Genomic DNA, 128254 nt, shown 5'->3' on the forward strand with positions numbered 1-128254 from the left:
AGAATCGTCCCATACTAAATATTACTGATTTTCCTTATAAACATGATAAACTTAAATACAGTTATTGTTGGAACCATTCAATTTTCACTAAAACGTACAAAAATAATGCATTAATTAATGCAATAATTGTTTCGGCAATTTTTTGGCAGGAATTAAACGATAATGTTTGTCCTGGTAATTTCTGTTCGGAAGGTAGCAGTCGTCATGCAATTTCAGAGTAAATTCGAGTAAGAAGCTTTCAAGCCTTTAAGCTAAAAACAAATATGGTGAATCATATTTTAACTTGAGGAATCTAATATCGAATGATCAATTTTAGATTCTATGATTTACATATTTTTTACAGGTGTTAGTGTTTCATTCTAATAAATTTATTCCAATTGATCCAAAAGTTTTAATAAAAATGGATATACATACCCATGGGAGATCCTGGTATAATATGCCTGTTGCTTCCGTATGTAGGAAAAGGATGTCCATATTCATATTGTCCACTACATTGATCAATGTCGAATGCCAGGAAGAAAAGTGAAATAAAACAGATTCTATATAAGGCCTTCTGAAAAATAAACACAAATGTAATAAATTTGCCGATTTTGACTTCATTATTTTCCTTGTGAGCAGCAACCCTCTATCAAAGATATCATAAATAAAATCGTTTTCTTCTGTTAGGTTTCAACGCCCCGCTAGGAGGTCAAAGCAAAAAAGGTGTTCCGGAGCACGGAATTTATACCGTGTCATTTTCATTGAGGAGTATCCGCAACATATGCAATGTCTTTAGTCAGTCCTAATATCAAGTTGAAAATTGAAAGTATACACTATAAGTGATAGGGATAAGGAGTCTGTTCTCAATTCATACAACATCTTACAACCAAAGGGACATTATCAAATCAATAATTGCTAATAAGGATCTGTTTACAACCAAAAGAGCATAATCAAATTAAACATTGTTGATAAGGATATGGTTGTTACTAATCATAAAAGATATTTTTCACCAAATCCTTATAAGAGCAATAACACCATATGTTATTATTCCAGCAGACAAAGCCTAAAATATATTGTTTGTCTAAGCAAAAATAATTATTTAGATAATTCAAAAGTTCTTGAAAATCTAGAAAGCATATATATATCTTATGAAAGGATTTAGGATGTTTTAAAAATATTCAAAAATTTGAAATAGAATATATTTTTCATTAAAGCAAAATTTTATATTATATATTTATCAACATATTCAAAAATAATAGTGAAGGTATGTTTCTACTTAATTTATCAATATGGGAAAATAAAATAATAAGAAAATACTCATGAATAAATATGATTTATACGAATAACAAACATTATCTTTAGTTCAAGATAATGAACAACAGTAAAAGTCAAGAAACTTATTAAATTAGTTATTTAGCATGGAAGGTTCGAGGTTGCAGGACAGAAGCATCATTTCAAATTTTTATTATTTGCAAGGTTGTGAACATATTCAGAGAATTATAAATAAGCTTCAGCATCATGAATATTCAGTAATACATAAGTCCACACAAGAATGCTAATAATGACCAATCAAGATGCTGAGATACGATGTTTGATATATCACTAGATAAATAGAATGATATTTATAAATTCTTAGATAACATTTATTATAAATATCGAGAGATCAATTGTTTTGAAAAGCAATTTTATTCAATTTTAGATATAATAATCTTGATGCGCTTTAAATATTATTAAATACATTATGCATATAATCATGATATTGAAGCAGCAATTATTTTGGCAACAATTACTATCGTTTGCAAAGGAAAACTCAATTTCGGCTGGGAGCGAGAATGGCAGGTATCAATGAGGACTATAAAGCGAAATACGTCTTTAACTTGGCGTATTCGCAGTAACCAGCAAATTGAGTTGTTATGTTTATTCTATTTAAATAAGTTAAGCTATATCTATTTTTTAAATATTTAAGTATATGCATTGTAATTATTTAAAGCAGGAAATTAATTGTAAATAGATAAGAAAGAAAATATTTTCATTATGTAATTTGGTAAAAGCAATCAATCAATGTAAATCTTAATTTGATAATATAATATATTTTCTATTCCAGTAATTTAATTAAATCACATATAACATTATAGTATATGTATTTCATAAGGTCATTCAATTCCTGTATAATAACTAGGATAAACATAGTTAAATTAAATGCAGTTGCTTCATGCGTATTGCATAGATGTACATATACATCATAGTTAAGTAGCTCACCGTTCATAAGTTATTTTAAGCAAAATCGAAAGCAGAAATACATGTGTTATTATCAGCTGATCAATAATCCTTTGAAATTTTGTAATCTGTATAATTTATGTACTGTAATATTTCATAATTGAAAAGAAAAGAAAAGAGAAATTAAAATCTTCGCATTAACCAGCAAATTGAGTGTTCTGTTTATGAGGGTGTGGATGGGGGTTTACAGAATAGAAAAAAATGGACCAAAAAATTAAAGAATAATGAGGTGCTAAAATATGTAGAATAAAGAAAATGGGCAAAAAGTATAAAGAATAGAGAAAAATGGTCTAAAAACTAAAAGAATACAGGAATGAAGGACCCCCTCCCCCCTCCAGACCCTTGTTTATTCTATTTCAAAAGATCGTATGGCGCAAGTTCCAACCTCGCTGCCAAGACAGTCCAAAACAACGACATGTAATCCCCAGACATCCGGACATCCTTTCTACCTACAAGAGCCATAGAAGAACTTAAAAAAGAGAGAAGGAAAATGTCCATCATATTTATCAACACAGAAATCCTAAAATACAATCATATGTTTCCGTCAAAACGTATACACCAACAGCATTCAGAAACAATATTAGAAAATATACATGCTGATTAGAGAAATGCAGACGGTTGAATGAAATGCGCGCAACAAATATATCATGTAATGTGAGCAGACATGGGATAATTGAAATATGTAATTGTAATTGACCGTAATAAATTACAATTTCTCAAGTAATTGAATGTAATGTGTAATTGAGCATTTTTTCAATTACAAGTAATTGAAAGTAATGAATTACATAGCCAAAATTGACTGTAATTGACAATAACAACTCAATTACAACTCAATTACATTTGAAATTTTGGATCAGAAAGATTGAATCTTGTATTTTCTCAAACAATGATGAAAAACTATGACCTTAGTAAATGTAGTTAGCTGAAAAAGCAAATTCTACACAGTATACTTTCTGTAATATCACAACCATGGGAATTTTTTTATTTTGTATTGAATGAACAAAAAAGAAAAAAGAAGAAAAAGAAAAAAGATTGTAGAAACAGTCATTCAAAATCATTCATTCATTCATCTTATGATTAAAAGAAACCATTAGTAAGTAACTTTCTTATACCTTAATTAGCTTGTTACCTGCATGTATGTATATGTAAGAGAATGATAATTCCTTTCTTCATGATTAAGTACGAGCGTTAGCGAGTACTTATCATGAAGTAAGGGATTATTATTCTATTACAAACTTAGAATATTGTAAAGTGTTCAAGGCTCAAATGATCTCTAAATTGGTTGTATGTAATAATTAGTTTCATTGTCAGTGCAATGTTTATAATTAAAGCATGCCTTCCTTTTCATGCATTTCATTTATGGATTAGTTTTAGTGATGTAAGGACTTTCTTATTATTTGGGAAATATTTTTAAAAAATGCGTTATACATATTAGGTAACACAACAGAACAAAGAAAATGTAGGAATTGTATATGTTTCCTGATTGTGAGTATGAATGTAAATCATGTAATATTTTAGTGAGGAATTATCCTTTTTTTAATTTACAGTTTAAATCAATTGATACATTTGAGTTACAACTAAATTATATTTAACAGCCAATATTTTGGTCCGGCTTTTTACATCAAATACTATTTCATTATGTCAGGGAAATGTTCAAATAAAATGCCTTTAAAAGTTTTTGATATGTTCATGATGTTCAAGACTTAAATTAAATTCCTGTTTTTTTATTTTTATTTTATCGAAATATTGGAAATAACTATTCTACCCAACCGCTGATCCAGTGATCAAAGATTTGGAAAGCTAAAGATTAAGGTATTTTTTTTTTATTTTAAAGCTTTTTTTTTTCTTTTCTTGCAAATGCTTTGATATTGTTTAATTATTTAGTAATTTGAAGTTATTAAAAATATTTTCATTATAATATTCATGGTACCAATTTTACTGCACAGTAAACTTTAACTTATTTTGAGTTTTTTGTTTGTTTCACAACTCAGTTTTTAGTCAGTTTCAATCACTGTGTGATATATCCTTTTAATCTGATAAATATGCTTCGGGGTAGTTGTAACTTATTTATAGAAACTCTTTTTTTTAACGATAAATAGACCCACATAGGATAATCCCTTACTAAGAACATGATTTACATTCATTCTTCACAATTAAGAGGCATCAAATCCTACAATTTCATTGGTTGAGAGCACTTTGCTATATTCTAACTTTAGATATTTTTTGTTAGACATTATATGATTTAACTTAATCAACTTGAAAGGACATGGTCAATCAGTAAATATATCCTCTGGCTATTTGTTTTATCATAAACTATGTCTAGGTTAGTCTATGGAAAGGTATATACTATGAAATTTAGAGCGAGGGGCTTGCCCCAAGCTCTTAATTTCATAGTATATACCTTTCCATAGACTATCCAATTTAGCACATATTTACAACTCGAGTAATCTTTTAATTGGTCTATTGATAGTTTATTTTGGCTGACTACTTGTATCACAGGTGTTTGTAAAACGGAGCTCATTAACGAATTTTGTAAATCTACTCACCAGTATCATTGTAAAATATGTGATTTCAAAAGGCCCTTCACTCCAGAATGAAAAGATGGTAGCTGCTGGTGTAAGTATGTATACTGATATAAAGCGGTGTTTTACTATACATGTTCTTCTTAGGTAAGATGACAAAATGATTTGACCAAAAGCAGGTAATAATGAAATTGCAGTGGAAGCTTTACATGTTTTGAAAACATTTTTTAATTTCACAGTAAAAGTAAAGCTATAATAAATTTGAAACATATAGATAGTTTGTCCCCAAAGATATAGTCTAGTAGATAGGCATTAAAAAGCAACGTCAAATAGATCAGAGATTATAGGTTTTGTGTGGTTTTTTTTATTAGTTCAAAGTAAAAACTAAAAGATTTATCAGAATATGTTAATATATATATATATATATAGGTGGCACATTATCTTCAGACATAATCACAGTTTTTCAATTCATGACATCGTCCTGAACATGCAGGAAATATTTGCCACTGGACATTAAGCAACCAATAATCAATAAATCAATCAATTCATGACGAAATAGATCACTTTCCTTAAGAAAGTTTAAAAAATTATTACCAAGTTGCTTTAATTTTCCTTCACAAGTTTTCATAGTACACACTTTTCTGTGTACAAAGTAATTGCATGGATGATACATTATCAAAATTTTAAGATATCGTTGTACTCTAATCAAGGTATAAAGAACCATATGTATTACCCTTTATTTTAATGATAAAATTTGCAATTGTCAAAAACATTTTTTAGATCCAAAGATTTAAATAGCAGGATATTTAAAAATCAATGTGAAAACTAATTACAAACTATTTAATTTAATGTCTTTAATTTGGAACACAGCATTTTATTTCAAAATAGCCAGTGGCAATTTTTGTTTTAAATATCTTGATTACGATACAATGAAATCTTACCCTTGTGGTCATTCATGCGTAGTTACTTAGTACACAGGAAAAGTATGTACTATGAAAATTAGAAGGCAAATATAAGCAATTTGATTGGACGAGAAGTTGTAAGTATGTGCTAAATAATGACTGTTTGTACAACAGTTATGTTTGCATGTTAAACAGGTGTTAAGCCAATTAGAGAGAGATAAATATACCCCTAGGTACTTGTAACTCCTGAAGGGAATATACATACTTTGTAACACATATGAAGGTAATTTTATATAAGAATCTAAAAGTTGATAAATGCATTATGTATCTTTCCATTTTGTGTATAGTAAATATCTTAGATTTTAATTAGGAAAAAATTTATTTTAAATCAATTAATTATGATTAAAACTAAAGTACATTTAAAAAAAGTCAGGCTTTCTAAATCATTTCTTTAGGAAAAATGATTTTAATAAGTTGTGATCAAAATAAAAAATCATTTCAAAATATTATAATTAGGGCTCTCTTTTTGTTTTTTCTTCAATGAAATACATTAAAATATAAGATTTCAATAGGCTGATTAGGTAATTAAAAAAAATGAATATTATCAAAATATTGAATAATAAAATTGAGAATGGAAATGGGGAATGTGTCAAAGAGACAACAACCCGACCACAGAACAGACAACAGCAGAAGGTCACCAACAGGTCTTCAATGCAGCGAGAAATTCCCGCACCCGGAGACGTCCTTCAGCTGGCCCCTAAATAAATATATATACTAGTTCAGTGATAATGAACGCCATACCAAACTCCAAATTGTACACAAGAAACTAAAATTAAAAATAATACAAGACTAACAAAGGCTAGAGGCTCCTGACTTGGGACAGGCGCAAAAATGCGGCGGGGTTAAACATGTTTATGAGATCTCAAGCCTCCCCCTATACCTCTAGCCAATGTAGAAAAGTAAACGCATAACAATACGCACATTAAAATTCAGTTCAAGAGAAGTCCGAGTCTGATGTCAGAAGATGTAACCAAAGAAAATAAACAAAATGACAATAATACATAAATAACAACAGACTACTAGCAGTTAACTGACATGCCAGCTCCAGACCTCAATTAAACTGATTGAAAGATTATGTCTTCATCATATGAATATCAGGCACAATCCTTCCCGTTAGGGGTTTAGTATCATACCATCATAACATATATGAGAAGAACATAACCCGTGTCATGCCAACAACTGGTTTTTAAATAAATGTGTTTAGTGCCGATGCAAAGACCCTATAAGTGAATCAATATTAACGCCAAAATATGCAATCTTTAATGAACTGACAACAGTATCGTAACTATATCCCTTCTTAATAAGTCTATTTAAAGGTTTTGTTAGTTTCAGAGGTGAATACTGACATTTTTGTGCTTTATAAAGAATATTTCCATAAAAAATTGGATGTGAAATACCTGAACGTATAAGAAGTCTGCATGTTGAGCTATATTTACGAATGATGTCCTTATACCGATGATAAAATTTAGTAAATGTTTTGACTAGTTTGAAGGCTTTTTATCATTTTCAGAGAAAACACAGGGATGTTTACATCCTGCATTCTGCATGAGAAAAAAAAATCAAACAACTTTGACAGTATGCATGAAAAAAAGTGCAAAATATTCATCGTCTGATCCAAAACAGTTAGAAATGACAAATGCTCTGATAATGTTGATAACTGGGGATCTTTTACCTATTTCTATTGTGAAGAGTGAAGAGTTAGAAAATGAAGTAATTTATTACATTTGCCAAGTAATTGGAAGGTAATTAATTACATTGGTAAAAAAACTCAAATGCAATATGTAATTTAATTGAAGATTTTGTAATTGTAATTGAATGTAATTAATTACTTTTGCCAAGTCATTGAGCCAATGTCTGGATGTGATGCATTGTCATGTTTCCCCAATCAAATTGTCTCTGAGGACTTCGTTACGATTTTAAATACAATAGAATAGAGAATGGAAACGGGGAAGATGTCAAAGAGACAACAACCTGACAAAGAGCAGAAAACAGAAGAAGGCCACCAATGGGTCTTCAACGTAGCTAGAAAAATTCCGCACCTGGAAAAATCAAGGCTATAAATACGGTAATATATTGTAATAGAAAAACAAAGGATATAGGGGTATTTACCCATGCCACAAAATCAGTACATGCACAGCAAAAAACACACAAAAAGCAAAGGAACGCACAGCAACAAAAAACAAATATATCTGTGTGTATTTCATGTTGTCAATCAATTCCTTACGGACAATTGCTGCAGTATTATCAAAGATTCTCTAGATCAGTTAAAGAAAAAACTCAACGGCAGTTTAATTCATTTTTTTTCTTTCTTTAATAGAAATTTAGACAGATCTTTACCTAGTTTTGTCATACACTGTGATTCGTAACATTACGGGAACAATTGAGCTATAAAATTGGTCCAAGAGGCTTATATATTTAAAGGCATATGATACAATTACAGGGGAGGTAATGACGTTGCTAACGTAAAATGCATTTTCGACTGATTTTTACATTCAGAATGATTGAACTTGGAAACGAGTTCATGGAACCCTCTTTTTGAAAATGACATTTGGCTTGATTATATATTAAGATTATTTGTGCCAATTTTTATGAACAAATTCCCGATGAAATTTATATAAATTAGATAAATATACAGCAAAAAATGCCGTTCTTTGACTAAAATCATGAAAATGTGATAAAAAAATGAATAATTTTCAAAGAATTGTGACACAAATTCAAAGCACAGTTATGTAGAGAAGATATTCCAGATACTTTTACAAAAATCCGCTAGTGTTTATCTTTTGAAACAAAAAAGTAAAGTGTGTCTTTCCAAAGAATAGAAATGTCCAAGAAATCGAAATTTCAAGTACATGTCTAAAATTTCAACCCCATTTATCTCTAAAAGTATCACATGAAGGTATATTTTCTAATTACATATTTGAATTGACTAGGTAAAAATTGGCTTGTATGCAAACTTTCATAAATAATTCACCGTGGGATCAAAACTGTATCGTATGCCCTTAATACAATATGAAATGTTTTACAATAATATGATGAAGTTGAACCTACCATTTTTTTGCAATAGTGCCTATATTGATAGAACTGTTACGCATTAATCTCCATCAATAAAGGTTTCCATGATGAGTGTGTGTCTATTATATACGAACTCATTACTAAAAAAAATAAAAAAAAATAAAATACTTCAGGCAGATTGCATTTAGAAACAGGAATATATATTCAATTAAGATATCAGACCAGTAAAATATTTTAAGCAGAGACCTGCAGGTTATTTCTCTAACATTAGACAGTTATGCTAGTAGACATGGAAATAGTTGTTCTTAAATGAATTATACTATATATAAACATCTGTCATATATAAGTGGGAGGAGTTGTGAGCTACAAAACCAGATCTTACACACCGTTTTCTTCGCACAATCAAGTACCACGTCAGGAATAAGATTTCCAAAGGTTCAGTTAGTTTGTATAGTCTAACGTTTGATTTTATCAGTTTTTATGGACTTCACCCTTTTTTAATTTACCTTGGAATTTGGTTAGCATTAGTATTGTGACATTATCGTAAAAATCTCTTTTGTTGACATTATTTACAGTTGTTTTCCATTCGTTTTTGATGTGTCTGAGCTTTTGATTTGTCCTTTTATAAAGGACTTTCCGTTTTGAATATTCCCTGGAATTCGGTTTTTTTTTGTTATTTTACCTATAAAATGTTTTCTTTTCCAGCAATTTTTTTTTTTTTTTTTTTTTTTTTTTTTTTCTATTTCAATTGTCTTCAGATGTGTAGCAATATATGTGTTTTAATTAATTGTTTTAGATTATTTGTTTCTTTTTTTATTTTTTATGAAGTTTGAAGTTTTGGATTTTTTATATCATTCTATAGTTTAGCGAAAATCATTGTATTTTTTACATTGAATTTGAAAAATGAGGAATTTTGTAAATTCATGAAATTTCAGGGATTTTGTATAATCACTGATCCGAACTGATTAGTGATTTTATAAAATCCCTGATTTTGACTAGGGATTTTACAAAATCAATGAAATAGTTAAGATCCTTTTTACAGATTCCCTGATTAAATTCGGGAAATTTGTAAAAATAAATTAATTCTTTTTTTTAACCTACAATTTTGAGGTTAATTTACCCTTTTATATCAATACTAAGTGAGAAGTTTGCACTAAAAAACTGACATACTGTAGCAAAATGGCTCAGGCACAGATGTCTTTAAACCAAGAGCAAACACACACTCAAAAGTTACTTCAAATAATTGAGGGAAAATTAAAATGTAACATATGGAACCGGGAAAAATATGAATAAATTTTGGAACTTATTGGCAAAAAGACAAAACAAGCTCTTATTAATACCTTGTTCGAAAGTAAGTTGATGTCTATAATAATGTTTCTGTAATTACTAAGGAAAACATATTAGCAAAGAACTAGACATTGATTGGTTTAGGTTATGTCATCCAGTGGCAAAATAGTACCTGCTTATCAGGACGAGAGCATCTTATTGTGACATAAAAATTGATAAATAAAAAGCAGTTAAGTGTTGTTTTATTGATTTGCAGTCTATAAAAAGACATTTATATCCACAAAACAATAATAATAATAAAGACAACATATAATTTAGGTAAATATTTGTGTTGTACTTGCAATTTTATAAATAGGTATATAACCAACCAAAAATAGGCCACCTTGACCATTTTTATTTATTATACTTCATGTCAAAATGCCAAATTTTGATTGGTTGATACGAGGGAGACAATTTACTCTATCCCATGGCAAATGCTCTATTACCCTTCACGGAGACGCTTGCTCAAGTGTGTGTTTTAATGAATACGGATGATTGTTATGTACAAGACGACATAGTTTATTACTTTGCGTTTGAAACTTAATAGACGGTAATAACAGAACATTCAGTATAATAAATTAAATAATACATATCTGAGAGGGTGATAGAGCAGATTGTTACCCCTCGGAAAGACATTGTCAACCTTGGCTTCGCCTCAGTTGACAATGTTTTCTCGGGGTAACAATCTGCTCTATCACCCTCTCAGCTATGTGTTATTTATATAATGCTTCACTTACTTTGGTCATTTCTCAGATATATGTATTCTATCACAAAGTGATAAAACTTTAAATAAGTTCCTAATTACTCTCTCCACTATTTAGATCTAAATAAGATAAAACGTTAAATATTTTTTTAATGTAGGTATGAAGTTCTTTGATGTGGAGATGTGAAAAAATCGTCAAAAAACCGGTATTCATAAGAAGAAAATATCAAATAGTATGTATGTCTTGAAGACATGTACAACATAGTGCAGAAAATTCACATATCAATAGTTCATGGTGGTAGGTATAGTTCAATAAAAAAAAATCACCACAATTTTTTGTACACTTTAGTTTAAACTGTAATTGTTCTGCTCCTCGGGGCGTCTTGATTGACAAATAAAAATTGTTGTTGTTGTTGTTGTTGTTGGTAGGAACGAAATGATAAAGGAGGTTAATAGAAAGTATGCAAATGTTTCATACGAAGCTTTACAACTTTACAAAGAACTTTGCGAGGAATGCTAACTAACAAAACGTAGAACTGCTAGTAAAGGAATTGTCGTTAAGCCTATAATATTCAAACAGTTCAGTTCCCGAGGACAGGTTGATTTGATAGACATGCAATCATTCAATGTTGTTATTCCTATTCCAGTGGTTGATCATGGAAAGGGTGATCCAAGAAAAATTAAGGCAATGGTCCATGGAAAGTCAGAGACACGTTATCGTCTTGCTACCAAACATGGCATTTTGTTAGGGTCATATACTTGAAACAAGTTCGAACTCTCTGATTCCTTGTTTTTCAGTCCGTCAGCTGTATCTATTGACAATTTCATATCTTTTCGACAAGAGTTAAACTGTCTTCCATTTGTGATGGACAAGTTTTTTTTTAAAATGTGGATGATCTGGACAAAATAGATGTGAACAAATTAGGTGTGCCTGTCGGAAAGCAGAGCAATTATGTAACAGTAGATGTCACCCAAACTTATCATGCAATAATAAGTAAAATGTAGTCTTAATATTTTATTTGCCTTTTATTCATAATCACTGTTCAATAGTTTTAACAAGCATTGTTTATTAAAAAAATGTATTTCAAAATCATTGGCATATTTTTATATTAAGAAAAACACATTTCTAATATCAAGTTTAAACTTTTAATCGTGGATTTTACAAAATCCCTTGCACTATTTTTAGTGATTTCATAAAATCCATTACAGTTTCAGGGATTTTACAAAATAATTTTTAAAAAATCCCCATTAGTGATACAGTTCTTCACTGGATTCAGTATTTCTACTGACTAACCGCACTGATTCCCAAAACATATTAACCGAAGCTGTGTTTTTTATCAACAACATATGTGTTGAGTTTGGTAAATTGATATTTCTGCAGACAGTCGGCATTCCAATTGGTACAAATTGTTCAGCCCTATTGACTGATTTGATTTTGTAGCCATATGAAGCAGACTTCATACAAAAAGCATCTTGTAAATTTTTTTTTTTAATTTCATAAAGCGGGTTTATCTCATTCAGCTATTAACGTGTGGCCATTATATAAGACTATCGCCATTAAAATGTTGACAACCTATCTTTTTAGACTATAAGTGTTTTGAAAATTGGATGTCAGAACTAATATAACGCATACATACCTCTTGACCACCTTCAGTAACAATAAAAAAATGGTTAAAAATCAAAGAAGCCACCTTATAAATTTGCTGATGTTCATTTCTCTGTTAACAGTCATTATAAAAGCTAGGGTACAATCAATTTAAACAAGGAGAGGGAAACTGTATCTTGAACCTTTCAGAGAGAACATAATTTACCAAAATGCTTTTGAGTGGAGGTCGATGTAAACTCATCTATTCTTTTTGAATTGTGTGAAAACTCTCGCTCGAAATTATGACATCAGCAGGTTTTCCGATTAAAATAAATAAACACAAATCAAAGACTCGACCAATCCAAGAAAGATGTGGAGGTCTGAAAGAGAGGCGAAAGATACCAAAGGGATATACAAACTCATTAGTCGAACACCAGCTGACAATACCATGACAAAAGCCAAAAAGCGATCAAAAGACAAACGACAGTATACAGAACGCAAAATAGTGGACAACTTTAATTTGTATCGCCCACCGTCTAGACAAAAAATTAAGAACTGCCTACCGCCAATTTGACCAAATTGATGGACAACTCCAGTCTTCTTATACGAGTTATTGTCTTTAAAGATGATTTTTACCATTTATTGCGATATTGGCTTTTATCTTTAAAATTGTTATAACTAGAATGACCTTATAAATGACAAAAATGTTCAAACTTATTCTCTGATATTTTTGCAAGCAGTTGTTTATTCATAATATGAAAATAGGAAATATGGTTATACTCGAATTATTGTTGTAACAAGTTCAACTATCTACCAGTCCAACAGAGAGTCGAGACCTAAGGACCAGGATGCTATCAACTAAATGTTTATGTCGATTTGTCTTTGATCGTTTTGTGTTTTTTGCCATGGCATTGTCAGTTTGCTTTTGACTTATGAGTTTGAATATACCTTTGGTATATCTCGCCTCTCTTTTGGTCGTTTATAGTCTACTGCTTTGTACATAAATCAGGCCGTTGGTTTTCTTGTTTTACATTGTGTCATATCGGGTTTTTTTTTTATAGCAGACTATACGGTATAAATTTTGTTAATTGTTGAAGGCCGTTTATGTCTTTGTAACGAAGTCGATTTTGAATTAAAATAATGATTTATTACGTAAATACAAATGAAACAATGTTTGAAAAGTTCAAATTCTCAATTGTCCGAAAGTTCACAAATGTTCACACGTAAAGACTTATATTTTCGGTCCTGACGAGAATGAATTCTGGTGGTGAATGAATTCCTTCGCCTACCCACGAGGAGCGAGACTTGGTGAAATCTCATCTTTCTATCTCTTTGTTAGAGTTTATATTTCCTAGAATTTATATCGTCCGTGTTCCTGGTATAGTACAAGATTAAATGTCTACAGGATACTTGTACTAGCTTATGTTTTAGGTTCCGTGTTTCTAACCAGGTTATTATTAGCCCGCAGGATACATGTATCAGTTACACTGGGATAAAATTCACCTAAATGTGTCAATTTTCACGTCTGTAAGTGTTTTATCACCATACGATAAATTGTCCACAAATTGTCCAAAGGTCATAAAGTACGATTGCTAAAATAATTGTAACACCACAAGTATAGTCTCTTAATGAATTACACATTTGTCTTTTATGTAATTTGATAATATTTTAACCCATAGTGTATTACATTTTGAAAAAAGACAAGTTTTGAATTGTTTTAATTTCCATGTATCTTGCTATAGTTGTAGGCGTGTCAACTTTGTGACATAAAATGTCTTGATGTCTAACATTACACGATGCCAGGCAAATTCTGGTGGTGTTCCGTCATCTCCTGCAGTTTTATCGCGTGACAGTGCTACACATAAAGCTCCAGGGGTAAGTATTTCAAATTTCCTTGTCCGGATTAATAACAATATATCTGCTTGATTCACCCTTTCCTATAGTCATTTCTTGGCAACTGTGTATTGTAGTGCCACAGTCCAGCAAGAGTGGTATTTGTGTTATAGAACATGAATAGCAAAAACAATCAACTTTTCGTTTAATAGGTGTAATAGGTACATTTTTTACATCATGGTTTACAAACGATGGTCCAGTATATTTTTAAAACTCAAACATGACACACAAATCTTTTGAAGTTTTGCCTTCTTGGTAAATAATTTCGACAACCATCAAAGTTAAACCATTGCAGAGGCCAGATTTCACGTTCAAGTTTGTTGTCAACTTAACTTTACCAACTATGCATGAACAAACAGTTGGAAGTAAGCCTTTAGCATTTCCGCTGGATACACCCTTTGCATGTAAACCATGAGAAATTGCATTTACTTTTGCTATTGGATTCTTTTCATTTGCTTCTAAACTTTTTGTTTTATTATGAAGCCATTATTCGTTATGGGTAGGAAAAATAAAAAGGCTATTTTCATTCATGTCGTCTATAAATGATTGAACATGTGCCTTGCGAAGGTCTCCCCATTGAAATTTTTGGAGCCTGGTTGCATGTTCTTGGGTTAATTTATATCCTTTCAAAGCACCAAAGACATTCATGAAATAATTTTGATCCTCTGCCTGACGCACTACAGTTTTTAATAAAAAAGAATTTCTTTTATATACATAAGAATCTAGAACTTGGGTCAGTTGCACACCACCACCAAGAAAAATTACAGCAAAGAGACCTCCCCATGAATGAGAAGCATTAATACCTTTTTGTACTGCACATCTTTACATTTACTCCATCCAACCTAAAGTTGTACGCCAAATTAATGAACGCTCATCCACTACATGTACTTTTAAACCTTCGCAGTTTTTTTGCAAGATTTCACCAGTAGAACAACCATGAGCTTTCATTTCTTTGGACTTGTTTGTTTTAGGAATTTTCAAACAAGAGTGCACACGCTGAAATGTCTCGTCTGCTTTACTGACTATTGATTTTCTGTTGAAAGTCTTAAAGATAAAGGTTTAACTGAAAGCTTTAGAGAAACTCATTCAGATAAATACTGACAGACAGACATATACACCTTAGAATTTTTTTATCCACAAAATATATTTGACCTATTGTATATGATAATTAAAAAACAGACCAAACCACAAAAACTTAACATTGACCAATGAACAATTAAATGAGGTCAAGGTCAGCTGAAACCTACCAGACAGACATGTACACCTTACAATCCTTCCATACACCGAATATAGTTGACCTATTGCTTATAGTACTTGAAAAACAGATCAAACCACTAAAACTTAACATTGACCAACGAACCATGAGAATGAGGTCAAGGTCAGATGATACCTGCCAGACAGACATGTACACCTTACAATCATTTCATACACAAAAATATATTTGACCTGTTACCTATATAGTACTTGAAAACAGACAAAACACAAAAACTTAGCAATGACCAAAAATCCATAAAAATGAGGTGAAGGTCAGATGAAACCTGTCTGACTGACATATACCCATTACAGCCATTCCATACACCATATATAGTTGAGCTGCTGCTCATAGTATTTGAGAGACGGACCTAATCACATAAATTTTACCTTGATCACTGATCCATGAGATGAGGTCGAGGTCAGTTGAACCCTGTCTGACGAACATGTAGACTTGGCAAGGACCCATATACCCATATGGTTATCCTATTACTCATAATAAGTGAGAAATTCACATGACAAAAACCTCAATTTTTTTCAAGCGGTCGTTGAACCATGAAAATGAGGTCAAGGACATTTGACATATGACAGACGGACACTTCGTAACATAAGGTATCTGCATACAAGATATGAAGCATCCAGGTCTTCCACCTTCTGAAATATAAAGCTTTATACAAATAGTTTACGCCGCCGCCGCCGGAAAGTAATACCTATGTCTCGCATACTGCGACTTTCGTCGCAGGCGAGACAAAAACTGTGAACTGTTACACCATCTATCAAGTTAGCACTGTTACTTATAGAACATTTATTTGATTCAATAAAACATTTCACTGCTTTTACCAAGCACTTAATCAAATATGTTTTGCCTCATCCTGCACTGTCATCTTAATCAGTCTTAAGGGAGTAAAATTAACTGAGTTATTTTGAAAATCCATTAAAGATTTCATAACTAAATTGAAGGCAAACATTTGGTCTTCATTTAAAGATGAAATATTGATATCTGTAAATGACAGTTCATCATGAGAAGTGCTTTCTTCAATTTTCAAGTTTTTTATCAATTCAACTCCAAAGTCTCCAGGATATTTATATTTTGTGACAAACCAGTTATTATCTGGTCCCCATTCATCAAACTTAAATTCTGAATTGTCGTTGAACCTGCATTTTGTTTTACAACTTGGATCCAATCAGGCTGGGACCTGTTTTTAAAATCAGAATTTTTATCGTCCGACTCATTTTGAAAAGTCCCTTTTTACCCATTTCTTGCTCGTTCAATGTCTTCCTTAACAAAGTTAGGGCAATAGCCAGTAAAACAAATTCACAAATAAGTCATTCCAACTTATATTCTGAAATTTTTCTCCAGTCATGCCAATGAAGAATAAGGGTATTTTTTTCAATAGTCATCTGCAATTTTGATACTTCCACCTGATATAACAGGGATTTAGACACTTTTGCAAATAAAATTATACCACGAGCAGTGATCAATTTCTGGGCGGGTACATATTTATCTAAAGGGATCTGTTTTGTAGCAGTGGATCCATTTTTGTCTAATATCCGTGCACCAGTTAAACTTATATTTTAAAGTGCATTTTCATCAGCACTACTTACCATATCATTAAATAAATCTGCCACAGCCCCTTTAGGTTCATTGTCTTTACATGCATACCCACTGATATATTTTTCTACCGCAATATTTCATTAACAGAGGGATTTTCAGGTCAACTATTTCAAAGAATCAGAGATATTTCTCCATTTGCTCTTTATGCCTGTGTATGTATTTGAGAATGCTGGACCAGATTAGGGTAGTTCCTTTCCATCTCTTAACATAAGGATCCATTTCTGTCCTTTACAATAACTTGACAATCTCTTAGGGGTTACCTGGGTTTAATGATGTGCCAAATTCCATACGACACTGTTTTACAAAGACAGCAGAGACAGATGGGTTTTTTTCCTAGGGGCGAAGACAGTAATCATAATACCTATACATATGTATTCTGTTACATAGAAGTAAATAATCTTTCAAGTATTTTCTTGTGATGTACTTACATCCATGAATATTTAATTAAAGGATTATTTTCATCAGGAGGAGCTGGGGCAGTGCATTCTGGTGGAGGCCAAAGATTTTTTCTCGGATTTTCAATTTTCACCTAACCTTGCACGGATGGTTTGAAGTCATTTTATATTGTAGTTTAACCTAGTTAGAGAGAAGATTTGCACATTCATCATCTGTTTTTCCATCTATAAAAGCATGGTGCATAATATTGTGAGCTTTTTTGTCAAATCTCCGACACAGACCATGTTAGTTTAGCATACCCCTCGACTTTGAAAATTCTTGCCTATGCCAAAAACTATTTACACCAAAGACAGGCTCTATAACCTCTTTAAAATAGCGTTGAGTTAGTTTATCAAAAAAATCACCAACAATATGTGTGTATTATCTTGTACAGCAGTGAACATGTTGTTTTGGTCATTTATAAATCAATTTCATTGCCAGTTGTTTCTTTTGTATAAAGAGAAAATATTCGTTTCAGGGGTTTAAAGTAAAATTCTGCACAACTGCTAGTGGTAAAAACAATGGTAATCCCTGACCTTTATTTATAATACTTATAATTTATATACTGAATAAGGGAGTATTTTTTCAGCAACAGATTTTTTTCCATTTTGTAATTTAGTTTTTAGTTCTGAAAATTTTAACATACTTTCACCCAGTAATTGCTATACTATAAATGTGCTTTTATCTAGTGCACGTTTTCTTTTTATAAAATTCATGATATTATGAACAATAGATTTAAAGAATTTATGCTTTGCAAAGCGGCCATCCTTATACCAAAGCAAATGGAAAAAATGTCTTGTGGTACTCGGAAAGTGGTATTGTGCCACGATTTGGGCAAGTGATTGATACTGGACCTTTTTTTATTAATTGAAATATCAATATGTTTTCATTGGCAATTTTCTTAACAGTATCGTGAATAATGTTTTTTTATGTCAATTCAGGGTTCGGGAAGCAAAATACTTGAGAGATAGTTTCACCTTCAACATTACCTGGATCAATTTACCTTGAAGCAGGACCTTGATCATTTAAATCTCTAACATCAGAGCTTTACTCTTTTGTATTGATGATTTGTATCTCCCAATTGCAAACCACTGGTAATCACTTTAAACGCTCCTGACTGATATCAATATCAAAATAAACTTGATCATATTTTTTCAACCATGAAAGGACTACCTGAAATTTTTATCGTCTAACATTGATTTCTTTTCATGTATCACTTTTTTCTTTCTTTTTTTAAACTCGGATTATATCTACTTCTGGTTTAAGTAAACTTTTGCAAATTGGTTTATTTACTTCCTGAGGCAATGTGAATATTTATGCAATGTGAAATTCGTGAAATTAATTGCTCTATAACAAAAGATAAATCTGCTCTACATGATTCATATTAGTATGAGTACATTTTGATCACAACTTTATCTTTAAAACACCTCTCACATACACCATTTTTAGCTCACCTAGCCCAAAGGGCCAAGTGAGCTTTTCTCATCACTTGGCGTTCGCCGTCCGTCGTCCGTCGTTAACTTTTACAAAAATCTTCTCCTCTAGAACTACTGGGCCAAATATAACCAAACTTAACTGCAATCAACATTGGGGTATCTAGTTTAAAAGATGGGTCTGATCACCCCGCCCACCAACCAAGATGGCCGCCATGGCTAAAAATAGAACAAAGGGGTAAAATGTAAATTTTGGCTTATATCTCTGAAACCAAAATATTTAGAGCAAATCTGACGAAATAAAATTGTTCGTCAGGTGAAGATCTATCTGCGCGGAAATTTTCAGACAAATCAGACAACTCGTTGTTGGGTTGCTGCCCCTAAATTGGTAATTAAAAGAACATTTTTCAGTTTTTTGTTATTATCTTCAATATTATCATAGATAGAGATAAACTGTAAACAGCAATAATGTACAGCAAAGTCCGATCTTTTGTCTTTTCTTATCCGGAATTCTTCTCGGGAATCCAATCAGAATATTATGTCCAATAAGTCACAATCTAGTATCTTTAAGTTAACGTAAATAAAAGTGTCAATCCAACTGAGAGATCTTTTGAGAATATTAATGTCTATGTCTGAAAGTTTACTTTAGTGTTTGTTTATATATATAGCTGTCACGGAAATCTCTAGAACACTGTAGAAGGGAAACTCCTAGAAAACTTTACAACGGAAACTTATAGAATACAATAGAAGTTTGAATTACACATCGTAGATTATGATCATTCCAGAATTATTATGTAAGTCAAATAGAAAGTTCTGATCGTTCCATCAGTCTCTATGATTGTTCCAGTGATTTCTATACTACACAGTTACAATATTATTTTGTAAACAACTATAAATATGTAAACATATCATAAGGCCACACAAAACAAATTATGCCAACTTAATAAACATGATAGTTACAATATCATAACACCCCCCCCCCCTTAAAAAAGTGAGTGTAACAAGAACTTTTCATGATTAATATATACAAAAATACATAGTATGTATACAGTGTTTTAATAAGATCTTGATAAAGCATCTGTTATTACATTATCTTTACCTTTAATATATTTTACAATAACATCATATTCCTGTAACAATAAACTCCACCTAATCAACCTCTGGTTCTTGTTTCTCATTTTATGTATGATGGTGAAAAAAGGATTATGATCAGAATAAACAAGAATAGGATGCATAGTGGGGTTTTAATATAGATCAAAATGTTGTAGTGCAGACAACAGTGCAAAACACTCTTTTTCAATAGTTGAAAAATTTTTCTGATGGTTTTTTTTCTAATTTCTTAGAAAAATACGAAATAGGTTTCTCAACATTATCATTTGTTTTTTTGGTATAAAACGACTTCAACTCCTTCATCACTTGCATCAACGGCAAGTTTGAATTGTTTTTCAAAGTCTGGAGTAATCAGAACTCGATTATTTATTAAAAGTGATTTGCTATTTTTAAAAGCGTTTTGACAATTATCACTCCAGATAAATTTAGAATCTTTCCGTAAAAGATGAGTCAATGGTTGAACAACAGTAGCAAAATTTGAACAGAATTTCCAGTGAAATCCGATCATACCTTAATATCTCATAAGTTGTTTTTATTTGTAGGAGGAGGAAATTTGGTAATTGCATCCACTTTAGCCATAATAGGTTTCACTTGACCTTGACCAACTGTATGCCCTAAATAATCAACAGTGGCCTGACAAAATTCACTTTACCAAGATTTACAGTCAAATTTGATTGTGACAATCTATCAAAAGTATCATATAAATGTGTTAAATGCTCTTCCCAGCTATCACTACATACAATAAGATCATCAATATAAGCATAACAACAGTCTAAATCTTTTATAACATTATTGATCATTCTTTGAAATGTAGCTGGAGCACTTTTGATACCAAACGGCATGACAGTATATTGAAATAAGCCGTCTGGTTTTACAAAAGCTGATATTTCACGAGCTCTCTGTGTCAATGGTACCTGCCAGTAACCTTTCAATAAATCAAATTTGCTCACAAATTTTGATTGTCCAATGTTGTCAATACAATCGTCTATCCTTGGAATCGGATAGGAATTAGATTTTGAAACTGAATTTACTTTTTAAAAATCAGTTACGAAACGAAAGATTTTATCTAGTTTGGACACAAGGAGACAAGGAGAGCTCCATTCACTGTTACTCGGTTCAATAATATCATTGTCAAGCATATATTTAATTTCTTGTCTCATAAATTCAAGTTTGAATGGATTGAGCCGGTAGGGATGTTGCTTAATCGGAGAATCAGCACCTACATCGACATCATGGTAAACAGCAGTGGTTTTGTTTGGCACGTCTGGAAAAAGATTTTTAAAAGAAAATACCAAAGTTTTCCATTTTGCTCTGAGATCAAAAGTCAGATGTGCAAGTTTTGAGTCTAAATTTGACAAAATTTCAGAATTTTTCAATCTAACTGTTTGTTCCATAGTTTTAGAATCAAAAGGTGGTTCAATTATATCTGGTTTGTCATGATTGTTTTAAATTTAAACATGGCTAAATTTGCAACTGGTTTGCTCTCACCTTCATATATGGTTTTAACATATTTATGTGACACACTCTATTTTGTTTACGCCAACCTGGTGTTTTTACAATATAATTCAAATCATTAATTTTATTCTCTATGGTATAAACACCATAGTATTTAGCCTGTAAAGGATGTCCAGGGACTGGCAAAAATACAAGTACTTTATTACCAGACTCAAAAACTCTGTCCCTGGCATCTTTATCATACCATATTGTCCTCTTATTCTGAACAGTTTTTAAATTGTTCTGAGCAATTTGACAAGCAGTATACAATTTTTCTAAAAATCTAGATACATAGTTTTGAAGATTCAAGTCAGTGTGTCTAGTAAGCCATTTTTCCTTAACCAATTTCAAAGATCCCCTTACAGTATGATCAAACAACAACTCAAAGGGGATAAAACCAAGGGATTCTTGAACAGTCTCAGGGACCGCAAAAAGTAAAAAGTGAACACCATCATCCCAGTCCCTGTCAAATTGAAGACAAAAATTTCTTATCATGTTCTTCAATGCTTGGTGAAAACGTTCTAAGGCACCTTGAGATTCTGGATGATAAGCACTTGACCTATACTGAGCAATCCCTAACTGGTAAACGACCTGCTGAAATAAACCTGACATAAAATTTGAACCCTGGTCCGACTGGATAGACTTAGGAAGTCCTACTAATGTGAAAAATTTGACAATAGTTGGTGTTTTTATATTCCATAACGGAACAGCCTCAGAAAGCGAGTGGATGAACACATGATAGTCAATAAATACGCATTTACAGTCTTGATCTTTGGTAAAGGTCCAACGCAGGCAGTGAATTAGTACTCTGCTGAAAGGTTCTTCAAAGGCTGGAATTGGCAGAAGTGGTGCTGGTGGAATATTCTGGTTAAGCTTACCAACAACCTGGCATATATGGCATGACTTGCAATATTCTGCGACATCATTTCTAAGTCTGGGCCAGTAGAAATGTTGCAAATTCTTAAGGCAAGTCTTCCTTATACCTAAGTGTCCAGCCAAGGGGTGTCATAGGCAAGACCAATAATTTCTTGCCTATAGACTTTAGGCACCACCACTTGGTATACCACTCTCCATTCCTCCTCTGGGGTAGCATCAGGGGGCCTCCACTAAATTAAAATGCTGTCTTGATGGTAGTAGCATTCTGCCACTTTGTCTGCTTCCTCCTGTGGTTGAGCCCTCTTGCGGAGATGAAGAACCTCATGGTCTTCATTTTGTTCTTCAACAATTTCCTTCGGTCTAATGAATGGCTGTTTACCTCAGGCCATGGCATTATTACATTCTTGTTAGTACTAAGTGGTTTTACTATGGCCTTCTCTGAGCTACCAGGACCTTCAATGTCGGCAAGGAAAGTGTCAGGTCCATGTAATCAAACCGGTATTCTTGCAAATCCTCATTTTGTTGTTTTCTTGCCATCGCCCTAGTAACAACACAAGCTGGATACAGTTCAGCATCATCTTCCGGTGATTTAACATCCACAACCGGTTTACTGGTTACAATTGGTTCAGCAACCTCTTTGTTCCTAGCTAGATCATTTCCTAGCAATAATGAAACACCCTCAACAGGGAGATTAAGACGAACACCCACAACAACTGTCCAGTAATCAAATCTGACCTCAGATAAATACAATGGAGGGGAACATCTATTTATACAACCTAACTTCACACCTTGTAACAAAACGGAGGCACCAACAGAAGTCTCCTCGGACAAAGGCTACACACCTTCTAACAATAAGGTCTGAGAAGCTCCAGTGTCCCGTAAAATCTTAATAGGCTGAGGAGTAGTATTATCAGCAATAGAAACAAACCCATTAGACATAAAAGGTTTATAATCCTCCATGTAATAAAAAAAACTGAACTTAAAAGCCTGACTCGCAGGACATTCCAACTTATTGGTAATAAGGGGTGTCGTACAAGCACTGGACTTGGGCTTATTATCTATTTCGTTCTTCTTCTGAAGTCTAAAACAATCAGCCATCAGGTGACCATTTTTCTTAGAATAAGCATAAGTTAGTGACTTCTTCTCAAAAGTATCAAATTTTGAACTAGACATATTATAACTAGACTGTCTCTTATTCTGTGAAACAGGCTTACTATCAGTGCGCTCAGTACTTTGATTTTTGTGATTTCCGCTCGAAGTATTAAAATTTTGACTTTTGAAACTTCTTTTGTGTGAAAGGGTATAATTATCAGAAATAACAGCTGCATCGTGCAATCTCTAAACAGTTTTGTCATCTAAATGTGTTTTTAAGTCTAAATGAACGCACTGCTTGAACTCTTCTAATAAGATCAATTGTCTTATGTTATCAAAATTGTTATCTATTTTCTTTGACGTAAGCTATGTATCAAATAGATCTTCTTTTTCCCTAGAAAATTCAACATAGGTTTGTGAATCAAACTTTTTATAAGACCTAAATTTCTGTCTATAGACTTCCTGTTTTACCGTGTCATAATCAGAACTTTTTTCTGATGAAAGTGCTGAGTAAATTTCAGCAGCCTTGCCCTCAAAAACACTTTGCAGCATTGTAGTCAAATAAGACTTTAGCCATTTCTAATTTTGAGCAATTTTCTCAAACTGTTGAAAAAAAATTATCAACTGTTTTTTCACAAAATCTGGGAACCAGACGTATATATTTTGCTGCATCAAAATATTCTGATTTTGTCGCTACATAAGTGGTGCTATCTACTTTGTTGACCATTTCAATTTTCATTTTTTCCATCTCTAACCGTTCCCTCATTTCAAGTTCTGTCTGTTTTAATTTTCTTTCATCTTCTTTTTCTTTTATCTTCTCCATCTCTAACCTTTCCTTCATTTCAAGTTCTGTCTGTCTTTCTCTTCTTTTTCATTTTCCAATTGTTTAAATTTAAGTTCATGTTCTAATTCAAGCTGTTTTAATTTGAAAGCATCAACATTTTCGACCTTGAGTTCAAGAGCCTCTCCACCAAAAATTTCTGATTCAACTAAATTGTCTATTACCAAATTTTTAAGAATTTGTTGTCTCATAGATACTCTAAAATCTATTTGAAGATGTTTAGCAAGCAACACTAATTCTTCTTTCTTTAGTTTATCAAAGCCTTTTAGGTCTGGCGTTTTCCAAAATTTTCCAGCATAAAATTCCATATTGTTGACTTGTGTTGGCCAATTCGAATTCAATAAACATACCAAAGAAGTTTTTTAATCTGATATTAACGTTGATCCCGGACGAGCCCCCAATTTCTGTTACGACCAGAAATCACATTTAAATTGTAGCCAACAAAAGACACAAATCAATAATAAAATTTAACAAAATTTATTATACACAAGTTAACAAAAATTATTAAACAAATAGAAATATCAACTTAACTGTAAAAATATATGTCCGATCTTTTGTCTTTTTTTATCCGGAATTCTTCTCGAGAATCCAAACAGAATATTATGTCCAATAAGTCACAATCTAGTATGTTGTAGTTAACGTAAATAATAGTGTCAATTAAACTGAGAGAACTTTTGAGAATATTAATGTCTATGTCTGAAAGTTTAACTTTAATGTCTGTTTATATATATAGCTGTCACGGAAATCTCTAGAACACTGTAGAAGGGAAACTCCTAGAAAACTTTACAACGGAAACTTATAGAATACGATAGAAGTTTGAATTACACATCGTAGATTATGATCATTCCAGAATTATTATGTAAGTCAAATAGAAAGTTCTGATCATTCCATCAGTCTCTATGATTGTTCCAGTGATTTCTATACTACACAGTTACAATATTATTTTGTAAACAACTATAAATATGTAAACATATCATAAGACCACACAAAACAAATTAGACCAACTAAATAAACATGATAGTTACAATATCATAACAATAGTCAATTTTTAACAATTTTTTGTAAAGTTTTGTAACCTTTTACAAAAATCTTCTAATCTGAAACTACTGAGACAAATTTAACCAAACTTGGCCACAATCATTATTACGGTATCTAGTTTTAAAAATGTGTCCGATGACCAGACCCGCCAACCAAGATAGTCGACATGGCTAATAATAGAACATAGGGGTAAAATGCAGATTTTGGCTTATATCTCTGAAACTAAAGCAATTAGAGCAAATCTGACAGGGGTAAAAATGTTCATCAGGTTAAGTAAGATCTATATGCCTTGAAATTATCAGACAAATCAGACAACCCGTAGTTGGGTTGCTGCCCCTGAATTGGTATTTTAAAGGAAATTTTGCAGTCTTTGGTTATTATCTTGAATATTATTATAAATAGAGATAAACTATAATCAGCAATAGTGTTCAGCAAAGTAAGATCTAACAAATTAGACCAACTAAATAAACATGATAGTTACAATATCATAACAATAGTCAATTTTTAACAATTTTTTGTAAATTTTTGTAATCTTTTACAAAAATCTTCTCCTCTGAAAGTACTGAAACAAATTTAACCAAACTTGGCCACAATCATCATTAGGGTATCTAATTTAACAAATGTGTCCGATGACCCCGCCTACTAACCAACATGGCCGACATGGCTAAAAATAGAACAAAGGGGTAAAATGCAAGTTTTGTCTATAATTTTTTTAACCGTTTTAAGGTTGCACTTTGTAAATACAGCTGTTTCACAAACCACGCCTCTTTTGGGGAGGTATATAATATTCATAGATATTTTGTTTGTTTACGTACTGGTTCCCAGATATGATCTCTATGTTTCATCTCATAGAGACATAACTTGGGAATGTGACCAGTATATTTACACATGGTTGCAGGGAATTTTGAACTCAGAGGGTCACCTAAAGTGAACGGTAGTAGTAGTACAGAACTTAAGTATAAGTTTAAACTTTTAGAAGTTCGGGGCATATAAATGTTGAAAATATGCCGCACAGCCCTATGTTTTGACCTTTGAAAAAAATAGTAGTGCATATCAACTTTCCATTCTAGGATATAATTTTTCACTACATTACATAGTAAAAGTGGCACAGTTTGAGCCGTAAAGGGAGTTCCTATGAGAAATTGCATTGTCTATATTTACAGAAATGCAACCTTTAAATAGAGAAAATCTGAAAGGAGCAAAAATGTCCAGAATAATGAGCTCTACCAATTGTCCATATACATCAAAACTGTTAGACAAATTCTTATATGAGTTATTGCCCATTTGTTTTTTGTTTTTTGTTTTTTCATTTATGCCTATTATCATGAAAAATATGATATTTAGAGAGAAGTATTTTTTTCCGTTATGCCTTATATGATTTAAATTGTAATAGATAAATAAACACTTTGAATCACAAATCAGCAAGGCAAGATCTATAAACAAGTCAAACGTTGCCGATATAGTTAGTAGACTGTCACTCTCCATAGGAGTGATTGCCCTTAAATGAGGATTTTTTTGCCTACTTTTGTTTTTTGAGCAAAAACTAAAGAAGATAGAGAGAAACTAAACAGACTAAAAGATCAGCAATACAAGATCAACAAAATAGAGATTTTTGTCATGAAGTTTATTCTCGTCTACAATGTTGGAGAGTGTCCTTTGTTTGATATGCACATAGACCAAGGTGAGCGACATAAGCTCTTTAGAGCCTCTAGTTTAGTTTTAAGTTTATTTTTCTTTCATAACAAACTGAACAAACATCAATTGAATATGACATTTCTTGTAATTCAAAAGAAAAGAGCGAATGCAGTTAACAGCTTTATTGAAATGCTCATCATCGGCAAATGGAAGTGGGTTTGGAATCGTCTCCTAATTAATATTGCGTTTATTAAGCATGTACATAAAAAGGCGAGGGATACCAAAGGGACATTCAAACACATAAGTCGAAAATAAACGAACAACGCCAGGGCTCTTAAAGTAAAAGACAAACAGACAAACAACAGTACACAAAACACAACATTGAAAAACCAAAGACTGAAACAAAAAAACTGGGGGTGATCTCAGGTGCTCTGGAAGGGTAGGCTCATCATCAGCAAATGGAAGTAGGTCTAGTATCGTCCCCAAATTAATATAGAGTTTATTATACATAAAAAAGAAGATGTGTATGAGTGCCAATAAGACAACTCTCCATACAAGTCACAATGTGTTAAAATTAAGTACGGCCTTCAACACGGAGCCTTGGTTCACACTGAACAGCAAGCCATATAGGGCCCCAAAATGACTAGTGTAAAACAATTCAAATAGGAAAACTAACGGTCTAATCTATATAAAAACGAGAAACGAGAAACACTTATAAACCACGTCAACAAACAACAAACACGGAACAACAGGCTCCTGGCTTAAGACAGGTGCATACAAATGCAGCGGGTTTAAACGTGTTAACAGTCGCCAACCTTGAAACAGTAGTGTAACATTACAACAAAAAAGACACACTTGCATGTATATAATTTTATTGTATTTTTTAAGGCATGTTTTTTATATTCTTCTTCGGTTTCATTTTTAATGGGAGGGTCATATTTTAAATCCAGTTTTCTTCACTTAATGTGCATACTTAAATCCTTTACCGTTTGCTTGCCCGGCAGATTTGTAGTTTTATAATGTGTTGGAAGAACTGAAAAGATTATCTGATATTGAGTTTGTTGATGCAGTGTTTTGCTTATTTACAGTACTATAAATTCAGATATATTGGCGTGCATTTATTATTGCAATTTGAAAAGAATAGACAAAAATGCGAGATTAATTATTGCTATTTCAGGAAAATCTGAATACAGATATGTATCATATATTAGAATGCGAGTTTTTATTATTTCGATACGCACCCCATCGCATTATTTACAATAATAAGAATAATTTCTTAATTTACGGTACTTGTGATACTGAAATCTTCAGTCTCAACAGGTGTATAGGAACTTGGGATTTATTTGTTAAGCCTGTATAAGATGTTACTGTTAATTCTTTTGTATCTTTTTGAATATTCTACCTGTGTCTCATTTTCAATCAATAAATGTACAATCATTAAAAAAACAAAGAATCTTATTTTTTTATACGAAGCATCAGCCATTTTTCAAGTTGATAAGGGGAGGATCTGTATTAGTACCAACAAAAAGTCATTTATCAATAATGACTGCGGTCACGAGACGACAAACGATACTACTTTGAATGATTTATTTAGTTTCGTTCAACTATTAGCTCAATATACAATTAAAACTAAATTCAATTCTACCATGGTTGAATTGTAATGAAAATTAGTAAAAGGAAGAGATACGCAATTTTTTTATATTGTTTAACTGCCAATATTCTTTCGGTTATCAGATACAACAAATTTGCGAGAAACCATTTGATGCTCTTAAGCAAAGTACCTAGACAAACGATACCGGAAGAGAGAAACTACGCAAATGCGGAAAGTACAAAACAAAATTGAATTAGATTATTGATTTTTCGTTTTATTGATGTTCTTAGTTATTGTGAACTACATCTCCATATTACAGAGGCGGATCCAAGGGTTGGTCACCCGGTACACGTGACCCCTTAGGTTGACAAAATGTTGAACCATGTACAAAAATTGTGCACCATATATATTTTATTTTAATATTTTGATGAATTTATCAATTTGTCTATCACTGGTAATAACTTACCTTAAAGCAATGAATTTAACAGTATCTTGACACCTTAATCGCTGATTTTATGTTCCTTGTATAAGCTACATTTTTAACGATCGTAAATTAGTTCGATTCCTATGATGGGTAGGTGTTTTCAGTTGGTAGTAAATATTATGTTTGTTATCATGAAACAACCCCGACATACATATAGGTATAAACGACATTGGCCGTGTGAAGCAATCAACACGACAACTTACAAACCATTAACGGATATGACACATGCTTGTACCAAACTAAATGAACATCTCGGCCGGGAGAACAAACCTTCAACGGTAGAAAGAGTCACGATGAGGCAAGAGCCAATGCACAGATAATTTTGAGAAAAGACGGTCAATATACAAACTTTTATTGATGCGTTGATGCACGTGCATTATCATATACATTTAGAACTTGATGAGATCGTTGACACGTTTGCACGCAAAATCATCGAAAAAAGAAATTGGTATCAATTCTATTAGTCCTGTTAAACCAATTGCTTTAATTGTTACTATTTTCATGAAATTAATATCAATAAAAACAAAATTTATAAGAGTTCGTAAGATTATCCCCCTCCCCCTGACAAAATGCTGGATCCGCCCCTGTATTATCACGATATTCAGAAATAACAACGCAACATGCATACAAAGTCACATATTCTATGATGTCGCTAAACATCAATTTTGAACACAAAAGATTCCTGATCAGAAATCTCCAAATTTGGAAACCTGCGTCCTCAAGCTTCATCCCATGTTTCACGAAATAATGTGAATGTCTATTGGAGTTTTTCAAGAACAGAAACCGAAAAAAAGAAAAATGCTTTTCGTTTTTGTGTGTATCTACAATACTTTGACCATAAAAAAAAGCTTCTGTTCAAGTTTAATGAAACAATATGAAGATTTGATATAGTAATTTATGATTAAGATTAAAAACACCTTAAAACAGTTGCGTTAACTATAAATATTGACGTTGTATTTATCGATTTTCGTCACCCGTCACGGATGACGGGTGACGCAAAAATAGAAATTGATTTAAACAAATAATTGCAAAATCTTCTTTGACAGATATGCAAAGTTGGCCTTTTTTTCAAGATTTCCTTTAAAAACCTTTTTTCTAAAACCAGTCACCAAAACAATCCTTGAGTGAATAGAATAGTCTTTTGATAGTTCTTTTTCTAAACTGTATCACTCGATCATGCATGCTTTCTATCCAATTTGGCCGCTGGATCCCCGGCGGATTGGTTGATACATTTTTGACAACTCCTCATAAATCACATGATCTTTTGGTTGTCTCCTTTCTATATTGTTTCCGACCGCCAGTCACTGTGGTAAAATTCTCATGCATGTGATAGCGAGTAACTTTTTTGTACTAATATGTACGTTTTTTAATGTCCAATTATAGCAGGAAGTCGGAGTCGGTAATTTGTCATCAGGGCCAATATCGATATTTGCCCTCAAATACCCATATTGAGTCCCTGAATTTAACTTCCGGTAAACCTGTCATTCAAAAATAGTAGAGAAACAAGTTTTACCTTTCTAAAAATGTATGAAGTGCTTCGCACTATAATAATTTACGTCAACATGTAGCACTTATTGTTGGTCGCGTCTTGAATAACAATACTTCAATTTTATTCCTAATCTACCGTATTCAATATTTCCTCCTGTCTTGTTCTAAATTCTATATCTCATTGTTGCCAACATAACCTTAGCCAAATCATGTTGCAGCCAATCAGAACCAATATTTGTTTAATAATAATTTCAAGGTGGCGTGAATATTAAATGAAACGTAAAGCTTCACGCAGTGGTGCGACGCAAATACAAATTGAGCATTCATATATCCATATCACTTCAACATTATCAATTAACCAAAATTACCTGCCTGAGCAAAATTATTCATTGATCGGGTATCGGATCGGAACTTGAATACCCATACTGTAAATATGCATCCTCACAAATTCTGCCCTATGTATGCACACCTCAAATGGAGTTGAATAAAATAGTGTCCTTCACCACACAGAATTGTAATTTATGTTACGAATATGTCCAATCCACTACACAATAATATATTAATAAAAATGACTTCTTCTATTCCGCCACTGTTATACATAATTAATAAATAATTTCACAATAAAAAGATAAAATTATCTTTGATTGTCATCCATATGCACCCATATAATATAACCAACATTTATTATTGGTCGATAACTGTCTGCTCAAATGCCTACTTGATTGATTGATACTGATGATACCTGTGGGGATTCCCACCCTGATCATCAGCATACTGTCAAATTAAGCTTTAACTTTACTCATCAGCATGATAGATTAATGTTTTTCTTGTCACATTTTTGTTGTTTGATTCAGTTCATACCGCTTCATGTGCAGATTGTTATTTAGCTGTCTACACACTACTTCTAGCTGTCCAGCAATACTTTGATTGAGATCACGATTTTGTTTATAACAGCATAATAGAAATGATTAACTATTAGCTGAACTAAGTCTACATCATCTCCAAAGCAAGATTTTGCTAAAAATTCACTACCTCTATCAACTATGATCTCCATCAATTTTTTTCTGTCTGTTTCAAGTGATTCACACGTCAGTAGAAAATGTGATAACATTTCAGCTGTTACATAGCTTACATGTTGGACTAACTTTATTTTTATTGAACACAGCTCGAAAAGATTGAAAGTTATATGTTCCTGTTGCAATTTTAATTCTTGGAGGAATCCTTACAATGTCTCTATTGTTTGCTGTCTTTGTGATAATCAATGGGTGTCTTTTCCCGATGTTATATTGACAATTCATGTATTGGAGAGTTGAGTACATTTTTCAGTCATCAAGAATCATTTTGGTCCAGTAAATCTGCACTTTTTTGTTTATAATGATTTCATTTTTTTGTTTGTTTGAGGATTGTCCAAAAGTTTTCTATCTTATATAGTAAACAGAGCTTTTTAATTTCAATGAATCAACTATTACTATTGACGGATTATAGTTTAAGCTGCCTTCCTGCTATTCTCCATTCATTGAAAGTTTTTTCTGATCTAGTGATGGTCCCAAATAATGTAATTCGGCTGCAATAGATATCATGCCGGAGAGTATATATATGGCTGGGTCTGCTGTATTAGCAGATAAAGATAGTGTAATGGTTTAATAATTTCTTACGATAAAGATTAAGAGTTGTTAATAATTTGCCTTTTGGAATCAAAATTTCTAGTCCATAAGTTAAAATTGGTAGAACAAAAGTTTTAACTAGTGACAGTATTGTTTCTGGGTCCAATCCATTGGTTCCACGTAGACCTGATTCCATTAAGCTATATAAAGTGCGTCTTGCTTTTTTTATGTTTTCTTCAACTGTTGACTGAACTGAATTTTTTTCTGATTTATGTATTTCAATGTGTATTAATATTGCTGTTTTAACTACTGGCATTGTATTATCAGCCATAATCCAAAATCCTTCTCCAGTTTCTATTGTTTTTGAGGTTGTTCTTACTGGTAATTTTACGTTTTTAATTTGTTGTAATAAGTATCCTTCTCTACGACTGAAATCTGGTAATATCAACCATAGACTGTACCTCCAGTGGATTTTGTGCAACAATACTGACATCATCAGCGCAGGTAGATGCACAACAGTTTATGTTACCAATCTTTCAGCTGAGTCCAGTTTCACACAAAAGTTTATGTAAAAGGTTGAAAGATGACCATTCCACTTAAGGTTTATGTGGACCTTTTGTCTAAAACGGCTGCATTTTCACCTCAAACTTTGCTCTGTGTACAGACAAATCTGTGTATCTGGAAAAAATTTCAGACATAGCATGCCCTAGATAAATAAAATTCAAATGCATATTATGTTTTAGAAAAGTAAAATCTTAACTAGATTTTGCAGTATACTTTTTTCGTCGCTGCAGAAAATGATAAAACTAACAAACAGTTGATTTTCACTTGATATGATCCACTCAGGTACACAGTTTAAATCACCAACTACTGTCAGGTATATATTGTCCTTCTATTGTCCATGTCAATCAAAACAGTTCACTTCAATAATTACCTTTGGGGAAGTTCTCTAACCTCTTTTCCAACTTTGTTTATTTTGGCACCTTCTGGAGGAATGAAAAAAAAGTACACTGCAAAATCCAGTTAAGTTTTTAATTGTTTAAAATATAAAATGTATTTGAATTTTATTTATCTAGAGCATGCTTTGCCTTAGATTTTTTTCCAGATACATAGGTTTGTCTGTACTCAGAGTAATTTTTTAGGTGAAAATGCAGCCATTTTAGCCGAAGGGTCAACATGAACCTTAATACATGTAGCAGCATTTTGGTAAAGATTATGTATCATTAGTAGTGATTGATCAGATATCCCGATTTGGAAGAGTCTTCCAATTAGATTTGCATGTACCACAACATCAAAGGCTGATTCCAGCATAGCTATATAAGTTGGCCTTTTTAAGTCTTTATCTTCTCTCAAACTCTTCTTTGATGAGTTCACACATAAGTAAGGTAGTATCTTCTGTGAATCAACTTTGCAACGGGTTTTGAGTTTCAATAATTTTTATATTTTCTTTTTGTTTTAAGATCTTTTCTATTATTTTCGATAAGGTGGATGTGACAGTAATTCCACGGTAGTTCATAGCATCTTTAATATTGACTTTATTTTTAAACACTGGAAATAATGTGCCAAATTTTAGTAAATCCGGGACGAAACAGTATTTGAACGACATATTTATTAGTTTACGTATATAAGCTCTCAGTTCTTCACCACCATATATAATATGTTCTGCTGTGATTCCATAAATGTCTGCTGCTTTATTTTTGTTCATACTTGCAATTGTTTTTTCTACTTCCTCATTGGTCACCTGTATATGGGTATATCTGTTTTGACATATATCAGAGATTACTTTAACTTCTTTCTCTACATGTTCCAAATGTCTTTGGTCGAACTTTGTATTAACAGTCTTTTTAGTAGTTCTCCAAAATGAACAAGCCAACCGTTCATATATGATTGTCACTGTAATATATTTGATTTCATCGATATGTTTTAACATTTTTCCTCTTTGGTTTCGAATCATTTTTACTCTTCCAGTTATAAAATGCAATGTTCATGTTGCTGATAGCTCTAACGTCACAGTACCAAAATTACACCGAGTACCCAAATTGCACCCATTTAGCAAAAAATAGCAGCGGAAATCTTACAAGTTTTCTTAGAGACTAAACAAGAAATAAGGTGCAATTTGGGTACCCTCACGTTACGGATTTCCTCATTCATCACTTGTAATGTTGGCTTTCTTTTTCCTTTTTTTAATTAAGGAGCAATAACTTTAGTTGCTTTAATTATGATGTTATCTAAAATATTGAAACCGCTCTCAAGGTCTTCACGATTTTGTACGTTGCTATTTGACAAGTTAGATTCTGTAGATATGTGGCTTGCGTATTTTTCCGTATCAATTTTGTCCCACTTTATTCTTTTATAAAAAGTGTTTGCTTGTGTTTGAGAGTTTTCTATAACGTTGAGTTTTTACGATGATGTAAAACAGACAATAACAGAGGATAGTGATCCGAGACATTTGTTGTTACATCTAGTTTCTGTATATCTATTATGTTCTCAGAATATTTGTTTTGATAAAGAATAAAGTCAATGGCAGTTGCATCTTTTCTATTCGAATGTATGAAGGTAAGCCCAGTTTCTTTTGAGCATAACTCATATTCTTGCATACAGTCAGTGATATATTTCTTTCTTTGAGAGAAAGCACCATTAACTATGTCTCCATTAAAACATCCTATAATTATCTGATGAGTATTCGAATAGGTAATACTATATCATTTAATTGGTCTATACATTCTAGTAGCTCTTGTTTACTATTGGTGGGTCCTTTGCGCGGTAGATATAAAGAAACAATAATGATGTGTGGATCACTCTCTAATTCGATGCACTGAATTCTACTAGATCCTGCTTTTAAAGGTGAAATTAAGGGATCTATCTCTTTTCGCCACAATATTGCTACTCCACCATATCCTCTCGGCAGTAGAGGCAGTGGGTCATCAGAGTCAACCGACTTTCCTCTTCCTATATATTTGGAGTAAATTTCATTCAACATGTTGAGTTGACAATCAAACAAACAATGTTCCTGAAGTAAATAAATATTTACATCTTCCTTCATCTCTCTGAAGGAATGGATCACAAGTTAATATATTTTAACAGTTAAACACTCAAAATTGTCTCTTTCTTCTGCACACAATCATTAAAATCTAAAATATTTTTTGTACAGTTACTATTTACATATGTTAACGAAGTGCCTTCTTGTACAGTGTGGGGTTGAAGCTGGGATGGTATCAAAAATGATCAGTATGACTTAAAGGCTGATAGTATAAAGGTTGTCCTTCGTTTATTGTATACAATTATTCTTTATACTTTTGCATCCCATTATTCTCTAATGGTATAACATTTGCTCATTTTTCTCTATATACTAGTTGAATGTATGCATTATAAATGAAAATAACACTTAAGGAAGTTCGCTACTCAATTTCAAAATAATAAGCTTTTCATAAAACTAGTATATATTGATAGGGGATAATTAAAGGAACCCAAAGAGCGAAAAAAATATACAGGTCAATGTGCTTGTTTTCGAGATATTAGCCATTGAAATTTTGGCGGTAAAATGTTCTCTCTTGATTTTTCATAGCCTTACCATTGAAAAGTTCAAGTTCTCAAAAACTATTAAAAAATAACAAAGATTGTATAAGACTTTTACAGATTGCTTATAGTTATACATGTAAAAGATTTATAAATAGAAAAATAGAGGTCAATGGGCAATTCACATAGATAAAACCAGAGGATTCCGAAAATCTGACAAAAATTCCAAAACATGACAAGCGAACTGCCTTAATTGATTTCGTGCTCATCTTCACCAGGAACACTCAACCTCAAACAGTTGAAAGCCAGTAATACACTTGACTTAAAGGGGTTCTAAAAATAGAACTATCTTACCTCCTATAAATTTATATGAATATCATTGGTTAAATGCGACCGCGTGGAGCCGTGTATATTTAATATGGGGTTAGTGGGCGTGTTTTATTTTAATATTGGGTTAGTAGCTGTGTTATCCCTTTATAAAAACAACATGACGTTGAAGAAAAATCTTAAACGTCTCACCCAAACAACAGATGAAGCAATTGATGATGAATGACTGAACATAAATTTATGCAGAAAACCAATTAAAGCTAACACGTGATTAGTGTTGGCATTTGTTTTTGTATAGACCCATGGAAGTAGGTTCTAAATATTGAAGACTTGATCACTTTGATAGGCCCCTAGTCTAAATGCCACATGTTAAGATAGTCGGTAAGATAAGCATGATAAGTTCGAGCTTTGCTCTCATCCCATATGGAGTTACTGACCCCATATGTATCGTATTAGGTCACTAGCACACTGTGTGACTAATAATATTCATCTAAGGTCAACTTTACCTGGGGGAGTTGGAACCTTAGTTTATCAGTAATTTATTTATTTATCAACGGAGAATTCAAGAAATCAAAATTTGTTAAAAAATCATGTCAGTATACACCGAAGTATTGACTACTAAGTTGGTGATACTCTCGACAACTATCAGTTCACAGTAAATGAACATAAGATGCATTGTGATATCGCCTCAGCTTCACTAACCATATCCGTACAAAGGATTTCAGGGGTTCGGACAAAATCCCCTCCGAAAATAAACAAGTACTAGTAAAGACTTTTAGAGTTTATATTCTGAATAAAGTTTGGCTTAAATTCAAAACTCCGTGACCCCAAATAACCCCCTCAAAAACAACTTGGCTATGGACTTGCGCTGACATGAGATTAAATTATATCTGTTGCAAAATAGAAATTATATTGAGGGCTTAACATTATGGTATAATGGACAGACACAAAGGGTTCTTGTATATAATTACAATAGTTTGTAAACAGAAAATGCAACATAATCAACCATAATACATTCTTTTGAATTGGAAAAAAAGTTGCACGTGTAAAAACAAAATTAATTGTAAACTATTTTGCACAAAGAGTTGTCTACCTTTAAATTACTGGATATATGAACATCGTTTCAATTACATAAATATTGAACATCGTTTCAATTTCACAAGTATTTAATATAGAAACTATTCATTTTTAGAGAAATTACGGAATATCAAGTTTAAAATGAGATGAAAATTTGTATGATATCAAATTATGATAAAATTTTATAATATCTGTAAAATTGCACTTATATGAATCGCTTGACTGACGTTTTTAATAGAACATAAATAATATAAATAAATAGTGCATTGTATCAAGCATGTGATAATTTAAGAATAAGGAGTTGAAAGTATCATAAAGATAAAAAAAAAAAAGTTGAAAGTATCTGTATTATAAAGTAGTTAGTAATTCAGATAAAATACTGGAAGAACATGGCGAAACTGGAGATTTGAGAATTAATTGGTGTGCGACCCTAACAATTCCAGCGAGTGGTGCGCGACACAATAAATTTGACGTGTTTAATATTATTTTCATCTTGCTTTAACGAAGTCGAAAAAGCGAGTCTTAGGCCTGCTATTACCGTCGGCGGTGCATGTGTCATAAACAGTGTGCATGATGTATTAGTTTGTGATTGGGATCAGTTTAAGGGGAACTACTAGTTTATATAGTGATGTCAATGATATTTGGTACGCAGTTGTATTAGCATAGGCACATCTAATTTAGTAGAAGGTTATTAAGCCCCACTCAGTCAGGGTTTATTGACTTTGAAACTTTGCTTAGTTTACGTGTATTAGTTTGTGATTAGGTCAGTTAAAAGGGAACCATTAATGATGTGTCAATTGTATTTGATATGTAGTTGATCTAACATTTGCACATCTTATGTCCATGGATATTTTTGGTCCCTCCTCCTCAGTTAAGTTCCATTGACTATGACATTTTTGCATAGTTTGCATGGTTAAGTTTGTGTTTCGGTCAGTTTAAAGGGAACAACTTATGATGAGTCAATGGTATTTGCATGCAGTTTTATGAGCATGAACATTTCTAAATTCCATGCAGATTATTTGGCCCTGCACTTTTGATCATAGTTAATCACTTTGAATGTTTTTTTTTTGGTAGTTTAAAGTACATGCCATTTAAATTTCAAGATTTACATTAAACTATCAAAATTACACAAAGGAGAGACACATTTCTGTGTCAACATTTTTTCGGATTTGAAGGGGGCGTGCACACGCATGAATTCGCCTATCCAGGAGGTAATGAAAGAAATGCTTCTACATGTACGACGGCTCATAGCAAAATACAAGTATATATCCAAACTGATCCAACTCTTACGGAGTTGAAACTTCAACAAAATGTATTTGAAGACTAGAGTGAGATTGCTGTAAAATATTTCATTCTTGAACTATTTTCACAGTGAGTTATCTGCCCCATGGAATGTACCAAATTGATTAACGTAACAGTTTATATGCAACAAAGCATCTGTTTGGTTTGTCATAGCTTAGTGGAAGTGAAAAAATAACGGATATAAAAATGCTTGCTTATATCTTACGGACGCCATCACGAGTTGGTTGGCCGTTATTGGAATATCCGTTTCACAGATGACATCGGATATGTTCCAATTATCGTAACTACAATCCCGTCCCCTTTTCTCCGAATGTGACTTACCCAATTAGATTTATCATCGGGTTTGTACTAACATGAGCAATACGACGGGTGCCAGGAGCAGGATCTGCTTACCCTTCTGGAGCACCTGAGATCACACCAGTTTTTGGTGGCGTTCGTGTTGCTCAGTCTTTAGTTTGTTTTTTTTTTTGTGTTTTGTGTTCTGTTGTTTGTCTGTTGGTCCTTTTCCTTTTTTAGCCATGGCGTTGTCAGTTTATTTTCGACTTATGAGTTTGAATGTCCCTTCAGTATCTTTCGCCTCGCTTTTCTATGTTGTGTTTTGTGTACTGTTGTTTGTCTGTTTGTCTGCTTGTCCTTTTCTTTTTTAGCCATGACGTTGTCAGTTTATTTTCGACTTATGAGTTTGAATGTCCCTTTGGTATCCTTCGCCTCGCTTTTATTTTCGACTTGTGAGTTTGAATGTCCCTTTGGTATCCTTTGCCTCTCTTTTATTGTCTACTTATGAGTTTGAATGTCCCTTTGGTATCCTTCACCTCTCTTTTATTGTCGACGTATGAGTTTGAATGTCCCTTTGGTACCTTTCGCCTCTCTTTTCCATCCCTCTGATATCCTTCGCCTCTCTTTTACATCCCTTTGGTATTTTCGCCTCTCTTTTAAATCCATTTGGTATCCTTCGCCTCTCTTTTACATCCCTCTGATATCCTTCGCCTCTCTTTTTTTACATCCCTTCGGTATTCCTCGCCTCTCTTTTACGTCCCTTTGGTATCCTTCACCTCTCTTTTACGCGCCTTTGGTATCCTTCGCCTCTCTTTTACATGATGTCAAATTATTGTAGTATTATAATATTTGTAAATGTTGCATTTATATAATTACATAACATGTATGTTTCACGAGAATCCGTTAGTTTTATTGGCTAACAACAAACGCGCGTCATTCAAAAATTAACATTCATTTCAAAATGAAATGTAACATTCGTAATGTCACGTGCTTCCACAAAAACGTGCACAGGTAAATAAAAGAAAAACCTGACAAAACTTTTTTTCATGGTCTTAGCATAAAAATGAAATTATAAGAAATGAATGCTTCTTTTAGTAATTTGATAGGGTTGTAAAAGTGTTGATCGTGCACACACTTTCAGAATGAAGCGGTTCCGCGCTTCATACAAAAGGTGCTTCGGTCAACCCCCAGAAAGTACAGAAAGAAGCATTCATTTCTTATATTAACCTCTTATTTTTTTTGTTTCAGATAGATCTCAAATAAGTTTTAATGGTCGTACAGTACATTGTCTGAAAAAAGGATGATGAGATTATCTCCAATGCAACATCATTACTGTCAAAAAAGTAATAAAAAATAAAAGAAGGATGTGTCTGAGGACACGGATGCCCACGCTCAAGTTATAAAGGGGCATAACTCAAGAACGGTAAAATTTCGGGAATTGTTTTTAAAGTGATTTGATGAGTAATTGTTATATGTTTATTTTGTATGATTAATATTAATATGGTGTTTACGCAGCTAAATTTGGTGTTATTGTTATGTGTTTGAAAATCGTAATTGTTGTTTTATATAGCTTTGATGTAAATTCTGCATGTAGTTAGCATGTAGTTAGATTGGTATGAATAAAAACAATGAAGATTCAAAATGTTATTGTTGTTGAGTTTAATAGCGGATGGTAACTTAACATTAAAATAATATTCAACACAAATAACCTTTTTAGAAAGTCACTTTATTTTGAAACAATAACAAAAAAAATATAGCAATACACTAACCAAAACACTATTAAAAAAATATTCAACACAAAAAACGTCACTTTATTTTGAAAAAATGAAAAAAAAGTTATTTATAGAAATACAATAACCAAAACACGATTAAAAAATTATTTTAAAAACACAAAAATCGATTTAAGAACGTCACTTCATTTTGAAACAATGAACATAAAAATATTTATAGCAATTATACACTAACCAAAAAACGATTGAAAAATTATTTAACCCAAATTCGAACTCTGTCTACGTGTTGTAGTTCTTAGCATTGTGTATGAGTTTCATCAAATTTATATGAGACAAACTTAAGTTAGAGTGTGGAAACGAAAAATATTGCAATTTTCTAAGTTATAAAGGGGCATAACTCTAGAACTGAAAGTGACCTACTGCCCAAATTCGAAGTCTGTTCGCGAGTTTTCAATTGGTTCTTGTCATTGTGTATGAGTTTCATAAGATTTGCATGAGGCAAACTTAAGTTAGAGTGCGGAAACGAAGATGGGACGGACGAACGGAAGGACAGTCAAGGGTAACACTTAATGCCCATGTTGCCTACGGCGGGGGCATAAAAATACCGACCTCTAAGGTAAATTCAAAAAGTGGGAAGTCTAAACAGCTTACAAAATAAAACGTTAGACTATTTTAAGCAACGTAACAAATGGAAAACAAATGTCATATCCCTGACTTGATACAGGCATTTTCCCAAGAAAAAATAGGTTAAACCTGGTTTTATAGCTAAATAAACCTCCCATTTGTATGGCAGCTGTTTTTAGTTTCGTTATATTGAGGGACCCAAGCAGACAGACTTATTCGGAAAGGGTATAGTTACGAAACTGTTGTCAAGTCATTAAGGATTGCATATTTTGGTATTAATATTGATTCACTCATAGGGTCTTTGCATCGGAAATAAACACATTTATTCTAAAACCAGTTGTTGGCATGATACGGGTTATGTTCTTCTCGTACATTTTATGATGGTATGATACTAAATCCCTAACAGGAGGGATTGTACTTGATTTTCATATGATGAAGACATAATCTTTCCATCAGTTTAATTGAGGTCTGGAGCTGGCATGTCAGTAACTGCTAGTAGTCCTTTGTTCATTTATGTATCATTGTCATTTTGCTTAGTTTCTTTTGTTACCTATTCTGACATCGGACTCGGACTTCTTTTAAACTGAGTTTTACTGTGCGTACTGCTATGTGTTTCTTTATTCTACATTGGCTAGAGGTATAGGGGGAGGGTTGAGATCTCACAAAACATGTTTAACCCCGCCGCATTTTTGCGCCTGTCCCAAGTCATCAGCCACTGGCCTTTGTTAGTCTTGTATTTTTTGTCTTGAATTTTTTTTAAATTTTAGTTCATTTATATGTTTTGGAGTTTAGTATGACGTCCATTTTCACTGAACCAGTACACAATTTTATTTAGGGGCCAGATGAGGACTACCTCCATGTGCGGGATTTTCTCGCTGCGTTGAAGACCCAATGGTGGCCTTCGGCTGTTGTCTACTCTTTGGTCGGGTATTTTCTCTTTGACATATTCCCCATTTCCATTCTCAATTTTATATTTGTATTTCGTTCATTGTTTTTTACTTAAATCAGTCAGTTAGTTTTCTCGTTTGAATTGTTTTACATTAGTCATTTCGGGGCTTTTATAACTTGACTATGCTGTAAGGGTTTTGCTCATTGTTGAAGTCACGGTGATCTATAATTGTTAACTTCTATTTCATAAATATACATCACAGATATACAAAACAACTGACTGATGGCAAGCCGTTCTCGTCAAAACTATGTTTAAACCATTTTTCGAAAAATTTACACACTGAGAATCAAAAATCAAAGAGCTGATAGCTCTGAGGTGGAAGAAGATGCATAAAAGGTACGTAACTTTAATTACCATGAAAGCAGCCCAAACCAACCCAGCCTGCTCTGTCCCATTATTGCTTTAACTAGAGTATGCTTGCTCGGTTTGGAACCCCCATACTGCTAACAATGCAATAAACTTGAGATGGTTCAGCGTCGGGTTGCTAGGTATGCCTGTAATCGTTATCATAACACCAGTAGCGTTGCAAACATGCTCAATACTCTAAACTGGCCTACCTTACAACAACACAGATTTAAAACTACTCATAATATTATGTAAAATTGTCTACCATATTGTCGCAGTACCATCAGAATTATACCAACATACAATAGAACCCGACAAATACATCAACAAACTTACAGACACCTATGATGACTTTGTCTATCTATCATTTTATATATGTATGATGGTATTTACCTGCTATCCTTGGATTCCACATCGTTGATGTTGTGATCCAGCCATATTCATAGCTAGTCTCATATTCTTTCTGACCATACTTTTTTCTAAATTTTTTTCTCTTTTCATTTCCAATCTTACTGTAAAATTTCTCTGTTATTGTCCAAAGGTAGGGCATTTCGCAACACTGATGCAAATATAGATATATATACTGATCTTTCAATTTTAGACTATGTTAGATTTTATTTTTTACAAGAATTGAAAGGAAAATCGTCAAACAAGTAATATAATGACAGGTTTAATAATTTCCAGAAAGAGGCCTTATAAATGCACTTTCTCAACAAATGAAAATTAAAAAAAAATTATAAATATTTTTTTATCTAAATTGGTGTTCATTCTTCATTAAGAGTAAATACGTTTCCTGTATTCAAATCTGAATGTACAAATACCTAATGCTGAGATATTTCCAGTTACTGTTAAATAGCAATATAATGGGATATAAATGTAAAACAAACAAATACATTTTATTGCAGAAAATGCTCAGGTAAGAGCAATTTTGTTTAATATTTCATCCAAATTTCTGATAATTGTAACTAATTAATTAGAACTTGATTATTGACTTCTGCCAGATGATAATGGCACTGATTTTACAAGTAAAATAAAATTTGCTTGCATTTTTTATACATATTTTTTTCATTTTAAGTATTTGCTTTGAAAAAAAACCACATCAGATTAATCATTCAGCTAGCTAGCAAAATTAACAGAATATTTTAATGTAGTGTAGATCAAAATGAATAATACATTTGTAGGTTTACTATTGAGGTCAAGAATGTGTGTATTCAGTTGGGTGTGTAATAAATTGTGTCTATTTAATTATGTAACAGGTCATGAGATATTTTAACTGTTTTGAATTAAGCCTGGGGTTGTTTCTAATTAATACTTATTTGAAAATCATGACAGTTAATAATCATTCTGACTCTTACTTGCCTATGGAAAGAATTGGAGTAATACCATTTCAAAAAAGTGTGGGAATCAACTTAGATATATTAATACACATGTTGACCTACATTTCATTGAACAATAATTTTCACAAGCACAAGATACTAATATAATACTTTCAAAATTCTTATCAACTGATTCAATTGATGTACAAATACTTTTTCAAATTAATTCATAAATAGTAAATCATCATAAATTTTGATTTAGAAAGGAACTATACGCAAGTGTATATATAAAATAAAGTCACTATTCGACCAATCGTTTCTTAATTTAAGGGCAAATAACATGTCAAAAGTTTGCAGTTGATGATTAAAATGGTGTAGAAAGTTTCTTCAAGTCATAAAAACACATAATTAGTTTCATGATATGTCTTCAACTTAGTATTCAGCACCATCTCCAAAACCAGAGTGATCGCATAGATCAAGCATGGCTGAATCAAAAATATGGTGAACACATGTTTATATGCCATGTATATGCAACACAGCTCATGGTAATGTATGCCAACAAGAATGTTGGTATTAAATTTCAGTGCACTTTGATGTTTATGAGCAATTTGTTTGACTGTTTGATATAATTAACTCGCATATAGTATATATGTGTATCTGTGAAGTTACATATTGGATTTACCAAGCATATATTTTGGCATGGATGATGATAATAGATTGTGTGTCATTATTATAAAATACACTTTATAGGGATATGTTATATTAATTTTATTTGTTAACTATGGTAACATACAGTCAATCTCAAGATATCTATTTTAATCTTTAAAGCAATGTAAATTTAACAACGGGGTACACATTGTCTTCCTATACTTCAGAAAAAAAATTGAATCACCGTATATATATGATTTTCTGTACCTCGCCATGGTACGCACTTTTAAGACATAGAAGAACTTTTCCTTATTAATATAAGATGTAGTCTATTAATATAAATAGACTATTCTTTATTATTGAATGTATTAGCATAGTGTTCTATTATAAATGATTCCCATGTCCCAATATATAAGATTTGAATTGAAAGCATCTCCAAACGAGGTGCTAAAGGGACAAAAGACAAAATGGGACAAATTCCTTTCCCGCACATAACGAAACGTCCCGTCATTGCTTATATTTCTAAACTATATTCTACAATTTGTAGATATCACCAACTTTATGTCTTGACAATTAGATTTTACAGTATGACTTTGTTTAAGTTGTCTTTCCTACATATAAGAATAATTCTAAAGTGACAAAATACCAATGGTCCTTAATTTTATTTTGCCTCTGGACCTAGATGTTAAATCACAAACTGACTTTTAGTTCTAGTTTCTACCTTTAACTAATTACGACAACCTGTACCTGTAAAGTAATTTTCTAATTCCTATCAGTTCTGAATATATCATTTGCATCTTTTTTTCTTTTCTTTTTACTCTCAAAGGAATAAGCTATAGGAACCAAAACACATAAAGATGGCATATTCTTGTTTACCGTGAGACTATTAACAACTTTACAAAATATGCATGTCGTGTGTCAATATTATTAATCAACAAATCAAATATCTGTAAATCTGTAAATACAAAAGCCACATCTATCAATGGGGTGTAAGAGGCACAAAATGGAATAAGTAAATATCTTGTAATATATTAATCACTAGTCAGTGTTATCATCTCCTGAGATGTCAAGACAATATTTCTATAGTCCACCTGTAACCTTATCATTTGATCAGTTCTTCCATGTTGTATGTAGTAAATCAACAATACTTTCATCCCTGACCTGTGATCAAACTGACAACCGTTCTGGGAAATTCTTATCTATATAGGAACATATGTTAATCATTTAGAATAGTGTTCTATTATATAAGATTTGAATTGAAAGCATCTCCAAACCTCGTTACTTCGCTTATAATAAATATCAAAATACTGCAAGCGCCACCTCAGCTAACAACAGACCTATGATCCTTATCAATACTCAATTAAATATCTATCCTCCTCCCTACCCTTAAAATAAATAAATTATTTTCTTTAATTCTTTTGAAAATAGCATTATCGTTATTACCATATGTGTTTTTTGTTTCAAAAATAACTTTGGAAGACTAATATTTGTACTATTATATATATGCATTATTGTTTGGGAAATATCACTGAATAAAACCTTAGACCCCAAAAAATAAAAGTTTTTCCGTTAAATATTAAATTTACTTTAAAATGTATATTAATTTTAAATCATATAACAAATTTCAATAACAGCTTTAAATGATTATTGTCAAATTTCAACAACACCCCTAAAAACGTTTTGTAATGTACATTATTTGTAAATATTGGGACAACTAACAAGCATATGATACTGATGATTGATATAACACTACATCCAAATACTAGACACTGACACCCTGAAGTATCTTTACCATAATCAAAATTGCATCTTTACCAAATAATTATCCAACAACTCTTATTGATTATAGAAAATTAACAAATTCTATAATTTCTAACTAACTTTATTCTTGTAATTTGTATTTTAGTAACACAACAAAACATAACAGATCATTTAACTATTTCAATAACATGCATACTATATTTCAAACTATTATCATATAAATCCTTGTAGGTTCTGAACAAACTCGTTTCTTCCTGTCTCCTTTAAATGTACACTATCTACAAGCCCTCTCTTTGAAATGTTCGAGTTATCAATAAAGAAAAAGTTAACCCTTCTACACAATTCTTTACTGTGTGTATTCAAATCATTAATTCTAGAGTTTACAACATCATTGCATGTTTTATACATCCAGAGAAAACAAATGCTATATCAACTCACATATAGAACTGAAAACATACTGTAGATCCTTATTTGCATTTTTTAATTGGATGTCTCCAGGTTTAAAATGTTTATTAACATAATTAGTTCCAGAATGAAAAATTACGACAAAAACATCTAATATATCAAGTAAACGTTTCAAACAATGAAGAGTCCATCAATTTTGCACCCCCTTCGAAACTACATGTACTGTACATTTTCATAAACATCTGTCAAAAATCGTAGTATAGAATCTCCGATGAATAACACTGGAATTATTTTGTTTTTGTTTTTGTTTTTTTGTGTTTTTTTGCCTTGTAAAAATGGTTTTCGAGTACTTATCTACGCGAATATTATCGTCTCCAATGAATGAGAACATTTTGCAGCACATAAATTGCACTGAAGGCCTTTTTTATCTGGTAAAAAACATCTGTCAAAAATCGTAGTATAGAATCTCCGATGAATAACACTGGAATGATTTTTTTTTTAAAGATACAACAAAACTCTTTTGTCCCCTTTATAATCAATAGTGATAATGTCTTCAGCATAAGATAATATAACAGTAATCACAGGTTTTAACTCGGGAAAAATTAATGTACATGTAATTTGTTTTGTATAATAAATTTGACAACTGCTGAGATTAAACAAAATTGGTGGAAATTCGTAATGAATTTCACTTGACTTTTAAATCTGTGCAAAGGCGTCTACCCCGACGATAACGGTGTTTTATAAGGAGTAAAATGGGATATTGCAAAACCTTCATTATCTAACATAACGTTACTATCTAAAGAAAACATATCAACTGTTTGTGGTCCAAATTTTTGTTGTATGTAAATCAAAGTTTTTTTTGAAATAGATGCATCTGTCTTTAAATGTACCCTATACAAATAATCAGAAGGGTTTTTCGGAAGTATGAATATAAGACAAAGAAAGATTACAATTTTGTTGGAACGTTAACTGGAAAATATCTTTCATAATTTCATTGATTAACTTGTTTTTTTAGTATTGATTATTCCAAGCATAGACTACAGCTTGATTGTCTACTTCTGCAATTACTTTCTTATTATAATCAGTGTTTTATACAAATGAGAGTGTTTTTTTAATGCTAACTCTTCCTTAATCATGATAGATAGGTCTTTAGGTTCAACATTCCAATAATCAGAAAAATCATGTCTTACTCCTTCATTATTAAAAATAGCTCCCCATTTATAATCTGACGCGTCTGAAGAAAATGATAAAGACAATACATTATGACGTTCGTTAACCCAAGGGGAAGGCTTTGTCCAGTTATATATGAAACTCCAATATTGTAACACTTTTCGTAGAGCTTCGTCTATAATAATTACCATAGGACCTTTAACAGCCTTTGAAATTGACCTGTTACAAGTTAATGTATATATTTTAGGGACCAGTTGAAGTCCGCCTCCGGGTGCGGAACCATCCCGCCGTGATGAAGATCCATTGGTGGCTCCCTGCTGCCTTCCGCTCCCTGGTCGGGTTGCTGTCTCCCAGACACATTCCCCATTTCCATTCTCAACTTTATTGCTCCAGGAATTGCCAAAGACAAAGTGATGCATATTCCTACAAATTTCTGGAGAATAGTAATGGGACAAGATGATTTTTTAAGGATAGATTCTCTAAGAGCACAAAACTTTTCCTTACGACTTTCGGTTATAAAAAAGGAAGCCGTAACTGCATTTATAATCATTCCTAAAATACAATTGACTGGGTAGGAATCAAAACTGACTTATCAATATTTAGAAAATAACCTTAATTTACAAACAATTTTACAAAACATTTTATGGCAAGAAAAATGGATTTCTTTCTTTAGAAAGAAATTGCCTGTAAAATTCGAATTATGATAAACATATGCGGAATTCTTCCAACTGAAAGGGAGTGTATTACAACAAAAATAATTACCTCCCCATTTAAAACCTAATAACGTTCTACTTGATTGCGTCACAAAAACAATATCATACCCTGAATTATCATCTAACTATGTGAGATAAGCATTTTGTTTAATTGTTCTATGTCCACTAAAGTATCTAAATTAAATGGGGTATCTTTCATAAAACAGTTTGTTTCAGCAGGTGATGACAAGAGCGAAGTGACTAAAAGTCCCACTGTCTCATGATTTTTAGGGCACAGAAATCTCTGTAACACCACTGAATAAAGTTCTCTATCTTGATGACCGTCCCTTCTAGCTACCTCGCCCGGGTTTATAAGTTTAAATTGTAAAGTGTCAACATTAATTTCTCTTGACCTAGCTGTATATTCTTTGACCTAGTTGCATATTCTTTGACCTCCCTCAGAGCTTGTTCTACTACATCTACATTTGTCCCTTTTTTTTCAGAATTTCAATTTCTATTAATAACTGGGTTGTCTCCAATGTAATCAAATAAAACTATTTAACCAGTAACCTTTTTAAAATGTTCAAAGTTATTGAAATGTTGGGATTTCCCAGTTAAATGGGAAATTTCGGAATCACTTAGTTTTGACACGGACCTAGCAGACACTGATTTTTTCATTCACTAGTATCTCATTAGTAACTGTATAAAGTTTTAGCATTTTATCCGATTTCCAGCCTACGTGTGATTTTATGCACTCAGAATTTAAACCTAGCCATGTTAATGTCAAGGCACATCCACTTCTTGTCCTATGTGGTGTATCATCTTCCCATGTATGCAAATCTGTTAGATGTGATTTTTAACGAGCATTAGCAGCAGCAGATGTGAAACGTACATCAGAAAGTGCTACAAAAAATGATGCAAATGGACGGAATAAATAGCCCCCTACAATCTCTAATTTACTCACTTCTACAAAAATTCTATATACTCTTGTAATACAGTCACAGGTTAGAACTCTGTATTTACAGAATTATAAATGATAACTACCCTTGGGTCACTTATATCTATAGTTTACCCTTCATCAGGGAAATTATAAGACCTTCTTCCTTAGGTAACCAACGAACTTGGTCAGTCAACACTGAACCGAGGTCTCCTGCTCTATCACCGGTAAAAGACAGCATGTTGAAAAAAGGTCTGATCACGAGGAATTATATACTTTTGAAATATTCCTAATTTTTTTTAGACATTTTATATGATATATATCTCGAAACCAGAATTAACTTATTTGAAAAAAGTGGCACTGCATGTTTTGGTGTGGCGGCTGCTAGTGATTGTTCTAATTTTATAGCTGATAAGTACTTTTTTATAATGGTTTATGCTGGTTTACCTTATCCTAAAATGTCGTTCCAATCTGTGCCACGACCGTGATCACGAAAAATTGCCCTAAACAGATCCAGCTAAAAAGCGGAGGGGACATCCACATTGACATTTTCCTTTAACTCCCCTATTTTTACATTGTGCTTTATAAATTTGGATTTTCCCACTATTATCTTTGTATACCAAGAATTTGCTTATGTCAGATGGTAGGGCGTCATTTAATGATTTTTGAGGATTTAGATCACTTAGAAGTGATACTATATTCTTTTTGTAATACTAGTTTCTGTTTAGAATATTTTTTACTCTGAAGTAATTAAAGAGTCTAATTCAAGTATCCTGACATTTAAATCTTCTTCTCTTAAATACATCTCTCCTGACGCACAATTATCACATGACTCTGTAAAATCGGAAACAATTTTAACTATTTAACAAAATATGAACATGAAAGAAAACGTGTACACATACACATTCATACGTGTTCACTATGATGACTTTTTGTGTGTCAAGCTTAACTATAATTAACTACCAGATAAAATTTAAAACAAAACTAAACATCAATTTGTCGTTAAAAAATCTTAACTTAAAAATTATTACAAGACCATCTCAATAACATACAGCTTTATCAGTTATACAAATTTTACATGAGATTGTTATATATTTATTTGTCACATCTTATACTTTTCCTTTATCATAATTTATCATAAATGGCTATTTCACTGAAATACACATTCCTCTGTCTATATCCATACCGATATGAAATTCCTGAAATCTGTCATTTCCGTAAAATAACTCCTCAACTTCTACTATGTTGTTTTATCTTTTCTACAAATATCTCTCTCCTTTTTTTTTAAATTTGGACCACTCACTGAAATGATGTCTAAACTACCACATATATATAAACATAACCACTGTGGATTTTAATAAAATTGTTATGTTCCTCATTCACATCATTCTTTAAATTATACAATTTTGACGATTTCACTGAAATGAGATCTAAACTACCACATGTCTTATTCCTTAGATATGCCCACTGTGGATTTTTTAATGTTTTCTTTCACACATCGTTTTTAATTCCCTATACTATAAAAGTATACCTGCTCCCATAATACATTTTTTGAAATTTTGACCATTTCATTGAAATGAGGTCGAAACTACCACAGTTCCCGTTCAAATAAGCATGCCCACTGTGGATTTGATCAAAAACCTGCATTACAACTCATTTACTTTTTGAAGGTATTCTGCATTTTTGAATCAACAGATTCACAGACACACCTGCTCAGGAGTACCCCTGACTCCAAATTAAAGCCATATTCAACACTTCTATAATTACTCAATAGAGCTCAATACTCTCTATTAACTCAACCTCTGCCTTCACATATAAAATGTAACTTCATATGGCAACTTGTAATGCATCGAACCATGGAGCTTGAAAATAAAATTACTTCATCAATAATTGCATAGTTTTAACTTACTGTAGGTTCGCCTGATTTCTTTTTATTTGGTTACCTATCATCACTCCCTGCTTTTTTCTTCTTTTTCTTACCTCCTACTATAATCGGATATGGCATTTGTCAATTCTATGCCAATATGACAAAGTCTTATTAGGTCACTTGCTTCGAGTTCCTTATTTAAGATTTTTTCAACTTTAACAGTTGAAACGGACAAAACTATTTTTTTTCCAAACAGTTCTTTAATTTTACATCACTTAAAGTCCTTAAATCTTCCTCCTCTTTAAAACTATTGGTTTTATCATAATGAACATCATTGTTAAACTTCATTATAAGTTAAAATCTAAATACATTTCATGCAGCACTAAACTTTGAAATTTCTTTGTCCCGCAGCCTAATTAGATATACTAAGTATATACCAATTCTATCTAACGATAACGATGCTTACTGACCAAAGCCTGTGATCAAACTGACAACAGTTCTGGGAAATTCTTATCTATATAGGAACACGTGTTAATCATTTAGAATATTCAATGACTTCCATCCTAGGAAAGGTAGTTCATAATGATTGTTTAGTCACTGTATTGTGTGTATTGCAAGAACACCAAGTAACATAATGTTAAATGTACATTACAACATGTCAACTCTTTCCATGACAATACTTTTTCTAGAAACTATTACTCCAAACAAAATTATTTCCAAGTATAACTCCAAGAAAAGTTTTCCAAGATCGATCAATAACTAGTGTTTACTTAGTAATTTCAAATACACCTTATCGCTATTTGTCCGCCATTACTGGACATCACAAAAGTTCCTGTAAAATGTTGACGTCATAATAGAAAATATCTGACACCACAATGGAAAAGTGATTGTTGTATGACGTCAAAAGTCCAAGCGGGACAGAATCACGGGTCAAGTGGGACAGATTTCCAAATAGCGATAAGGTGTATTGTCACTTATAAGGATACCTGGTCCTATCATATTTTGTATGTATACTCTAGAAAGACAGGAAGTTATCACTTGCTTCTATTCAATACTACAATAGACTAGTACGCTTGTACTTAATTTACTCTCATTAGGAAGCTAGCAATGTCACAAGTGCTTTATTGGTATTGTTGTTGCTATCACAGTCACTGGATCTTGGCATGTATTTCGGATAATTTGCATTCACGGGTGTGTGTGTATCAATTTAGGTCAAATTACATGTCTTGATGGATAAAAAATACTAATTGAACCTTGTGTAATAATATATCTTCTCTTTTCTAGTAACAGTATAATTGTACTACAGTCTACAGTATAGAATTGCTGCCTTCAGAAATAATTACACATTAATAAATTTTATGAGCAAGAGAACATCATTTCGCAACAAAGATAGGTACATACAACCTGTGTTGATGAGTAAGATGAACATTGTCTGGTAAGACGACGAATAAAAAGGAGAAAATGGTAGATGTATTGCGTACGTTACTTTCTACATAAAATCACGTGGATATGTTTACATATTTAGACTTGACCCAGTTTGAACCGTTGCAGTGTTTTGAGTTACCACCGTCATTTATACACTAGAGTCGTGTATGATACAATATAATAATAAAGCTTCTACTAATTGTGTGAAGTGAATCTTTTTATTTTGTATACTTCAAATGTTTTTAATTTTCTATTTCCATCTTGTTCCGTCTCTGTTTACAAACTCTCCAGCCTGGTGCATGTGTGGTGTAACGTTCTGTTAGACGTCACAATTTTTTTTTTATTGCTATTTTAGTTGTTTTCCCCTTAAAATATGTTTACGAAAATTGTACCAAATTCGAAAGAGCATCATTTGCAGATTAATTTCATCATTTTTTTTTATTCAACATTTGTACATAAACACCTACCTTACGAATGTTTAAACTCGGCGACGTTTCCGAAATTTACACGCGGTATGAAAGATGGACAGCGTTATTTTGGAGCTATCTCGAGTTCAGACTAAATTTGCAACCTTCGCCTGTTTGTTTACACATTTAAAATCAACATAAAATAAAAGCGCGTATTTAAAGCTTTATTTTCGTATAACTTTATTAAAGATATCATTGCATTATCAAATTTTAAAATTAAAAAACAATTTCATTTAAAATGTTCAATACGTATTTCATAAAAAATTTTGATGAAAGTTATACGAGTAAAAAATTTAAAACTAGCTCTTTTAAAACAATAACTCGTTAAAAGATGCGAAACTAAAGCGATACTGACTTCATTGAAAAAGGTCACGACCTTCAAAATTTGCGTATTACTGCGCCCGGAAGTGAAGAAATTTAGACAAATCCTCGTATAATAATGTTATTCTCTTTGTCTGAAATCCATTTTGTTAAAATGATATTATAATTATCAAAAAAGTCACGATCAATTATGAATTTGCATTTTATTATATGGAACGTTTTTGAACTTTTTTCCCATAGCTGTTAGTCGGTCATTTTGGCGGAAAATTATATACACTTGGAGGTGATCCTAGTGAAAGATCTTATGCGTAGACCACATACATAACTGATACCGAAATCGAAAATAATAACGTCCTATGGCTTCACGTGCATAAACCGAAATGCGCTTTAAATTGTATAATATGCAATATAATTCATGTTCCGTCAACCTTTCATTGTTATATCAACGACTGAAATGATTTAAAAACATCCTTAGATTGCAGATAACACTCGAAATTAACCTGACCTCTTTCCACACGGAATTCAAATAACTCTAGTTTGCCAATTGGATGACTGCTTAAAATGCAAAATACAAATCTATCAAAAGTTTTTAAAACTAACAAAACACACTGGTCGTTCCTTTATTTCCCAATGTAAATGAAATGAAACGAAAAATAATTTATATCACAAAAAGATGAGGAAAGAATTCAACATTTCCGGATTTTTATTATGGCTTATTGACCCCCCACGTAGACATGTTGGACATGGCGGAAGGAAACATTAACCCGGCACCCATAAAGGCATTAAAGCACTGCCTTTAATCAAAGAGCTGATAGCTCTGAGGTGGAAGAAGATGCATAAAAGGTAACTCTAATCACCATGAAAGCAGCCCACACCAACCCAGCCTGCTCTGTCCCATTATTGCTTTAACTAGAGTATGCTTGCTCGGTTTGGAACCCTTATACTGCTGAACAATGCAATAAACTTGAGATGGTTCAGCGTCGGGCTGCTAGGTATGCCTGTAATCGTTATCATAACACCAGTAGTGTTACAGACATGCTCAATACTTTAAACTGACCTACCTCACAACAACCGAACTTAAAACTAGACTCATAATGTTCTGTAAAATTGTTCACCATATTGTCGCAGTACCATCAGAATTACTTATACCAACATACAATAGAACCCGACAAATTCATCCACAAACTCATGTCTCAACCAAAACTGACTATACCAAACATAAAAATCTACAAATACTGTTGATTCAAATCAAATTTTTCTATAATTCTATACATTCGTCTCATTATGGTCAACTTGATGCAAGCAATTATAGCAGTAATTGATTAAGTTTCACTTGAAAGATTTTCTGTCAACGGTAGATATAAAAAAAAAAGAAGATGTGGTATGATTTCCAATGAGACAACCCTTCACAAGAGACCAAATGACACAGAAATTAACAACGATAGATCACCGTACGGCCTTCAACAATGAGCAAAGCCTATACCGCATAGTCAGCTATAAAAGGCATATCCTTCCTATAAAAAAACTAGCCACCATGATTTTAGTCAAGTGTGCTTAAAGTAGGGTTTAACACCAACATCAATCAGTCAATCATGAATTGTTATAGTTGTTCACAGTTACTTGTTTTTTTTCCATAATAAACATATATTGAAAAATGCTAAATTTATCTAATGTAGATTTGTCTCAGGTCTTTTGAGCGCTTGTTAACATTTCAAACCCGTTCATTTTCTGTATGTGTTTGACCCAAATCGGGAACCACTAATTTGCGGCTGTTAATCATATTTGTTTTTCATCTAAAATTTTTACACAAAAGTACGAGGGTAAGAATGCCCTTTTCCGTCGGGCGTCAAACGGTCATTTTCTGAAATGTTTCATGAAAAAATAATACGATTGACAGCCACGAATTACTGATTCCGTGACTCGGGGGTCGTAATGGGGTTACCTTCATGACGAATAACGGTAAAAATTTGGACTATTTATTTGTTAAATCCCGTTTTTTGATCACTTAAAACTTTGAAACGTAAGGCAATAAAGGTAATCATTGGAGACATTCCGACAATAACTGACAGGAAAACTACGTACTTTCGACATGGATTCCGCCAACTGACATTAGTTCGAACATTGATATTTCTGTCAACTGACGGTGCATCGTTTGAAGTGTAAAAGCACCAGCAGATTTACGTGTGCGCTTACTCTTTAATATCGCAATAACATACTGAAATATTCTAACTTTCGTTTTAAAAAACGCATTTTTTCTAAAACCGGAATATGACTTGATTGCTTTAAAGATCTGCACACAAACGGAACAACTAAATCCTCGTATTTTTGTCAAGCATCATTGAGTTGATCTCGTACTCTCTGCGAAGATACTCGAAATAACATAAAATGCATTGTTTAATTAATGAAAAATCTGTTTACAATTATTTTGAAACTTTCGGATGCAGTTAAGGTGCACATGCGAAGATACGTAACCAACGCGGTTTGGATTAACCCGAATAATCAAGTTGTTTTATTCCGATTACTCCAACGAGAAACGGCAGTGGATGGAGGGCGCTGAATCCTTAAAAACTTTTTAAAATGTAGCACCCCACCACGAAATGTAAATATCTGTGTAAATATCTGCTAAGTGTTAAACCTATATCCCAAGTGGGAGTGCTCCGGTATATAACGGAGGAAAATACTTGTACAGAACATTCGAGTTAGTTTCGGATAATAATTAAATTAACGCATACGTACTACCAAAATTACTTTAAAAACATCCGGTTACAAGTAAATAAATAACGCATGTAAGATGAGATGAAATCTAAAATTTGAAATAAATAAAAAGGTAGATATTAAAACATTTAAACATGAGAAATAATAATACTAACGATAGGGATTATTTTTTCAGGCCTAGCTGTACATTTGTTTTATAAAATGATGCAGATGGATGCTCTTTTAAAAACTTGAAACCAATCATGTGTAAACATCGGTGTCAAAATATAGCACGGAACTTATGAAATTGTAAATCACAGAAAGGGATACGGCAACACTCCTGGTGACGGTTCAATGATTTTACAGCCGGCAGTATAGGATTTCAGAAGACTTCAAAGTCTTCTTCCACCAAAAAACACACTGAGATTGAAAAACCTAAAAAAAATACACTGAGAATTAAAAATTACACACTGAGATTAATAAAGGCGCATTGAGATTACAAAAAATGAAAAACACACACTGAGAATTTGAAATTTCACACTGAGAATTTAAAATTACACACTGAGATTTCAAAAAGACACACTGAGATGAAATAAACTGAAAAACACACACTGAGAATTTAAAATTACACACTGAGATTTGTGCGCACTTTTTATGAAAACTTAATCTGAATCTATTCCACAAGCTTAAAACAACTAGGGGAAAAAACTCGTTAGTCCTTCAATTTGGCGCCAAATGTTTTATAAAAACATTAGAAATACAACGTATAGAAAAACTACGTTATTGAAGACCAATAGAACAAGAAAATACACACTTACTCTCATTACAAAATATAACCAAATGGTGAAAATCTTTATTAAAATTATAAGAAAACTTTGGAACAATCTGCAAAAAGACAAACAATGCAGTGAAATTTTTACCCAAGTGCCGATTATAGCATATAAACGTAACAAAAATATAAAAGATTACCTTGCGAAATCAGGGTAACAGTTGAAAGACTTTTGAAAAGGGACCCATGCTTAAACAGTTTTAAGCAAAACATCCAGATACACTGTTAGTAATAGTCTGAATTATAGGCAACGTACTTATGAATATGAGTTAGCAAAAAACGATGTTAAGTCTTGAAATTTATTACGAATGTTGGTTGAAGCAGAGATATATAATACAATTGTATCATATGTCTCTGGTTGAAAGACCCGCATTTCATTATAATGACGAGAGTTCGGGAGACCAAGATATTAATCTGTTGAATTATTCATCTCATAAATATTCATTAGTAATGTGCATATTAATCTCAGTGTGTAATTAACAATTCTCAGCGTGTGTTTTTCAATTTATTTCATCTCAGTGTCTTTTTAAAATCTCAGTGTGTAATTTTAAATTCTCAGTGTGTGTTTTTAATTTTTTTAAATCTCAGTGTGTAATTTCGATTTCTCAGTGTGTTATTTTAGTTTTTAAAATCTGTGTGTTTTTTTTTTTTGTGTAATTTTTTCGAAAAAAAGGGTTTAAACATAGTTTTGACGAGAACGGCTTGCAATAAAAAACCCTAAGATGGATGTACAAATATCGAACCACCACAAGAGTTATACCATCAAAAGGAACATTACAGTACAAAGACAAATAAAGGGAAAACTGTTGAGTAAATAAAATGATACACAACTTCACCACCTAGAATCTGGGACATAATTTAGCATCATAGTCCCAGCTAGAATCTACAACTCCATATCATCTTGTATTATTCGTGAAGTAGCAAAGTCTGAGTAGCAGTTTAGAAATGTATACTCCATACACGAGTGAAGTCTGGAATATTCGGCTGCTAAGAAAATTTATAATTCCAAATCTAAATCATCTCATTTGTTATAGACTTTGGTACTGATGACCGTCGTAGTCAAATTCGAGGTATATGTCTAGAAATGAGGTGGAAGAAGTTTTATCTGTGGTTTCTTTAATCTCTAGTTCAGGAAGATATGTCTATAGGACACAATCAGAGAAGTTTGGATTTTCAATGGATAGAACACTATCAATATACCTTTATGAGAAATAAAATTAATCTAGCTTCTTTGATTTTCTTGTTTTCTACAAGTGTCTGAAGGACCTCATACTCGTATGAAAATTGGAAAAGGTCGGCCAGGAGAGGCGCACAGTGGTTTCCAATATAAATTCTGACAACCTGTTGGAAAATTCTACCTCCGATTTCAACAATAAATAGGGAATGTGTCCATGGGACACAGGTGATTACTCGCTTGCATACAACGTTATAGAGACAGAAATCAAGGACAGTAAAAGTGACGCTACCCAAATTCGTACTTGATCTGAGTTTTGTGGTAATAAGCATTGTGAATGAGTTTCATAACATTTGGTTGATGCAAACTTGTTAGAGAACGGAAACGAAAAAATCAGCAGTTTTTCCATTTGTAAAGGGGCATAACTCTAGAACAGTAAAAGTGACGCCACCAAAATTCAAACTTGATCTGTGTATTGTGGTAATAAGCATTGTGTATAAGATTCATAACGTATAGTTGAGGCAAACTAAAGTCAGATAACAGAAACGAAAAAATCAGCAATTTTTCCATTTGTAAAGGGGCATAGTTCTAGAATGGTAATAGTGACGCCACCAAAATTCAAATTTGATCTGTGTTTTGTGGTCATAAGCATTGTGTATAAGTGTCATAACATTTGGTTGAGGCAAACTTGAGTAAGAGAACAGAAACGAAAAATTCAGTAATTTTTCCATTTTTAAAGGGGATAACTCTAGATTGGTAAAAGTGATGCCACCAAAATTCAAACTTGATCTGTGTTTTGTGGTAATAAGCATTGAGTAAAAGTTTTATAATATTTGGTTGAGGCATTTGTAAAGGGGCATAACTCTAAAACAATATAAGTGACGCCACCAAAATTCAAACTTAATCTGTGTTTTGTGGTAATAAGCATTGTGAATAAGTTTCATAACATTTGGTTGAGAGAACGGAAACCAATTTCGGGATGTACAGACGGACAAGGGTAAAACTTGATGCCCTCTCTGCTACGGCTGGGGCATAAAATTGTTGGTAATGGGAAACTGCGGATACTGATCACTTGTTCTTTGGTGTAGCTTTTCTTTTTTTTCTGACTAATTTTTAACACAATATGCCAAATTATATCCCAAAGCAAGAAATTTGTAGAATGTTTTACCTTTTTAATTATGGAGGAAAGTATTATGGATTAGTTCTTTTGGACAGGTTTTTAATTTTTCATGTGGTATGGTGGGGTAAAGGGTAGAAAAAAAAGGTTTTGAAAGAAATTATTTCAGAAAATAAGAGAAAGTTCTTTAGAGTTCTTAATAATCAACATATAGTGAATGTCACTATGCAAGTAAACAGTATCACAGTATTTCTGTAATCCCTCTTTTACCCAGGACAAAATCTTGGTTCAATATAACAGATAATTCCTTGGTAGAACACACAGATAAGTCAGCAATAAACCATTGTTTGTACAGAGATTTATGGAGTTTGAGTATCCAACTCAAACAAGGTACATCCTCAATTTTGTTGTTCATTGAAACATTCAATGAAGCCATGAGGGACTAATGGTTTGCCAAGATCTCATCCTTATCAAAAGTTATATTTGCACATGAGATTATCTGAGAGTTCATTTATTCCTAATTCTTTGATAATACACTCATAGTAAAAGGATTTACAGACAAAAACAAAATTGTTTGAAGCTTTGTCCCCGGAACAACAACAAAAACATATTTGAATTTGAAGTTCATTGGTTGACAACCCCAAATCAATAAACAGAAAACTTGGTTAAATTGAAAAGACATATCTTATGTTCATGTCTTCAGGGCTTAATGTTGGGTAGTTGTACCTCTATTCCATCACTAACAAATATTTAGCACTACAGAGAAACAAGGCTATACTTGAATAAAACATATACAAATATTTATATAATAATGATTTAAGTTTATTTTCAACTGGTATTTTTTCTGAAAGAAAATATTTTCCTATACAGCCCAACACCCACTTTGGGATTAATTAATACATTATGTATAAAAATTTAAATCATTATGTACAAATAACAACAACATCTGACTGGTTTCTATGGTAACTACTTCAGTGTAATCTAAAATGCAAAATATGCTGCATTTGATTATACAACTGGTAAAAATGGTTTTTTCTCTTAAAATAGTTCTAGCTTCTGTACTTTTAATGTCTTTTTATAATAAATCAAAATTTACGATTTTATCATAGTTCACATGTAAAATAATCTTGAACCTTTGAGATAACCTCTTCCTATAGAATATAAAGTTGTCTCCCTTAGGTATACATTTTTTCATCAATTATTAATTTATTACACACTCATGAATCACTTTCTTATGGACAAAATTGTGTTACATAAGCAATATTTTTCATCCTTAGATGCTGATGTCAAAAATATTAAATTTATAGATAGGTTTGGATATGACATAATTGGAGTTTGAGTTACTTCCCTTTGGCTGCCATTTTGGATTCTTATTTGACTAACCAAACTGAAATATGCAGTACAAAAAAAGTCTGATATGAGATCCATAATAATAGATCGTAGTGATGGATCAAGCAAGGCTAAAAGAAATTAAAATTGTTTAGAAAACAACATTTTTTCCAGTCTAGAGGGCAGTATAACAAGTCAAAATTGGCAGATTCATGACGAAACATTTGCACATAGACCTCCAACATGGCGACAAAAGGGAAGTAACTCTTGCTCAAATTTTGTCAAACAATACCAATCTATAGATATGATGTTACAAGACTTTATTCTGTGTCTTGGTAGTTACCATATAATCCAAACATTTAAGTAAAATATGTGTTAAAAGAAACAAATGCTAGGCTGTTGCAACAGGAAAACAAAGCTTCATTGTTGGCTTGCAGTGAACATAAATTAAGTACTTAATGTCTAATCCAGATATTATCCAATCATTTATCAGAGAATAATTGACTTCTTATAAGCTGGGTAATGATCAGTACCAGTATTAATTAACCATTTACCAAGGTCATTAACCAAGGTCATTAACCAGAACATTTTAGACTAATGATTAGGTGTCAGGAATATCTGACATGGGTTTTCCAACTATATTTGATGGTAAAGTTTCAGAAATTTCTGACCAAGGAGCCTTTAAGAAACCTGGTTATATAATTTCTAATAATCTTGACAAGGGTTTCTCAAATACACCTGATGAGTCTTCAGAAATTTCTGACAAAAGTATCCTAAAAAAACTTCTTAAACTGATTTATGTGAATTATATCATAGGGTGTCGGCGGTATCTAGTGGTATTTTGCAGAATGAGGAATAATTTTTTCTCACTTGTTCTGTCACGGAATAGAAGTTCCTTTATAATATAAGTTCCAAAAGGAAAAAATGTTCTGGGATATTATTTCCACAGGAATAAATATTACAGTATATGTTCCTAACGGAATAAATGGTATAGAATATTTGTTCCAACAGGAATAGATATTATGACATTGTTTATAACAAAGTTTCCAGTGGAACTTCTGTTAGGCGGAACAAATATACATTGACAGTTCATCTCTCAAACTTATTCAAAAATATATCCAATTATTCAAGGGACATCGATTATGTTTTCACGCAAGATATTAGGTAGGCTTAGGGTATCAACTTTAAATATCAAAAAAGTAAACAAAGAGTCTCTTATTTCCTTAAATTAAAACTGTCATCATAAAATCTGGATTACACATCAAATAAACATCCATGACCGTTCACCAACAGACTATTAATAAATCTATATTTTCTATAAACAAAAGTCTATTTAAAAGGATTAAAAGGGACAGCCAACATAAAAGCCCTGACTAGATTTCAGTTAAAGATGGGGAAGTATGGAGTGCCTAAAACAAACATCCTGTTTTAATTAATGAAAAAAAAAACATGTCCTTTTTTAAGTGCAAAAAATGAATTAAAGCAAACTCAATTTATAATGATATAAAAAATTAAATGAACAATTAAAATACACCAATGACTCAAATCTCACATACTATTTTCTTCGAGAAGATTTACCGGTAATATTGTAATCGTCATTTTTTAATGTTCGGGCAGATTACTATGAGGTGTCCTGAAATGACTTTTGAGCAAAATAAGAACATGGATTTAAGTTCGTAACAAAATGGCAGATATTTGTACCATAATTTTGTTGAAAAATTCACTGGATTAAGTAAACATCCATAATAAATGCACCTGAAACTTCAATATAAAAATAAGTGTTCAAATACAAATATAAATGGATTTTTGTTCATTTTGGTTTCATATTTATTTTTCTGTAATAACTTTGTATTGGTTTCTTACTGAAGCACTCTCTTCAAGAAAATGGTGCATCTATAAACCAAACAGATTTATTTTTTTTTATTAAACTGAGAGGAAAGTTGTCTTGTTTTGCTCCTACTTTTTCAAAAAATATTGATAATAAATGCTTAATACATTGTTCATAGTAAAATTTCCTATCAGAACTTCTTTTATACAACAAATAAGGAATTAGGCATGAGTAGAGATATAAATTTTGGCTGTGTGTACTGCCCAATAAGAAAAGGCGGACATGGCCACATGATGCACTGAAACAAACAATCTATTTACAAGTATACAGGATATATTCTCTCTATATATATCAAATTATATTCGGTTATGAGCATTTAAGGAAATTCATAAATTGTTCTGTTATAGTGCAATCTATAATTCACTCCAAATCATTATTAAATTACAAAAAATTTTATAAAATATTTCTTTTCATATCAATTACTGCTCTTTCTAAAGGTATGTATTTCCAATATAAAACTATAAAATTAACTATTGATTCCTTTATTTTGTGCTTCTCTGATATTCTATAAAACAGGATTAAAAATCAATAATCAACATATGTCTAATAAAACATGGACAACGGCTTATCTTAAATTTTCAATAATCTTGATACATTATACAATATCAATTAAAAAAGACTTCATTTATGAAAATGGTGTTATTTGAACTGAAGCAGCAAACCATCAACATCCTTTTTAACAATTCATGAAATTTCCTTAAAATGCTTATAATTTGAAACTTTATATATATATATATATATATATATATAATAATAGTATTATGGACGTAGCAAAAATAATGCTATTTCTATGTACAAATTTCATAGTGATTAACAATGTAATTATATATGTTTACATAAACATTTTTGTTTACATTATCAGCAATAAAAGAGACATAAAATGTAAAACAAACATAAACAAACAAGAAAATAAACAATCATTTATCACGTTTTCCTCCTGGTTATATCACTATCACACATAAGGGGAGATAACTAAGCTGTAATACAAAAATTATTTAAAATCAGACTTCAGTATGTTAAATGCATCTTTCAGTAACATAACTTTTCTATCAAATATTTTGCCCAACTAACAGAATGTCAAACATGCATGTTAAGGGTTTACAACCATAATTTGAAATTGGTAAAAACACTACATTTTTCATGCTTGCACATCCCCCCCCCCCCCCCTTCACCAAAAAAAAAAAGACCATTAACATACATATTATTAGCGGATCTTAGTAGGTTACTACGGTGACCATAAAACACTATACAAGTTATCTAATTAACAACTTATTCTCCAGCTGTGTTTAAGCTTTAAATTATTTTACCCTGAATTAAAAACACAAAGTTCTACTAGTATGAAAGTTACCTGAATGAATTGGCTCATACAATCACAATTAAGGTGCTTTCCATGTAAATTTTTCAGCTTTGTATGCTAAACATTTCACGAAATTAGACTAATATTTTGTAGATTAAATTGTTAGTTAAAAGTGTCAACTCTTCGTCCCTTTGGAGATCTCCATCTAAAGGAAATAAATTTGATAGGGGAGGTTCACTTCAAGGTTTATTTTCTCATTTTTGCAGTTAAATTGTCAAAGTTTAAAAATAATTCCTACAATCAGGTCTAAAATAGAATTATCTTACATATATATTTTTGGCTGGCCATTATCATCCAAAATTTCAAAATGATATTTCTTTGCAATTTGGCTATCTAATATTTTGTTTTCACTATTTAATAAAAATATTCCATTTATTTAAATTATGAATTTATATGCCCATGGAGGTGTATTTTACTAGATCTATCTGATGAAGGATACCACTTTCCTAAAAAAAAAAAAAAAAAAATATTCAAATATTCCAACACGTTTGAATAAAAACAGCTGTCTAAGATTTTAAAGGGACCAAAGATTGTGAGACAAGTATTATGAATGTATAAATAGAAGAAAAAGCATTAATATAGCCATCAGTTTGTTGTTTATTCAGTAAATCATTAATGATTGTCTGTAGCGAAAGTTAAAGGAAAAACTCCTACCAATATTTAATTTTCTCTAAGCAAACTAAATTTTGTTTCAGAATTGATAAATAAACGTTCTCAAGAACAGCACGTCCAAATTTCAACTTTTTTGTTTCTGTGTTCAACATCATTTGGAAAGTGAACTTTGATGAAAATCAATTATATTTGCTAGTAAAGCTAGGCAATTTTCTAAATATATGTATCATTCAATGGATAAAAGATTACACTTGTGAGGTGTTGTCTTTTACAATTGTGTAGACCAGACCTGCCAACTATCCCTATTTATGGGGGATACCTTCCTTAAGAGGTGTTGACCTGAATTTCGTAATTCTTTATTACATAAACTGAAGACCTCAAAACAGACATTCAAATGAGTTAAAAGGGTATTTAGCACATATATACTCATTTAAACAATGTAGTAGTAGATTAAGAACATGTATGACAATATAAGAGGAGCATTAGGTCCTCTTGCACTTAATATCCCCCATGGAGAGTTTGAAAAGTTGGCAGGTATGGTAGACAGTTGTAATCATTTTTTCCAAAACAACCAATACAACTGAAGAACGATTCCAAAAAGTGTTGTGAACTATCAAAGTGGATACATACAAATGAATTTTGAAAAACTTAATAAATTACTGAAAAAAAATTCATAAAAAATCCACTTCCTGCAATGGCGAGACACAAAGTAATTTTTGTATAGTATGCACACCAGAATAAAGCCTTCCTTCAAAATAAACAAAATAAAACCTTCTATTCCTATAAAAAGTCCAAATGTTTTTTTTCTTAATTATACTAAAAATACTTTTCTCTGGAATATAATCGAAACTAAACGAAGGAAGGAAAATTTAATTCATATGCAAATTAATTTCTCTAGAAAATATTATTATTGGTAAATAAATTTGATCTGCCAATATGATTTTATGCTCAATCAAAAATCTTTATATTTACACTTTTGGTCCTATCATAAATTCACTGATACTCAAAGTCAAAATATTTATAAATTCTGGACCATTGTTGAAAGTTGCTTAAACTCAGCCAAAAACACCTAACAGGACAAATTTTACACTGTGACCTTGTAACCTTGTGTACTCCTTCAGCAAACAAAGAGTTAACATACAAGTTAGAACAATATATTTTTTTCAAATTTGAGGTATTTTGTGGATGCCATTTTAAAAAGAACTTTTTTAAATACATAAAACTAGGGACTGTCTCAATAGGTCAAAATTATTTTTAAAAATATCATTTTTTGTTTATCCTATTCATAAAAATTCCTGAAAATAAATGTCTTAAACTGCTCTCCACATATACGTTATAAGAACTTGACAGCAATAGAAATAATCTTTGCAGATTGCTGCAGGGAATTGTGAGATACTCTATTTACATAATCTCTGGTTCCCAAGGTTACATTGATGATGTTTGAAATCTAACAGAACATTTTCAATTTTATTCATTATTAAATTCACGATTTGAATTATTGCAACAACCAAGTCAAAGGGTTTCAATTTCAATTTATGAATGTCCCTATTACAAATTTTAAAGGCTCCTTGTCAATTGGTTAACAATATCAATAAAAATGTCTAACATTTATAAAGTCTGTTCACTTTCACATATATGAGATGTTTTTAATAAATTTTTCATGTCACATAAAAATATTTGTATAAAAAATTTCTTAATTCTAATAACAAACATCATAAATAATAAATGTTTATCTATAAAAAAAAATCAAACAATATTAAAGTATTTCCATAACTATTTCTATTGAGTCTTGCCCTCTATAACATTGAACATGGTAAGTAAAACTGTTCTTTCGTATTGTCCTGTATACTATAATATGAAACATGTCAAAGAATATCTTTCTCTCCTTAATAGATTGAGCCAGTCCCTTATTTTAAATTAAAAACAAACAAACAAATATTTCATAAGATAATATTATGTACAAAATTAAGAAAAACAACCCATGATATTCATTTGATATAAAATAGTATGTTTTACATGGAAGCTGGGATCTGTGTTATGGCAAAGCTTTGATCTATGTTGCAATGAAGCTTGGATCTAAGTGATAAAGAAGCTTATTTGTTTGAATTACTGAACTCTATACTGATATGTCTCTTAGGTTTATCATTTAACTGATTCAAAAGTTCAATCAAGATAGGCAACATTTTTGAGAAATGTGAAAGCAGTTATAACATTAAGGTGGTACATAACACTACAGGGAGATAACTCTGCAAAAATCAGCTGAATGTTTTAATCACGTTCTATTGTTAAGGAAATATAAAGCTTCTCAATGATAAAAATTAGTGTTTGTCGAACTGCTATATATCCAATGAAATCTTTCCGATAAAGTGTGTGGTTCAAGTTTTTTGAAATTTTTATATTTTTGTCAAAGGGTCAAAGTAAATATTTTGTCAAAATTTTATGAAAATTAAACGAGCCAAATCAATTTTAGTCAAGGTGTTTGGTACCACCTTAATACTTTGTAATTTGTAATTTTTGAGAAATGTATATGGAGTTTTTAACTAGGTCATCATTCTCACCTTAAGTTTATGTTTAGAAGTATTGTAAATTCAGAAATTATTGAGAGGTTTTTATTATTGCCAATATTGTGACAGGGGTTAGTATCGCAATTAATAGGAACTTGCATTCTGATATTCTTTACATATATCTGTATGCAGATTATCATGAAATTGCAATAATTAATCTCACATTTTTCTCCATTCTTTAAAAAATCTCAATAATAAATGCCCACAATAATTTCTGAATTTACAGTAGTAATAAAACAGTATCTACACAGACAAGATTTCTTTTTCCTAAGACTAGAATACTTTTATGGATGTTGTCTGGAGATTTGCCTGAACATTTCAAATAAGCCTAAACAATGCTGATATAATTTTGCCCATTGATTTGCAAGCCATTCTGTTTACACATATCATTTGTTTACAAACAAATATGACAAAGATACCACACAATGATTGATGAATATAATTTAAGATTTTTACAATCAGTATATAAGGCACCTTCATAGAATAGTAATTTACATATTTAGCAATGGTTTAACACTTTCTGTAGTCAAATAATGCCACAATTAATCTATTCATTAACACCATGATTTCATTTTTTTTTTAAATAAGGAGAAAAATTTGGATCATATTTTTAAATATCAAAAAATTAATTCTGTTCCTTTATGAATGTACATTTGGAGAACTTAAAAATTAATTGTGGCATGATTTGTATAATTCCAAGGGTAAATTGCATGGTTAACACCAAACATAAGTGTAATATTAAAAGGGTCATCTCAAAATTCCTCTTAAGGACTAAAGGGTTGGTATCAAAAATGTTTTTAGACACAATTTCATGTAAGAGAACTTTAAAGATGACCTTTTAATGCTGCAAATGCTTCCTTCCTATTCAAACATTGTGACAGATTCTTTAAGAGGTAAACAAAAATATGAAACTAAATTTTACACAAAACCTACTCTTTTTACTGATAAAATAAGGTAGAACTTTACAATGTAATCTGCATACATAATTAGACAGAAGAAAGGTTAAGAAAACTATCGCACAAGAACATTTCGTTAAAAATTTTATATAACTAAAATAGAAACATTATAAAAACTATTAAAATCACAAATCTGTCGAGGTAAAAAATCATCTCAGTACACTCAATCTATACAACATTCCATTCTCAAGTGCAGTAAATTCTAAAAATATTCCTATTCATCAAATCTATCAAAAAGCAGTAAATTCTTGGGAGTATTTCTACTGGTCAACAAAAGCATTATCAAATTTGAATTTTTGTTTACTGATTTTTTTGTTCGGTCAATATATTTATGCCTTATTTTGGCTGAATTTTTTTTTTTTTTTAATTGATAGAGGAGACAATTTTCACTGTCAGAAACACTTGCTTAAAGCTATTCATATTTTAGAAAATACTGCACTTAAATTTTAACACATTTGCAATCTGTCAAACAGTGAGCATGGGCTTCCTTCCTGCGACAAACTCTGACACTTATACCATGCCTATTTCTGTCACTAATCTCCAACTTAAGCTTTTTTCCTTAGCCTACTCTTGTAAATTGTTGTGTATCTCATAAACTGTTTACTTTTGGGTTGCTGTCTAATTGATATATGCCCCACATATTCTTATATGGATATTAAAAGAGAACTGGTCAGTCAGATAAAAGAAATATTACCAACACTTTGTTTTTTCACAAAAGCTAGTAATTATGATGCAGAATTTTCTAAATTTGTTCTAGTTACTTCCCTTGTTCTAGTTACTCCCGTTTGGATGATCAATAAGATATTCTTGTTTACCTGAATTTTGATTTGTGTTCACTTCACAAAATGCTTCACTTTTCAAAATGAATAGTTTTTCTCGTCATTAGGTTAAAATCCTTTTAGAGTAATCAGACCTAAAAATTGCTTGACATGGTTATGATATAAAGAATGTTTACTTTACTGTACTATGTTGTTTGAACTCTCAAAGATGGAGATGAGGCTTGGAAAATTTAGCAATCAAGCCAGTGACATAAGGATTTCATTTGCATATATATCAATTGGAAATTATCAGCCTCTTTGAACTTGATGTAAGCAATGACAACCAGTCTGATATTGGTATGTCAGTAGTTTAAGTCTCAGGAAGGAATAGCTCTGTTCAGAAGATTGACATTTTTCGATGTATTTATCTATGAAATAACATAACTACATCACTTTTCACATTTGGCACAGTTTAAGTACCTGTCAAGCAGTGTGAATGCACCTCAACATTTTTTAATAACATGCTTTTTTGCTTATTGAAGCTATGTCACATGTCACAACCTTTATAAAATTCCTATGTCCAATCCCATTGCAGCTTTCTATTCACTGCAGAGCAGCTACTTCCTGTGATGGTAATTCTTCAGCAAAATATAAATTTTCTTGCATATACAAAACTGAAAATAGCACTCAGTTAATTAACAATTATCACCTTGTAGTTAGGGTTTTCTCCTTGATATCCAAGGTCAATTAGGGTTTATCACCACAGTAACCACAATTAGGGGTGTCCACCTCTGTAACCAAGGTCAAATTAATTAAAAAGCCTATACTAGGAAGAGTCTGTATTTTGTGCATTTCGTAAAAATGTATAAACATTGTCCACTTTTGCTAAAGCCTCAAAAAATGGTATAAGGTCACGTAATTCTGTATCCTCCATATCATCAAACCAGGACTGTACAGGCACCTGTAATATGTTAAAGAATGGATTAAAATCAAACCAAATCTGTACAGGTAGCTGTGAAATATTCTACAAAGCATAACAATCAAACCTAGACTGTACAGTAACTTGTGAAAATTATGTGATAGGTTAAAATTGAACTCAATTTGTACAAAAATCTATGAAACATTATATATAGCATAAAAATCAAAGCAAGACTGTACAGGTACTTGTGAAAAATTATATACTAAATTAAAATCAAACCCAGACTGTACAGGCACAAGAATTATAGCATGTATTGAAACAGTATAAAAACTCTTTTATATTTCTGTTCAATTGTTTTTAGTTTACTTTTTAACCCAAGTTTTTCCTGAACATATATATATCTGGAGAAGTTGGAATTTTCATTTCACTCAACTCTCAGTAACAACTTGTTATTAAATTGTTTTTGTTTTATCTATTTTGAGGTCAATCAACTTGTTACTGACATCACAACAAATACTACCTTTATCACGCTTCAGTCAAAATTAATTTAGTGTATGGTCAGTGACCTATTATCTTCAAAGGTAGACATTAAAATTCTGGAGTTATCTCCCCTTCAACTTGATCATGTTTATACATTTTAAATGGAAATTAAAACTTTTTTATCTACTAGATAAAGATAAAGTTTCACAGAACTTTCTTTATTAACATCCCCAGATCAGTATACAGTTGATTTTTGTATCATGAAATAAGTTTTGGTTAAATATAAATTTTTCTATTGTACTTCACAAGTTAGTGAACCCTGAAACAAACTTGACCATGCACAGAATATGAAACATTTTGATTTTTCTCCTTTCTACACTCCCCCACTTAACAAATACTTACAGCATTGTCTGGATGGAAGATATAGAAACATTTAGATTTTTCTCCTTTTTACACTCCCCCACTAAACAAATACTTACAGCATTGTCTGGATGGAAGATATAGAAAAAATTTGATTTTTCTCCTTTCTACACCCCCCCCCCCCCCTTCCCCCACACTTAACAAATACTTACAGCATTGTCTGGATGGAAGATATAGAAACATTTTGATTTTTCTCCTTTCTACACTCCCCCCACTAAACAAATATTGTCTGGATGGAAGATATAGAAAAATTTTGATTTTTCTCCTTTCTACACTCCCCCCACTTAACAAATACTTACAGCATTGTCTGGATGGAAGATATAGAAACATTTTGATTTTTCCCCTTTCTACACTCCCCCCACTTAACGAATACTTACAGCATTGTCTGGATGGAAGATATAGAAATATTTTCATTTTTCTCCTTTCTACACGCCCCCACTTAACAAATACTTACAGCATTGTCTGGATGGAAGATATAGAAACATTTTGATTTTTCTCCTTTCTACACTCCCCCCACTTAACAAATACTTACAGCATTGTCTGGATGGAAGATATATGAGGCAGGAGAATTATCTACTATCACAACTTGGCTTAGTTCTCTTCCTAACCGACTTAAGTCCTGTGTAAACCAGAAAATTATACTATTACTTCAAAAATATTTTTTTCTTCTTAAATATGTAAATAAAAGAATTAAATCATCTTTTGGTAACAAAAACTATGCTCTGACATGTGTTGGTGTTTGTTTTTCTCATTTAGTTCCCATGTAAGTTTTCTTTTTTCTTTGTTTTGTGCTTTTTTAATATGCGTTTTCTACCAGATTAGTATTGCCTTTTTCTTGTTTTGTTGACTATTTTCTTCTATAAACTTCTTACATGATCTCAATAGCCAATAAATTGCAAAAAGATACCCAGCAAAAAATTTGAAATGTGAGTTTTATTTTTTTGTGAAACCTATCTAGTTTAATTTTTTCAATAATAAAACCATTGCAAAATTTCTGAATTTATATAGTATATTTCACAATCTTTCTTGGTTACTTGAACATCAAAACCAATTCTCAATTTTGAACTTTACCATTTTTACCTTACAAACATGTACATCAGTATTTCTTCTGAACATGATTACTGTAAACCAACTAATTTTCGCGAGCAATTTATTTCCGCGACTTTGGCAAGTAGAAAAATAACGCGAATATAAATCGTCGCAAATATGTAAAACTTGGATCTTTCCTTATTAAACTACATCAAGTCAATTAGAAAATCGCGAAATTAAATTGCCGCGAAGTGGATAAGAAAGTGTTGAACGCGAAATAAAGTATCCGCTAAAATAAGTTGGTTTACAGTAGTCCCATCTACATTGGATAACAGCAATATAGAAGGTAATCAATTGATTAGCTCTCAAAAATGCTTTTTCCCTTTGAATTGTTTCATATTTTGTCATGTCACACCTTTTATAGCAGACTATATGGTATGGGTAAAACCATTAAACAGCAGACCATATGTTGACCTCTAGATGTGATTTGTGTGTCATTAGGTTGCTGTCTCATTGACATATACCAAATACTTCCTTTTATCTCAGACAATTTCAAATGTTAAATTTTAATACATGTAATACACACCTTTACATAATTCCCCCGATGAAAGACACATGATTCCCTGAAGAGACGAGACCTAAAAACTCCCCATTTATCTAGTAAATCAGCTACAGGATCCGCATACTACAAAAAAAGAAGAAGAAAAAAACTCAATTTTTATCAAAATTTTATTTTATTCATGTTTATCAATAATCAATTTTAACATAGATCCACTTGATTTTCTTAATCAATTACCATTTTTTACCGACATTCTGTAATTTTTAATTTGATTTTGAGGCTGTTTTGAATTAAGAATGCCATAGCCCAACAAATGTTTGGTAAGAAATATCGAATGAAAGTTCAAATTTCAATCTTTAAAACATATTGAAGACCAGTAGATTTTGATAAGAAGATGAATAATGACATAATGAGCAGGGTTTTTAATCATGCTTGTTCATATGTGAACACTCTGCACAGAAGCTAGTCCCATCATTCGAACTTCAGACCAACCAGTCTTACATCAGGCAATTGGTCTTCTCATTTAAATTGTTTTCAATTTGTCATTTCGGGGCCTTTTGCAGCTTGCTGTGTGTTATGGGTTTCTCTCTTAGTCGGAGGTGGTGCTGTGCTGACCTGTGGTTGTTGACTTCTATCTCATTTGGTCTTTAGTTGAGAGTTGTCATAAGCAATCATACCACATCATCTTACTTTTATATTTGAACTTTTATATTTGCTCTTATTTTTGTATTAAAATAGCAACATCAATTTAAAGTCTTGGGTTTGACCCAGCATGAGATTAACCAAACCTGCACTCCAAGAGAATATATGCTAACATAAAACCAGCAAGGATGTTACGATAATTTTATAACTTATCCTTATAAAGTGTATCAACTTTTTTGTTGTTATATTTATATCAGAAGACTTAAATTTTCACTGTCCAAGCGACATATGAATGAAACTTGTGCAAAATTGTTCTTAGGTTGCTGTCTCACGGAGTTTTATCCCATATTTATTTGTTAAAATTACATTTTAAATATTTACGGCAGTATTCATCAATATTAATCATTTTTAGTCGATGTAACTTTGAGATTGTTTGTTTATTTTTTTTTTGTCTTGTTTTGTTTGTCTGGTCTTTGTATTACCATGTGGATTTCAACAATTTGAATTTCTTCTGATTGCCTGATATCTCAACTTAGTTAATCACCAGATAGACAGCTTTATTTCTGGTCAAGCGTGCTCAAATTCAAATATTTAGAAGCAAGTAATCCAAGCTCGAATAAAATAAAAAGTGCACCAAAACCTATCTAAACTCCATGTGTCTGATGGTATTTGTTTGTCTCTGTCTTATATAGTTGTCTGTTCTTTTACTGCTGTATGGATTTAGACAAAAGTTTTTCTTTTCATAAAATGTTAAGATACTAAAGCTAAGTTGATCACTATATGCTATGCATATCTATTAAACTACATTTCTTATCGTCAGGACTAAAAATCATATCGCTTATATCTAAAAGTATCAGATGTTTAGGAGCAATTTTTCCTTTACAAAGTACACCAAACTCTATGATGCAGTCATTTCAGTACGCCTCTGGTTTCTACATAGTTCTTACTTTTGCTAAACTTGCAGTAAACAACACACATTCAAATAGTTCTCCCATTTTCTTTAGGTACTCATCTACATAAGGCCTCTTTAAAACATATACCTGGAAATAAATAAAACAAAATTCAGTTGGTTTATGGAAATTCATTTTAAATTCATTTTCACCTAATTTTCTGCTATGTCTGTTATGTCTGCTATGTTTGTAATGTCAGCTATGTCTGCTATGTTTGTTATGTCTGTTATGTCTGCTATGTCGGCTATGTCTGTTATGTATGCTATGTCTGTCATGTCTGTTATGTCTGCTATGTCTGTTATGTCTGTTATGTCTGTTATGTCTGCTATGTCTGTTATGTCTGTCGTGTCTACGTGTCTTTTGGAGAAGTGATGTTGATTGCAGTTTTATGTTTCTTTTAAACATGTTCTATATTTTACAAACAAAAGTGAACCAACGCCTGGTAAATCTGTAGTACGGTAGAGTCCCTGAAGTGGATACCTCTGGTATGCAGGGTCGTTATGATAAAGCACATACAATGTAGAAAGTCTTTTAACAACAACACTTTAGGGACTGCTGCAGAAAATTTATTGATCTATATGTTTCAGTGCCTAAGGCATCAGGATCCTGATAGGCAAAGGACCGACACAATTTGGGTATTTTGCAATAGAAAACATGATGTTTATTGCATGTACAATATGCATGTTTCAACTAAATCCTTGATTTATTTACCATGGCCTTACTACAATTATAAACATCTATTTGAATGAAATAATACTCTCTCCTTTTATCTCTATTATCCAACAAAGAAAGTATAAAAACAACATTTCACTGGTACCCATTGTTAATCAGTAGACCATAAACTAGATAGGATTACTGTATTATTCAATAGATGACACATTGTCTACTGATCCTGAACTGGGATTTACAAATATATCAGGAGATATCTACACTACACACCACTTCCTTAAAAATGAACAAACAAGATGAACCTTGAGCTATGCTCACTTACAATACCCCACCCCCTCCCCATCCTCAATTCTATTCATTTAACAGGCAGTATGAGTGATGAATGTGAAAATGCACACAGTATAGAATACTGTAATTTCAAAAATTATTGCGAGGTTTTTATTAATGCGAACTATGTGACTGGATGAATATCGCAATAATAAGATCTCGCATTCTGATATCGGACACATATATATATATATATATATATATATATGCATGAAGCTTTTCCTGAAATCGCAATAATTAATCTTGCATTTTTGTTCAGTCTTCAAAAATCGCAATAATAAAGGCACACAATAATTTCTGAATTTACAGTAGTCAAATGATAATTTATTAAAGATAAACTGTATCTACCCAAAAGCATTCAGTTAACAGAAAGTTGGTGAGTGATGAATGTGAAAAAACATCACACAGTACATTGCATTATAGAATAGTCACATGATAGTTTGATACATTTTTGTACTATATCTTTTATATTTGTTTTTTTGCGTATTGGTTGGGGTACTTGACTCGGCTTGGTTTAGTGAGAGGTTGGATGAAATTGCATAAACAATGTCATCCATTGCTTGGCTGATTGTTTTTCCGTAAATTTAGTTAAAGAAATTACATTAGACATTTGCGCAGCCTGTACCAATGGTTGATGATTTAGGAAGCTCAAATTCATAGTTCCTGAGATAAATGTGACAAAAATTTCAAACACTGCCATGATATGAAAGAATATACTGTGGGTTCATTTATTTTCGTGGGTACCAATTTTCGTGGATTGTTGAAAACTTGCATTTTCGTGGATATTTAATTTTGTGGCTTTGGCAAAGTTTGCATACATTCCTTTATAAAATTTGTAATAAGTTCATTGAATATTTAAATTCGTGGTTCCCCAGTACCCACGAAATCCATGAAAATTATCCAACTATTGCTAACATGAAGTTTGATAACAAATTACAGGATGCTCTGTGGTACTCTCTACATGAGGCATCAGATTTAATGTTCTAACGTTGACTGATGGTCGGAAGAATACCAAGGTGACCATATTTCTTTACCCCAGTTACCCTTGGGATGAAGAAGGAGAGATTGTAAGAGGGTATAGAAAAGATACACAGGCAAATCCAGTAAATCTTTAAAACGAGGGAATTCTTAAGTTCCAGTGTTATAATTACTAATATATTTACGCTTTGAAAACATTTATTGAAAATAGAGGTTTTGGGACAAATATTTCATGCATTCTTCCTTTCTTGCATTTAACATATCAATAAAATATATTAGCAAATTTTTTTTTGATTTTTTTTTCTGATGTCCAACATGGATAAAACTTGTTTTGGGGTCAGTCAAATGCCAAAACAATTTCTTCTTATGTGAACTATTGTCTTAGTTTATATGGTTTATTCCATTAATCTTTGAACTAATTATGTAAGGTTTAAAAGTTCTATTAAAGTTACAGTCAACCTATTATAGAATCTTAACTCGACAGACCAAAACAGTGTGACCAAATGTTACAACATGATATTTCACTGTAAAAATCAATTTATCATGTATAGACTTTCGCCGATAAAGTATTTGTATAAATATCGTGTATTCAAAAGACTTTAAATGGATACAAGTACTTTTAAACTTAAAAATCTGAATAATAAATAACTTCAGATTTGAGTTGTATTATATTTCAATACCTCATTATCTTGGTATAAAATCTATAACAATGTAACAGAATCTTCAATACTCAATGGTAAACAAATTTGCATTTTTAAATAACTTATCCCTTAAATTCAAATCTTTACTTATGATTTCAAAATAACTTTTCACATAAAAGTTTCCTGATTGCAGTCATTAAAATAAAATCTACGAAATGGGCAAACACTTTTATTTGAAATAGTTATCTGACTCTCACTTATTTTATTTATAACACTCTCTTCATGGAGGAAGCAATTTTATGGAGTAAAGGGAAGGATTCCAATGTGACATAGCTGCTGATGTTTACTCTTGGCATCTTTATACAGGAAGTTGTAACTAGTACGGGGGTGTTTAATGACCTTGACTACCACACGGGACTTGCAAAGTCGGAAGTGGTTATAGAATTTCTAACAATAAAAACAAAATAAAATTTGAGAACAACCAAATGTGACACATTTGAAAACAAAAACAAAACAAACAATGTAGTTTGGAGAAATTCAGCAAAGAGTCAAAGAAAGAAGTTATCCCAACTGATCTAAATCTTGGACAACTGTTACTCATTGTCAGCACCTGTCACTGTATTAAGTAACGTTTGGACTTGTGCCATGTTTGGGGGTATTTAACAATGATTTACCTGGGAACAGTTACAGCAGATTCCATTGAGTGTGTAGCCAAAGGTAATATCTTTGGTTAGCTTGCTTGTTAGCTGAACCGTGAAGTCATTATTTGGTCAGGTATACTACCCTCCTTTCGAAGTAGCATAGTCCAACAGACAGATCGATTGGTTTTCTGTCGGACTAGTCTATTCTTAAAGTAGGGTAGTTTACCTAACCTAACAATGACTTCACGGTTCAGCTAACAAGCAAGCTAACCAAAGATATTACCTTTGGCTACACACTCAATGGAATCTGCTGTAATAGCCAAAATTTTTACACTCCAGTCATTTAAATTGTAGAGGGTGGACATGTTCTACAAATTTGTATTGTATTTCTAAATGAAATGCTCTCATCAATGTCCAGTTGTTCTGTTACACCACTTTTACAAGCTTAGGAGAAGGCTGAGTGCTCAAAAACATGATAAACATGTGTATATTATATTTGTTTTTCATTTGTTGCTTTGTACATAAATTAAGCAGTTGGTTTTCTCGTTTGAATTGGATTACATTTTGTTATGTCGGGGCCTTTTATTACTTGCTGTGCAGTATGAGTTTTGCTCATTATTGAAGGCCATACAGTGACCTATAGTTGCTACATCTATATCATTTGGTCTCTGGTAGAAAGTGGTCTCATTGCCAATCATACAACATCTCCTTATTCTATATTAAACATATCAAACCTGCCATATATTCCTTAGGCATCTGTCCAAAGCCAGGAGCCTATGTTCCAGTCGCCAGAATGCTATTTGTTGTATTTTTATTTGTTTTTGTTTTAAGATATTAGCATAAACCCGGTTGTAAATTTTCTTAATTGTATTGTTTCTTATTTTGTTATCTGGGCCCTTTTATAGCTTACTATACTGTATAGGTTTTGCTCATTGTCAAAGGTCACATGAATTTGGTCTTTTTGAGGGTTGTTGTCTCATTCACAAATTTATAACATCTCTTTATTTTAATATCAACATTTTTTTTTGAATGACAAAGATGGAAATGGACATTTTCCACAGGCTTATTTTCATATGGTCAGAATCAAAACGCCAATAGAAATTACAATTCATTTAAAAAGTTTGACAATCCTCCATGATTGCTCACCTGTGTGCAATGGTGTGAGTGGACATTAAGCATGTTAAGTAATTATATAAGCAACAATTAATCAATCAATCACCCATGAGACAGTGGGATAGAAAGCCAAAAACAGACTTTCTGTGTAGGAATCTTGGACATCGTTTACCCTAACAAAGGAGTAGCACTTATGTATCTACATATTTTAGGGAATCATGTAAATTCCTACATTAGGCCTTGAATCTGCTTTGTTTATTATTACATGACAACTTGTTTGTACTTTTGTGGAGAACTATACAAGTGTACAAGGCCAATAACAGACAACCATGACTGTTTTACACTCTATATCAGTATTTCATCACCTGATTTGACTCAGTTATTTTTCTCAGGATGATTTTGAGTTTGATGTAGTATGCTTGTCAACACATATTTGTTCCGCCTAACATACCATTCCCATGGAATCTTTGTTATATAATAAACAATGCCATAATATCTGCTCCTGTATGAACAAATATTCTATACCCTTTATTCAATAAGGAACAAATTCTGTAATATTTGTTCACTGCGAGCTACTGCTCACTGATGATACACCCGCCCAAATGTAAGTGTTCGGTAAACAGGAATTTGTTGAGTGATGAATCTGAAAACGCATCACACGGTACAGCTGACTCATATAAATTCTGAAACCAAATTTCAGAAATCCTTATGATGTAGTTCCTGAGAAAGATGCAACGAAAAATATTCATGGGACGGACGGACAGACAGAGGGAAAACAGTATACCCCCACTTTTTTAAAGCAGGGGTATAATAAAAAAAATACTGCAGTCGTCATGATAAAGTTTTGAATCTTCAGGCTCTGAATTTTATGAGTTTTAGTTGATTCCATTGGCCTGTAGAGATGATTTTTACAGGCCGGACAGCATTTTTAACAGCCTGGGCTGGTGGGCCTGTGGTTGAGCACAAAGACTGTTACTGAATATTTTTTCCAATTGGAAATTATGTTATGAAGGAACTTCTATTTCATGACATGCTGTATACATATGACCACTTGTACTCTCTAAAATTGGATTCATAAGTTTTAAGACATTTTTGTGCTGCTGGATTAATTGCTTATATTATATATTCCATTCAAGGTTGTTACAGAAATAATATTTGGTAATATATTTTATTTTCATTATTGTTTCAACATTAATCATGTTAATCAAAGTAGGCCATTTTGTTTTCCTCGTTTGACTTGTTTTACATTTTGTCGTACAGTATAGGTTTTGCTCATTGTTGAAGGCTGTACAGTGACTGATAGTGGATAGATATAGTTGTTTACATCTGTCATCTTGAGGCCTTTGATGTAAAATTGTTTCACTGCCATTCTTACCAAATCTCCTTATTTTTATAGACTGTATATTCAGAAAATATTGCGATGTTTTAATCAATAAGAATAATGCGACAGGGTGAATCTCAAAATAATAACTCGCATTCTGATATCTGAAACAAATATCTGTATGAAGTTTTTCCTAAAATCGCCATTATTAACATGATTAATCTCTCAATTTTGTTCAATCTTCAAAAATTGCAATAATAAATGCATGCAATAATTTCTGAATTAACAGTAATACTAGAATTTTTTTAAAGTATAGTTGATAAAAACACAGTGCTTTTTAAAAGACACTCAACGTCAAGTAGTTCATTCACTTATGTCCTCTTCTACTTAATTCATTCAAAAACATAACCACAAGACTTTATGAAGAAAGTTAAAGAGACACGTCTATTGAACCTCTTAAAACTGACTGAAGGAAAAGTTTTAAATAGGTCTTAAATGGTCTGTAAATATGTCATGTGTATTCTAAATCCATAATATGCCATGCCGATCAAAACCATGGAAAGTTAATATATATATGACAAGGTCATCATGGTCATGGGTTTATAATGGTACATTTTTTATGTTGACTAAACTCAGCCATTACATGTTGTCTGACCTACTTATTATTCCATTTGATAAGAAATGTATACAAATTATATTATTTCTTTTAATAGTATCTACTTATACATTATGTAATTTATCTATGCATCTTTAAGATGTGACCACAGTATACTAGTATCAAAGTGAGGCTCCCTCAATACCTACTGAGATTTATATACTAGCAGACAGTAGTCGAAATGACCTTGTTTTTTATCTAGCTTCTTGAAGTTGGAAATGTCAGAATTTTCTTATTCAATTTATTTTATAAAATATTTCTATTTGCGTTTTTTTCCCTGCAGTTACACATGTTACAAGAGCGATTTCTTACAACAAACTGCAAGTACATGTATTATGACATTGAATTTGCCTTCCTTGTGAAAATTTGTTTATATTATAACTGATTTGAATCTGATTGTGATAAAATTTCCACAAAATGAAAACCAAATTAAAAAAAATTTTGGGCAAGGTGTGAGATTTGGACCATTTGTTATCCATGGCCTGTAATTCAAGATCTACTTGACTGCCTAGTGCAAAATTAAAATCTGGTTCATTTGCAAAAAATTGACTGGACAATATACATGACATAAGTTTACTGACCTAAACATTCTACTTTTTTTTAATAAACAAAAATTCGTAAGGGTTCTGCGGAACCCAGTGTCTCGCCTACATTTGCTGTTAGTTGCAGGCTCAACAAAAATGGGGAAATAGTTATTAAAAATTTTCCTCTAGATACTATCTTTTGAGTGTAAGAAGCTTCTGTTCAAGTTTTGTAAGAATCCAGGATGGTTTATGAATCTAATAAATGTTTTAAAAACTTTAACTGCAGACTGTATGTAATGTTAACTGGAAGAAAAACTAAGTCCATTTATAAGTAATATACGGAAAAACAGGAAATATCTTTTATACCAAATTTCCTTCTAGATACTAGCTTTTGATCATAAACAAGCTTTTGTCCAAGTTTGGTACAAATCCAGGATAGTTTAAGAAAGTTATTAAAATTTTGAAAACTTTAACCACAGAGTGAATGTAATGTTAACTGGCAGAAAAAACTAAGTCCATTTATAAGTAAAATACGGATAAACAGGATTTTTTTTTTAACAAAATTTACTTTTGAATACTATCTTATGATCATAAACAAGCTTCTGTCCAAGTATGGTAGAAATCCAGGATAGTTTAAGAAAGTTATTAAAATTTGAAAAGCTTTAACCACAGAGTGAATATTTGTGGCCGCCGCCTCAGCCGCCAACAGAATGTAGGATCGCTATGTCTCGCTTTTGCGACAAAAATCGCAGGCTCGACAAAAAGTAAATTTTTCCAAACAAATGACATACATTTAAGGGCAAATATGGCAATGGATATCAGAGATATTAAGTTTGTACTGATGTCTGGTAGAGCAGCTTAATAGGCGACAGTAGCAGAGGCAGATTTAGAGGGTTTTCCAGGGGGCCCGGGCCCCCCCCTTTTGTGGGAAAAATTTGGTTGATTATATAGGGAATCACTGAAGCATGACTGGAGCTGACCCCCTCTTAGGCAGTCAGTGGGTCCCCCCTGATGAAAATTTCTGGATCCGCCACTGAGTAGTTTACCAAGGTTTAACAGTATATATATACATATATACTTACTTGATGAACTGTTCCTTCTATTTCAACAGGAACTATAAAATCTGCATTGCTGATTGGCTGAAAAATATACAAAAATCACTTTTGATAGCAAGAAAAAATAGCAAAAAAATTGTCAAAAATTATAGCTGGCAAAATGAATTGGTCATAGCTAGCAGGCAGGATAATGCATCGCATAAACTGACTATTACTGTTTTTGACATAAATCAGACCAAAGGTTTACTCTTTTGAATTGTTTCAAACTTTTCGTACATAGTCCTTCTATAGGTTACTATACAGTATGAGTTGTCCTCATTAATGACCTGTACTTGTTTACATTCTCGTCTTTTGGTTCTGGTTCATAGTTGTCTCATTGGCAATCATACTTTACATTTCCTTATTTTTATATTACTAAAAATTATACTTTTTATAAAGTTTCACTGATGGCCATAAACGCACAGGCCTATCTGCTCATTGTATGTGGATTTTTTATTAGTAGATATATATTGATGTGCATTTTATTCAGGGAATTGTCATTTTTGATAGTTGGGCCAGTAAATAATAAACTACCAATAAAGATGATAAATATGACAGTTGTAAAGTCATGATCACTGACTGCTCATAAACATGTCAGTTCTTAGCCCTATGAACTATTTTTTATTAGCATTTTAATTCATATCATCGATTTTTTTTCTGTTTGCTGAAATCTTTCCATTGATAAAAGTGATTAAATCTTCCCTTTATTGTTTACATATATGATAAAAAAAAATTATCAACTTGATCAAGGTCTGATTTCCTTTTCATTTGTTTACAATTTGGTCCTTTGAAATATATCTTCTTTTATTATATTATCATCGATGATGTTTGTTGCGTGTTAAAGTTTCAAGGTACAAAACTGAAAATTCACAAGGTTATACATGAACAGAAAGGCAAAACAAAAAAAAATGTGTGTTAGGGTTTCCTCTTGTTGATAATTAGGGTAGGTAAGAGTTTTTCTTTAATTTCGTTGAAATTTAGTTTTCATCGGTATATGGGGACAACCTTCAGTTTTGACACAATTCACAACCAAAAGTCAGTGGCAATAAAAACTTTAAGGTATAAAGTATTTTGAGGCATAGGGTAAGTAGATAACCTTTTATAATAACACAAAGAATTTTTTTATTTTTGCCTTAATTCAAACAAATCTAAAAACCCAACAAAATATGAACAGTATCGAAAAAATTATCCCCAAAAAATACAGTTGACCAGGTCCCTATGAGTCATTTTTTTTAAAAGTCTAGCTCATTTTCTAGGGTTCACAGACTTACAGACTCCTTTATTTTTCTATCCACAGGCCGTCCACCTCTTTTTTAATTTTCTTTAATGCAATAAAATAAGGAGAACTATATAATCTGTCAGCATAAGCCTGACAAAATATCATTATTTCCACATCTTTTGATCTTATTATTCATGTTATATATGTATACATGATATATATGTCATTAGAGTGAACATTTCTGACATTGTTTAAATACACTAAAATGATAATATCAGTATAGACAGTCAAACCAGTCTAAAGTATTACTAACCAATTTTCCAATCTACCTGTACATTTATATTAGTCCAAGATTGATCTGACCTCTGACAGCCTTTTAGCTTGCTTGGGTTGGGGGTTATAGCCCCAGCAAGTTCAACAAATGCTGTCAGACAGCAGAGCAGTCTCCTCGGTCTAATTGTTTATATGGTGTAAATTTATGGAGACAGCAAACCAACAACACAAATAATCAAATAAAATTAGTTTTTAAAACAGACAGGTGTCTAAAGAATGTCAAGCTCTAAAACATGCTAAATTGCCTTGAGTTTAGAAATGTGAATAAATTAACACACTTTTTTTCAGCTGTCACTACCAAATTCCTTACTTAATCTGAATACACAAAACACAGTGGAAAACATGGAAGAGGAGTGATCATAAACAGGAGAAGAAAATGAACTAGATTTTTTCTAATGATGGGCCCAATAAATGCATGAACATTTTACTCAATGACAACTTTAATGATTCCCTATTTGAATCAATAAATGGGTATACAAATGTGTACTGTAGTGTGTAGATATGACATGCCAAAGTTAACCCAAAATACTTTTTCAGATTGAGAAATGAAAGTAGAGGTGTTTTCACAGTGAACATTGGTGATTATTAGTGATCCACTCTGAAAGATCACTCTGTCTATCATGTATATACTATGGGTAATATAGATAATATATGTCAGGGCCATAAGTCAGAGTGCTATCACTCTAAATCACCAGCAATCCTCGGTTTCCCACTCAACACCAGCAAGAGTGATCTTTATATGAATAACCTTGTGTGTACAGTATACACATAAAAGATATCTGAAATTTTTCATGTCAAATGTGTATAATATAAATACATTATACTATCAGCAGTACATATATACATCTGCAGGGAGGCAGTACTATCAGCAGTACATATGTACATGTGCAGAGAGGCAGTTCTATCAGCAGTACACATGTACATGTGCAGGGAGGCAGTACTATCAGCAGTACATATGTACATGTGCAGGGAGGCAGTACTACCAGCAGTATATATGTACATGTGCAGGGAGGCAGTACTACCAGCAGTACATATGAACATGTGCAGAGAGGCAGTACTACCAGCAGTACATATGTACATGTGCAGGGAGGCAGTACTATCAGCAGTACATATGTACATGTGCAAGGAGCCAGTACTATCAGCAGTACATATGTACATATGCAGGGAGGCAGTACTATCAGCAGTACAACTGTACATGTGCAGGGAGGCAGTTCTATCAGCAGTACATATGCACATGTGCAGGGAGACAGTACTATCAGCAGTACAACTGTACATGTGCAGGGAGGCAGTTCTATCAGCAGTACAACTGTACATGTGCAGGGATGCAGTACTATCAGCAGTACATATGTACATGTGCAGGGAGGCAGTACTATCAGCAGTACACATGTACATGTGCAGGGAGGCAGTACACATGTACATTTGCAGGGAGGCAGTACTATCAGCAGTACATATGTACATGTGCAGGGAGGCAAAGACATAAACATTTAAAATGGTACAAATATTGGTTAAATGTATATCTAAAAGTTTGTTTTTAAACAAGAGGGTTTTTTTTATATAAAAAAATTGAAATCAGATACATGTACATTTCAGGTCTAAGAGGTTGATTGACACATATCTCTTGGGCATTGACCGAGACGTAAAGGTATTGTATGGTTCACTGGACAATTATTATTTACTGGCCTGAATAAAATTTCACTGGACATTCAATAAATATGTAACTAAAATTCCAAAATTTTATCAGACATCTTGTCCAATAAAATTATAATTTGACTGTGTTTACTGTTTACTGGTTTGGTACATCAGAGGTTGTCCATATGAACTCTGTGTGCAGTTATAAGAGATACTGATGAAGGCCAAATTAACTGTTAATGTTCATGCTATTGAGAGCACATATTTTAGTAGGTGATAATTGAACAGTATAACCATGATAACAGCTTACCTTAAATGAGCTATGAACTAATGTTTCATCCAAATCTATAACTACACATTTTTTATTTAAATCCTGATTTAAAACAGGCGCTAACAGATATTTTTCTGCATTTGTCTGAAAAGAAAAAAATAAGTTATTAACTATAATCCTTGTAAATAAATCTTGTTTAAACAGTGTATTTTATACCAAAATATTTTTTTTTCTCAAATAGTTGCTAAATATCTAACAGTGGTCATTTCCACCAAAATAAAGTATAAGACGTTACTTCAAATCTAAACTTTTAAATGTTCATGAAGGCCATACATAGCCCTATTAAGATATCCATACTAGGCTGACAAACATTGTACCTACTATCATGACTATAGTAACTCATATGATGGAAAATTCTTTAGAATGAGATGTCTGACATTTAATCCATAATACTTTTCAGGTTTGTGAATCTCACAGTTTTGGTTTTATAACTTTTATACTCTCACTCTAGCACTAGGAGTGGGTGTTATATCACAAAAACCTTGTCAAATTTTTATTCTTAGTTTATTATCGCAAGGCGTTTTTTTCGACAACAGGAGGTTGGCAGTTTGCTGTTTTGTTGTTGTTATTATTTTGGTATTAAGACTTACCCTTGGGTTCCCGTTTTCTTCCACCACAGTAGGTTGGCAGTTTGCTGTTTTGTTGTTGTTATCATTTTGGTATTAAGACTTACCCTTGGGTTCCCGTTTTCTTCCACCACAGTAGGTTGGCAGTTTGCTGTTTTGTTGTTGTTATTATTTTGGTATTAAGACTTACCCTTGGGTTCCCGTTTTCTTCGACCACAGTAAGTTGGCAGTTTGCTGTTTTGTTGTTATTATTTTGGTATTAAGACTTACCCTTGGGTTCCTTTTTTCTTCGACCACAGTAGGTTGGCAGTTTGGTGTTTTGTTGTTGTTATTATTTTGGTAATAAGACTTACCCTTGGGTTCCCGTTTTCTTCGACAACAGGATGTTGGCAGTTTGCTGTTTTGTTGTTGTTATTATTTTGGTATTAAGACTTACCCTTGGGTTCCCGTTTTCTTCCACCACAGTAGGTTGGCAGTTTGCTCTTTTGTTGTTATTTTTTTGGTATTAAGACTTACCCTTGGGTTCCCGTTTTCTTCCACCACAGTAGGTTGGCAGTTTGCTGTTTTATTGTTGCTATTATTTTGGTATTAAGACTTACCCTTGGGTTCCCGTTTTCTTCGACCACAGTAGGTTGGCAGTTTGCTGTTTTATTGTTGCTATTATTTTGGTATTAAGACTTACCCTTGGGTTCCCGTTTTCTTCGACCACAGTAGGTTGGCAGTTTGCTGTTTTATTGTTGTTATTATTTTGGTATTAAGACTTACCCTTGGGTTCCCGTTTTCTTCGACCACAGTAGGTTGGCAGTTTGCTGTTTTGTAGTTATCATTATTTTGGTATTAAGACTTACCCTTGGGTTCCTGTTTTCTTCGACCACAGTAGGTTGGCAGTTTGCTGTTTTGTAGTTATCATTATTTTGGTATTAAGACTTACCCTTGGGTTCCTGTTTTCTTCGACCACAGTAGGTTGGCAGTTTGCTGTTTTATTGTTGTTATTATTTTGGTATTAAGACTTACCCTTGGGTTCCCGTTTTCTTCGACCACAGTAGGTTGGCAGTTTGCTGTTTTGTAGTTATCATTATTTTGGTATTAAGACTTACCCTTGGGTTCCCGTTTTCTTCGACCACAGTAGGTTGGCAGTTTGCTGTTTTGTAGTTATCATTATTTTGGTATTAAGACTTACCCTTGGGTTCCCGTTTTCTTCGACCACAGTAGGTTGGCAGTTTGCTGTTGGGTTATTATTGTTATTATTATTTCCAAAACAACATAAAATGGAGCTGAATATATTGCGGTTTCTTGGTTTTTTCAGTTGGGTATTATTTACATTAGTCGTCGTCGTCGAACCTGCAAAAGAAGAATAAATGATAAAATTATTAATCATTGATCATAGAGTACACACTATACACATTTTAACTATTCAGTCATGTGTCAGTTTGGGCTTGGCATTTACTGTGGATTCATTTACTTTTTTGTGGGTACCAATTTTACGTGGATATTTGATTTTGTGGTTTTGCCAAATTCTGCATGCATTGAATATTTAAATTCGTGGTTCACCTGTACCCACGAAATCCACAATAATTGGTATCCCACAAATAGTAATAAAGCCTAAGTCATGTAAGTAATATCAAACTTGCCTAATTTCAATCAGAGTTCCTTAAAAAGAGTCAAGTCTGAATCATTTGACTAATAAAAATTTGATTATGTCAGACATATGTTGTTACAATGTCAGTCTAAATATCTGACATATATATGTTGTTACAAAGTCAGTCTAAATATCTGATATATATATGCTGTTACAATGTCAGTCTAAATATCTGATATATATATATATGCTGTAACAATGTCAGTCTAAATGTCTGACACAAATGAGTGAGTTTTTCAATAGAAATATAGGATTGGACTGATGAAAATGTATTTTAGATTTGTATAACTTAAGACAAAATTGTTTTCAAGAACTCTAAGGTACAATTGTATTAATTCACACATGTCTTCAGGTTATGGTACACCAAATGTCTTAAGGTGTCAGACCACCAATTCACTCCCTCTATTCATACATTACAGTCAGTTTAAATTGAGCTGTGAATTTTGCAATAAAAGTCGCATTATTCTCAGATAGGATTTTTTTTACTACAAATTGACCAAGGATTAAGAATAAAGCAAAACAAAAGGTTTCTGATAAACTTTTATGTCTCTTTAGGTGTCAGACCACCAATTCACTCCCTCCAATTTAGAACGTATGTAAAAGTAGCCCTACTCTGACACAAAATAGTGCTTTTGATGTCATTGTTTATTCAAACTAACCAACAAATTTGCAGAAATGAAACTTTCGGTGAAAGAGATATATATTTATATCATTTTGAGTCAAAATTTACTTGTCTATGAGTTTGCATTAAAAATTGAGAATTAATGCACTCCATAGTAATTAGTATACTAATTTAAGATTTCCAGAAAACCAGGGAAAACAAGGTTATTTTTAGTAGTACTTGGCTTCTGAAAGGCGGTTCTTTCTTAGAAGACTTTAAACATGGGTTGAAAATTGGCATGTAGAAAGGTGATACATGTACAATTTAGGATATACCTGACTTCTATGTAGTTAAACTTCGGTAAAATATTAAAAAAGCTGTGAAAATTGCAAAATTTGGTTGAATAGAAAGGGATTTTGAATTGGTAGTCTGACACCTTAAGGTGACTATTCTAATGTGGTTTGCCTATATCATGTATATTGTCTTCAATATGTTCATCTCATACCGTGCTTGTCCCATCTCAGGGTTATTTTTAGCAATGCTCATTTTCTTTACCTTAGATTAGTTATTGTTCACATTCTAACTAATGGAAGAAAACACAAAGGTTAATACAACTATGAAGTAAACCAAAAATAAGAATATACAAGTGGACATGAGGTGAAGGCCATTTCACAAGGACTTGACGTTATTTAAGAAAACATCAAATGATATCATGCTCAGCCTCTATTTACAAGGAATTTTGGTGAACAGCGAGGTACAAGGAACTTAAGTTTAAAAAAAAACCCTTGTACAGAATAAGATCTCTGGACATGAACCTAGCTACAAATACTAAACAGAAACTGTTGTCAAATGATCCTGTGATTATTTATTACACTTCCACTGAGAATATCAGAAAACTACCATTAAAATGACAATTGCATTTTTTCTTTCAGAATCATTACAGAGAGGGAAAAAACTTGAGAAGACACTTGTTCAACACAGTCTAGTAATAAGTGATACCACTCAAATATTGCATAACAAGCCATACATTACATAACAAGCCTTTCTCTATGAGAGTCTGGACGGGGTTTACAGCAAAGAGAATAATGGAACAATACTACAGAAACATTGGCCAAATAAATAAAGAGAGAGAAAAATAGGCCAAAAAGGAAAAGAAAAGAATAACGGGGTGTTAAAATATAAAAATAGAAAATAATTGGCAAAAAATATAAAGAATAGATAAAAAATTAAAGAATACAGAATTGAAGGACCCCCATCAAAACAGTTGTCTATTACAAATACTTGCCATAAAGTAACTTGAAGATTTCCCGTAAAAATTTCGACAACCCTGACCAACAACCAACATTTTTTATCACAGTTTTCCTCATATTTCATTCTTTTGGTGTGACTATAATCATACTGATTTTAGATTAGTCATATTCTTTATTAATATCACAACATAATACTTATTTTCTTGATTTTCTTGTCAACATCTGGCTAATATTGTGAAAAGTCCAATAATTATGTTTATACCGTACAATATGTTACATGTACATGTATAATGCACTTACATTTGTACTTCAATAAATAATAATATAAGTGTGCAGAGTTTTATAATGTACATGTTTTGTTTTGTTGGCATACTAATACATTTAAAAAAGATAATATTGTAAGATGCAAGATATGGTAACAATAGTTTTATAGACTACTTTTGAGTTAGTTGCATTTCATAAAGCCAAAACGATATAGAAAATCAACTGTGTCACGATAAAAAATAAACAGATACATGTAAACTTACTTTTAGAAAGATTTTATTTAATTTCCTAGCAAGCAACACCAACACAAATGTCCATTTTGATCTACAGTATTTGTTTAAAATACAACTGACTTTGCACGTGTACGTCAATCACGTGCAGCCCATGTTTTATTCGAATTAGAACATAGCTTTGTTTTCAAAGCAAAAGAAGAAGGTCATATTAGAATTCTACTTAATGCAATCTAACAACAAACATGTATATTAAAACAATGTGTATTAAAATTCTAATGTTCAATCAGTTAAGTTTTGCTTTCCAAATGTACAGAATTTTCAATATTATCTTTCATACAAGCATAATGTTTTGACATAGCCACAAAAGAACTGTTCCTAAAATACCCAGATTATCATCTTATAAGTGGAATATAATGAAATAATAAAATTGATTTATACCTTTAAAGGTTCTTAGAGATGCACATAAAACACAATTTAACCAAATTCTGACAAATTTACAGTGGGATGTAATATAGAACAGTCAACAACACTAAAGATGAAGTTCAGTTCTATGTTCTCAGCAGCAAGGACGTAACAAATTATTGCACAAGAAAGTAACTTTAAAAGAGAGTCACAGGAAACATAGTACATTGTAGTTTTTAAATTTACGATTAGTCAAACCTGTTATAGAGGTCACCTATATAAAGCAAAAACCTGTCTGGTCTGGTCACCCTATTCATGTCCTGATGTAGTAATACCTATGCATTTTGGCCCTCAATTCAAAACTAATTGTAATGCATTTCTGTCACGTAATGTTCATTTTAGCGGTATTTTTAACATTGCCATATAAGCGGGAGGTTTGGCTAGCCATAAAACCAGGTTCAACCCACCATTTTTAAGAAAAAATGTCCTGTACCAAGTCAGGAATATGGCAGTTGTTATCAAATAGTCCGTTTCTATGTATGTTGGCGTTTGATTTTGTAGCAGTTCAGTGTTTATGTTGTTCCATTGTTTTCCTCTTATAGTTAATGTGTTTCCCCTCGGTTTCGGTTTGTGACCCGGATTTGTTTCACTTAAATCGATTTATGACTATTGAATAGCGGTATACTACTGTTGCCTTTATTTAACCTGGCTTATAAGATCCATTTTCTCTGACCTTGAGAATTATCTTTATACACAGGTTTAACTGTATCTAATATTTGAGACGCCCCTAGGATGGGATCCTTATCACTTTAAATGTATGGTAAAATAATTTCTGGGACAAACCTTGATAATAATTCAACAACTGAACCCAGCAATCCGTAAACTTGTAAATATGGAGATTTAATTCACTGCGATACAAAGATATTTGAATTTTTAATGTACAATTAAGAAATATGATAGTACAGGATTAAATTGACGATATCTCTCCACTTCCAACGGATGTAATCGTAGATTTATTTCAGGTGTAAAGTTAAAGTTTACCTATTTATTTATCCTTCAGCCTTGGCGAAAAAATAAAACAGGTTTAATCATTTTTAGAATCCCTGGGATAAACTGGCTCCAGAAATGATTTTCTAGCCGGCTGTTTGTTTAACAAGATATGGTGACTGTGGTGGAAAGAGCTTACTATTAGGCCATTGAAAATTGAATGTTAATTTCCCCTTATGGTAGAATATTTTAAAGGCTCGGCAGGCAGGTTATATTTTTTATTTTATTTTTATCTTTGCGAAAAATCAAAAGAGGCACATGTAGTTTCTGCTCTACAGAGAATTTTTTCTTAAACAACTGACAAGAAATTCTTGAAAAAAAAACTTGTTTGACATCATATCTAGATTTATATTGTAAAAATAAGCTATTTCAAACTTTTAAGAATGAAAAATGAAACATTTGTTAAGAAATTATCAAGCAATAAAAGCATCACTGATAAATGTCTTAAATGAGAGGCTTCAAGCTAAGCTCTTGTGTTTTCATCTGTTAGAAAAAGAATTGACCTCGATGGGTAAAAACAAACAGGGTTGAGGAAAACCAACTATCTTTTTTGCATGGCCTTACAATTACAAACAATAGTGTCTTTTAAATTGTAATTAGGAGCAAAAGAAGAAGTGTTTCTAAGAGCCAGTAACCCAACAAAACAAAAACACCAAAAAACAAGATCTTGAGTCAACATATTGCCTTCAACACTTTGACAATGTCAAAAATACTTTTCCATTGAGGCACTCACATTTTTCTAATAACGAACAATTAGATGATTTTTATTATGACTTTTTGGTTAAAAGTGAAAAATGACAAAAAATTATGCCAGGGAAAATTTGAGTATTTACAGTGGACACGTGTCAATATGATGATAAGCCCCAAATCATATATATTCTAGATTTTTATCTGTATAAATTTTAATGTCAATTGAATAAATAATCTTAGGACTTTTTGTGAATTTTTCCTGATAAAAATATAAAAATATTATATGATAAACAGACTCATATCATACACAACCTGTTATTATATAGAAGATGTGGTATGAGTGCCAATGAGACAACTCTCCTTCCAAGTCACAATGTGTAAAAAGTAAACAATTATAGGTAAAAGTACGGCCTTCAACATGGAGCCATGGCTCACACCGAACAGCAAGCTATACAGGGCCCCAAAATGACTAGTGTAAAACAATTCAAACAGGAAAACCAACAATCTATAAAAAAAAGAGAAACGAGAAACACTTAAGAACAACATCAACAAACGACAACCACTGAAAGAAGGTTCCTGTATATATATATCAAAAAAATATTTAATCAAAAGCTCTACTAATCGTGTACCTCTGTAGATGGTAGATAGATATAGACAGATAAACAAGTAAATTTAATTTTTCTTCTGGTCTGTTTCAAATTAATCCAGAGATCATTCAATTATAGAACATTGTAAAATGGACCCTGCTCAAATTTTGCAGAATGTAAAAAGTTATTTCTGAATCTTAGATATTTATTTCAAGTATATTATATTGTAATATGCTATTATTTGAATAAATATTGTTTAAACTAAAGTTATTTTGACTTGGACCAGACACTTTATAAGAAATATAAAAAAGCAGTTTGTTTTCAAACATAAGTTGTCCTCAATATTGATGTGTCAATTGCAATTTGACGTTAATCAAGATCAAGCATCAATCATTCCAAATATATGAGCCCATTTACTGCTTGTTAACACAATTAAAGATTTTCATAGACCCATTAAATTTGAATGTGGTCATTTAATCATTCTTTTTTTTTCTATTTGGTTGTGTCAGATTCAAGTCAGTGTAAAAATAGGGAGATGTGGTATGATTGCAAATGAGACAACTATCCATCCGAGTTAAAATAAGTGGATATAAAGCAGGTCTGTCCCTGCTCATCATTGGAAGGAATACAAAAAAATGTCAGAACCCTTTTATACATGTACATGCACACTGTGTTATTGGATTGCTTCTGCATATATGCAAAAAATATTTGCCACTAGGCCTTAGAAACTAATAATCAATCTCTGCTGTGCATAGATCAGGTAAACTTAACTAATTCAAATATCCTATACACATTATACATAAGCGACTGTCATATGTCTTAAGTGCAAACCTACACTTATCTGGCAAAAACTCAGATACATGTATGTTAAATAGATAAAATCGCTGTCTATATTTATCTATATTAAAGGAAATTATGAAAACATTTGATGACCTACGTGTACCACTTCAAATTTTTATCCTACTGAACTTGCAACTCATGTATATTTTAGGGGTCATAAGGGCACAGTGGTATTCTGTTATTTTGATCAGTTTAAACTCTCTCAATTTTTCTAAGGCAAATCAGCAAAAAGTTATAATGATATAAAATAAGTGGTGGCTGATTGCCAAAGAAACAACTATCCACTGGAGACGAATAAAAGCAACTATAGGTCAACATAGGCCTTGAACAATGAGCAAAACCCATACCTTATAGATAGCTATAAAAAGTGCAGACATATGACATCGAGGATGTTTATTATTATTTACATTGGAGCAAAGTCCAGAACTGACAGACTGATATCCAATATATGTATATCCTGATATTTAATTGAATTTTTTGTTTTGATGAACATGTTTTATTTTGAAGAGTTGAAACAAAATATTTATCAAATAGAATAGCTATAAAAACATTCACATGCCACAAAAAAGATATTTAATACATTTTATCATTATTCAATCAATTCATTGTGTACATCAAATGTGAAAATCAATCTAAAAATAAGAAAATCAAAAATCAATGCCTATAAATGGCTTTGTTATTCTTTTCTCTTTATTTCTTGGTAATTAAACACCAACCTCTCCATCAAGGATTAGAGAAGCTTGTCGCTTTCAATTCTGATTAGCATGCAAAACATTCTATTTTCCATTTGGATTTATTTCTAGATTTAAATTAAATCAGATAGGGATCTGAAAAATAGCAGACCACCACTACAATCTGGTTTTTCCATTTTTATAGGAGTATGTGACCTTTAAAAAATCAGCAACTTGACCAAATTCTGAAAAACTCATCAAAGAAATGTCTATTATGAAAAATGAATCAACACCACTTTTACTAATTAATAAAATATCCCCAAAATTCCTTGCTAGTATGGTGTCAATGTATGACTCTGACTATGGGGGTCTGCATGGGGTTTACAGAATAGAGAATAATGGACCAATTCTACAGAAAAAGAAGTTCAGAACAAATAATGAATAGAGATTATTGAGGTTGTTAAAATATAAAGAATATAGAAAATTGGGCAAACAATATTAAGGGTAGAGAAAAATGACATAAGAAATTAAAGAATACAGAATGGAAGGACTCCCAGCCCATAACCTCATGTCATTATCATCATGGAAGTACTATCATTTATACGGAAAAAAATTTGAAGACTTTGTGAAAGACTTTTTATTCAACATTTTATGTCTACTGAAAAAACATATGACATTTATGAATAATAAAAAAAAAAACACTTTATAAATTTGGTGCATTGTAAGCGCTTTTCTAGAAAAGCAAAAAATTAAGTATTTCACCACTAAATCACTATGGCAAAAAATTGCATTTTAAAAGCCTGATTGTCACTATCAAAGTTAACTTGGTCTTCATTGACCAGGTAAACTTGGTCCAAGTCAACTGTTGTCATTATCAAAAAATTTCATCAAAAACTTAGTCAAAGTCTTTAACCTGGTAAACTTGGTCGAATTCATCAGTTGTCATTCTAAAAGTTTTCCATTAAAAACTTGGTCAAAGAAAAAACTGCACTGTGATTGAATAATTTCTGTCAAAATCCATCCAAGTTTCTAGAAAAATAGGATGAGATTCTATTCCATCTAAGTCCTCAAAGTTTTGATCAACCTTTTCTTTGATGGTTGTCACAATAAAAAAAATCCATCAAAAACTTTGACCAAGAAAACTTGTACAAGAAAACTTTGACAGTGGCAAGGTGCCTTAACAGTAATATAGTTCAAGCATGTGGATGTAAATATTGATTTTACTGTTTACCTGTCTGTGCTATCCATTGATACATGTATGTAAAATAGGTTGATAAGTAGGTGACACTCACTTAGTGACAATAAAATCAAGATTTATGTCTGTAAAACAGATACCTCTTAATTAGACTTCTAAGGAATTTGTATACAACTTTCAGAAATCCAGATGATATCAATGGACATTCTAATGTAATACGATAGGTTATGACCATATCGATTAGATGACATCAATTACACGTTTGATGTTCAAGAGACATTTGCAACAACATTAAGCTATCACAAATGATGTTTTCTAATATTTAAAATGTTTATCTTTAACATTTTATTAATATTGTATTATAATAGAATAAAAACAGTACTGTGTAGGAGTTGCCACTGTCAATTTGTGATTTGACGTTGGCAACTCTTCAAACAGGCTTCCATTCATTTGGTATAATTTGCCACCCTGTTTATGAAATTCATGCAAACATTAACTAATGTAAATTTCCATAAACATCAAAAACTGTAAATGACCATTTTAACAAATTCATTGCTACAAAATGTGATAAACAAATAGAAATATTGGTTCTTAAATTACTAGAGATTGGTTGATTAATTTCATCCTATATATAGAAACGATTTAATAAATGCATTGCGTGTAAAGGGAATTTACGTCTATTTTAGTCAACTACAATGTAGTTTTTCTGATCATCATACCATATAAATACATCTCTATATATTGTATTGAGTAGATTCAATAATTATCCACTAGGGAATTATCTTTATGTAGCCTATTCAACCTTAGCCCCAGGAATCCTAATAAAAAGCTATACACTTACTTAAATAATTTTCACTTGAGAAACTCCAGCAATTCATAGAAGAAGTCAACTTTGAGGATCAGCTTCTAGTATGCCATTATAAATTATGGAATTTAAAATTGGTAGTCATCACCCTTGCCTGGCCGCAGCCAAACCAGCCCAGGCTTGTAAAATTTTGATCATAGAAGTCAATTTAAGGGAAGTCCACCTGGAACATCAATGCCATTTTAATTCATGGAATTTAAAATTGGCAGTCTTCACTCTTTTTGCCACTGGCACACAAGCCCAGGCTTTCCTTTCTGGCTGTAAGAATTTCTACTACAGGCCAATTTAATCTACACAAAATTTTCCGAAAAAAGTGTGTTGGGCCACTGGCTGCAAAAGTTTATTGTGAAGACTGAAATTGTTTTTTATTCATGTCCCATGCCTCTGTTTCAGTTGTGAATTTTGATAAAATCATTTTTAGGTTCTTTATTTCTGTTATAGTTTACCTAGGTAAGGGTTTATTACTAGTGATTAACTTATGTTGTGATATATTATCATGTTATAGTACATGTATGCATCCTTTAATAGGTCAAATTTACAGAGTAAAACAAAAATAATCTGGGATAAAAATTTACTAACAAAAGCAAGATAATTTTCATACTTGCTGTATACTAATTCATTTAACAACCATTTTAGAGCCTTCTTTTACTTTAGGGGTCCCTATATGTTAGGATTAGTGTTCATTTATGATTATGGTAAGGTTAGGGGATGTTCTAGGTTAGGGTTAGTATGATTTAGGATAAGGTTTAGCATTAAGGATAGTTTAACAAACTTTAGTCTGGATATATATGGGAGATGATCCCTAAAGTAGAAGATGTCCAATTTAGGGCAACAAATAATAATTAAGAAATAGTTTATCTAGCCATAATGTAAAGGGTTACCAAATTCTTAGGTAAAGATTATCAGCTGTTTATGTCCTCTGACCCTTGAATCAGCTAATGAACTTTACCGGTAATATGCATCACTATAATTAGTCAAACCTGTATATAAAAAAGAAGCCCTTGGGACCAGAGAAAAGAGAGGTGACCTTCAATTTAAGGTTCAAAGTGCATAGGTATAACATTAGCGGGAAAAAGAAGGTGACCTTCGCTTAAAAACGGTAACCTCTATAGCAGGTTTGACTGTATATTTTTTTTAAAAGTAGCTTTACCAGTCTTAACAAACAAATTTCAGCTGAGGTAGAAATATTAACTTAAGGATTTAAACAATGTCACAAGCAGTGATTGTAAGTGTACGAATTGTATCTTCTTACACTTCTATATACATTTGTACTTCATTATGTAATGGGAAGTTTTCCAAAACCTAAAAAAAATGAAACTACTTTATAGTCAGTGTCTCTGCTATCAACATACTAAGAATTCCTTAATATTAAACAGTCTATAGACATTAAGAATGAGGTAAAACGTGATTTGTTATAATTAACCAATATCTCCCAGAGGAATCGAAAGAATAACTACGAGGGCCCTCCGGATTAATCTTATTTGTTTAAAGGAGCATTAGCTGCCAATTCGTCAAAAAAATAAAACATGATTTTTTTTTTCAAACATTTATATAAAAGCTGAATTAAGAAATAATATTTCGCTATTCATGCTATTAGCCATTAGTGTGGTTCAATTTTGTCAAAATAAGCTAAATAAAAGAATAGAGTTCCAATGTCCCCCACCTTGCACATATTTTATATTTCCAAGGGGCATCACTCTTTTAAAAAAAGTCAACCCTCCACCATTATAGAACTTGTCCGAGATATTACTGATATTAACCTATAGTATAAGTTTTATAAAAATCTGGCAAGAATTGTAACCGTGAGAGCACTAACGAGGCCATTTTCCATAAATTTAATATTTCCAAGGGGCATAACTCTTTTAAAAAAGGCGATCAACCACCATGATAAAACTTGTCCTAGATATTGCTGATATTAACCTATAGTATTATTTTTGTAAAAATCTGGCAAGAATTGTACCTGTGAGAGCGCTAACGAGGCCATTTTCCATAAATTTAATATTTCCAAGGGGCATAACTCTTTTAAAACAAGTTGATCGGCCACCATGATACAACTAGTTTGAGATATTGCTGATATTAACCTATAGTATAAGTTTTATAAAAATCTGGCAAGAATTGAACATGTGAGAGCGCTAACGAGGCCATTTTCCATAAATTTAATATTTCCAAGGGGCATAACTCTTTTTAAAAAGGCGATCGGCCACCATGATAGAACTTGTCCGAGATATTGCTGATATTAACCTATAGTATAAGTTTTATAAAAATCTGGCAAGAATTGTACCCGTGAGAGCGCTAACGAGGCCATTTTCCATAAATTTAATATTTCCAAGGGGCATAACTCTTTTAAAACAAGTCGATCGGCCACCATGATGCAAATTGTCTGAGATATTGCTGATATTAACCTATAGTATAAGTTTTATAAAAATCTGGCAAGAATTGTACCCGTGAGAGCACTAACAAGGCCATTTTCCATAAATTTAATATTTCCAAGAAGCATAACTCTTTTAAAAAAAGTCAATCGGCCACCATGATAGAACTTGTCCGTGATATTGCTGATATTAACTTATAGTATAAGTTTTATAAAAATCTGGCACGAATTGTACCCATGAGAGCGCTAACAAGACGGGACGGAAGGAAGGACGGGCGGACACACAGTAGTTCCATGTCCCCCGCAACGTGTTACACAGGGGACAAAAACATCACTGGTGTATTATTGCCTTGCAAGGGCAATTCAACTCATATGAATCTGAAAAAATATCTTAAAGAATTTGATTGCACATGCTCACCAAACTCATATTCATATTAATGTTTATATCAGGATAAAGGGATAAATGACCATCGGTAGTCTGGTCTAAAATATGTACAAAATGCTGATACATTAATTATAGGGAGCCAATGCATTGCTTATTGTTCTTTTGTACTTTTTGTAATTTTGATATTCATTTGAGTATGATATAAATAAAATATGAACATGAATTTGACAGCTAATGTCCCTTTAAAGTTCACAACAACTCTGAAATGTCTGAATAAAGCCTTATTATTATAATTATTCCAGACCTGGTTACAAATGCTGTTATAAGACAGAGTGGATCCATTATTATTCATTGAATACCAATTTTCATGGGTATAGGGAAACCACAAGTTTAAATGTTCAACAAATTATAAATATTCTATAAGCTTGTATGCAGACTTCCGCAAAACCACGAAATCAAATATCCACCAAAATACAAGTTCTACTCAATTCACAAAAATTGGAACCTACGATAATATATGAATCTGCAGTAAAATGAAACCTGTCTAAACAGGACACTTGAAGATCAATTAAAGAAACCTGTCTAAATAGAACTCTTGTATCCTGAGGACATTCAATTAATATTCTTCAGTAATTTGACCCAAGACAACTATTTGTACGCATTATTTATCCTGAATGGTAGATAAACTCACAACCATATTGTATTAAAATACATGTATACTGTTTGACTTATTTATGAAATCAGAACAAACAACATGCAATATATAAACATCACATGTAAATCTCAATCCTTTTTTTCTATTCAATATTTATAGACTTGTAACTATAAGAAGATTGTAAAAAGGATAGAGAGGGAGAGACAGTGTAATGGAGATCTAGCTAGAGAAAGACAGAGTCAGAGAGACAAAAAGAGAGATTTTCAAATGATTGATAATTTTCATTTCTTTGCAAATCAATATTATTTGTTGTTATATTTCTTAAAACGCTGTCACACCTTTGTCGTGTGGTGCTGAAAGGGTGATGTAAAACCTGACTATCAAAAAATAAAATAAACATTTCATCAAATATTTGTACACATGTATATATACATATGTATTAACCCAAAAAAATCATGACAGTGTTTGGTTTGGAGAAGGTTTACTGTAACTTCAGCTTAACCTCATGAGGCATGAGGAAGTATGAGGTCAGTAGAAATATATATAGAATACATTTAGAATACATGTACTTGAGGGTCTGAATGGAAGGTCCTTCATTTCTGTATTCTTTAATTCTTCTAGGTCATTTTTCTCTATTTTTTTGCATGTTTCTATTCTTTATATTAGTAACCCATTATTCCCTATTCTTTATTCTTTTCTTTTTTTACCATTTTTCTCTAATCCGGGCCTATTATTCTCTAATTAGTAATCCCCATCCAGACCCTCATACTATGAACATTTTGTACATGATGGTTCTATTATTAGTACAATGAACAAGCAGAACATGACGACCAGTACAACTGGCAATTTGCTAAATTTTGGCAAAAATTTCAGACTGATCTGATAAGTATGTCAGGAAAATGGAATTCGACCAATCACATTCTTTATAATATATATATATACATGCTACCAGATCAATGAACTACATAATACTATTGAATGGAGGAAAGTGTAAAATCATGGCAACATTACAGACTGGACTACTGAGAAGGACTTTACATGAGAGAAAGTGTAAATCAGACTGGACTCTGAGAAGGAATTACCATGTGAATAGGTGTAAAACTGTGACAACATTTCAGACTGGACTACTGAGAAGGACTTTACAGTTTACATGAGAGAAAGTGTAAATCAGACCGGACTCTGAGAAGGAATTGCCATGTAAATAGGTGTAAAATTGTGACAACTTTTCAGACCAAAACAGTGCATGTAGTGGTAGTAGTGAATTCCCTTTATTTTTTGCTTTAAAACAGTTTTCTCCAATCTTTTGGGTTTTTTTTATCAATAATTTCCATAAAGCATGACTTATATGTGTCTTAACCTTGTTAACTGACCCAATTAACCTCATTACAATTTATCTCTATTCATGTATTTATCCACATTGTACATGTAACTGTACATCTGATGTTTCAATGACAGTTGAAATTCTGCTAGTCGGCCATGATTGTGTTATTAGTTTATGCTTTCTACATTATGTCTAAGTCCTCCGCCAAGTCCAATGAATCCATCACTTAATTATAGTCCACATTTTGTTCTATGCCCACATGCACTGACTAACATATTTATACATCTGACAACTATTGCGCAATCATTGTTTGTCAACAAAGTAAACATCTATCAAGCACTAAACATCAGCTGATTGTTTCTTGTTGATAACATTTGGCAAGATATCACATATTCTTCTTGTTCTAACGAGCTGGTAATTTGATTGGACCAGTATGCTTCTAATACATACTAGCCATTACTGTCGCTTCTTATTAATAAAATAACAGAAAAGGTTACAATTATATGTGGAAATTTTCTGTTTTCTTTTCTTGTAGCGATTGTATCTTGTAACATGAAGAATTCTAATTCCTTTTCCATGTGTTATAACAAACTGTGGCAGGCAGGGATCCAGAATTAAGATCACTGATGTTTCTTAGCTTAATATCAGGGACTAAATATTCCACCTTTTAACCCTTAACAATACCAATACCCTACTAAATTCATTTTTTTCCCACAATGCAGAAAGACAATCCAAACTTTACAGGCCTATCGTCCAGAATTATATGAAGGTTTAAATACATGTAGATTACACAAAGAGACAGGGTCTGGAATGGTTCTATTACAATTTAATAGTAAAAAATTCAAGGAAAAAATTTAGTGCCTACAGATTACGGTAGGTTCTTATTAACCCCTGGCTGGAGTGGAGGTACGAGTTATAAGTGTAGCCACAAGAAATCTGAAGTGAAGTAAAAAATGTTGGAAAACAACTATCATATGCATGACTTTGTACAGTCATTTTTACGAAAAAATTGGTGGGTTTAACTTGGTTTTAAAGCTAGCTAAACCTCTTACTTCAACACCGCTTTATATCAATAAACATACTTACACCAGCAGCTACCATCTTTTCATTCTTGAGTCAAGGGCCTTTTAAAATCACATATTTTCAATCATTAAGAAATGTGATATGCCTTTTCAAAGTGTGGAAAAGCTGTAAAGGCAGTTTATTTATTAATAAAGAATGTTTCTGTGATTTACAATTTTTTAATTTTTGTTGTGTTACTGACTGTTGGTTTTCTCTGTAAACAAACCATTTTTTTTCATGCGTAAAATGACAGTCATTTTGTTAGAAAATGAAGAATTAGTCTGTTATTCCCTAAACCGCTACGTTGAAACTTCAGGGTTTTTTATCATGTTTATGTAAAATATTTTTCCTGCTGTATTATGCATTTGCAAAACTTATTGAACTTAACCAATGAATTAAAAAACACATTTAATTTTCTGGGAAAAAGACCTATAGGGACCTATTGTGTTGGAAATCTAACATCAGTTATTAATAAGAAACATTTTAAAGTGAGTATTTCTGTTATGCTTTTTATGTACGAAATAAAAAATGGGTGGAAGACACCAAAGGGACTTTCAAAATAATTTGTTAATATTCATATCAAATTATTAGATAAATTTGATTTTTGATTTTTGGTGTTTTAACGCCACTTTTAAGAACCGCTTTTGGGCTATTTCGTGGCGGCCAGTTTTTATTGGTGGAGGCAGCCGGAGTGCCCGGAATTATTAGATAAAAGCTTTTACATTAGAAAGACAACACTTGTCAATGTACAAACCAGCATTCACACCATTGTGAAAATTAAATCATCAGTATTAAAAGTCAGTGTTCATAAAAATAAGAAGATGTTGTATTATTGCCAATGAGACAACTCTCAACAAGAGACCAACAGACACAGAAATTAACAACAATATTTGTCTCTTTTTGGAAAAAATTTTCAAGAAATTTAACAAACAGAATACATATTTAACTTTAATTTGAACCTGTCTGCTCAAACCTTCAATAGGGACAAGGTAATGAGATTTAAATTGTCAAATATTTTAGACTAATCTCCCTTTACAGGTATATTTACCTTATTATCTCCCCTTGTAAAGTTTATTTAACTAATGTAAACAAACCAATCAATGTAAACAGAGATCATTCATTTATGTCAACATAAAATATGCTGAGAAATCAATTAATCTTTCCAAAAACACCTTTCATATCAAAACTGTTAGCTGTATTACATATTTTATTTGTACATGTTAAGCTCATGTTCATTGCAATTGTCAATTATACACATGTGCAGACTATAAATAAAATTTACTTACTAAACTTATGATTGTACATGTTAAGCTCATGTTCACTGCAATTGTCAATCATACACATGTGCAGACTATAAATAAAATTTACTTACTAACTTATGATTGTACATGTTAAGCTCATGTTCATTGCTATTGTCAATTATACACATGTGCAGACTATAAATAAAATTTACTTATTAACTTAAGATTGTATATGTTAAGCTCATGTTCATTGCAACTGGCAATTATACACATGTGCAGACTATAAATAAAATTTACTTACTAACTTATGATTGTACATGTTAAGCTCATGTTCATTGCAATTGTCAATCATACACGTGCAGACTATAAATAAAATTTACTTACTAACTTATGATTGTACATGTACATGCAAGTTGAAGTAAATACCTACTTGAGACCAACAAAACATATTTCTGTTCATAGGTTGGCATAAAATGCAAAAAATAACAATAGGTGAGCTGTTGATATGTATATATATAAAGAAAAACATGGCAGTCGTGTGTGTATGTGTTACACTTAAATAACATATAAATCACATTTTTGAAAATTTCCAGCCACTTTACTTCTATCACATGTACATGTTTAGTAAGTAAATGAACAAGTGATTTATAATTAAACACAATAAATTAATAAGTGGCACTTTTGTTTGGTTGAATAACATTCAATAATAAAACTGGTAGAGTGAGAAGTAGATACAGTTAAGTCATCAAGTGGATTAGGAATTATTTAATTTATGCATTGGATCTATTGTGTTTTGAGATCTCTTTATGTCAGTTTTTGCTTTATTACATATTACATGTATCCTCGACTAGAAACTATTTATGAATTGGATCTATTGTGTTAAGAAATCTCTTTATGTCAGTTTTCCATGGTTTTCTCAATATTCCATATTATAATGTATAATGGACTAGAAATTATTTATGCAATGGATCAATCATGTTTAGAGACCTCTGCCCTCTTTATGTCACTTTTCTCAATAGTACACGTAAACTGGACTAGAAATTAAAGTTTTCATAAAAGAAATATTAAAAATCAAAGGCACCACAGAGTCCAAGGATATAAGTGAGCCTAGATGCCCCCAGAACCCTAACTGGAACCAAGATCCCATTGATTAGAGCCTGGAGATCAAGGCTAAGATTTAGGTTGAGCTCATTAATATAACTGAGCCTAGATGGTCCCAGAATTTGATCCCTAGAGTTGGATCCAGAGCCCATTAATTAGAAACTGAAAACAAATTAGGTTAAATTTTGGATAGAGCCTGGTCATAAGCTTTTGTGAAGCATGGAGCCAGAAGCCAAAACCCATGTATTTCCCCAAAATAAATACACATATTACAAAAAGTATATGTCATTTATGTTGTTTTCAAATTTTTTTAAAGGACAAGAAACTGTCCCAACAACCAACAATACTTGGTTCAGACAACTGCATTTTTTCTTATTTTGAAACATTCAAATAAATTAATTTTTTCTTCAATATCTGGCATCAAATTTTGTTTAAATTCAGCCCCTCCTGACTTCTCTCTTATTGAAATATAACAGAAATGCAAAATGTTTGTTCAGTTATACGGTTAATTGAAGGCAATCAGCAAAAATGAGAAAATAAAACAGGATTGAAAGTACAAATGTACAAACTATGTTGTTGATGAGTTTTGTAATTTTTTTCTCAACATTTTGATTGATTGCTCAATCAGATTGCATGCTAAATTGCCATTTATATCTAAATTGTAAAGTACATTGTAGCAAAAAATACATACTGATCATTAAAGATTAAGTTAAGGTTATTTACACTAGATGGTTAATAAGAAAAAACAGAGGAAAATGATATAAGACTATTTTTCACTACAAAACCTTAAAGTGTTTCAAATTTTTCAAGCAAGTACTGTCCCTTTTATCTCATGAATAAACTAATCAAAAGGACAAGTCATATAAACCGTAATGTTTTTCTTGAGTATTTGAGAGTTAGAGCTAATATAGAAAACTCTAAGAGTCAGACAGCTTAAGAGCTTGACATACATATATATCGTATAAACACTTGTCTATTCTTAAAATCCATATGTTTAAGTTGTTGAGTTTCAGTCACATTGACATATATATCGAACATCTCCATGCATTTATGTGTACAAACTTTTATCAAGACTCCCTTTCTGACAAAAAACACATGTATGCTGACCTTTGAATGTATAACAAGAATGTGTCCATAGTACATGGATGCCCCACTTGCACTATCATTTTCTATGTTCAGTGGACCGTGAAATTGGGGTCAAAACTCTAATTTGGCATTAAAATTAGAAAGATCATATTCATAGTGAACATGTGTACTAAGTTTCAAGTTAATTGGACTTCAACTTCAGCAAAAACTACCTTGACCAAAAGCTTTAACCTGATGCGGGACAGACAGACGGACGAACGAACAGATGCACAGACCGAAAACAGTTCTTCATTCGACATAAATTCCAATATTAACCAAAAGAAATACATCTGTTCAGTGCTCATCCCAGGTAGCACCATATAGGATTTGATATTGCACTGGTTCCCTCCAATAGTATAGCACCAAATTTATAGTACATGGTGCTATAAAGAAGTAGGGAAACCATTGCTGTTTCAACTCAAGTGTATATGTAACATTGTTTTGTACAGTAAAGTTATAGAAAATAACAAAATATCCAATAAAAACTGGAGACATTTAAAATTACTGCAAATAGTTAGAAAAAAAACACACTACAAATTATCAATATACTTATGTAATGCAAGGTTTTCATGAATGTTTGTTTTATATAAATGGGGATCTAGATGGGGGAGGGGTTTCTTCATTTTTGTATTCTTTATTTTGGGGTCATTTTTCTCTTATTCTTTATTTGCTCATTATTTTCTATTTTTCATATTTTATCACACCTGCATTATTCTATATTATGTATTGTTTGGACTTTTATCGAAAATATACCATTCGAATTAAAAGTTATTTAGTTATTTTAAACAGAAAATGCATTATACTAGTACTATCAATGCTGTTGGTCAAATTTGAAATTTTAACTTAAATATCCTTAAAAACAAGACTTATTTATGTACCAATATTATCAGACTAAACTAAGACTGACATTTTGATCCATCTTTAGCTGCTTACCCTACAATATATATTATGTGCAAACAAATGTTTGCTGATCAATTTTTTGTCCTTTAAAAAGCACACTATAACTTGCAAATTTTCAAAATCTCTATAAATGCAAAATGACCCAATACATCCCATATATACATATTCATACATGTCATAAGTCATTAAGTGTTTTTAATCTTAATTCTCTATGGTTTTAAATGAGTAAATAAGTAACTAAAGTAAGCATCAAATCTACATGTATGTCACTGTCTCTACTCTGTGTCCTTTCCTCAAGTCTCTTTCCAGTCCCAAATCTATGTCCTATGACATTTGACATGATACTAAAAGCTGAGGCCCTTTATCCAGGCTTACATCTGTGTCCTTTTTCCAATCTGCTTCCTGTGACATCATGATAAAAAAATCTGAGGTCCTTTGCACCTAATGCCATGACAACTCAATTATGTGGCCCTTTTGTTTATTCAAATCCAGGCCTATTTGATAATGCAGACTTTTAATAGTCTGACTTGACTTCGGAAAGGCAAGTGAATTGAATTCAGAAAGGCATATATACAGAATGTGGCACATGTTTGCAACCCAAGCCATTCTTAACCTGGAACCTTGGTGGAACTACACAACAGTTGAAAAAGGCTCGACTCATCAGCCCATTGGCACAAAACAAAAAAATCAACTAACAAACAAACATAGGGACAAGGGACATGAATCAACAACTTAAGAGATACTGTTCTGCCTTCAAGACTTAAGTTACTTTTTTGACAGAAACTGGGGCAACTTTTAGCTCATTTAATATTTTCTTTGCACCCTAGTTCAGAGTTCACGAAAATGGTCGGTCCTGTCGGTCCTGTCGGTCAAAATGAGGCTCGGACCAGTATTTTGAAGGCTAGTGCCGGTCCCAATGACCGATGTAAAAACGGCCGTTGTAGTGCATATTTCGGCACTGTTTTACATCGTTTATTAGATGTACCGCAACTGTTTCCAATAAGTGTTTACATCGGTTATCAGATGTATCCGCTGCCAATTTCCGGTACTGGTTTACGGATTTATTATAAACAAACCAAAGCGGTGATCTACACGTGGCCTACTTAATTTGTCCATAGAGCCATCCCTGGCAAACAATCGGCGATTGAACCCTACAATGGAGCAAACAAATACTGTAACAGCCGAGAAAGTGATTCAGATGATGAAATGGATAGTGAAGATGACTTTAAATAAGAACAATCAGAAGACCTGAACTGGTCTTTCATTGTTAATACACCTTATCGCTATTCCCGGCTGACCCGAGAATCTGTCCCGCTTGAACTATTGACGTCAAACAACAATCACTTTTCCATTGTGGCGTCAGATATTTTGTATTGTGACGTCAAAATTTTACGGGAACCTGTGTGATGTCCAGTAATGGCGGACAAATAGCGATAAGGTGTATTTGCCTGTGGGTGCGAAGAATAAAACTAATATTAATAAAGTTATTTTTCGATAAAATATGTTATCAATTTTTTTTCAGGATAAAATTGAGAGATTTTGTTGGACTGGCTAAAATTTTGTAGGACTGACAAATAATCATGCTTTGTCGGTCCCATGACCGACGGGTCAAAATAAGTTTTCGCGAACTCTGCTAGTTTGGGTATTATTCTGGACTAAGATCCTCAGTAATCATCTTTTATCTCTTACTTGATAAAATACATCCATTTATCTGGGCTAGAATCCTGTTCTACCATTATCCCTCTATGCAATGATGTCATATCCTCAATGATGTTTTGATAATCAAATGTCGACACATTGGACAGGTGCATGACGTTTTGAAAAGGACACATATTTGTGGAACAAAAGAACATAGAATAGACTTGTGACCTCTATGATGCCATATAGGATAGGACACAGATTTCAGGCTGGTCAAAGATTAGACTCTTGCATGTTCATAAATATTTTTTCTAACTTCTCTATTAAATGCCTTTTTTCAGTATTGATTTAATCTATTTTATAATTGGAGATTTCAAGAATTGGGTCATCACTGGGTAAAATCACCCATTATTCAAGATAGGTCACAGGTCTGCAGAAATTAAAAAATACTTTTCACTTCCCTTTGATAAAAAAAAAAAAAATACATTAGCAAAAAACTAGAATTAATTATACATAAGTCAGCAATTTCCTTCATCCAGTAAACCCTTTCATCTTGTTTAAACATTTTGTTTAAATCAGAATATCAAATGTATAAGATAAATGGATTGACCAATCTGCTTTTTAATGTATTATGGGTTTTCAATAACAAAAAATAAGCATAACTTGACGACCTCTACTCAGCAGTTACCTTAAACTTATTATACATTTCTGCCTTGCAACTTAAGTCAAGATTGTCTTGTTAATTATGTAATTGTTGTTTTTTTTCTATTACAGTTTTCAATCCTCTAAACTTATAATATGCTGAATATAACATTTGACTACCTTAAAAAAGAATTGTTGCATTGAATAAAATCCTATTTGGGCAATAGTCCATTTGCCAATTACCGATTTGATTCTGTTATTACACACTTTTTAAACAAATTGCTTCCCTTTATCATTCCTAGACTGGTTCTTTAGTTACTGGACAAAAATTGGCTTCTGCCCACGCAAAGCATGATAAGTTGAAAGGGATATATCGGCATTTTAACCATTTTTGGGAAAATTAAATTCCGTGTGGTGAACCAACGCCTGTGAAATCGTTTTGGTAGAGTCCCTGAAGTGGATACCTTGGTATGCCGGGTTGTCAAATCATGCAAATGAATGCAATCCTTAAATAATAATTAAAATTGACAACAACACTTCAAAAGATCTGCAATTTTATTATCTATGTCTACATGTTTCGCCTGCAAGGCAGGCTTCATCAGGACAATTTTTATACAGAATTTAATCCCTGAAGTACTCAAAGTGGTGCAAGAAATTTGACGTCGTCATGGTGAGAGAAACAATGAAAAGTGAAAGTAGCAATACAGAGTTATAAATAGATAAGATAAATATAGAAAGTTAAAGTTTGTTTACAATGTAACTTGAGTTTGTTTTACTATTATATGATACATGAAATTGTTCTAATGGCTTGGTATCTAATTGGACGAACTTCCCATGGTTCCTACCACTTCGCAAGGCTTCTCTTCCAACCTGGCCATTGTTGGAGGTTACTACTTCCTGGCGCGTCGGCAACACATAGGAAGATTATGGTCGCCGCTATGTAAAATAAAATTGTCAAAAAATGTTCCCTTGTTAATTATTTGGTGACTCTCTATAATTTTTGGATCGTCTGCAGTAGTTGGTCTGTTTAATAGCATGGTTGTGAATTCCTAGTTCATTTAAGATCGGCGCCCGTGGTACGTTTTTTTTCTGCTAACAGTTATATCTATATGTTAAGGTGGTATCGGATTTCTTGGTCATCTTGGTTCAGTTGTTATTTCGTCGCAAGTATGGAATATTCCTTGGTCCATGTATATGCTGGTGGCCTGTAGATTGGCGCGTGTAGCAAGGCGGTTCCTTTCGGATGCAGGGGTTCACGATTAAATAATAAATTAAATTCCGTGTGGTGAACCAACGCCTGTGAAATCGTTTTGGTAGAGTCCCTGAAGTGGATACCTTGGTATGCCGGGTTACCACGGGCGCCGATCTTAAATGAACTAGGAATTCACAACCATGCTATTAAACAGACCAACTACTGCAGACGATCCAAAAATTATAGAGAGTCACCAAATAATTAACAAGGGAACATTTTTTGACAATTTTATTTTACATAGCGGCGACCATAATCTTCCTATGTGTTGCCGACGCGCCAGGAAGTAGTAACCTCCAACAATGGCCAGGTTGGAAGAGAAGCCTTGCGAAGTGGTAGGAACCATGGGAAGTTCGTCCAATTAGATACCAAGCCATTAGAACAATTTCATGTATCATATAATAGTAAAACAAACTCAAGTTACATTGTAAACAAACTTTAACTTTCTATATTTATCTTATCTATTTATAACTCTGTATTGCTACTTTCACTTTTCATTGTTTCTCTCACCATGACGACGTCAAATTTCTTGCACCACTTTGAGTACTTCAGGGATTAAATTCTGTATAAAAATTGTCCTGATGAAGCCTGCCTTGCAGGCGAAACATGTAGACATAGATAATAAAATTGCAGATCTTTTGAAGTGTTGTTGTCAATTTTAATTATTATTTAAGGATTGCATTCATTTGCATGATTTGACAACCCGGCATACCAAGGTATCCACTTCAGGGACTCTACCAAAACGATTTCACAGGCGTTGGTTCACCACACGGAATTTAATTTATTATTTAATCGTGAACCCCTGCATCCGAAAGGAACCGCCTTGCTACACGCGCCAATCTACAGGCCACCAGCATATACATGGACCAAGGAATATTCCATACTTGCGACGAAATAACAACTGAACCAAGATGACCAAGAAATCCGATACCACCTTAACAGATAGATATAACTGTTAGCAGAAAAAAAAACGTACCACGGGCGCCGATCTTAAATGAACTAGGAATTCACAACCATGCTATTAAACAGACCAACTACTGCAGACGATCCAAAAATTATAGAGAGTCACCAAATAATTAACAAGGGAACATTTTTTGACAATTTTATTTTACATAGCGGCGACCATAATCTTCCTATGTGTTGCCGACGCGCCAGGAAGTAGTAACCTCCAACAATGGCCAGGTTGGAAGAGAAGCCTTGCGAAGTGGTAGGAACCATGGGAAGTTCGTCCAATTAGATACCAAGCCATTAGAACAATTTCATGTATCATATAATAGTAAAACAAACTCAAGTTACATTGTAAACAAACTTTAACTTTCTATATTTATCTTATCTATTTATAACTCTGTATTGCTACTTTCACTTTTCATTGTTTCTCTCACCATGACGACGTCAAATTTCTTGCACCACTTTGAGTACTTCAGGGATTAAATTCTGTATAAAAATTGTCCTGATGAAGCCTGCCTTGCAGGCGAAACATGTAGACATAGATAATAAAATTGCAGATCTTTTGAAGTGTTGTTGTCAATTTTAATTATTATTTTTGGGAAAAATAACTTCTGGTAGCAAAAGTATTTAGATTAACAACAAATTAATGGTAATTAAAAAGTTTTAAAAACTTAAAGGTTAAAAACATTATGCACATTTGCTCTTTCCGCTAGCTCTCCATTGTCATTAAAAATTTATGATCCTCCCAAGGGAAACAACTAAAAAATAGATCTTTAAATACAGGGTCAACCTGATTATCCCCCTTACTTCTTCAAGTTCAGGAATTTTAGAAACATGTAGAAATGCACACTATTAGTTAAGCAATTTTATCATTTGTTGCATAAATTGTGCAATGCCCATATATCTATTTGTTGCAATTTTATAAAAGAAAAGAGATCAGGGCCCTATGATACAGGAATGGGATAAAAATGTCAACATTTTTTAGTTGGTAAACAGAGATGTTACCACCGGAAGTGCCATTAATTAACAACCTTCTGTTAGATTCAAGCAAAAAACTATCAAAAAAGATACATTATTTAGTAGTACACGATGTGTTATTGATTATCAATTATTAGGATAACAATATTGTGTGTAAAATATAGCCCTTAGGAGCTCGTTGAAACCAGGCAATAAAGTTTTTTGAATTTTTTGGCAGGCTAATGTTTACACGACCTTCAACTTTTAAATTAACAATCTGGGTCATGTGCTTCATGTTTAGTAGTAAAATCAGAAACTTATCAAATAAAAATTTCTCAAAAATGTAAAGGTCTGCTGTTACGCGTTCATATAATGTGAATTTTGCATGTAAAGTAATGGACTATTTTGTTCCGCGTAAGAACAGGTACTCTCATCCTAAATCGCCATGTTGTGGCCACCTCGACGTAAACACTCACCTTTTTCCGATGGAGGAAACGTGTTAAGAAGTTCCTCATCTCTTCCGACTTGAGTAATTATGGACGATGTGTCCATCTAGGAGCTCGGGAAATTCTTTAAGCGACGACGTTTTTAATGTTTATGTGTTAACTTTGCAAATAAAGTTGTAAACTGTCCACCATGGAAGAACACAACAGGCATCATGGCTTCTTTTCTGCATATTATGAATATGTATGAGATAGATATAAGAAATAGGTCAACTGTTTAATGTTGATTTAGGTTAGCAATACATTCACATTGTCACATTCCGATGTTGGTTGTCTTTGATTTTTCTTTTACTTTTAATTGAGATTAATTGGGTAATATATGAAATTAAAGTTTTCAAACATATGTACTGTAGAACTGCAATTTGGCGGGATTTTTTTTAATTGACAAAAGTACACGGCCGCATCATAAATTTCGGAAAGCAAGTGGAAAATAAATTAAAGATTCCCATTGAAATGACAAACACGTCTTTTCAATATTTTTATTATTTACTACAAAAAATGAATGCATACATTACATATAAGTTATATTTCTATTATTATTATTATTCAATGAAATAGTGTATCAGTAGTGAAAATAAAGTTTCTGGTGGGGAAGTTGCTTGTGACTGCAGGGAACTTTATTTAGATATGCCTGTTATGGTCTCATTGACATTTTATACACACCTTCGTTCAATTTCAGCACATTGAATTTGTCGTTAGTAAATTATTGCTACTTTCCTGGTAGAACATGTTGATAATTATGATGTTATCTAATCAATTGAGCAGAACGGAACGTTCGAAGCGAGAAAAAAGTTATGCCTTTCCTACCCGGCTAAAAAAAAATTTTTTTTTATTGTAAGACTACGGGAACACCTCGAAGACATAACGGAAAATTAATCAATATCAAAAATTCCTCACTTGACTCAGATATCATTTTGAACGGCTTATTCTCATTTCGCCTTAGCTGTCAAAATAATTATATAAAATTAATCCCAGTTTGCCTTAGTACAAATTTTCAGGTACACAAGAATTAACTAAGGCGAAATGGGAGCTTCTGTAAACAACGTAATTAAGTTATGTTTTGTTTGTATTGCAATTAGTTGATATTTGTTATTTTGATGTCAAATTCTACCATGAAATACTATTTAAAAGAAGATATTTTTTTTTTATTTTTTGTGTCCCACTTTTAAAATATTTTTTTTTATAGTTGCTCTTCTTTTTCTGAAATTGTATTTTTTTACTCATGTGTTATATTTTGTAAATAAAGTCTTATTAGATATGACAAATTGGATATGGATGTTTCATATTTTAATGAATAAATAAAGACAAATATCAAACTATCATAACAAATATTTTACCTTTTTTACCTGGAATTTCCAGCTAAGGCGAAATGGGAACACACCTTTTGAACTATTGAAATATATGCTCTATCACGAGTTTTACGATTGATTATCATGATTATGTAAGGAAACAACTATCAAAATATTATCAGTGTTTATAAAAAAGAAGATGTGGTATGATTGCCAATGAGACAACTCTCCACAAGAGACCAAATGACACACAAATTAACAACTATAGGTCACCGTACGACCTTCAACAATGAGCAAAGCCCATACCGCACAGTCAGCTATAAAAGGCCACGGAATGACAATGTAAAACAATTCAAACGAGAAAACTAACGGCCTAATTTATGTACAAAAAATGAACGAATAACAAATATGTAACACATAAACAAACGACAACCACTGAATTACATACAGGCTCCTGACTTGGGACAGGCACAAACATACAGAATGTGGCGGGGTTAAACATCATGTTAGCGGGATCCCAACCCTCCCCCTAACCTGGGACAGTGGTGTAACAGTACAACATAAGAACGAACTATACAAATCAGTTGAAAGAGGCTTAACTCATCAGATGGATAAAAATACAAATACAAGTGGACGTGGCCGGGTACTTGTACATCCAAACAACAAAAAGACACTTAGTACAGATCTGAAAGTACTCGCAGTCACTGACAGCTAGTTCAAAGCCACTAACAACTAATGAAAAAAAAATTATGCATCTAAGACTAAATTATCAATCCGTACACATCCAACATCCAATGGATTTAGTGTAAAGACGTCATTAACAGTCAGAGAAAAACCTGATCATCACCTTGTGCATTAATGCTAATAAAGTCGGTCAGAGAAAAACATGACCTTGTGCAATGCCAAGATACAGGTATCGACAGATTGTAGATCCATGAATATAACAATAATATTTAGTTTGCTTTTAATTTACTGATAACAAAATCAATATTAGTACCAATAAAAACAATATTTAATGATCTGATTACAGTGTTGAATTGGTAACCTTTTAGAATAAGTTTATTTAAAGGATCGATAAGTTTACCAGGATCGTTTCTAAATTTCCGGGAACGGTAAACAATATTGTCGTAAAAATAAGGATGCGCAATCCCGTTTGAAATAAGTTTTCTACAGGTACAACCAAACTTCAAAACCAAATCTTTATATCTGTGGAAGAATTTAGTAAAGGTTTTATGTAATTTGTGGTAACGAAATCCATGGCTTAATAATTTACCAGTAATACATAGATTACGTTCGTTAAAATCAAAAATGTCACAACAGACACGGGCATAGCGAACGAGTTGTGAAATATAAACACCGTAAGATGGTGCCAAAGGAACATCACCATCCAAAAAGGGAAAATTAACAATAGGGAACGAAAAAATCGTCCCTTTTGTCGTAAATTTTAGTGTGGAGTTTCTTTTGTTTATTATACGGAAAGGATAATAATATCAAGAAATCATCTAGAAAACCTGCAAAAACATCAAACCATGACTCCCTATTATTGTCATTCTTCATGTCCAACAAACAAACAGCTAGAAGATGGTCAGACTCGCATGAATAAAACATTGAAATAGGTTTGAAGCAAAAAAATTATGACAAAAGAGATATAAAGCGTATTGCTGTGTGTTTATTAATTCCACATATTTTTTTGAGATCTCACAAAACATGTTTAAACCCGCCGCATTTTTGCGTCTGTCCCAAGTCGGGAACCTCTAGCCTTTGTTAGTCTTGAGTGTTTTTTTTTTATTTTGGTTGATTTGAATGTTTCCGAGTTTAGCATTGCGTCCACTTCGCTGAACTAGTACACATTAGTGTTTAGGGGCCAACTGAAACCCGCCTCCGGCTGCGGGATTTTCTCGCTGCGTTGAAGACCCTTGGTGCATGGCCTTGGGTTGTTTTTGCTCCTGGGTCGCGTTGTCTAATTGACACATTCTACGTTTCCGTTCTCTATTCTATGACATTTGAATCAAGTGTTAGACACTTTTGCTGAACAATCAGATACTGATCTAGAGAATTCACCAAATTAGCTATAATTTTTGCATGTTTGAAAAACAGATTTGCTCAAAATATTTTGATACCCTCCATCTAAAGTATTGAAAATTTGAATACCCCCTCTTTCCATTCCCAAAAAAATTCAACGCCCATCTCCCTTAATTTCCCCCACCACACACTTTTTCAGGTTACAAATGACCAGACCCTTACTTGTTCCAAATTGCATTACGTAATGGACTTCTGCCGTTTTACTTATTGTGGAGGCAGGGGCAAAGGTTGTCTTCTTGTCATTTATTAAAAATGTCATTTTAATTTGTCATTTTTTTCATCACTCGTTACCGTTATTATTGAATGATATTATCATGTCAAATGTTTATGACCTTTGGCGCCTATATTTTAAATTATATAAATACAAATATTCTTAGGTTCTATCGCGCACTGCCTCTGTTAAAAAAAAATCACATTTAGCACACGTATGCAGAGGCGTTAGATAAGTATTAACTTTAGAAAAGTATTTAACACCCTCGACTGTTAGTGTCAATATTTGTAATAAAAAAAAAGCAAACAACTGTCCCCAAAACTTTATTTTTTGAGGCCTATATATATTATTGAGAAAGATTGTAATACCAAAGATCATTACAAATCCTTGCTTTTGATTGTGTGTCACGGTGTGTGTGTGTGTGTGGTTCTTTTTTTTTTGGGGGGGGGGGGGGGGGGGGGGGTAATCACTTATTCACAATTTGAATTTCTGTTTAAAAGTTTCATTTACTTTTCTTACAAGAAGGCACCTGTCCGTCCGTTAGTAAGATGGTTTCCGAATAATTTACAAAATATCAAAAACGGCTGAAACCACATATTGAAATAAATAGTTTTATTAAATAAACCATTTACACTGTACAAATTAGCCGGACAATGTCTAACAAAGCTGTATATGAATCCAAGACACACATACTAATAGAGTTCTGAACACCTCAAGTGGTGGTGCTGCTGCTACTGTGTCTGCCAGTATCTTACAGAGCGTGGAGAGAGTGAGTCAGCTATAAAAGGCCCCGAAATGACAATGTAAAACAATTCAAACGAAAAAAACTAACGGCCTAATTTATGTACAAAATAATGAACGGAAAACAAATAAACAGCAACAAACCACAACTACCGGACCATATTCCCCCGACCCGGGACAGGCACACACAGAACGCAGCGGGGTCAAACTAGTCTGAAGGCGCCAACCCTCTCCAACCTGGGACTGCGGTGCAATAGCACAACACAAGAACAAACTATAATCAGTCGAAAAAGGCCCAACTCATCAGATGGATACAAATAGAAACAAATCCAACAAAAACACAGAGTGGACGTGGCAGGGTACTTATACATTACCACAACAAAAAGACAACACGCACAGATCTGAGAGCACTCGCAGTCACTGACAGCCAGTTCAAAGCCAACAACAACCAAACAAAAAAAATTTCATGCATCTACGACTAAAATATCAATCAGTACACATCCAACATCCAATGGATTTAGTGTAAAGACGTAATTAACAGTCAGAGAAAAACCTGATCATCACCTTGTGCATTAATGCTAATAAAGCATTGTAGAGCCATGAATGTGCATATATATGTATATAAAATAATATTTAGTTTGATTCCAACCCACCGACAACAAAACCAACACTAATACCAATAAAACAACACTTAAATTACAGTACTGTGCCGAACCGGCAACCCCTTAGAATAAGTTTATTTAAAGGATCGATAGGTCTACCCAGATTTTCTTCAAATTTCCGGGTTCGGTAAACAACATTTCCGCAAAAATTAGGATGTGCCATCTCGCCTGAAACAAGTTCTCCACAAGTACAACCAAACCTCAAAACCAAATCCTGACATCTATGGAAGAATTTTGCAAAGATTTTAAGCAATCTGTGGCAACGAAATCCCTGACTCAATAATCTACCAGTAACACATAGACTACGTTCATTGAAATCCAAAACGTCACAACAGACACGGGCATAGCGAATGAGTTATATATAAATAACGTAAGATGGTGCCAAAGAAACATCACCGTCCAAAAAAAAGAAAATTAACAATAGGGAACGAAAAATCGTCCCTTTTGTTGTAAATTTTGGTTTAGAGTTTCCCATGTAAAACTGAAATATCTAAATCTAGGAAAGGACATGCATTTATTTACCGTTTGTATTTGATTTATTTAAAGTAAGTTCCTTTGGGAAAAATTTCTTCAGTATATCAAGAAAATTCTTGATTATTCAACGAAAAAATTTCATCAAGATAACGATACGTGTTGTTGAATTTATTAATTAAATGCAATTCTGACGGGTCTTTCCTGAGTTTGGCCATAAACTGTGATTCATAACAGTACGAGAACAAGTCTGCTATTAAAGGGGCGCAATTGGTGCCCATAGGAATACCTACATCCTGTCGATAAACTTTATTGCCGAAACGTACATACATATTATCAAGAATAAAAATCAACAGCTTCAATCATCTCATCACACTTCCAGTAAGTATATCTAGTATATTTACCTTTCTCATCAGAGAAGGAGGCTTTAAATGAGTTGCAGCAAATATAATATTTACATTCAGATTAAGTAATTGACAAACGACAATTTAATTAAAAAGGTAAACTTTTCTTTACATATATTTAACAGTGAGGGTTAAAAACAAGTGACTATAGATTTAATTTTTAGCCAGGAGTTTCTTGAAGGATTCAAGACTACTCACGGAGTGTTACTGAGTAGGGTAAGGCGTTCCAATCCCCAATGGTTAATGGGTAGAACGATTCTTTCCTCGTTGTGATGTTACATGATGGTATCAGAAAGAGTTTTGAGCCATATTTCTGGAGAATCTCTTGGTGGTATGAGTTTATGACTTGCTGTAATGTTTACTTCTTGCCATGGTTGCTGATCTTATATAGCATGGTTAGACGTGCAATGGTTATTCCGACGTCTTTGCTGTAGGATGTCCCTTTGGAGCTTGTTTAGAAATCCAGTGATGCACCCTAGTGAAGTGTCGGTATACTAGTTGAAGACGAAACATTTTAGCAGCGTAATCCGGATTGATGGTCTGACCAGAGTGTCCAGTTTTTCTAAATTATTTCTCAAATTCTTTGACCGGCGGACATTTTCGTCCTTCTGTTTACGGGTACATCATAACATGCATATGCTATCCCGCCATGCCACCTCAGGCTCTAACTAACAATAACGCCTCATTCATGCATCAAGTATTTGTTAAATACATGCATTTTGTCAATATAACACAATGAAAGTTTTTGAGGTGTCCTCTGACTAAAAAAATCAAAGTTTGGTGACTATCTTGATCGCATCTAGCCTATGGAACTTGAAATAATACTGGGTGAGATACAGTTAATTCAAAAGTAAAAATTTTGTTTTTTTTCCCTAATCACAGGGGTCTTTCGGGCATTAAACATTTTGATACGTTCATTCATGCTTTCATACACCTCTTTTCCGCTCTGCCCTCTCTGATTATATTAATTAGGTTACTGGTAGAGCACAATAAATCATAAATAAAGTTATCATGACATCATTGGTTAGCTTAATAAACAAAAACAAAAAGAAAGATAAATCTATATTTATAATTGACACAGAATGGTTTCAGAAATTTTATAAATTCATGCACACATTAGAGATAAACAAAAACACTTTTGTCTTAAATTCGTTTATCCATATAAACAGGTTGGTTGCACTGAGATTTTTTTATGGGGATATTGGTTATTAATCTGTGATAAAAAAGTTCATCTGCTTTGGATATATTATGGACATTGGAGTAAACATATACCTCGTTCTCTACTTGCCGGTTCAAATTACAAAACTGACAATAAAGTCGTTCACATCTCATTCTGGGTAATGGTTATAATTTTCCTTACAATGCTTTAAAATGTGACACACGTTTATTTTATATAGTATATTTGAAATTAAATACATTCAATTGTTTAAAAATTTCCTGTCAGCGTTTGATAACCTGAACCAACCCGGGGTTAGCTGTTCAGTACGTTAGGAAATTAAATATAATTCATACATACTCGCACAAGAATATCTGTACCGCTTCTAAAAACTTTAAAAGCCACCAACAATCAATCAATCTGAAAACTTAAAAGTTTGAATGTTAAGTTTATTAACAGCTAAATGAACACAATCATATATTTTGGTGGATAGTTATCTCATTGGCAATCATACCACATCTCCTTATTTTCATATTAAAATATTGATTGTTTCAGAATCTGAAAAATGTTTCCTATAAATTTTACGAACAATGAAAGTATAAAATGATATCAAGAAACAATGTCTCTTCCTATAAAGGCATATACAAAGACGTACCGCTGGTATGGGTCAATTTTGGGATGTTAAATATATAAATGGGGTGCAGTTTCAAAGAGGTAATATATCAATGGGTAGAAATGTATATGCCAATGTATCATCTTCTGGTAAGATGTCTGTAAAAATTATGTTCTGATCTTTTTATCTCACAATATGAATAACGGATCCCATGTGGTTACCATCTCATTTGGATAAGATGTCATGATAGCTGGGAGGAAATAATTATAATATAGTTATGATTTTTCTTATGAAATATATGAATGGGTATGAATTTTCGCATACATTAATATATATGAACGGGAGAGGAGGTGGGTTCAAACCCCATCCAGACGTCTGTACCCAATTAAATTTGTAGGTTGAGAGACCCCCCCTCCCTGTAATTATATGTATCTGTTCATAATAAACGGGGACACCACCACTTTCTTGTCCATCTTACAGATCTGTATAATATCTTCTGAGTAACAGAAGACATAATTCACTTTGTTCCGTTCATAAAAATAGAGTGACATACTTTCGTTGTATATGATGCTGCTACACTTCTGTAAATAGATCAGCGACATACTTTGTATATGATGCTGCTTCACTACTGTAAATAGATCAGTGACATACTTTGTATATGATGCTGCTACGCTACTGTAAATAGATCAGTGACATACTTTGTATATGATGCTGCTACACCACTGTAAATAGATCAGTGACATACTTTGTATATGATGCTGCTACACTACTGTAAATAGATCAGAGGGACATACTTTTTGTAAGATGCTGCTACACTCCTGCAAATAGATCAGATGACATACTATTCTGTATGATGCTGCTACACTACTGTAAATAGATCAGAGTGACATACTTTGAATATGATACTGCTATACTACTGTAAATAGATCAGAGCACATACTTTGTATATGATGCTGCTACACTACTGTAAATAGATCAGAGTGACATATTTTGTATATGATGCTGCTACGCTACTGTAAATAGATCAGAGTGTAAATAGATCAGAGTGACATACTTTGTATATGATGCTGCTATACTACTGTAAATAGATCCGAGTGACATACTTTGTATATGATGATGTTACACTACTGTAAATAGATCAGATGACATACTATTTTGTATCATGCTGCTACACTCCTGTAAATAGATCAGAGTGACATACTTGGTATATGATGCTGCTATACTACTGTAAATAGATCCGAGTGACATACTTTGTATATGATGCTGCTATACTACTGTAAATAGATCAGAGCACATACTTTGTATATGATGCTGCTACACTACTGTAAATAGATCAGAGTGACATACTTTGTATATGACGATGCTATACTACTGTAAATAGATCAGAGTGACATACTTTGTATATGACGATGCTATACTTCTGTAAATAGATCCGAGTGACATACTTTGTATATGACGATGCTATACTACTGTAAATAGATCCGAGTGACATACTTTGTATAAGATGCTGCTACGCTACTGTTAATAGATCAGAGTGACATACTTTGTATATGATGCTGCTATACTACTGTAAATAGATCCGAGTGACATACTTTGTATATGACGATGCTACACTACTGTAAATAGATCAGATGACATACTATTTTGTATCATGCTGCTACACTCCTGTAAAAAGATCAGAGTGACATACTTTGTATATGATGCTGCTATACTACTGTAAATAGATCCGAGTGACATACTTTGTATATGATGCTGCTATACTACTGTAAATAGATCAGAGGGACATACTTTGTATATGATGCTGCTACACTACTGTAAATAGATCAGAGTGACATACTTTGTATATGATGCTGATATACTACTGTTAATAGATCAGAGCACATACTTTGTATATGATGCTGCTACACTACTGTAAATAGATCAGAGTGACATACTTTGTATTACGATGCTATACTACTGTAAATAGATCAGAGTGACATACTTTGTATATGACGATGCTATACTATTGTAAATAGATCCGAGTGACATACTTTGTATATGACGATGCTACACTACTGTAAATAGATCAGATGACATACTATTTTGTATCATGCTGCTACACTCCTGTAAAAAGATCAGAGTGACATACTTTGTATATGATGCTGCTATACTACTGTAAATAGATCAGAGGGACATACTTTGTATATGATGCTGCTACGCTACTGTGAATAGATCAGAGCACATACTTTGTATATGATGCTGCTACACTACTGTAAATAGATCAGAGTGACATACTTTGTATATGATGCTGCTATACTACTGTAAATAGATCAGAGTGACATACTTTGTATATGATGCTGCTACACTCCTGTAAATAGATCAGATGGCATACTATTTTGTATGATGCTGCTACACTACTGTAAAAGATCAGAGTGACATACTTTGTATATGATGCTGCTATACTACTGTAAATAGATTAAAGTTACTTTCTTTGTATATGATACTGCTACACTACTGTAAATATATCAGAATGACATACTTTGCATATGATGCTGCTACACCACTGTAAATAGATCAGTGACATACTTTGTATATGATGCTGCTACACCACTGTTAATAAATCAATGAGATACTTTGGATATGATGCTGCTACGCTACTGTAAATAGATCAGTGACATACTTTGTATATGATGCTGCTACACCACTGTTAATAGATCAATGACATACTTTGTATATGATGCTGCTACGCTACTGTAAATAGATCAGTGACATACTTTGTATATGATGCTGCTACACCACTGTTAATAGATCAATGAGATACTTTGGATATGATGCTGCTACACCACTGTAAATAGATCAGTGACATACTTTGTATATGATGCTGCTACACCACTGTTAATAGATCAATGAGATACTTTGGATATGATGCTGCTACACGACTGTAAATAGATCAGTGACATACTTTGTATATGATGCTGCTATACTACTGTAAATGGATCAGAGGACATGCTATTTTGTATAATGCTGCTATACTACTGTAAATAGATCAGAGTAAACATACTATTTTGTATGATACTGCTACATTCCTGTAAATAGATCAGAATTACTGACTATTTGTATGATGCTACTACACTACTGTAAATAGATCAAAGTGACATACTTTGTATATGATGCTGCTACACCACTGTAAATAGATCAGAGTGACATACTTTGTATATGATGCTGCTACACTACTGTAAATAGATCAGATGACACACTATTTTGTATGATGCTGCTACACTCCTGTAAATAGATCAAAGTGACATACTATTTTGTATGATGCTGCTACCCTTCTGTAAATAGATCAGAGTGACATACTTTGTATATGATGCTGCTATACTACTGTGAATAGATCAGAGGACATACTTTGTATATGATGCTGCTACACCACTGTAAATAGACCAGAGTGACATACTTTGTATATGATGCTGCTACACTACTGTAAATAGATCAGAATGAAATACTTTGTATATGATGCTGCTATACTACTGTAAACAGATCAGAGTGAAATACTTTGTATATGATGCTGCTACACTCCTGTAAAGAGACCAGAGTGACATACTTTGTATATGATGCTGCTACACTCCTGTAAAGAGACCAGAGTGACATACTATTTTGTATGATGCTGCGACACTACTGTTAAAAATCACAGTGACATACTTTGTTTATGATGCTGATACACTCATGTAAATAGATCGGAGTGACATACTTTTTGTATGGTACTGCTGCACTTCTGTAAATAGACAAGAGTGACAAGCTTAATCATAGACACTAAACCCTGAAATCTGGGTGATGTTACCTTCAGTTAACAGCACATGACCAGTCTCTCCAAGTAGACAGCAAATATATAGCTGTATATTAATTAGGTTCTGTGAAATGGCTGTGAGGAAATGGGTGACAGGGTATATTGAAAACCATTAACTTTGTTGAGGTGAACTTTCAAAAGAATGAAATTCTAAATTCTTCTACATTCAAGTCCATGCGATCAACAGAGAGTCATATAGTAAATAATCATATCATATCCACATCACAGCTTAGGCCTCTTCTGAACATTTGAAGGTCCCTACTATGTATTGGTTACATAAACTACACAAAAAAAACCCAGAAAAATATCGTTTCATCTCGGCCTCTAGTAAGTGTTCTATAACTAATCTTTTATTGCTGTTAACTAGTTCCTTAACTACTATCAAAGAACTTATCATTAACTTTTGTAATAAAACATATGAAAATAGTGGAATTAACTATTTTTGGAGTGTAAAAAATTCTTTGGATGTTTTAGATAAATTACGTGCCTTTGATGGTCCTTTTGATTCTGTTGACAGTTTTGACTTTTCAACTCTTTACACTACACTTCTACACTTCCACACAATATTATCAAACAGAAAATTTCCTATTTAATTAAATGGTCGTTTGGTAAATCTGAATGCAAATATATTTGCTGCAACTCATTTAAAGCCTTCTTCTCTAATGAGAAAGGTAAATATGCTAGATAGTCTTACTGGAGGTGTGATGAGATGATTGAAGCTGTTAATTTTCTCCTTGATAATATTTATGTAAGTTTCGGCAATAAAGTTTATCGACAGGATGTAGGTATTCCTATGGGCACCAATTGGCTCCTTTAATAGCAGACTTGTTCTTGTACTGTTATGAATCACAGTTTATGGCCAAACTCAGTGAAGACCTGTCTAAATTGCATTTACTGTAAATTCAGAAATTATCTGATATCTGTTCCATATATCTCAATGCGCATTTTCCTGAAATCGCACAAATAAATCTCGCATTTTTGTCCATTGTTCAAAAATCGCAATATTAAATGCACGCAATAATTTCTGAATTTACAGTAATTGATAAATTCAACAACACTTACCGTTATCTTAATGATATTCTCTCGTTAGATAATCAAGAACTTTCTAAATATACTGCTGAAAACTACCCAAAGGAACTTACTTTAAATAAATCAAATATAAACAGTAATAACTGTCATTTCCTAGATTTAGATATTTCAGTTTTACACGGGAAACTCTACACTAAAATTTATGACAAAGACGATTTTTCGTTCCCTGTTGTTAATTTTCCTATTTTGGACGGTGATTCTCCTCTGACACCGTCTTACAGTGTTTACATATCACAACTCGTTCGTTATGTCTGTGTCTGTTGTGACGTTTTGGATTTCAATGAACGTAATCTATGTACCCGTATTACTGGTTACTTATTAAGTCAGGGATTTCGTTACCACAAATTACTTAAAACTCTTACTAAATTCTTCCATAGATATAAAGATTGAAAGTTTGGTTGTACCTGTAGAAAACTTATTCTTAACAGGATATCACATCCTTTTTTTTTACGGAGATGTTGTTTACCGACCCCGGAAATTAAGATACGATCCACGATCCGGGTAAAATTATCGATCCTTTAAATACACTTATTCTAAAAGGTTACCAATTCAACACTGTAATTAGATCTTTGAATATTGTTTTTATTGGTATTAATATTGATTTTGTTATCAGTAACTAGCTGTCAGTAACTGCGAGTACTCTGTACTTAGTGTCTTTCTGTTGTGGGGATGAATAAGTACCCTGCCACGTCCACTCTGTGTTTTTTTGTTAGTTGTATTTCTGCTTTAGATCGATCTGATGAGTTAAGCCTTTTCAACTGATTTTTATCAGAGGCGGAATTAGAGGGGGAGGGTTGCAGGGGGCCCGCCCCCCCCCTTTTTTGGGAAAAATTTGTTTGATTATATAGGGAATCACTGAAGCATGACTGGAGCGGGCCCCCTCTTAGGCAGTCAGATGGCCCCTCTTATGAAAATTTCTGGATCCGCCACTGTTTATACTTTGTTCTTATGTTATACTGTTTCACCACTGTCCCAAGTTAGGGGAGGGTTGGCGTGCCTTCACACTAGTTTAACTGTGGCACATTCTGTATGGCGTGGCTGTCCCAAGTCAGGAGTCTGTAATTCAGTGGTTGTCGTTTGCTGCTGTATATCATATTTCTTTTTCGTTCATTATTTTGTACATAAATCAGACCCGGTTAGTTTTCTCGCTTGAATTGTTTTACATTTGTCATTTCGGGGCCTTTTATAGCTGACTATGCATTCGGTTTTACTCATTGTTGGAGGCCGTACGGTGACCTATAATTGTTAATTTCTGTGTCATTTGGTCTCTTGTGGAGAGTTGTCTCATTTGCAATCATACCACATCATATTTTTGTATTTAGACTAGAAATGTAGACATCTAAAACCTAGAGGTTCTAAAGAGCTTGTGTCACTCATCTAGGTCTCTGTACTCTTTAAAATATGTAGACTAGAATATAATTCACGACTCAAATCTCTTTTCAGTTGATCTGGTATTGCTTTTCAATTTTTTTCTGTTTACAGTTTCTCTCCATCATCTATAGTTTTTGACAAAAACACAAAAAAGTGTAAAAAATCATCATTAACACAAAAACATTAGCAAAAATTATCATTTAAGGGCAATAACACTTTTAAGGAGTTGACTGGCAATTTCAACCAGGTTGACTTATTTGTATATCTTGTCTTGCTGTTTATTATTGCTATTAAAATTGTCTATATATATATATTCGACCTGTTAGTCAAATGCGTTTTGTTTAAATATTCTTTTTCACTTTTTTGGTCTTTTGGAAAATGTTGTTTGTGCTGTATTTAGACCCCTCTACCAAGAAATTTGTTTTGCATGCACACGTATAAAAATTGCGGTTTTTATCCAACTCAATCATAGGTTTGAACGTTGTTTTCAATTTAGACTTATATATATATATATATTTATATTAAAGTTTTCAATGTAAAAGGAAAAAAACGCCCCAAAAAAAGGATAAAAATCTTCATTAAAGAGCCATAACTCAAATGAGGAGTTGACTGACAATTTCGACCGTGAGACTTATTGTAGATCTTATTTTAATTACATTTTTGCTATTTAAAGTTTTTCTTGATCTATTATAATTTTCAAGATAATAGGCAAAAATGAAAAAAATTAAATTTGTCATGCAAGACCAATAACTCCTACATGTAATGTCCAACGGTTTTGTTGTAAATAGTCAGAATGTAGATCTCAACATTTTGAACAATTTTGCCCCGGTCAGACTTCTCTATCTATAGAGATAATATTCACCATGTTTTATTTTAACCATGTAGGTTGGCAGGCATCATCATCATCAGACACATTTTTAACTAGATACCTCAATGATGAGTGCGGCCAAGTTTTATTAAATTTGGCTCAGTAGTTTCAAAGAAGAAGTTTTTGCAAAAGTTAAAAGACGACAGACGCCAAGTGAGGACAAAAGTTCATTTAGCATTTTGCACCAGGTATGCTAAAAAACTAATGAAACTGCAGCTAAATAAAATGTTTTGTGTTTTGTTTTGATTTGGTGTTGATGTCAGATATACTGTATGGTTTAATACCAGTTTCATAACAAATAAATTTTTTATATTATAAATAAGAAGATGTGGCATGAGTGACAATGAGACAACTCTCCATCTAAGTCACAATGTATAAAAAGTTTACAATTATAGGTCAAAGTACGGCCTTCAACCTTATGGTTAGCTATCATGTTCAAACCACACAAGGAGGTTTGATAAGTTAAGGAAACCGTTTTTAGTTTTCAAGAAACAAGTGTAAAACCAGTTTTGGTTACAAACTAGTTCAGAAGAATTGAATCCAGCCGGGAAGAACAATAAATGGTTTTTCACACCTACCGGAAACCAAAACCAGTTTAGAGGCAACAAATAATCAGTTGAGGAATTAAAGATACAAACTGGTAACTGTAGTGTGCAGATTTACCATAGTGAATATCAAGTCATGGTTAACCCCAAAAACCAATTGAAATAAGGACATACCATACAGTAGCAAGAGCAAATAATATTGCAGCCAAATTTAATACCTTGTTTGTGCAGTATTGCTAATGATAGGCTCCAAAATTCCATGAAAAATCACTAACGTCATCAAATCAGTTACGTAAATTTGAAAGTATTTTCAAAAGAAAACGACCATGTTGTATATTTAAGCATGTGAAATCTAATGTAAGGGATACAATTTGAGGCCAATGAAGACTTTTTACTTTTCTATCATCAATAAATTCTTATATGAAAATTATTCCTATAACATTTTGATGTACAATGTGAAAAGCTGCATGACTATGTTGCACTGAGAATACACTGCAATGTAATTTAGCACCAAAAAAGGGAAATGAGATCTTTAGCATTTAAAAAACATAGTTTTCCATTTCTAGCAATGAGCACATGGACCACAATTTTTTTCTTTTGCAATCAACAATATACTACTTCAACATTATTATATTCAAATTGCAAGTAAAAATGAACAGTCAATTTCTTTTTATATGCATTTGAATTGCCAAGAACATTTTGTATGGCTTTTTATTACCAATAATTGTTAGATTTCACAAGCATTAAATCACATTCAGCCTTTATTTAAAGGACTGCCTATAAATTAAGAAATACTTTGCAAAAAAAACCAGGTGAAAATATTTCTTTCCA

The 128254-nt window shown here is 32.4% G+C and overlaps 1 protein-coding gene across 1 annotated transcript; it reads right to left on the reverse strand.

Moving 5' to 3' along the window:
• Positions 1 to 60015: 60015 nt before the first annotated feature.
• Positions 60016 to 112261, reverse strand: LOC127717697 (carboxy-terminal domain RNA polymerase II polypeptide A small phosphatase 1-like). Its single transcript, XM_052223453.1, has 8 exons — positions 112072 to 112261; positions 86900 to 87060; positions 85133 to 85237; positions 81630 to 81686; positions 73676 to 73768; positions 72114 to 72212; positions 71031 to 71117; positions 60016 to 69640 (listed from the first exon to the last, which is right to left on the reverse strand). Exons 1-8 carry the CDS (start codon positions 112145 to 112147, stop codon positions 69506 to 69508), a joined length of 813 nt encoding a protein of 270 aa, XP_052079413.1. The 5' UTR covers positions 112148 to 112261; the 3' UTR covers positions 60016 to 69505.
• Between the last annotated feature and the right edge of the window lie 15993 nt (positions 112262 to 128254).

The sequence above is a fragment of the Mytilus californianus genome, unplaced genomic scaffold (assembly GCF_021869535.1).
Source record: "Mytilus californianus isolate M0D057914Y unplaced genomic scaffold, xbMytCali1.0.p SCAF_10, whole genome shotgun sequence".
NCBI classification, from domain to species: Eukaryota; Metazoa; Mollusca; class Bivalvia; order Mytilida; family Mytilidae; genus Mytilus; species Mytilus californianus.

Bases quoted from the DNA above. Each gene is read 5' to 3' on its own strand.
- LOC127717697 (XM_052223453.1), bottom strand. From the start codon at position 112,147: ATGGACACATCGTCCATAATTACTCAAGTCGGAAGAGATGAGGAACTT. The intron at 71,118-72,113 runs GTGTGTATTACA...TGGTTTACACAG, and splicing joins ATCGGGGGAATTATGTAAAG to GACTTAAGTCGGTTAGGAAG. The intron at 69,641-71,030 runs GTAAGTATTTGT...AACATATTACAG, and splicing joins TCTTCCATCCAGACAATGCT to GTGCCTGTACAGTCCTGGTT.